The following is a 140,240-nucleotide window of genomic DNA, read 5'->3' as shown; positions in this document are numbered from 1 at the left end:
CTCTTACCTTTGTCTTAGGTTTCCAGTCCCAGCCTATAGTCCTCCTTGCTGCAATAAAGTCTTTCATTTCTTCTTCCTTCTTAGATATATTTTCTTTAATTTTACCAGTAAAATGTTGGCTTATGGTTTTAGGCATAGGTGCTATTCAGAGATGTAGCTGTAGACTTCTCTCAGGAGAAATGGGACTGCTTGGATCCTACTCAGAAGGATTTACACAGAGATGTGCTGGAGAATTGTAGTAGCTTGGCCTCACTGGGTAAGGTCTTCTACTTCGTATTCTACTCTTTGAATTCTCTTCCATGAATTCAGAACTCTCTTTTTAAGACACTGGCTGAATTTCTTCTCTGTTCCTCAGGGAATGGACTGAACTTTGTTGGTTTGCAAGTGGCCACTTCTAGTAAATACCTTAATTTTCACTATGTTTCAGTGACCCTCATAAAACATTCCTGTCTCCATTCTATAATTGCTTCTTCCTGAAATGACTAAGGGACTAGATTTGAATTCTAGGATATTTACTCCAAAACCAATGTCAGAGAAATCAGGTTTCACAGTGTATTTGAGCTTAGAATTGCTATGAGTGCCCTTTTATTTGATAACCTTCCTGCAAGGGTAATAGCCCAACCCAGGGCCTATAATTATATGTGGTGGTTGAGATCAAAAAAATTCATTTACAATTAAAGTGAACACATTCTGTTTCCTACAGCAAGCATTTTCTTTTGCTTAATTTGCAGTTGAATGTTCAAATCTATAAACTTAGTATTTTTTTGTTTTTTAATTTTTTTATTAAAAAATTTTTAAATTGAGTTATAGTCAGTTTACAATGCTTTGTCAATTTCTGGCGTACAGCACAGGTTTTCAGTCATACATGAATATACATATATTCATTTTCATAGTCTTTTTCCCCATGAGCTACCACAAGATCTTGTATGTATTTCCCTGTGCTATACGGTATAAACTTACTTATCTGTTCTGTATATACCTGTCATTATCTACCAACCTCCCAGTCTCTCTTCCCACCCACCTCCCTGCTGGCAACCACAAGTTTGTATTCTGTGCCTGTGAGTCTGTATTAACTTGGTATTTAACTTGGAATGATTATCCTAACAAGAACCTGAGAATATCTTAGGAAGCATCTTGTTTTGCTCTATGTAAATTAGCTTACTATATATACTATGTACTATTCTAAATTCTAAGTATTAGCCACCATTTTTATTTCCGTTTTCCAAATGGAAAACTGAGCCCCAGAGAATTTAAGTCGTTTGCCTATAGTCATCTAGCCAATAGGTGGCAGAGGCCAGATTTGAACTCACAGTCTGGTTCCAGAGTCTGTGCTTTCAATTATTACTGCTTCTCAATAAAGCAAGCTGCCAGTATGAACTTTAATTCCATAATGATACCTTTCCATTACCTATCAAGTTTGTTTATTTGCTGTGATCTTGAGGTTATCCTAAATTAAATGTTCTTGAATGCTATCACTTTTTTCCTCTCTGAAGTCTTTGTCCGTAGTATGTTGATCTATACTTTATGTAGTTACAACCCTGACACTTGGTTTTTCTTTTTTTGTAATGCAAGTGCCTGACTTAAGCTTTGATCACTGAGGCATCTGTGGCCCTATCCCCACCACTGAGGCCAAATGCAGACGCTAGCCCTCTGACCCTCATTGGGCTGTAACAAAGTATCCCAACATCCCCACCAGATTGTGTCAGAAAAACCATAGTATGAAGCCTAACTTTTTCATCTCCACCAGGCAGTAACGGGCCCCTCGGATATCAGTACAGTGTCAAAATGTGGAGCCTGGCCTTCTGTAACCAGTGAAAATATTGTTCAGGGAATAAGAAATCAAGAACTTCCTCAGATAAAGGAAAGGCTCTTTACCAACACACCTACCCCCCCAAAGAATGTGTAAAGAAATGCCTTAAACAAAAATGAAACCTTAAACAAAGAATCATGGAAAACTAGGAAGGTAGAAAGAACCCCATAAGAGCAACATTGTGTGTACAACAGCTGACTTTCCTTAGTTATGTTTGACAGTTGAAGCAGAAATCAGTAACACTGTCCAATGTGGTTTTCAGTATATAGAAGAAACAGTCAAGTCGGTTATAAATGGGGCAGTATAAAGGAAGGTAAGGTTTCTACACTTAAACTGGATAAATAATGAACTATTATACTTCAATAAGTTAGGTACAGTTGACCCATATCCATGGGTTCCACATCTGCAGATTCAACCAAACTTAGATTGAAAATATTTGAGAAAAAACTCCAGAAAGTTCCAAACAGTTAAACCTGAATTTGCCTCATACTGTCAACTATTTGCAAAGATTTTACATTATATTCACAACTATTTACACAGCATTTACAATGTATTAAGTATCATAAGTAACCTAGAGATAATTTAACATAACAGGACTTGCATATGTAGGTTATATGCAAGTACCACTTTATATAAGTAGGGACTTGAGCATCCATGGATTTTTGATATATGCAGGGGGTCTTGGCACCAATACCCTGTGGATACCAAGGGACAACTGTATACATTACTTAATGCCTAAAGCAATACTGCAAAATACAAGATATACACCCCAAAATACTGTACACTGAAAAATAGCAGAGTGGGAAATTACAGCAGTCTATCCATCCACGGAAGTAAATAATAGGCTGGCAAAACTGATAGAATCAACTTTTTCAAAAATCTAGAAACTAATCAAAAGCTTACAGTATTCAGAGAAATGCTCAGTCAAGGAAAAAAACAAGTGAATCTAGAGCTTTGTGGTATTTTAATTTATCCTGGTCCCATCCCCCGCCCCCCAGCTCAGCAGCAGTCTGGACTGCAGCCGCCCACTTTCCCAGTACTACCACCTAGTCCTAGAGGAGCAGAACTGACCTGAGTCTCAAAGAACTGGTTTTCTAGCTGGTTGTTTTTTTAAATCTATCTGATGACTTCCTGAAGCATTGCTCAAAGGCTTGCCTTTATTTTTACCTGACTTAGAACTTTTCCAGGGCAGAGGTAGAAAATCCTGAAATGAAAATACATCAGTCATTGCCGCCTGGGACAAGAAATAACCTTTGGGCAAACAACAGACTAAAAAGACCTGAGAGGAAATGCTGGTGAAATTAGATACTTTGGGGAATAAAGGACTTCTAAAATCTCCCCTATATTCCTGGGAATTTAGAAGGCTGAACACATGCTCAGATAAAATCTGAGGCCTGAAGCCCTTATCTCTGGCTGAACTTCATAAGCAGGAAGTGAAGTTTAAGTTAGAATTATAAATTGCCTGGCTGAGTACTGAAAGTGTGCCCAGCACACAAAGACCAACTGCAAAGATTGGGAGTTATTTTTTCCATTATTATGTCAAGCATTTAAGGAATCCCTCTTTGACTGCTAAGCTAATGTAGCAGAGATTCAGTGATCATGTATGAGAAGGAATACAAACTTTACAAAGTTAATTCAGGAAAGTCACAGCTACAACAAACCCTAGAAAGTAGAAAATCTGATTTCTAGAATTGCTATATTATAATTCAAAATGTCCAATTTTCAAAAAATTAGGCTTACAAACAAATAAGAAACTGGCCCATACAGCAGGAAAAAATAGAAACTGTCCCTGAGAAAACCCATTATTGGGACTAATTAGACAAATATTTAAAACCAACTATCTTAAATTTGCTCAATGAGCTAAGTAAATCATGTACAAAAACTGAAGGACACTATGAAAATAATGTCTCACCAAATAGATAAGATTAATCAAGAGAAATTATTAAAAGGAACCAAATAGAAATTCTGGATTTGAAAAGTACAATATCCGAAATGAAAAATTCTCTAGAGGTGTTCAACAGCAGATCTGAGCAGGCAAAAGAATGAATCAGCAAACCTGAAGATAGATGGATAGGTCAGTTAAGATTATCCAATTTGAGGAGCAGAGGGGAAAAAATGAAGAAAAATGAATGGCCCTTTAGAGACCTGTAAGGTACCACAGAGCCTAATTGTAGATGCATAGTGGGAACCCAAAGGTCTCTCAGGCAGAAAGAGGCATAAAGACTATTTGACGAAATGATGGCTGAAATTTTCCCCAGTTTATCAAAGAACATGAATATACATACTGAAGAAACTCAGTGAACCCCAAATAGGATAAACTCAAAGATTTACATTGAAACATGTTATAATTAAACTGTTAAAAGACAGAGACAATCTTGAGAATAACAGTAAAGATGCAAATAGTCACATGCAAGGGATCCCCAATAACAATAACAGCTGACTTCTCATTGCAAATGAGAGATGTGAAGGACCTCAATATAAGACCAGAAACCATAAAAATCCTAGAAGAGAACATAGGCAGAACACTCCTTGACATAAATTGTAGTAATTGTTTTGATCTGTCTCCCAAGCCAAAAAAAAAAGTAATAAAAGCAAAAATAGACAAATGGGACCTAATCAAACTTTAAAGTTTTTGCACAGCAAAGGAAGCCATCAAAACAAAAACAGCCTACAGAATAGGAGGAAATATTTGCAAATGATATGACCAACAAGGGATTAATACTCAGAATATATCAACAGCTTGTACAACTCAATATCAAAAGAACAAAGAACCCAATCAAAAAATGTGCACAAGACCTCAATAGACATTTTTCCAGAGAAGACATACAGATGGCCAACAGGCACATGAAGAGATGTTCAACATCACTCATTATTAGAGAAATGTAAATCCAGACCACAATCACCTCACACTGGTCAGAATGGTTATCATCCAGGAGTTTATAAATAATAAATGCTAGAGACTGTGGAGAAAAGGAAACCTTCCTACACTACTGGTGGGAATGTAGATTGGTGCAGCCACTATGGAAAAGGGTATGGAGGTTCCTCAAAAAGCGAAAAACAGAACTACCATCAGATCCAGCAATTTCACTCCTGGGTATATATTCAGAAAAAAATGAAAACACTATAATCAGAAAAGATACATGCACCCCAATGTTCATAGCAGCACTTTTTACAATGTTGAAACTATAGAAACAACCCAAATGCCCATCATGACCATGAAACGGTGAATGGATAGAGAAGATGTGGTACATATGCACAATGGAATATTAGTCATAAAAATGAATGAAAATTCTGCCATTTGCAGCAACATGGATGGACCTAGAGAATATTATGGTTAGTGAAAGAAGTCAGATAAAGACAAATAATGTATGTTATTTATATGTGGAATCTAAAAAATAATACAAATGAATGTATATGCAAAACAGAAACTGACAGATGTAAAAAACAAACTAGTGATTACCAAAGGGGAGAGAGAAGGGGGAGGGGCCAATTAGGAGTATGGGATTAAGAGATATAAACTATGTATAAAATGGATAAGTAAAAAGGGTATATTGTATAGTACAGGGAATTAGAGCCACTTATCTTTTAATAACCTTTAATGAAGTATACTTTGTAAAAATACTTAACCACTACACTGTATGCCTGAAACTAATACAATTTTGCAAATCAATCATAAATAAATAACAAAAGCATAATAAATAGCTCTACATAAAAAAATCAGATTAAATGAATCAATTTAACAAAAAAACAATTACTACTCATTATGAAATAGATAATTTGAATAACCCTATATAACTATTAAGGAACTTGAATTCATAATTTTATATCCCAAAGAAATTAATCACCAGGTTCAGTTTCCCTGGAGAATTCTACTAAACTTTTTTTTTTTAAGTTTCCATGTGATCAGCAGTTGAACTGCCAAAGATTTAAAGAATTAACTCCAATTCTAGACAGTCTCTTCCAGAAGCACAGGATCACTTATGAAGCCAGTATTGACGTGATACCAAAACCAGACATTCCAAAAAGAAGAAAACTACAGACCAATATTTCTCATGAATATAGTTGCAAACTCCATAGCAAAATACTAATAGAATTTAGCAGCATGTAAAGAATTATATTCACCACGCCAAGTAGGGTTTATTCTGTGTATGCAAGACTGGTTCAGTATTTGAAAATCAATCAATGTAATCTACCATTTTAACAGACCAAAAAAGAATATTACTTGATCATATCAATTATTCTGAAAATGTACTTGACAAATTCATAACCCATTCATCATTTTTTAAAAAAACTCTTGGAAATTAGGAATAAATGGGAGAACTTCCTCAACCTGTAAAGAATATCTACAACAAGCCTACAGTTAACATCAGATGTAATGGTGAATGACCTGAGTGCTTTCTTTATCCCTAAGATTGGGTACAAGGCAAGGACATTCACTCTCACCACTACTACTCAACATAGCTCTACACATTCTGCCCAGTGAAATAAAGCACAACAGAGATAAAAAATGCATACAGCTCAGAAAGGAGTGCCTAAAACTCTTCCTTTTTGCAGATGATGAAATGGTTTATGTAGAAAATCTCAAGGAATCTACTACATAAGAAACTTCTAGAAGTAACGAGTAATTTTAGCAAGGTCACAAGATACTAGATCAACTTGCAAAATTAATTATATTTTTATTACTAGCAATGAACACATGGAAACAAAAGTACAATAGCATTTACAATCACCTCAAGAATTAAATACCTAGGTGCAAATCAAACAAAACAAGTATAGGACTCGTATGCAGATAAACACAAAACACTGACAAAAGAAATCTAAGGTCTGAATAAGTTGACAGTCCTTGTTCAGAGACTGGAAATTCAGCACAGTAAAAATGTCAGTTCTCCCCAAACTGATAAACAATTTTAATGTAATTACTATAAAAATCTTAATAAATTTTTTTATACAATATGCTAAAACTTATTTTGAGAAACAAACTAGAATAGCTAATACAATTCTGAAAAAGAAGAGTTAAATGGTAGGACTCCCTCTACGCAATTTTAAGACTAATTACATAGCTATAATAATCTACAGTATGATATTGTCAGGGGTTAGATATATATTTGATGGAAGAAAAGAAAGGATAAAGAAATAGCCCCACACAAGTATGGCAAATGGATTTGTGACAAAGATGTAACTTAATACAATAAAAGATGGATAGTCTTTTCTACAAATGGTGCTGGAGTAACTAAATACCCATAGGCAAAATAATCTATCTAAACCTCACACTACAAACAAAATTTAACTTGTAATGGATAATAGGCTTAAACTGTAAACTGTAAAAGTGTCAAATTTTTAGAAGATAAAACATGAGAAGATACTTCTGATCTATTTACTGGTAGCAACATGACAGTACACATAACACCAAAAGCATGATCATAAAAGAAATAATGGATGATTGGACTTCATCAAAATACAAAACTGCTCCGCTAAAACCTTGTTAAGTAGATGAAAAGACAAGCTATAGATTGGGAGAAAAATTTGCATACCAACCAGAACTCCAACAAACCCAGATAATCCAACAGAAGGACCCATAAATATATAAAGCACCCAAAACTCAAAAAGATTTTTAAAAACAAATAAACAGTATATTTAGAAAATGGACAAAAGGCATGAAGAGGTATTTCACCAAAGAGAATTTACGGAAGAGGTTATAGTCCAGTGGTTAGGGTGCCTGCTTAGCATGTATGAGGTCCTGGGTTCAATCCCCAGTACCTCCATTAAGACAAATAAGCCTAATTATCTCCCTGCCCACCCCCCCCAAAAAAAACCCCAGAGAGTTTATGGATGGCAAATAAGTGCATGAAGTGATATTCAATGTCACAGCCATTAGCAAAAAGCAAACATGAAACTATGATGAGAAACCACCACGTGCCTATCAGAAAATCTAAAAAATAACAATACCATAAATTCTGGCAAGGATGTGGAGAAACTCAATCTCTTATATATTCCTGGTGGGAATGTAAAATGGTACAGCCACTCTGGAAAAATAGTTTGGCAGTTCTTTAAAAACAAATGAAAACTTACCATTTAACTCAGTAGTTGTACTCCTGGACATCCCAGAGAAATGAAGGATTTAGCCCACATAGAGTTGTTCCGTCATTGTTCACAGCAGCTTTATCTGTAGTAATCAAAAATGGAAACAACAAAAATGGTCCTCCATACCCTGTAATAACACTTAGCATTAAAAAAAGGAATGAACTATGGATACAAGTTAACAATTTAGATAGATCTCAAGAATATTATGCTGAGTTCTGAAAGCCAACCTCAAAAGGTCACATACTGTACAATTCCATTTATATAACATCCTTGAAATGACAAAATTACAGAGATGTGAAATAGGTGAATGGTTTCCAGGGATTAGGGATGGTGGAGAGGGGTGCAGGTGTGATTTATAAAGGGGTAGCATGAGAAAGATCTTTGTGGGGTGAAATAGTTCTGTATCTTGACTGCAGTGGTGATTACATGAATCTATGTACATGATAAAATGACACAACTATATATACATGTTGTCTCAATGTCTAATTCCATGGTTTGATATTGTACCATAATTACATAAGATGTAACCATTGATAGATACTGATTGAAGTATAATCAGGACTATCTTTGTACTATCTTTGCAACTCCCTGTATATCTATAACTATTTCAAAATTTAAAAGTAAAAAAAAAAAAAAAACTTCAATAAATGGGCTGAAAAGGGGAATGTACACAGCTGAATTATGAATTAGAAAGCCAGAAGATTAAATTGCAATACAGTCCAGAAGAAACCTAATATGACAGAGATGCAGTATGGAACAAAACTTGACATAAAAGATGGTATCGATTTTCCACCATCCATTTAATATGTCCCAGAAGGCAACAGATAATTGAGGAGAGAGAATGTTTGAAGTAGTAATCAATGAAAATTACCTCAAAATAAAGAATGATGTAAGCCCTCAATTTAAAAGAGGCCCACGAAGTTAATAAAAATCTATTTAACTATGACATATTTTTCATTTTAACTAATACTATGACATATTTTTCATTTTAACGTCTATGAAACTGAAATGCATCTTTATAACAGTGACATGTCATAGTTTAATTCGATGTTTTCTTTCCTTTTCAATGGTACATAAAACAACTGTGGTCCTAAACATGATGTCTTTGAAAAAATTAAGTTAAAAATATCTACACTTAGGCACATTTTAGCAAAATTTCCAAAAATAAAAAGATAAAACACTGAAAGTTTCGAGAAAGATTTGTAAAAGTTTACTTACATAGGAATAAGAAATCGATTAACATTATATGTACTTTCACAATTATACTCATGTAAGAAGAGAGCGGAGTAACTCTTCAAATTCAGAGATAAGAAAGCAATTTTGTACTTATACTTCCAGATGCGCCAAATTTAAGCGTCAGTAAAATAAATTACCTACTTCAGAAAGCCTCTCTGAATGTATTCCTGGAAGCTGTAATTCAACAAAAAGACAAAATAACAAAACAACAGAAATGAGGTGACATAAACAAGAGTTGTTAAATAGGTTTTTTTATTATAGTCAGTTTACCATGTTGCATCAATTTCTGGTGTACAGCATAATGTTTCAGTCATAAGTATACATATATTCCTTTTCATATTCTGTTTCATTATAGATTACTACAAGATACTGAATATAGTTTTCTGTGCTACACAGTATAAGTTTGTTGTTTATCTATTTTATATATAGTAGTTAGTATCTTCAAGTCTCAAATTCCTAGTTTCTCTCTTTGCACCACCTTCCCCTCTGGTAACCATAGGTTTGTTTTCTATGTCTGTGAGTCTGTTTCTGTTTTGAAATAAGTTAGGATGTGTCCTTTTTTTAGATTCCACATATAAGTGATATCATATAGTGATAAATTGGTTTTTAAAAATTGTCTGAGTGGGGAGGGGCATATGCTCCCTACCCAGCAGTCCTCGCAGCGCACGCAGATGACACCTTGGGCACCAAGATGGCTCATCCTCCAGTGAAGAAGAAACTCATGGATGTCAAAATAAGGGAGCTGCCACACTGTATACTGATGCAGGATTTCACCCTTAAAGGCACTGGTGAAGCATTTCAAAGAGGTTACTGCCTGCATTACAAGAAGTATGTCAATGTAAAAAAAAACTTAGCACCTGGAGTTTCTATGGGGCTGGTGATTTACCTGCTTTTCAGCTACTGCTTTTAGGACAGGTAACTCAAGTGTGAGTGGCTATGCAAGTACCAGTGAAGAGGGCCCCATGTGGAGGGTGCACTCCATCACTGACCATGACCTTCTTTGCTTGGGACCCCTCAGATCCTAATAGAGAATTAACACCCAATAAAAGATGACTGGGGCGGGGAGGGTATAGTTCAAGCGGTAGCTTGCATGCTTAGCATGCACAAGGTCCTGGGTTTGATCCCTAGTACCTCCTCTGAAAATAAATAAATAAATAAACCTAATTACCTCTCCCACCCCCACCCCCCCAAAAAAAAGACTGCTTAAAAAAAAATAATGCCTAAACTAGCACTGATTATAAAAATGCCAAGTAACAGTTTGGAAATAAAATTCTACATGATATTAAAATAGAATATAGAGATGAGGAAAGGGGGATCAGAAAGTAGTAAGAGTGTCATGGTTCTTACTCAGGAGAAGGCTAGATGGCTTTAGTGGGGATTTCACAGAATTCCTTAATTAAAGGTTTTGGAGTTTTGTTTTCATTTAAGGTAACCATAAACCTATAGCAAACATCATACTTAAAGAGGAACATTAGAAACACTCCCATTAAATCAAGAACCAAGAGAAGAAAATAATTCTTCTACCATTCAGATTATACTGGCACTCTGAGTCAAAGCAATAAATAAAATTTGAATGTAAAAAATGGGTAGGAGGTATAAACTATCATTTTCAAACAACCTGGTCATCTTAGTAAATAAGACAATTTCCTGGAAAACTTCAAAAAATATTTTTCATCATGGTTGCTATCTTCATGCAAAAATCAATACCTTTCTTGGATACTAGTAATGATTAATAGACAGTGTAATCAAATAGTCCCAATCATGAAATCAACAAAATTTATAACTTATCTACTATCTATGGATTAACCAAGCAAGGAATAGCAAGCTCTTTATCTAAAAGTGTAAAGACTTAACAAGACACAGATGAACACCTGCTTAAAGAGAGAAACTAGTATTAATGATGGAAGACTCAATATTATAAAAAACGTCCATTTTTATTTTTCCCTTTAAGCATGCTGGCTGCCTAGATTATAATGAAACCTCTTGTTGCAGTTTAACAGAATTCCTTTGGCAAATAGGCATATATGGATGATCTTGAGTTTTTTCATTGTGCTTCTGTGTATCTTCTCAGTTTTTAGAAAAATTTATAAAAAGCAAGTGTTAAAAGTGTTTAGAAAGATTTAATACTGTCATATATTAAAGGATATTAAAATAGCAATAGTAATTATAATAGTGTGGTATTTTATGCATTTTCCTGTGTCTACATACTATAATGTGTACATGTATATATTTATGAACATATAAATATATATGTACATACATATTTTGGAAAAGGCAGTAGGAAACAATGATGGAGGAAGAATTATTCACTAACTAGTACAGTGTAAAAAGTTGATTAAAAAGGTCACATTAGAGCCTCAGTTAATTACACCCCTCCACAAATTGGGATGATAGAAAATTACATATCAAATCTACCAGCAAATTAGTCATAACATTAGAAGCAAAGAGCTATGAAAGTTGTATATGTCTCATAAATTTAAGATCAGAAATAAAGGTAATTTCCAAGGATATAACTGTATAGTTAGTAAAAGCTTTGATCTAAACTAAGATTCAAGATCAAAAGAAACAGTGAAAATTTTTGCAACGAGATAGTGTTAATGTTTCATAGTATACAAGTGTATTCATATTGACAAGAGGCATATTAAAGACAATAACAGCAAAAACAGGTAAAGGACCTGAGCAGCCAATGTACACGTATAAGCAAACAATTGTGGAAAATATGTCTGTACATAAGAAATAGCAATAAACATAAATAATAAACAGAACAGAATATTACTTTTATCCTTGGATATATACTTAGAGGTGGCATTGAGGGTCATAGGATAGTATATCTTTCTCTCAGTTTTGTAGAAAAGATAAAGATACTCTTATATTATAAGAGCTAGTGTGTTTATGCTGAATGACTTTTCTTTAATCATTTGTGTTCCCAATACCTACCTGAACAAATCTATGTTCTCTAAGGGTAACTACGTACATTGCATTACTGCTTAGAAAAGTATGGCTAGCAGTTCCTGAGTGATGAATGTATCAGTTAAGTCTCATTGCTGTTTTCCTTCATGTCTTCCTGAACTTCTAGCCATAATGTTCTTCAAAAGCTGTTGAAACATCTTATCCTAATAATCTCACTTTGTGTCTAACATCAGTGTAATAAAAAATGTAAAAGACATGTAGCTTACTGCATGAATTCATTCATTTCCAGAGGTCCCATGGCTTTAAAACAATTTGGAGCTTGCTAGCATGCCTTCCATCTACATCTTCAGAGGTACATCATCTGACTTCTTCTAGAGGCCTTTATCACCCCCTGCTTTAGATTTATTCTTTTAAGGATTACATTTTTCCTGCTTAATTATAAAGATCCAAAGGATAACAACTATATTTTTAATGCTAATCTCCAAACCCTAGCACAGGGCCTGGCATATTGTAATTAATAAATATCTGATATTTATGGAGAAATTCAATGTATTCAATCATTGGGAAAGAGCTATAAAATGTACAATGATATGTGCACATGGATATATATCAAGAAATAATGTATAATAAGCAAAAGTTAGAAACAAATACCTAATAAAAGGTAAATAAATTATGATCACAATAAGGTGATATATTGATCACCAATAAGGTAATCAATAATGATGGCATAGCCCACAAACCTGTTAAGAACAATTATTCCTGATGAATTACTGAGATGGAAGGCATTAAAAAAATGCTTGAAAAAAAAATGCTTGACAGTGGGAGGTGATATTCAGTCATACTTTTTAAATGGGCTTTGTCAAACTTCCTAGATGTGAATCTCAGCTATCACAATAACTAACCATCATGCTCTTGGACAAGTTAGTTTTGGGGGACAGTTTCATCATCTTATTTTAAAATGGTGATAATAACTTAGGGCTAAGTAAAATACAATGAACAGATTTTGAAAACATACAATTGAAGCCCCAGAAGAAAAAAATAGAGAATGGGGCAGAATAATATTTGAAAAGATATTAGCTGGAAAATTCCCCAAACTAAATCCATCAGGCCATGGTTCAAAGAAGCTCTCAAAAGCCCAAGAAGAATAAATACACAGAAAATTCTGCTGAAAATCAAAGAAAATGGAAATGACAAAAAGTAGTGAGAAGTAACAAAACTGAGAGCTGCCTCTCCAAAATAACAAAACTAAAGCCATAATAATGAAGTGATCTTTTCATCATCTGAAATAAATGTCAGACCAGAATTCTATACCACATAAAAACAGCCCTCAAAGAAGTGGACTGGGCACTTATTCTTGAAATGGGTCTGCCTTACCTGGATATAATTCCACAATACTGAATGTGCTGTTCATCACCATATTATCACACTCAGCACTGATTTTGACTATGGAACTCATTATACAGCAGAAGAAATGAATCAAGAGCTAATACCATGGATTCACTAGGTTTAGGTACACATCTCCAGAATTAACTGACACTATACAACGGTGGAAAGACCTATTGAAGAATCCATTATGTTATCAGCTAAGAGGAATATCATGTAATGTTGGGGACACTGTCCTGTAAAACGTATTTACCTTAAACCAGAGATGAGTACATTGTACTATTTCTCCAGTAAACTTATATATACAGATGGGTTCAGGAACCAAGAGTGGAAGGAAGTCAGCCTAGATATTCTTGTATCTTACCACAATTTTTGCTTCCCATCACTACAATATTGGGTTATGCTAGTTTAGAGATCTTACTTGTATTCTGATAAAATTTAAATTCTCAGTTTCCATTCCTAGCCAAAAAGAATCACAGCATACAAGATAAAGACCTTTTGCACTTTCTGAGGTAAACAGATGCTGGCTAGCATTTGTGGAAGATGTGCCAGAGAGCTAAAACTGTCATCATCCTGTGCCAGCAATAAGGCAGCTCCATCACACTGTATCTGGAAATCTGCTCAGGCTGTGTGTTTTGAGCAGAGTCCTGACTACCAAGATACCCCAGGAATAACCTGCCTATGTTTTCCTCCCAGCTGGTGGACAACTTCAGATGCTCTGTGTACATGAAGCCTGTCTACCATCCTCACCTTGCAGTAACTAGGAACTTGATTTAAATGGGAACCACAGAGTCATAATATAAAACCCAAAATATTGAGGACACAATAATTATATACACACACACATCAAAAACTTGGGGAAATCTCAAAGCAAATGACAAAGAAATAACAGATGTCAACAGGAAGTTGATACAGATATTGGAATTATCTGACATGGATTTTTTTTGACATGGATTTTTAACTACAAAAACTCATCCAAGATGAATAGTCTGATACTTGTTAAAGTAATTAAATCCATAAATTACAACCTTCAGAAGAAGACATCTCCAGGCCTGTATATAGTCAGGGTTTTTCAGAGAAAAACAGTACCAATAGGATATAAAAGGAGATTTGTAATGAGGCCTTGCCTTATGTGATTATGGAGGCTGAGAAGTCCCCTGATCTGCCATGTGCAAAATGGAGATGCAGAAAAGCCAGTGGTATAATTCAGAGTCCAGAGACCTGAGAATCAGTGGAGCCAATGATGTAGATCCCAATCTGAGGACAGGAGGAGATGAGGTGAGATGTCCCAGCTCAAGCAATGGGTACAAAAACAGATGAGGTGAGAATTTCTCCTCCCTCTATTTGTTCTATTCAGGCCCTCAATGGACTGGATAATGCCCACCCACATTGGAGAGGGCAACTTGCTTTACAGAGTCCACTGACTCAGATGCTAATCTCATTCAGAAACACCCTCACAGACATACCCAGAAATAATGTTTAGCCAGATATCTGGGCGTCCTCTGATCCACTCAAGTTGACACAAAAATTTAACTATCACATATCCACCCCATGTCAGTTTGGCACTCAATAGTGTTCTCCATAAATCATACTTAATCTCCAAACAAAAACAATAACAAGGCCATAATTTCACCTAATATGATACAGCTCTCCTGGGTACAACTCACTTTTTCCCCAGAAGAGGATGAAAAGTACTTGGGTGATCTTTTACTTTTCTCCTAGGTACCCTATAACCTAAATACTATGATGTAAAATTAACAATACTAGATACTATGGTATGAAGTCAATCCTTGAAGACTTGGATGTAAAGTTACATGATAAGGAAACAAGAAAGAAAAGAAGTCCAGGATAAACACACATTCATAACAAAATCAGGAGGCATACTTATGACAATTACAGCCCTTATTTCTATAACTAGTCACTTGATCGTGCTTCTTTACCAGATTTTCATTCCTGAAAGGTCTGGGTCTTTAGTAGTCCTGCCTGGATTGAGCTGTTTTCCACTGACCTTAGTCACAGGTAATAAGAGATGCTCTGTGATCGCCTGTATTCCAGACGTACTCTTCCTTACCTCCACTGTGGAACAGTAGTCCAGTTTCTCCTTGGTAGTCAGGATCAGTCACCGAACCAACGCTGTAAACTCTTCTTTGCCCGTTGATTCAGAGGTGTGAGGCCAAAGTGGCAGGTGGGAGCCTGAAGTTCCAGTTCACTGGAATCATTGTTGTGTCACCTGGTGGAAGAAGTCTTCCCTCTGGAACCAAGACCTCTAACCCAGCAGGGCATAAAGTCATGGGAACAAGAAGCATAAATTTTGATAGTGGGTCACTAGGGGTAACAGTGATACCACTCCCATTTCCAGCTGTAAAGGAAAACCTAGTTTTTCCCTGGGTGCTTCTTCCATGTGTGTCCTCTGAGACTTCTGCTCACCAAATGTGTGTGTGGGGACCCTGCACCCCCACCAAGTAATCCTGTGCAACACCAGCTGGGTGTCCTACAATTCAACTCAGTTCTAACACCATTTGCCTAGAAATAGTATCAGACACACAGGTTAAGGGCTCAGTCCCCAAGACTACTCCCCACTTCAGATGCCAATTTCAAGTAGTAGGTCTCCACGTTTACAGCTTCTATTTTGAATTTGGCTACAAACTCATGGTTCCCATGCCTCCTTCCTCAGGTTCAAGTAATCTGCTAGAGCAGTTCATGGAACTCAGGGAAGCACTTGCATTTACCTGTTTGCTGTAGAATATGATAAAGGATACAGATGAACAGCCAAATGAAGACACATAGGGTGAGACCTGGGAGAACCCCAAACACAGGAGCTTCTGTCCTCATGGAATTTATATGTCACCCTTCCGGTGTGGATGTGTTCACCAACTTTGAAATTCTCGAATCCTGTACTTTTGGAATTTTTATGGAGGCTTCATCATGGAGGCAAGATGGATCATTAATTCCACTTCCAATCCTTCTCCCTTCTCTTGAGAAGGGTGGGCAGGGCTGAAAATTTCAAGGTTCTGATCATGCCTTAGTCTTTCAGAGACCAGCCCTCATCCAGGAACCATCAAGGAGCCCACCTAGAGTTGCCCTATTAGAACAGAAGATACCCCTATCACCCAGGAAACTACAAGGGTTTCAAAAGCCCTTTGTCAGGAGCCAGGTCAAAGACCAAATATTAGAATAAGATATGCTGCTAGTGCTCTTATCTTTTAGGAAATTACAAAGGTTTTCATAGCTGAGCAGGAACTAGAGGCAGAAACCTATGTGTATATATATACAGTTGACCCTTGAATGGGCTTGAACTGTGAGGGTCCACTTATGCATGGATTTTTTTCAATAAACACTATGAGTACTACACAATCCAAGTCTAGTTGAATCCATGGATGTGGAAACGCAGTTATGGAGGGCCGACTGTAAAGTTGTATGCAGATTTTCGACTGCATGGGGTGCTGGCACCCCTAATTCCCAAACTGTTCAAGGGTCAACACAATTTTCTGTTGTCTTACACCACTCCTTGACTCCTGTATCCATGAATCCTGGCAATTGGAGAAATTGCCATATATTGGGTGCTGATTCAGCGCATATGCAGCCTTCTGGAGAACATAGCCTCAGCCTGCAAGGTATTGCCAACAGCTGATTGTGTAACCGAGTCTTCAAAAGGTCATCCCATCACTCTGTCAAGCCAGCTGCTTCAGGATGGTGGGAAGCATGGTAAGACCAGTGAACTCCATGAGCATGGGCCCATTGCTGCACTTATTTTACTGTGAAGTGAGTTCCTTGATCAGAAGCAATGCTGTGTGGAGTACCATGACAGTGGATAAGGCATTATGTTAGTCCATGGGTGGTAGTTTTGGCAGAAGCATTGCATGGAGGGAGGGCCAATCCATATCCAGAGTAAGTCTCTATTCTAGTTAGGACAAAATGCTGCTCTTTCCATGATGGAAGTTATTCAATTTAATCAACCTGCCACCAGGTATCTGGTTGAACACCCCTCGGGGAATGCTGTTATACTGGGGGTTCAGTGTTTCTCTGGTGCTGGCAGAATGAGCACACAGCAGTGGCCAGTCAGGTGAGCCCTAGTGAGTGGAAGTCCATGTTGCTGAGCTTATGCATAAAGTCCATCTTTTTCACCATGACCACTTTGGGTATTAACGGGGATGGCTGGGGAAAGAAACTGTTATCCACAGAATAGAACATCTTATCCACTCAATTATTAAAATCCTCCACTGAGATCACCCTTTAGTGAGTATTTATACAGGACACAAATATCTTCAAAAATTTCTCAGAGTGGTCTATCCACACATCTCTTCCCCAGATTTCATTGTCACCAAATTTCCAAACATGTTCCTTTCATCATTATCCTACATCCTTAGTATCCATTCCCATACTTATTCCCTGGAATTTTGTCTGTATAAATTAGAAAATCAAGTAGTTCTTTTGGAGTGTAGCACACCTCCACAGGCTCAGAAATAAAGAGGGGTGGTGGGCATGGTTTCTGAGGAGAATCAGCATTGTTCTGCATGGTAACTGCTTCAGGAGAGGTCTTCATGGTTTCTTCAGGCAGTGCAGGGTTAATCTCCTCAGGTGGAGGTGGAAATGCTGAAGCCACTGTGTAGGGATGCCACTTCCGTTGGTAAAGACTCTGAACTTAGGAGCTCAATGTCTCCAGCTTCATAGGAGTCTTCCCACATGTCCCCATGCCAATTTATAGAATCCTATTCTTTCCCAATTAATGCTGTCATTGTAAGTCATTTACCTTAAGTCATTTCACACTTCTTGCATTTTATTATAATCAGCCAGAAGGAGCCAAGCTACACCCTCAATTTCATTGCTCAGAAGTTCTACTTTCCACAAAAGACTAAAACACAAACACAATTTAACAAAGTTCTTTGCCACTTTATAAAAAGAATGACCTTTCCTTCAGTTTCCATTAACATGTTCCTCATTTCCACATCAGACTGGTCTTTACTGCCATTCATAATTACTTATCCTCTAAGAAGATTGAAGTTTTTTTCTTCAGCTCTCCTCTTCTCTGAGATTTCACCAGAATGAGCCTTAACATTCATATTTTTTGCATGCATGTAAAAAGTTTTTCAGCCTTTATCCACTCACTATTCAGCTCCAAAGCTGCTTCCTCATTTTTAGATATTTGTTACATTAGCACCCCACTTCTGGTACCAATTTGTCTTAATCAGCTCTATATCACAGTACCATAGACTGGGTGGCTTATAGACAAATTTATTTCTCACAAGGTTAGAGGCTGAAAGTCTGACGTTAAGGTGCCAGAGTGGTCAGTTTCTGGTGAGAAACACCTTCCAGATTAAAGACTGCCATTTTCTTGTTATATACTCACATGGCAGAAGAGGGTGAGAGAACGCTCTGCAGTCCCTTTTATAAGGGCACTAATCCCATTCAGGAGGGCTCCACCCTCATGACCTAGTTACCTCTGAGAGGCCCCATCTCCTAATACCATCACATTGGGGGTTAGGATGCCAACACATGAACTTTGAGGAGACACATTCACTCCATTGCAAGGCCTAAATGGTATTACTGGAAAATTCTACCAAACACTTGAAGAATAATTAACACCAATTCTACACTACCTTTTCCAGTAATCAAAAGGAGGCAACACTTCCAAACTCATGTTATGAGACCACCATCAATCTGACACCAAAATGAGACAAAAGAATACAACAAAACTGTAGACTTTCATGAATATAGATGCAAAAATCCTCAACAAATTAGTAAGTCACAGCAAACCCACTAAAATATATATTTTCAAGTATACACTACAAATGGAGTTTATCCCAGTGATGCAAAGCTTAGTCAATATTTGAAAATCCATAAAGGTAATCCATCATATTAAGTGTATTTAAAAAATCACATCATACTCATTGTATCAACTGATGCATATTTTAAGTAGAATTTCAAGGAAATAGAGAGGGTTCATGACAGTTTTTATAGGTAGCAAAGGGTTCTCAAAGTTATAAAGGGCCTGAGAGCTCAGGGAGGAAAAATCAAACGTATGGTGCTGTCATGAAAATGCAGCCTCAACGTAAAGATGAAGCCAACTTTCATCCTTTCTGTGAAACAGCAGGGCTTCTAAGAATTTTAAAGTCATTTTTCCACAGTAGCCTCACAGGGTACCCAATACAGAGAACAGCCCATTGACCTTCTGTCTAATTACATGAACCCTAATAAAATAAAGATAATAGAAAATACAGTGTTTAAGAGAACGGTACTCCTTGAAGTGCCGCAAGCTTGAATTTAATGGGACAGAAACATTACAAAGTGAAAAAGGGCCTTTGGATCTTTAAACATCCACAGGCTAAAAACAGTCTGAGAAAACTACTCAGCTGTACACATGGGCTACATTTTACGGAGAGAAGGAAAAAAAATAATCCAGCATGAGTCAGGGTAGAACCGAGGAGACCTCAGTATGTAAACATGCTACTTAGGAGCAGACACACATTTAAATTGGGTCTGTATTATGCAGTAATACAACCCACTGAATATTCCAGCTTCCCGCCACAGCAGAGAAACTGAGATGTTATATTCTTTCTTCAGAACGAAGTATTCAAAACCTCATGTATACTTTACATGTATAAAACACCATTTTAATTTATACTAGCCACAATTCAGGTTCTCAAGAGCTCTACATGTTGCTCCCATCTACCTTATTAGACAATATGATATTAATTCCATTAATTTCAATAAATTGTTGTAACTGCTCTTTTTACTCTTTAAATATATGAAGTAATATGGGACAAGCACTACACAGATGTAGCAATAGGTGAACTAGATAAAATCTGGATTTTCAACCTTAATTTCCCAAATACATTATAGCACACTTAATATCCCTGTGTGCAGAGCTTTGGCAAAGTCCATATGTTCTGATATGCAGCCATTTATAAAAACCATTCACTTCAAGCTGGTTGTAATTTCATATTTTATCTTTAAGAAAACATTATGGAAAATGTCAAATACATGAAAACAGCAAAAACAAAATAAACAAGCAAAAACCATGTACCCAAGGCTTATCTTACCATGATTCTGATGAACAAGTTATCCATCCACACTTCTTTTACACGAGCATTTTAAAGGTAGTTCTAGACATACCATCTTATGTGTATAAACTTCCTAATTCACCTCTAAGACACTTTTACATAAACACAATGCTATTATCACATCTTACAAGAACATAGATTCTTAATATTATCTAATACTGTCAATATTCCCATTTCCCCAATTGTTATAAAAACGTCTTATGTTTGTTCAATTTGTGGTCTAAAAAACCACTCATTCATTGCATTTGATTGATATATCTCTTCAAACTCTTTTAATATCTAAGAGTTCCATCTCCCCTTTTTCCAGTGCCATTTTATTGGTTGAGAAATTAGGTCATTATTCTTGTAGAATTACCCATAATTTAGATTTGTCTGCTTCTTGTTGTGCCACGTAATTTGTTCCTGTTTACTGCATTTTCTCCAAACTGGGAGTTAGATCTTGATAGATAATTAGGTTCAGGTTCAATATTTTTAGGCAATGTTGTCTTATTGTATCTTTTTAGGAGGCACAAAATGTTTTGTCTTATTTTTTATGAGATTAAAATTAATCAGTGGGTTCAGATGTTGTCAACCTGATCTGTTCACTAAGAAGTTTGTATCAACCTCACCTAATGGTCTTAACAACTCTACAGAGAATCATGCCTAGATTCATTAGGTCATTATATGTTGGAAAATTCTCTAATAAAGAACTTTAACTCATCAACTTCTAGTTGCCTTGAAATGGAAGGAAATGCAGGCTAACTGACTTTTCTTTCCTTTTATCTATCAATTTCCAGAATGAGCTGGTGCCTTGGCAGCCTCCATAGGTATACTGTACAGATGAAAAAAGAAGTGATAATAGGTTAGGATCAAAAGCTTTTCCACATTCACTCCTTTAAGAGTTTCTCTGAAGAAGGAATTTCCTAAAGTTTAACATGATTTGAGTGGTGACGAAAGATTTCTATGTATTAAGTTAACATGTTCTTTTAAATAAAATCTCTCATTTTAATTCTAAGCATGAAGCAAAAGGGATCCCTACAATCAAACACTTTTCCTCCAGAATCTATTTTCTAATGATCCTTAACACAAAATTCATGATGGATGGCTTTCTTATAATTATTTAGTTACATTATGAACTCGCTGATGGTAAGTAAGATGTGAATGTTGTCTAAATGCCTTCTTACATTCCTTACATTTGTATGGTTTCTCACCAGAATGAATTCTCTGATGTTGAGTAAGTGATGAATGAAGTCTAAAGGCCTTTCCACATTCCTTACAGTCATAGGGTTTCTCACCAGTATGAATACTCTGATGTTGAGTAAGTTGGGAGAGCAGTCTAAAAGTCTTCTCACATTCCTTACACTTGTAAGGTTTCTCACCAAAATGAATACTCTGATGTTGAGTAAGTTGTGAGAACAGTCTGAAGGCCTTCCCACACTCCTTACAATCATAAGGTTTCTCTCCAATATGAATGCCCTGATGGGAAATAAGCTCTGAGTAACGACGAAAGAACTTCTGACATTCCTTACATTCATAAGGTTTCTCACCAGTATGAATTCTCTGATGGAGAGTCAGATGGTAGGCACGACTAAAGGTCTTCCCACATTCCTTACAATCATAGGGTTTCTCACCAGTATGAGTTCTCTGATGAAGAGTAAGTTGCTGCCGCACTCTAAAAGCCTTCCCACATTCCTTACAGTCATAGGGTTTTTCACCAGTGTGAAGTTTGTGATGCACTCTAAGGCCTGTACTACACAGAAAGGCCTGCCCACATTCCTTACATTCATAGCTTTTCTCAGCAATATTAAGTCTTTGATGTCGACAAAGATGAGCATATTGTCTAAAGGTCTTCCCACATTCTTTACATTCGTAGGGTTTCTCGCCAGTATGAATCCTTTGATGAAGATTAAGTTGTCCTCGCACTTTAAAGGCCTTCCCACATTCCTTACAGTCATAGGGCTTCTCACCAACATGAGTTCTCTGATGTACACGAAGATCTGCAACACATGTAAAGATCTTTCCGCATCTTTTACATTCAAGGAGTTTGTCACAAACATGAATTCTCTGATGTCGACTAAGGTGGGCACACTGTCTAAAGGCTTTTCCACATTCTTTACATTCATAGGGTTTCTCACCAGTGTGAATCCTCTGATGGAAAGTAAGTTGTTGGCGTACTCTAAAGGCCTTCCCACAATCACCACATTCATAGGGTTTGTCTCTATTGTGAATTCTCTGGTTGAGGGTAAGAGATGTGTATTTTCTGTTCTGGGGTATTTTTTCAGAGGTGGTTTTTTTCACTTGCCTAAAATATGCCTCTTGAAGACCCTCTTGTCCCTCAAACATTTTATATTCACAATCTTCCCTGAAAAAGGAGTCTTCAAGGCCACAACTTCTAATTCTTTCCATTATCTCCCACTGAGATAAATTCATTTCACAAATATCCTTTACTTGTGATAACTTTTTAGTGTCGTATCTGGATTCCAAATCTGAAAGAAAGTAAGATAAGTATATGCTATTTTCTTATTCTAGAAAAAGTAAACAAATAAGCAAATAAAAACATTATAATAGGAAAAAATATAGAAAATACAGCCCAGATGAAGTAAAGTAAATGTGCTAAAAAGCTCTAAAATAATCACATAAATTTTTTAAAAGCTAAGAGGAATGGAGAAAATAAGTTAAAATCAGATTAATTTGGAAGCAGATCAAAGTTAGAGAAAGTTAGATAAAGAAAAGTTACATAAAGACGTTAGATAATGTTAGATAAAGAAGCTTTTACTGTATAGCACAAGGAATTATATTCAGTATCTTGTAACCTGTAATGAAAAAGAATATGAAAAGGATATATGTATGTTATTTGTGTGACTGAAACATTATGCTGTACACCAGAAATTGACACAACATTGTACGCTGACTATACTTCAATGAAAATAATTTTGAAAAAATTTTTAAAAAAAGAATAAAGTACAAAGACCTTATTATGAATAACATGACATTTGTTTACCAAAAGATATCATCTCAAGCCACTGTCCCCTTTGCCCCAGTCACAGTCACCTCCTTTCAGCTCCCAGAATATGTTACAATCTTTTCATTTCTTAGAGCTTTTTACTGGTTATTTAATCTCCCAGGTATGCTGACCTGGGTTCTCCAAATGGTTGGGTTCCTTTCATCTTTATGTATCATGATAAAAATCAGAAAAACTATCTGCGCTGACTTCATCTAATTTATATCATTTATTTTCTACCCCAGTAACATCTTCCTTGCTTCTGAACACTTTTCAACTTCTGTTGTTATATATTCCTTAATTTTCGTCTCTTTATTTTCTTACATTAAACTTCACCAAAGACAGATACAATCTTTCACTTATCACTGAATAACAAACCCAGTGTAGTAAACTGTTTATTAAATTCCCATAATTAGTTAACAGTAAAAATGTGTACGTTGCCTTGCCTCTAATCTTATACCTTATTAAATATTCTTTTTTATCACTTCCTATAGAAATGGGAAACAAAAGCACATCTAGGCTATCTCAATCAAATATGTAAATGGAAAATTTTCTTTACACCTGATCATCCTTCCAACTGCTATCTTTCTCTCTCCAATTACTCTACTTTCGTGTGCAGATATCTCCACTTCAGCTCATTTTCTGCTTTGCCTAGTTGAGTGAGCTCTGCTTTCACAATCAAGGTAGTGAAGGGATCTACTTATTTATCCCCATTTGAGTTTATCTACACACATTTATGTCACAAATACTCAACCTGTTTTGTTCCTTTATACTCTTTTCTATATTCTCCCTAAAGTCTTCATAGCCAGTGCCATTTGGGTACTTCCTACAAAGCATATTAGTAACTTTTCAGGCACAGCAGCAGGTTGATAAAATAGTAACCTGCTAATAAAATTCTAAGCAAAGATGTGCTTTTCTTGAAATTTCTGAAATAAGAGTTCAATACTTTTCAAAAAGGAAAAGGTATTCTTTAAAAGTCAACAATATAGCCCCCAATTTAAAAAAATCTACAACATAGCAACATCATTTTTAATATGCTCAAACTGAAAAGAATCCAAGTGTGCATCAACAGAAGAATGGCTACGTAAATGACAATACACTGATACAACACAGTAAGACCAGCGAGAAATAATAATCTACAAATATAGCAATATGGATCACCCGCACAAACATAATGGTGAGTAAACAAAACCAACCATAAAAGAATACATACTATATTATTTCATTTTTATAAAGTTCAAAAAGAGTAAAACTAATCTATGGACTTCTTAAAAGTCAGGCTAGCAGTTAACTTTGGCAGGGAGGAATGACTGGAAAAAGTTAGGAGGGAGCTGACATCCTAGTAAAGATCTATTTCTCAATCAGTGTGCTGATTAGACGGGTGTAATCACTTTGTGAAAATTCAGTGAGCTGCACATTATGATTTCTGTATTTTTCTGTATCTGTTTATACTTCATTAAGTTTATTTCAAAAAGGATATAGTAAGAAGACGTTAAAAGGCAACAATTCAAATAGTGTGGATAATTTGTGAACAGAGACAAATCAATGGGACAGAAAATACTACGAAATCTGTGTCTTCCTCCTTCCCTCTCTCCTCCGTCTGTCCCTTCCTCTCTTCCTTACTTCCTCTCTTTCCTGGTCTCTCCCTCCCCTCTGTCTCTCTCTCTCTCTTCCTGTCTATCTCCATCTCCTCATTCAAGAAAGAAATGTAAAGCTATGGCAATTTTATAAACATTTTTGGGAAAAAATAATTTAAGCCCTCATTAAGACAAATCAGACATAAATGATATATAAAATGGAAGGTAATTAGCTAGTCATAACAGTATAAATAAGTAGGCAGCTTACAAAGGTATGACAACTATTATTAAGGTGTTAATTTCAAAGATTTACTTGCAAATTAAAAATTAAAAACCAGTGATGTAAAGGAAAGCTGTAGTCAAAATCAAAATCAGAGGCCCAAACATTTGTAAGAAAAATGAGAAAGCATACACAGCATAAAAGCCCATACAAACTGGTATAAGAAACACTGAACAATAGAAAAAGTAATGAAACAAAAGAAGTGAGCATTGAACAAAAGTATAAACAAACTTAGGGCAAAATGTCCAAATTCACTCATAAAAAATAAAGTGCAACAAGTTATAAAACTTATCCCATAAAATTTGAAGATTTTAATTTAAAGAACAAACAAAACATTCCAGGTGTTTAAAAAAAAGGCGGGGGGAGGGGGTTAGCTCAAGTGGTAGAGAGCATGCTTGACATGCATGAGGTCCCAGGTTCCAGCCCCAGCACCTCCTCCAAATAGAAATAAATGAATAAAGCTAATTACCACCCCCACCCCACCCCCCAAATTCCCAGTGTTGATACAGTGAAACTGAGACTCTTCTATACGGCTTCCCACCTAAACAACATGCCAGATTAAGACCTTGGCATACAAAGTGGGTATATATACCCTGTATAGCTCAAGTGGTAGAGCACATGCTTAGCATGCACAAGGTCCTGGGTTCAATCCTCAGCACTCTAAAAATAAATAAACCTAATTACCTCCCCCAAGTCAAAAAGAAAAAAAAAAACCTTGGCATATTGAACATTCCCATTTAGGAGACTACTCTATAGTACAGCTGACCCTTGAACATGAGGATTAGAGGAGCCAATACCCTCTCCCCAATACTGAAAATCCACGTGTAACTTTCCAGTTGGCCCTCCATATCTGCAGTTCTGCATCCAGAGATTCAGTCAACTTCGGATCATGTAGAACTGTAGTATGTATTTATTTTTTAAAACCCATGTATAAATGGACCCACAGTTTAAACCCATGTTGTTCAAGGGTCAACTGTATAAACAAGTGAACTGTAATCTTATGATTTGTGTAAAAAGTCAGCCATGGTTGTTCCCAGATTTGTTTATGACAGTTCTTTTCCCTCCAAGACAACCATTTCTATTTATGAAAACTAAGTTCAATGCTTTGGAAGTTCTGGCTATACATGCACATTGCACTGTTGTCAAAGGCATGAGTGAGATACTAGTAAAGATTGATGGGAAACATAAAAATTCATGAAGGATTCTGCAAGTAGACTCCTTTATCTAGGTTCTTGGTCTACTTTAAATAAAAAGAAACTGAAATAACAGCTAAGCAATATACATGTGATTTAATCAAGAAACACTGGCTAGACCTACTCTAAAACAAAAGGCCACACTAAACACCAAAAGATTGGCCTAGGTAGGAAATTTTAATGTTCTAACTTTAAAGATTGTCTCTTAATGTATGATACTAGCTGTATTCTATTGAACCAAAGCTTTATGCTAATGTGAATAATGCTAATAAGAAGAATAATACTAACGTAAATTAGCCCATCTCAGAGCAATGTAAAAGGAGAAATGTTATTTCCATTTTCAGGATATCGGCTTCACTTAAAAAGAAAATAAGGAGCAAATTACCTGGTCACAAAGTTAATCTGTTTCCTAAGATATCATACCTTCGATATACAAGATGATATGGATACAGAGTATTTATGACAGAGGCAGTTTAGTCACATTAACACCAGGGTTAATGTATCAAAAGATCTGTTAAGTGTTAAAACTCTATCACACAGAATTACACTCGTGTGAATCAAAACTGATCAAATACCGAATAGTCCATACTGAATTCCAAATAATTCTCACATTCTACTGATAATTTTACTGCTTACTTTCATCAAGGAATCAGAACAACTGAAAGAAAAATGTTATTCTCCCCTCAGTATGTTATCCAACCAACCTTATCATATGCATTGGTTTTCTTTCATATATTGGCTCCTAGTCCTTCCCTTTTACTGAAGGTCATTGCTTTCAAACTATCCTCTCTCTCTACTCCATCAATCTTAATCTTCCTCTTTGAAATCATTCCCTTCAGCCTACAAATATATTCTAATACCTCACATCTTAAGATACTTTCCCTGTACCCCATGTGTCTGCTTTTATTCCTCCAAAAAGTTATATAAATTTTTCACCAATGTCTCATCTCTTTCTTTTCCTTGTCTCCTAATTACTTTAAAAGAAAACAAAATTTTATTACAGAGCATTTCTAACATGCACAAAAGTAGAAGAGTAATAATAAATGTCCATGTATCTATGAACCAGCCTCAATGACCATCAACCAAGCCCAATGCTGGCCTCTGCAGACCCTAATCCACTCTCCTCACAGTTTTTGAAGCAAATCCCATATATTATTTTTTGTAATCACTTCAGTATTTATCTCTAAAAGTATTTAAAAGTTAACCATAATACCATTATCCAGACCTGAAAAAAATGAACAGTAATTCTTCAAGAATATCAAAAATCAGTGTTCACACTTCCAGCTATCTCACACATAAAATTTTAAACAATTTAAAAACCATAATAATTGATCTAAACAAAGTCTATAATGTACAAGTGGTAGACATGTCTTCTACATGTCTAAAACCTATAGAGTCTCCTACTATTTTTTGACTTCCACCTTATAATTTGTTGAATAACTGTTTTTGACCATATAGCATTTTTCATACTCTGAATTTTGCTGACTACATTTCTAAGGTATAGTAGAACATGTTCCTCTTTCTCCAGTAAACTGGTAGTTGGCTTTAGAAGCCCCATTAGACTTAGGCCCAATTTTGTTGGCAGTTACCTCCTACTGTATGTCTGATCGTCTCTATTTCTGTGATGCTATCTGCATTGATGTTCAGTGCCTAGATCCAGTAGCTTACTGTGGGTTCCAAAATGGTAATCCTCTGTATCATTCTTCATTTATTCACTGAATACTTTTATTAAGAAAAATACCACCCCATCTACTACCTATTGGGACAGTTCTTACAAGGAAGGCGGGATAAACGCTTCCTTTGCTTTAAATGTATGCTTTCCAAATAAGTTAGTTCTCTAGTAGTTTCCAACGGTGAACAATCTACTGTTAGCATCATTATGAATTTACAGAATTAAGAATGTTTTATGTGCTGCAATACATTGCAGTTATGTATATATGTGCTCAAATTATTCCATCTTTGACACACTGGAGCCTCTTCCACCTAGTTCCTCTTCCCTGACCACCCTATCTAAAATTACCCCATTCACCCATCATAATCCTCCATATTCTTATCCTACTCACTTTTCTTCATAATACTTAAATCACTTCACGATACTTAGTAATCCATTCATTTATTTGTTACTATTTGTTTGTTGTATGATTTCCCTACTACAGTGTAAACTCCATGAGAAGAGGGCGAAGAAGAAATAAATACACAAAAGGCAAAATACAAAAGATGAGCTAGAAAGGAATTAGATTCAAAGTACAGGTAAAATGTGGTCATTGGGGAAGAAAGCCTTCCCTCATGGAAATGAGAAGGAAACACAAGATTGAAGAAACAAGTGATAAGTGGAAGTACAGATGAAATTTCTTTGGTGTTTCCTGGCAAGATCTAAGTTTTCTTCCCAAGTTTCAGGTCTTTCCTCTAAAACCAACATCTCAGGGGTGTGTTCCCTTCCCAGCAGCAGGGACATGCCATGTCATAACAGCTTACCTTGCCCTGATTAGCACTTACTCACCTAGGCTCCATCTTCTTTTCTCATCCCTCACAACCTTCCAGGGTTCTTTCCCTTGCTCTAATAGAGTGATCACATCTGGCTTAGAAATGGAACAACCGCCTTGAAAAAACATAATAGAAAATAATAAAGGAAGGATATACTTGACCAAGCCTTCAGAAGAGTAATAGGACTGAAAAACATTCACATTAAAGTGGCTTCAGGATCACAAGGACTCACAAGAACAGGGAGGTAAGAATATTGTCTTATTTTAATTGCCAACTCATACAGGCTCTGTCTCTTGAGGAAGTAATCATTGAGAGCACTGATTTAAACCCTGCCTCTCTGTCACCTGAGTCACTATGGCCTTAGTTCTCTCAGTGGGAAGAAAGGAAAAATAATGTATACCCATAGGATTGTTGAGGTTTGACTTAAACAAAGCGCTTGGATGAGTGCCAGGTACACGGTACGCACTATACATGTTTACTGGGTACAATTTTTGCTTTTTATATTTTGCTAAGAGGAAAATAATTAGTTTGTCAGTATATTCATCCAGTGTTAAATGCAAAGTTCATATATTTTAAACTCGTAATCATAAATCAATTAAAAAATAATATATCTGTTCTATTAAACTGAATGTGTCCATTTGAGTTTTAACAAACTGTTGATTTATCACAGTAACATATACACTGAATAAGCTCTGTCTTTCTACTCACATTGAAGGTTAAGTTAATAGATAATAGACCATCCATAGCAGAATGAAACCAGATTTCTTTGAAAATGGTTTTGTCTGAGTGTGAAAGAATTTATATCAAACTGTCATTAAAGAGAAGCAATTACAGAAAAGGCAAAGGAAAATGTAAAGCTCACTGAATTTTGGGGGAAATTAAAAGTGCTATTTAATAGTTTAGTAGCTGAAGATGCCTATTCCCAAACTATATAACAGATACTCAGCTAGTTTTTAGAAAGATAACCCTGAAATTTAGTTGTGTGAATTTATAAATTATTTGACACAGATAAACTTACCCAGTGACACGAAGTTGCTATAGTTCTCTAATATCACATCTCTGTACAAATTCCTCTGATTTGAGTTCAGGCATTCCCACTCTTCCTGGGAGAAGTCTACAGTCACATCTCTGAACATCACCAAATCCTGAAATGACAGACCCACAAATTATTTGTAAAATTATTTCTGAAAAGGCCAATATTTAGGCTCTGCATACCCTTCCCCTTTTCCTTCTTTTTTTAAACAATTCTTTCAAAAAGTAATTAATTCACAGGCTGTACAGAAACAGACCATAGGTTGAGTATGGCTCACAAGCTGTAGTTTGCCCCCCACTGCTATAGACAAAACTTCCTATATACTATAGGATACCTAATTTTACTTATTTCCAGATATGTTTGGGGAATTTGAGTTTCACTAAATCGTTAACAATATTTTCTTAGGCCATTCTCCCAAAGCAAAAGAAACAAAAGCAAAAATAAACAAACAGGACCTAATCAAACTTAAAAGCTTTTGCACAGCAAAGGAAACCATCAACAGAACGAAGATAGCCTACAGATGGGAGAAAATATCTGCAAATGATGCAGCCAACAAGAGATTAATATCCAAAATATACAAACAGCTCATACAACTCAATACCGAAGAAATAAACAATCCAATCAAAAACTGGGCAGAAGATCTAAATACACATTTCTCCAAAGAGGATACACAGATGGCTAACAAGCACATGAAAAGATGCTCAACATCACTAATTATTAGAGATGTGCAAATCAAAACTACAATGCAGCATCACCTCCCACCAGCGAGAATGGCTATCTTCAAAAAGTCTACAAATCATAAGTGCTGGAGAGGGTGTAGAGAACAGGGAACCCTCCTACACAGTTGGTGGGAATGTAAATTGGTGCAGCTGCTATGGAAACCAGTATGGAGGTTCCTTAAAAAACTAAAAATAGAGCTACCATATGTACCAGAAATCCCACTCCTGGATATATTTCTGGAGAAAATGAAAACTCGAATAATCGAAAAGATACATGCACCCCAATGTTCACAGCAGCACTACTTACAATAGCCAAGACAGAGGAACAACTCAAGTCGCCATCACAGGAGACTGGCTTAAGATGTGGTAATATATATACAAAGGAATATTATTCAGTCATAAAAGACTGAAATATTAACATTTGCAGCAACATAGATGGATCTAGAGAATATCATACTAAGTGAAGTAAGTCAGAGAAAGACAAATCCAATATGATGTCACTAGTATGTGGAATCTAAAAAAATAATACAAATGAATCTATACACAAAACAGAAACAAACTCACAGACATAGAAAATGAACTTATGGTTACAGGGTGGGGGGAAAGGGGTGGGAAGGGATAAATTGGGAGTTCGAGATTTGCAGATACTAATATATATAAAATAGATAAATAACAAGTTCATATTGTATAGCACAGGGAACTATATTCAATATCTTGTAGTAACTTACAGTGAAAAAGAGTATGAAAACAAATATATGTATGTTCATGTATGACTGAAGCATTATGCTGTACACCAGAAATTGACACATTGTAAACTGACTATACTTCAATAAAAAAAAGTATACCAAAAAAAAGAAAAAAGAAAAGGAAACAAAAGGGACTAAAGTTATTAAAGGGAGAGGGAAGGAGGGACAAATTACAAATATTAACAGATTAGGATTAACAGATACAAATTACTGTACATAAAATAGATAAGTAGCAAGGATATACTATATAGCACAAGAAGTTATATTCAAAATCTTGTAGCAAAAAAAAAAATCTTGTAGTAACCTATAATGGAATATAATTTGAAAAAAAACTGAATCACTTTGTTGTACACCTGAAACTAACACAATAACATAAAGGAGAAAAAAAAAGAACTCCATAATTAATTGAAATAGTGTTCGTAACACTACTGCTTGCATGGGCCTAAAAACATTCTCAATAAATGTGATTTACTCTAACCTCTGTTCCTTTAAGGATTAGAAAAAAAATTAAAGATGGAATTTTTTCCCCAAATGAACCACAAAATCTGTTTTTAAAAAGTAGAGTTTGCATAAAATTAAAAAATTCTTCCAAGCTCATCACTATTTGTATCATTAGCATTTTCCCTTATAACAAATCCTTCTTAATATTTAAACTTACAAAATAGTCCATTGCATAGATATGTTGGACTTAATAATGACAATATTTACATATTTCTATACTTTAAAACGTATTAAATTATATTGACAATTTACACAAAATTTCTAAAGCCGTAATGTACGATATGCTACCTGAGACACCTGTGGTTACTAACCACTTGAATTGTGGCTAGTACAAATTTAGATGTGCTGTAAATATAAAATACACGCCAAATATTGAAGATTTTAGAAAGAAAAAAGAATGTAAAAATCTCAATAATTTTTATATTGATTACATTTTGAAATAATATTTTGGCTATATTGGGTTAAATAAAACATTAAAATTAATTGCACGTTTCTTTTTACTTTTCAAAATGTGACTATTAAAATGTTTAAGATTATCCATGTGCCTTGCATATTATTCTGTACTTTTTATGAGACTGACATGAGGCCTACTGTGATAAGAAGACATTAATTTTATATTTTTAATAGTGGACAGTGCTGTTCTAAAATGTTTTCTGGTCCTGAGAGCCTAATATCAGTCATTTCCCTCTAGAGACTTCATTTCCGCTTTATCTCTGCTCTAGGCAAAGACTAACACACAGGAGACATTGAATAATTTGGTCAATTCACATATGGACATGGATGGAGAAGAGGATGCACAGGAGGGGCCAGGCTGTCTGGCTCTGTCCTTCACTAGAATGGGAGCAACTAGGAAGAAGCTATGGGACAGGGTTCTGTTAGGAAGTTTCAGGATAACTAATGAGAATGTTCACATAACCTGAAAAAAAATTATAGCATTTTAAATACAGAGAAACATCAACTCACATGTGCCATGATTTCAGAGTTGCAAGAACTGTCAGTTTTCCTCAAGGGTCATTTACTGGAGTAGCAGAGTCCACAGAAGCCAGAGCTGGGGGAAGAGCATGAAGTCATGAGGACAAAATTATCTAAGAGTCCCCAGATTTTAAAAACCACACCACTTCTCCATTCCTACATGCAACACCCCTCCACCCCGTAACACACAGACAAGTTATGAAGAGGTAAGAGGTAGTTTAGACAAATACATGTCCTTCCCCAAACCACAAGAAAATCATTGCACAAGGATAGACACAGAGCAGACTCTCCTACACGGAAACACATGTCCAGACATCTAGCAGACATTTTAGCCGCCCACCACAGGGAGGCTGATCTGGCCCTAAGAGGCTATCCAGATCTGTCCTGTGCGGATCCATCTCCCCCAATTCCCACCTTTCCAACTGAGAAGTGGTTATACCATCTAAACCAGAACTTCCTTGAGACACAAGAATCTGGCTTGCCTCCCTAACCCTGAACATAGGAAATAGTATAGACAAGAATTTCCCAAACATTGCCACACACTGGAATCATCAGCAGATCTTTAAGATATTCTGATGCCTAAAATCCCCCAAACATTCTGATTTAATTAGCATACAGCATGACCCAGGAATCAGGATTTTTAAACCTCCCCCCAGGTGATCGTAACGGGCAAGTCTGGTAATCAAACTTTTGTATCCATCAGAATCACACCTGGAAGGCTTATTACAATTCAGTTTGCAGGGCCCTACTCCTAAAGTTTGGCATTTACTAGGTTTGGGGTTGGGCTTGAGAATTTGCTTTTTGAAAATGTTCTCAGGTGATGCTGATGCTGCTGGTCCAAATGCGACAATTGGAGAACCACCTGCACAGACCATGCCTAGCAGTCTTTATAATAGCAAAACTGTGCTTGTACACTGGGACCCCTTCCTCCAGGCTGAACTATCCTTCCCAGAATCCTCAGAGCTCACTGTTCATCATTTTCTAGTTAAGAATCATCAATACTGCCTACATGGCCTCATTTACCAACCCAATTCTCTTGGTATCCGGGCTTGGGAAAGGTCAATTTGTAAAACCTGAGCACGGATAATTCTCTAGAAAGTAGGAATAACCCACTAGTTAAAACTCACTAGTAACTAAGGAGATACATTTAAAGAAATTGGATTAGCAGATTTAAAAAACTGATGATACCTCATATTACTAAGGCTGTGGGGAAATGGACACTCCGGGTATGATGCAGAAAGAATGAAATGATTTGTGGAAAATGTTTATAATAGGACAAATAAAGTCAGAAAGAATCTAAATATCCTTTAACAAGGTTAAATAAATTATCATGCATTCAAACAACAGAAAACACTCACTAAAAATAAAGGTAAAATTCTTATTTGATGTCATGGAAAGATGGTCACTACATATTGCTGGGAGGAAAACATAGGTTAGAACATAGTATTGTAATGAGATTCTGTTTTTGGCAGGAAAACTACATAGACATATATATGCATGTGCATAAAAGAGTCTGAATGGGCTTGGAATAAAGTTTTATTGTGTTACCGCTACTGGATGGTATCCCAGGTGTTCTTTAGTTTGATCTTCTCTGGCGTCTCCTAATTTTTTAATCAAAAACTTATATGTATCACTTACACCTGCACATAAATTAAAAACAGCTCTGCAAGGAATACCACAAAAAGCCCCAACAATTCCATCCCTGCTATCTTTTCCCCTGTCCTCCAAATCAAGAGGCAATAATTTTCACTTCTTTTAGCTATTCCTTTTGGTATTTTAACACCATATATTCAAATAACATGCTAATATTGCTACTTCTGAATTTTCAGTTGCAATCATTATCTAGTGACTTCCTACTATGGAAGGCATAGTTTTAGCTAACTTTTATCCACCCATCTTCCACCTCACATGTACATAGTTGCATCTCCCTATCCTTCCAATGTGGTTTTGTTCTACTTCAGGGTAAACAGATATTCAGTTTGTATTATTATGACTAGGTAAATACCATTACCAACTGAGTTATATAGTATAATCACATTATTTTGCCTTCCTTGCTCAGGTCTACTTCTATGAGGTTAAAATAATTGTTTTTTGAGAGGGGAGGGTATAGCTCACTCATAGAGCACGTGCTTAGCATGCACAAAGTCCTGGGCTCAATCCCCAGTACCTCCATTAATAAACAAGAAAACAAACCTAATTCCCCACCCCCAACTTTTTTTTAATTGTTTTTTTTTTAGATTTTTAACCGATTAAAATTAAATAGATCAACAGATGGGGGAGAAAAATATTTTAATATTTCTTCTGAGATTTTAAAACTCATTTTAAATTATAATTAAATCTGTCAATTTAATTGCCATTTCTATCTAAAGAATTATAAATACTTGGAAGATTTGTAAAACCAAAAGGGGATCACTGGGACTTCACCTTTCTCCATACATCCATGAGAGTATTACAAAATCAAGAGTACTGAATTCCTCTCTTAAATTAAGAACTAGAGGTCTTGGTTTCTTTCAAATTTTCAGTTATTCCTATCCTATTCTGAAATAAAGCCATATATAAAACCACAAATGCTGTAAAAATATTTTGAGAAAATATGCTCTAAATATTAATAGTGATTATTTCTGGATGTTGGGACTATAAATAATTTTAATTTTCTTCTCTTTTGGGTTCCTCGGTTACTAAATATGTCACAAGCCTGCATTAACTCCATCGTCAGAAATATGTTTTTACAAAAGCTATTCCCATGAAAAAGAATTTTTTAATGAGTTGGGGAGATAGGGTACCTTACAGTTATTAAGAAAATAGGCCTGCACAAGTGGTAACAACGGGGAAGTCAATGTGACTGAAAAAATAATTCTTACCAATTCTTGAATATTGTATTTCATTAATACCCAGAGATCACAATGCTGGTTCATGATATTTCCAAAGTGATTAAGAGACAGTATGCACAGCAGAAAGAAAAAAAATGCTTATTTCACAGCAGCTCCTCAATAACTTGCGTTAATCCCTCCTGCACTCCAATGAATAACCAATTATTAAATTCTTGCAAAATATCTTATTAATCCTTACCTTAGTGTTCAGGATACATATGTAACAATTTCTTAAATTTTTTTATTGAGAACAAAAAATACTTCTCAACATTACATTATATACTTTTTTCTTATGACTCTTTATAAACATAATCTTTATTATCGCATAACATTCCATCACATGGCTAGAGTATGAGTTACTCAACCATTTCCAAATTGCTAGATACTAATTTTTTAAGATTATCCTGAAAGTCACTCCCAGTTATTCCAGACTTGGATTCTAGATCAGTGAGAATCAATCCTGTTGGGTCTTAAACAACTGATCATATCATGAAATGATAGACTTCCTCCCCCAAACTACCCACTGATAAATATACACAATACTTCTGTATATATCTTGAGATTTTTCTTGTCCTGAAAACCCATGGACAGAGTCCAAAGATTTTATGTTAAGAATCCGTATTCTGATCCACTTAAGCATCTGATTCATCTTCCTGCTTGCAAGCATCCATAATTAACTCCATATTTTCATTATTCTTGGGAACACAGTGAGTTAACAGGGAATGACTAAGAATCATCATTAATAGCAAGAGTTAATATTAATTAAGCACTCTTCCAATGTGCCAGGTAATCGTCTAAGGGCTTTAACAAATATTAAGGTAATCTTCAAAACAACCCTGTAAAGTATATACTATTATAATTCCGATTTTACATATGAAGAAAGTGCAGCACAGAAAGACTGCCCAAACTCACTCAGATTTAAGTGGAGTCAAGATTCAAATCCCCTTAATTTAGGTTCAAAATTCTTAACCACAACATACACCCCTCTCAGTCTATCCAAAGACATACCCTAAATAAACTCATGATCTGTATATTACAAATTTTCAGTTATAAGATAAATAAGTTCCGAAGACCTAATATACAGCATGGTTAGTATAGATGATAAATAATAATAATAATAATAATAATAAATTATATACTTGAAATTTCTGGAGAGTATACCTTAAGTATTCTTGTCAAGGGAGGTGATGGATACGTTAATTAGTCGATGTGGTAAGCATTCCATTACACAATGTATACCAGTATCAAAATGTTCAATTGTCAAAAATAAACAAAATAAACTCATGCTGCCAAACCTCTAGCCACATTGGACTGGTCCCCCAAATTTCCACCAATGAATTCCCTTGGGGAAAAAAAAAAATCCCCATTCATACTCTGGCGTAATTAAAGCTGCCTAAAACCTTTAACAACTCCTTAACAAGTCACAGCCGAAAACAAAGCATGAACATTAACCTCCAACAAGGCCATTTCCACCGTTAGAATCCTTAGGAAAAACTGATCACAGAGCAACTGAATCTATAGCACATGGTTAACCGTAGAACTGCATTAAGTGGGCACTAGAAAGTGGAATCTATAAATAAGGGAGGAAAATCCTAAGGCCCAAATCAATAAATAGATCATTCCTTAGGCCAGACATTCCAAAGGAAGAAATTAAAAAAAAAAAATCTCGGGTCCGAAAATCAAAGCATTTCACAGAAACAAAGAAGCAGCACAAACTCACAAAGAACCTGGCTTTTGGAGGCGCAGCGGCGATTCGTTTCACTTCTTACACCTTCTGTGGAGACCGGCAGGGCTGAGGAAGGAAACAGGGTTCATTACAACGCAGGCTTTTCGTGACTCCGTCAAAACCCACCCTCCACGCCCCTTTGACTCTCTACCCACCACCTGCAGCCACAAATGGAAACGAGGAGGCGGGGATACGGGCCGCGGTCACCCGTGTCCGGGTCTGCAGCTCTGCGTACGCGGTAATTCGGACACCACAACCGCCCACCCCCGGGGCGGCCCACCGCGTCTCTGCAGGAGACTTTCGTTCCGAGGCTCCACCTATGACTTCCCCCTTAGGCCTTTTCTCCAAGGCCGGGCCTCAGCGGCTGAGGCCAGGAAGGTGGTACGCCGGACCTCAGCGTCTCGCATTACAGAATAGGCCGGGGCGGCGCCCAGTTACGGCCGCACGAGCTTAATCCCCGCGCCACCCGGGCTCAGAACTGCAGGCCCTCACTCCGGACCAAACGCCTAGTGACCTGGGACAGAAGACTCACCCTCGACCTGGTCCGCAAAACCTGGCCCGACCCGCGCTCGATTCCTTCAAAAGAGCAGCGGCCACCACGGAGCTTCCCTCACAGCCCTCAATCTCCAGGCTCCAAGGACCCCCGGCGCTAAGTGTAAGCCGCCGAAATTCCGCAGAGTGCCTTTTAGGTCCCAAGTGCGCAGGCGCGCACGGGGAGGTTGGGGGGGAGGGGCAAGTCCCTCGGCTCCTCAGGAAGGGCTTGGAGACGCGAAGGGGAGCTAGAGCCCCGCGGGACGGGGCGGGCAGAGAAGCAACGCTCCCTAGCAGGCCGGATCCTCGCCTGTAAAGGTGGCCCCCTGACTAATTGGCGCTATGGAGGATAATCCAGGCTGCTCCTCTGTTGGAATTGTAATCCAAAATCAGACAAGCTATAGACACCAGCTTTTCTCATTTGGGTTCTTGGCTCCGCAACCGGCGTAAGCTCGGAGCACCGATCCCCTCCCCCAACCCAGCGCTCAGGGTCCTGGGAGGTATTGTTTCTGTCCCCAGTGCCCAAGCGCGCAGGTGGAGGGCGTAGAACCTGGGGTTCTCCAGCGAGCTGAAGAAAGGCTCTTGGGGCCACGCACCCTGAGGGCTGCGGGGTGGGAGTGTTGCAAGAAAATGGAGCCCGAGATCGTGCCCTAGGCTTCCGGCAAGTTTCTGGGGTGCACCCTGCTGAGTAAGGATCCTTAGCTTCCTGCAGGGAAGAATTCAAGAGTGAGCCATAGTAGAGTGAAAGTAGATTTATTCAGGGAGATACACACTCCACAGACAGAGTTTGGGCCACTTCAAAAGGAAAGAGGAAGAGAGAGAGGGGAAGCCCTGAGAGGGACTGGGTTGTTAGTTTTTATGGGCCGGGTAATTTCATATGCTAATAAGTGGGAGGGTTATTCCAACTATTTTGTGGAGGGGTGGGGATTTGGGGGGAATTGAGCCACCACCCACTTTTTGATCTTTTATGGCCAGCCGGGAAACTGTCATGGTGCCTGCGGGTGTGTTATTTAGTGTGCTAATATATTACAGTAAGGGTCCACTGGAAGTCAAATCTTCCACCATCTTGGCTGTAACGAGTTTATGTACTATCATCAATTTCTGTGTCATTCTTTTAATGGTTGTGCCCTGTCCCCTTCCCTCCTGTCTCAAGAGGAGTAAGGGGGTTGGTATAAAGAGATTGGAGCCAGAATTCCAAGTTGGTCTGAAGTGTCCAGATCTTTAGACTTAATGATGACCCTGACTGTGATATCCTAGTGCCCCGAGGAGGGTCCCTGTGGCGTTTGCTGATGGACTGGTGTGTGTGGACAGGATTGTGTTTGGATGGTGGTGTTTCTGGAATGTGTGCCACTCCTTTGGGTGCTGGACTGAAAGGACGCCACAGAGAAGATTGCCTGCTATTATGCTGGACTGTGACACTAGATTTAGGGGTGTCCCGGGATGTTGAAGAGGAAGAAATTTTCTTCTACCCTTCTTAGGTCTTCTGGCTGATCTACAAAATAAGTCGACATGAGACTGATTAAAAGAAAGTCAAACAAAAATTTAATAAACTGGTCACATAGGAGAGACCCAGGAAAACTGAGTAACTCACCAAAATGGCTGAAGCCTGTCAGCTAAAGACCAAAGAGGATGTTGGGGGTAGTGGTTTGGGACTTCAAAGGGGAGGAAAGCAATCCACATGGAGATGAAAAGCAAGTGTTTGGTGAACAAATGTTTGCTAAGCTACACAGAAACAATGAGACACAGAATAATTTCCATTCCAGGCCCCACTAAGAGTTTCCCCATCACACTTAGCCCATATTCTTTGCAGATGTCTCTATTGATAGCTCTATTCCTGGAACAGCCCTTTATCTAAAATCTTTAGGCAGCTAAGTGGGAGGTAAAAAGAAAGACTTCCTGAGTCTTATGTTTCTTCAAAATAATCAGCCTAACTAGTTTATACTGTAAAGTACAGGGAACTTTATTCAATATCTTGCAGTAACCTACAATGAAAAAGAATATAAAAATGAATATATGTATCTATATGTATGACAACAATTATGCTGTACTCCAGAAATTGACACAACGTTGTAACACTGAAATGACAAAAATAATACATACATAAAAAATAATAATCATTCTAAGTTAATCCTCATGCCAAAAAGACACACTTTGGAGGGCAAATTTTGCTCCCCTACAGTGGCTTCCTTTGTGAAGTGCCGGAGACCGTGTATATCATGAAGGTGGCTGTGCCCTGAAGGAAACCAGAGTATGTCACCCAAAACATGCGTCTTTGAGCTGAGGGCAATTTAGAAGCATCAAAGGCAAGAAAAGCTCTCTACCCTCTCCCATTTCTGCGTGAATGCAGGATATAAATTCTCCTTTATGTGGTGCCAACTGCTGCCTGCAGAGGCCCTGTGACCCCCATTCCTGGGCTCTCAGATGTCTGCCTGCAATCCCTCAAAAAACAAAGTACACCCTTTTCTGACTTGTATTTGCCCTAGCAGAATTAAATAGTCCTGGGAAGTGGCTAACCTCCCCATAGCTCAGGCTGACTTGTCTTAGCTATTTCCTCCTTATGAGTTGTAAATGCCACCACCTTACCGTATACCAAAGCACCTTCTCACTTATAGCCAATCAATAATCTGTTCCCCTATCCCTTTGTGTGCACAGCTCCTTCCTCAATAAAAGACCCTGCATGTTCACCCTCAGTGCTCACACAGGCGCCTCTCCTCTGTGACCGGCTGTTTCCTGTAGCAGCTATCTATTAAACTTTTCCTTTGTTTCTCAAACTTTCCTTTGTCTTTGTTAAGTTCTTTTACAGCCCATGACACTGGCCTGTTGTGTGCCCCAACATTTTACTGGAGGACAACTCTAGACTTTTAGCCCATATATAGCCCCTAAGGAATCTGCAAATAAACACTCCTTTAGTTTCCTCCAACTTGCCAACCCTGGAGTCCTAAAATTGTTTTTCTTTACCCTATCATTTCTCTATAAATTCATGTTCCTTGTCGAAGATGCTATATAAGGTGGAGTTCAAGGCCACCAGTTTGCATTACTCTCGTTAAGATTTCTCCCATATAACATGCGCACACAAGTTAATAAATTGTTTTTCTCCTATTAATCTGTTAAAGAGCCGCATTACAGGAGAGGATGGTCACGTCCCAGGTCTTGTGTGAGTCTCTGGCACATGCTGCCAAGTGAGGGTCCTTGGCTTCCAGCAGGAAAGAATTCAAGAGTGAGCCAAATAAAGGGAAAGCAAGTTTATTTAGAGAAATATATATTCCATAGACTGAATGTGGTCCACCTCAGAAGGGAGAGCAGCCCTGGGGTGCAACAAAGGGTTGTTTTTATGGGCTAGGTAATTTCATATGCTAACAACTGGGAGGATTATTCCAACTATTTTGGGGAAGGGGCAGGGATTTCCAGGAATTAGGCCATTGCCCACTTTTGGACCTTTTGTGGACAGCCTTGGAACTGTCGTGGCACCTGTGGCTGTCATTTAGCATCTATTATATTACAATGAGTGTATGATGAGGCTCAAAGACTACTGGAAGTTGAATCTTCCATTATATTAAGCCTAGTCGGTGGTAACCAGTATTTGTCCTATTCTCAATGGCTGTCATTCTTTTAATGGTTATGTCCTGCCCCCTTCCCTACTGTCTTAGCCCCCCGCTAAGAGACTAAGATGGCTAGAGGTAAGAGTTTTCCTCTCTTACAGCCTTATTGTGTGTTATTTCTGGGATGGTTTTGATAGGCCAGCACTTCTAGTTCTTGCTTTCCAGCGGCACAGTGTTTGTGGGTCACTGTGTTACTGGATGTTGAGATTTTGATGATCAGCATCTTGGCCTTTAAGTGTGCCCTCAGATATGTGGTGCTGTTGTTACCAAGGCTGTCCCCCAGAATCATACCCCTGCTCCCTCCTCAAATAGAAACCAATTACTCTTATCTCAGGAGGAAAGCTGCAAAAAGAAAAAAAAAAGAACAAATTAGAAAGAACTAGGCCCAAGATGGTGGAAGATTTGACTTCCAGTAGACATTAAGCATAATTATACACTCATTGTAATACATTAGCATGCTCAATAACACAACCACCAGTGCCATGACAGTGGAAATTGTCGTGACAACTACTGAAAAAGCCCATAAAAGGACTGAAAAGGAAAGCATCAGTTCCAGGTCCAAACTACAAACATGTCCTCAGATAACATAAATATTTCCCCCACTCTTTTCAGTTCCTTGCCCTTTACCTCCACCCTCCTATATATTTGGTGTCTCCACCGGATTTGGGTTGAGAAGTTGATTTGGAAACCGGGTTCCCACTTCTCCATTCTTTGGCCACTGAATAAAGCTTGTGCTTTTCCAGTCTCAGCATTGTTTTCATTATTGGCTGCACTAATCTGACTGGAAAAAGAACGTCCCTAGTCGAGTCTTGGCCTGGGCTAGGACCCTGGCATGAGTCCAGCTTACAAATTCGGTAACACTGTGGCTGTTGGATGAGTAATTACAGGCAAAAGCAACATTAGAAAGGAAGAGGCAAGTTACCATTATTACTGAGTCATAGAATTGTCTGAGTATTTTTGATGCAGGAAAATCAGATGTCGGGTGTGAGGAGGGCCGTGTCCCAGGTTTCGGTTGAGCCCCTGGGACATGCCCTGCCAAGTGTGGGTCCTTGGCTTCGTGCAGGAGAATTCAAGAGCCAGCCACCGTTGAGTAAAGATAGATTTATTTAGAGATACATCAAAAGGCAAGAGAAAGGCCACGAGGTGTAGGGGTTGGGTGCTTAGATTAGAGTAAAAGTAGGTACACACTCCATAGACAGAGTGTGAGCCGTCTCCGAGGAAGGAGAGAGAGGGGGTGGCCACGAGGGGCCATGTTGCCAGTTTTTATGGGCTCAGTGGTTTCATATGCTAGTAAGTGGAAAGACCAGTCTAACTAACCTGGGGAAGGGGCTGGGATTCTCAGGAAGTTGGCCATTTTCCACTCTTTGCCCTTTTGTGGCTAGCCTCGGGACTGTCATAGCTCCTGTGGGCATGTTATTCACCATGTTAATGTATTACAATCGGTGTATAGTGAAACTCAAGGTCTACTAGAAGTCAAATCTCCCACCATCTTGAGCCTCAAGGCCTTCTGGGTGTTGAATCTTTTGCCATTCTGGTGTTAATTGTTGTATTATTCCTTGGATGGCTGTGCCCTGCCCCTTTCCCATCTCATTCTGATGAAATTTTCACATATTGAAGTATAGGGAAGTCATTCTGGAATATACATGATTTAACTCAAATTATATGCTAACTAAAACAGCCTGTTTGGGGCCTATCAAATATACGTTGTACATCTACTTTAATTATTAAAGGAAAGGGGGTAATGATACAGAAGTAAAGAATTAAATAAAAATAAAGATTTTAATCCCTTCCTGGGATGCTGATTCTGGTACTCCTTCTTCTTCAATGATAAGACTCCCCTCCCAGGTGCCAAGGCCATACTGACTCACTATGTACATGCTGATTTGTTGTTGTTGTTGTTTTGAAACCTTGAAAGAATGTATCCCTGACTTTTTTGATGTTCTGTGTTCTGACAAGATATAAAACTCTGCTGAAAATCATGCTTCTCCAGAGCAGTTCCTTGGATCTATCTAGGGCTGTCTCCTGGAATATAATTCTACGTTTCGCTCAAACAGAACTATTTCCTATTCCTATTATAGATTGTTTATTGATTATTTCTGTGGACAATGTAATCAGAAAGTTGAAATTAATAGGACTTCATAAAACAAAAGAGAGGGGCATTTTATTTTCTCCCATAAATGCAATTGCAATATTTTTCTGTGGATGAGGGTTTTTTCCCCCAACCCTAGATGAAATGTTAGATGAATTCAGTGTCTTCAATCACTCTTTATAATACAAGATACTTTGAACACTTTAAAGTTAAAATTAGTCTCATTTTAGTAGTTAAAAATATCTTCAGTGTCCACTGAAAAAAATACACAGAGCCTAGAAATTGAGAACTGTTTTATTCAGGGCATTACTGAGGAATATAGCCTCTCAGATAGCTCTGAGCAACTGTTGCAAAAAGGTAAAGGAGGAGACAAGATGTATAAGGGTTTTTGCTGGAAGAAAAAAAATAAGCATGTAGACATGTAGTCAAACATCGAAGGATTACTGCTAATCACAAAAACAAGACATCTCAAGTTAATGATTTTAGTGCTTTTCTGTGCATGGGAAGATGCAAGACTCTGGGCTCATGGAAATTATTCCTTAGATATGCATCTTAACTTTCTAAGGCCAGTATCCTGTTTTTTCTTCATCCTGAATTCTCCTCAGGGCACACATTCAGGGGTGGATACAGTGACAAGTGGATTGATGGTGGGAAACATTTGTTTACTGAAATGGCAGGCAACATATTTTTGTTCACATTAGCACGAAAAATGTGCAGTGTAATTATCAATACTTCATTTGAAGCAAAAAAAAAAAAAAAAAAAAAAAAAAAAAAGCACATTTCTACCTTCTTCCTCCTTGACCACCACCAAATATGGTTACATCTCAATTATTGGTTATGTAAATATATGGTACTTATATACTAATTATGTAAACTTTTCATTTAAAACTAAGTTCATTTTTTTCTTAGATATATTTTATTAAGGATTTATTTAATTAGTTTTCTTGTAACTTACTCTACTTTTTAGAGATGTTCCAAAAGATATGTTCGATGTCCACTGGTGTCTTTTTCCCCAGTGATTCAAATACCCAATTAGAATCTCTCAGCCCTCCGTTATGTGGCTCCAGTTAGACTGTACACTTACCATGAAGCTTACTTTCATTGTTTTCCTGAATTGGATTTCTGTTTCCTGGAATTAAGTTAATTTTTGCTAATTTTTCAATATTGCTCAGGATCTTTTTCCAACAGCTTCCTTAAGATGCATGTGTTAGAGATAAATTTCTGACTCTTTTCATATTTGGAAATGTCTTTCTTCTACCTCATATTTTGCTAATATTCAGAATTTAGAAACATCACTTCAAAGTTTTCTGCTAATGATATCAAGTTAGTGCCCATTGTTTTCTGTACCTTTGTATGTAATCTTATGTCTTCCTCCCAATCACCCCCAATACTTACTATTTATAGCACCAATGTACTGAAATGTCATTATTTATCTTGTGGATTTTAAAATATTTTTTATGCTACATATAGGTAAGCACTTTCAGTCTATAGGATCTAGGTCTGAGAATTTCTCTTATATTTTTGTTTCTTGACAGTCTTCAGTATTTCAGGTTTTTTTTGTTTTCTTCCAGGAATGTGTATTTCAGAAAAGGGCTTATGAGTTGTGTCTAAGTTTTCCTTCTTCATAGATTTCTGTTCTTTTTACATGTGCAGTATAATCTTTGATCTCTCATAAAGTAATTGTAGTTGTTTAAAGTTTATTTCTAATTTTTGCCCTTAATGTCCAAATCAAATTCCTTTTTTTTTAAAAAAATGAATTATATCCGGATTTGGGTCCACTTTAGCTCCTGTCATTAGGTTGAGCCATCACTAGGAGGGCAGTTGGTCCAAGATGGTGAGACAGATTCCAAGAACTGGGACGTCAGCAATCTATAAAAAGGAAGGCTGGCGGACCCTCCCTACTGTTATTGAGATGGTTGTCCAGAACCATACCCCTGCCCCTCCCGTGAATGGAAGCTACCTCAGCAGGCTTCTGTTGCAGAACCAAACCTCAAAAGGAGGAAACCAAACAGAAAAGGAAGATGCGGCTGTAACTTGAAGTCACCGTCTTGATCTCTGGTGAACCTGTCTCATAGGCTCCCTGGAATACATTAGCGGGCTCAGTGACACACCTATCAGCGGCCCTAACAGGAAACACCTGACAACAGAGTAGGATGAAAAACGAGGTGGGACCCCAGTTCCTGGGAGAACCCCGCCTTTTCCCAGAAAACCAATACCAAAGCCTCCCCATCATTAACCCTACATTTCCAGTTCTTACCTTGCAGTGTTTCAGAGGAGAAGCTGATTGGCCAAGGCACTTTCCGCTTCTCCATTCTCTGGCCGTTGACTACAGCTTGTGCTCTGACTCCCTCGGGATCGATTTCCTTACTGCCAAGGCAGGGGGCTCCGGCTGCGCTAGGGCCCAAAAGGCGGATCCGTAGGACCAATTCGGTAAGACTCCCTCTCAACGCACGTGCTGTTTTTCCTCTCTTCCCGTCCCCTCTGACAACGCTGGCGACCGTGCGCTCAAGGCTGTCTTCACCACACCGCCGGCTGCTAAGTGACAGGTCCCCTAGGCTCTGGGGAGCAGGAGAGACCTTGGTGGTTGGCAGGTGCGGATGACGGTTGGGTCCCGTGCTGTGGGAAGGGCTTGTGGCCTGCGTCTTCCAGTGGTCCAGCAGATACATAAAAGGATGGATGAATACACGGATGGATTGGTCGGGCTCTCAAGAGTGCAGGAAAGCCCTGCCAGGCTTCCAGGCCAGGCTTCCCAAGCAGGATGTGAGGAGCCGGCAACGGGAGGCCAGGGGCAGGTTGAGGGCCTCGAGTGAAAGAATGGCGGGGAGAAGGGGCTTTCAACCGACTCCTGGAAGGCACTGGGCTAGGCAGAGAACCCGCCCAACGTGGCACCAGGGCATGGGCGGCCTCTGCCCAGGTCTAGGGGAGGTATGGCTCTCGAGGAGGATGGAGGGAAGCAGGGAGAAGGAGCTGGGTGGGGCAGTGATGTTCAACCGACACGACGATCATTTCGAGCGGGGATTCAGGGATCTTCATTGCCGCTCACCGCACTGCATATTATGCTCCCTCTCCCCACAGTTGGCACTAGCTTCACACACCTTGATCCGGATTGAGGTCCTCTTTTCGTCCCGCCACTAGGTGCAGACATCACCGGGGGCGGCAGTGGGTCCAAGATGGCAACACAGACTCTAAGATAATGGGTTGTCAGGAACCCGAGGAGAGGAAGACTGGTGCTGCCTCTGTATGTCCCACCATCAGCCTCTGTCCGTCCCACCATCAGCCTCTGTCCTCGTCTGCCTTTCCTCCGACAGCACAGCTGCCAGTTAAAGCCCGTGCTCCAACTGCGCATGCGCGAGACGAGATCTGTGGGCGGGGTCGGGTTGACTTCACAACGACCTGCAGGATTGCTGAGGGTTAGGTCCATTAGGTTCTGGGGGTCAGGAGCGGCCTTTGGCGGTTGGCAGGTACGGGTGAAGGCTGTGTCTCGCACTCCAGGAAGGGTCTGTGGCTTGTGACTTCCAGTGGTTCAGTGGAGGGAGGGAGGGAGGGATGGGATGAAAGAAATTTTCACACTGAGGTATGGCGTAGTCCTTCTGGCTCATACATGATTTGGAAGCTAGCCAGAACAGCCTGTTTGGTGGCCTATTAAACAGACATTGTACATCTGGTCTGTTCAATAAAGAAAAGGGTGGGTGCGTTGTCCACCAGCAAAAAAAAAAAAAAAAAAGAAGTCCGTTTTAAAGCTCCAGATAAATGCCTCCCTCCCTTACTGGGACACCAGGACTAGTACTCCTTCGATGACAAAGCTCCCTAACCAGGTGCCAAGGCCATACTGACTGTCTAGGTGCTAATCTGTCTTTTTGGAAACCTTGAAGGAATACACCCCTGTCGTATTTGATGTTCTGTGTTCTGACAAGATAGAAAACTGCTGAAAATCATGCTTCTCCAGAGTAGCTCCACAGAGATACCTGAGAGGCTATCTGCTAGGCTATAGTTCTCAGTTTGGCTCAAATGACTCTTTTCTATTCCAAGTATAGATAGTTTAGTGATGATTTCCGTCGACAGATGGATGTATGGATAAAAGGAAAGATGGATTGATGGGTGAATAGATGGGTGGCTTGTTGGGGTTACCAAAAGTGGAGGCAAGCCCTGCCAGCACAGGGTTACCAAGCAGGATTGGGGTGGAGCACAGTGGGGAGAAGTCGGGGGCTAGGGAGGAAGAACCGAGATGAGAAAGGGACTTCAATAGATTCCTGCAATGCACTGGGAGAGGCAAGGACACCCCACCCAGTGTGGCAACAGGGCATAAGCCTCTTCTGCTGTCTGGGTCAGTGGATTTTCGGGTGACATGACCATAGTTTGGGCAGGGACTCTGGGATGTTCAGCACCCCAACTTCATCAGGTCACATCCTTCGTCCCATATGACACCATTCCCACCCACCCTGATCCAGATTTGGGTCCACAGAGGTGCCCCACATGTCTTTGTCTAGCCACCAGCCAGGTTCAGCAAACACAGGCAAACATGGCAGCAGGCACCCAGAGATCTAGGATGTCCATAATGTGAGGCAGGAGAACTACCCCATTCCTACCTCCCACCATCTCCCATTGGTCCTCTTCTCCCCTTGATCTTCTGACAACCTACCTTGCCAGAGTTGATGCCTGCACTCCAACTGCCCAGTGGGGCCCAGGGAGAGCTCCGGCCTTCCCATTTCCCACCGCTGTGGCTAAAGGATTTCTCCCTGGGGTCCTGGGTAGCTCTTTTGTCCTCTGCCGGTAGTCATTTCTCCACTAAGGGCTTAGCCTAGGTCCTCCAGTTGGTCCTTTGCATGGATGGATGGATGGATGGACGGACGGATGGATGGATGAAACAACAGATACATGACTGGCTGGCTGAATGTTCAGATGGAAGAAAGGATGGATGGATGTGTAGTTGAGGCTCCCAAGAGCTGAGGAAGGCGGGGCCTGGCCAAGCTGAACCAGGCAGGATCAAGAGCCTAGTGGTGATATTCCTCCCTTAGGTCAGCCAGGAGGTTGTGCCCGGAGCTATACCAGAAGGAGACTGCCCGGTGACCCTGAGGTGGGACTTTAGGATGAACATAGTGTGAGGCAGTAGAACAAGGCTGTCTCCCCATTCCTGCCTCCCACCATCACCCACCATCTCTTCTCCCCTTCTTTTACTGTAGAAATTTATTGTTGAAATGTCTTCTGCTGCTTTTTGTTGTGTTTTGTTGTATAACATCGTTTTAAGTAGGGCTAGCATTCCCTCATTGACTTTCTTTTTCTTTTCCAGAGTTCAGTTCACTGCCTATTCTTACATTTCTACTTTTCCACATGAATTTCAAAGTCATCTTAATTTAAAAAAAAAAGCTGCTGGTATTTTTATGTGATCCTCATTAAATTAATAAAATGAGTTATGGAGGATTTTTATGAACTGAATTTTCGCTTCCAAGATTATGGCACATCTTTCCATTTGTTGAAATCTTCTTTTATGTCCTTCAGTGGTAATATCCTCATGTTTTGCACATTTCTTACACTTATTTCAAGGCATTTTATCTTACTGGTTGCTTACTGCAAATCATATTTTCTTTCATTAAATCTTTCAGTTGGTTGTCTTTTATATGTCTTCAGATTTTCATTTCTTAATTTAGTACTCGTTTTTTTTAGTATTCTTATCATATAAATGTAAATGCAAATTAACTTCTGTTACAGAAAGGATCTCTGAGAGAAGAAATATGCTTTATTACATTCAAAATGCACTGTGGCCTGGAGAAAACTGCAATAAATTAGCAGACTGAATCTGCTCTAGGCTTCCTTATGAATGGTGTAAACTTAAACAGGCTCCTTAAAGAGGTTTTCTTTATTTTTTCACATGGGGTCTTATGTCTTTAAATTTATGTCTTTCACCTATTAATAATTTTCACACAGATTTGTAAAATTTCCCCCATTCGTAATACAAAAAAATTTAATATTACCTCACAGGTAACTGAGGAGGAGCTGTTAAGTTTTTTAAAAATCTTTTTTTCTCTCTGCTTCAGTTTGGACAATTTCTATTGATGTATTGACTCTTTTGTCATTTCCAATGTGATGGCAAGCCCATTCAGTAGTATTTTTTTCAGAGATGGCAGCTTTAATTCTATAATTTCATTTGGTTCTTTTTAATATTTTCTTTCTCTCTTATTTGTTCGTTCATTAAATTTCACAACCTTGAGCATAATTATAATAAGTGTTTTCAAAAGCCTTATCTGCTAATTCTGGCAGATGGGCTCTTCTGGGGTAGATTTCCACTGCCTTTTCAACTGCCTTTTAAGTACGAGCAGTAATTTCTTGTTTTTACCTTTATCGAGTAATTTTGTATTATATCCCTGACAATGTTAATGATAGTTGTAAAGACTCTGGATTTTCTTATATTCACAAAAGATGTTGAGTTTTTAGTTTTTTGGTAGAACTTTGTTAGATGTGAACTCAAAACTGTCTCTATTTTGGTATCAAAAACTGAAATCTCTATTCAATTCTTTAGCTTAAGCAGGACTGCATGGAGTCTGCCCCACACATGCACAGTTCCGGAGTCACCCAGAGAGCTGAATATGGTTTATGCAAAGATTTGCCCCCATCCCAACTCTCCCCTTTGTGAAATTCTCCGTTTTCCTTTCCTCCCCTCTATTTTCCAGTTGCCGTAGGCCCCCAACAAGCCTCTGGTTCTTCAAGCCAGTTATAATTGCGGTTTAGTTGTCCTGTGTGGCACTGCCTGGGACCTTCCCTGAGGCAAAAAGGTAATTATTTAATTTTAGAATACCAAGCAATCTTGTCTGATAATTGTTAATTATTTCATGCATTCATCAACTAGGTGAGGATACCCTGAAAGGGGCAGAAATTGGTTCTTGGGGTGTAAAAAAATATGTATTTTAGATGGCTTGTGGTTTGTGGCCCTCCAAAGGACCACAGTACATTAACAGGTACATATCTGTACTATTAAAATTTCATGGAGATAAGGGTGAGAATTGAGGGGAAATAGCTAAGGAGACTTCTGGAGGAATAATGAAAGATTGAGAAAAAATGAATTAATTGATAATTTATTATAAGTAGGTTCTTTAAGATTTTCTATGAACACAATCACATCTGTAAATCCTGACACCTTTATCTTTCAAATCACTGTGACTATTTTTCTTGAATTGTTTAGAATCTCAAGTACATTAAATAGAAAGCAAGATAGCAAGTATCTTTGTCTTATTCTTAGACTCCAAGGGAAAGCTTTTACCATTAAGAAGGATGTTTTCTCTAAGAATTTCATGGATACCTTCATGTGACTAAGAAATTTCTCTTCTTTTTTCTTTTCTTCCCCATAAGTTCCTTATTTGTCTTTGCTGAATGGGTGAATTATATGAAATGTCTTTCCTCTGTCCATGAGGTGATAATATATGGTGATTCTACTTCATTCTGTTAAGGTGCTAAATTATGTTGCTTTTCAAATGTTAAAACTACCCTGCATTCTGGGGATAATCCCATTTACGTGATATGTTATTCTTTTCATAGATTACAGGATTTATTACTAATTTTTGTATTTCTACGTATGTGTTTATCAGTGAGAGTAACCTATAAAATTCCTCTCTCTTTAATGTCCTCGTAGAGTTTCAGTATCTATTTTTGCTTACTTCATAAAGTAAATTGTTCCAACCTTTATCTGTTTTCTGAAGATTTTGTGTAAGATTGTTTTTTCTTCCCCTTAAATAGCTGATAGAACACAGAGAGGCATCCAGTTGTCTATTGGAAAGGTTTGTAATAATGGGTTCAATTTATTTACTAGATTCAGAGCCCTTCAGAATGCCTATTATTTCCCTGGCAAAGTTGGTAAATTGTATGTTACTAAGAATTTGTTTCATCTAAATTTTCAAGTTTCTAAATTTCACATGAAATCCTTTTATTATCTTTTTAATGTCTGCAGGATTTATAGTGACTCAACTTTCATCCCTGAGTTGTTTTCTCTCTGTCTCTCTGATAGAAATGGAAAAGTAAATGTACCATGTTTATACAAGGAAAAGTAAATGTGGCAATAAGACACATAAATGGATAATAATCTAGAATTGCATGCAACAACATGCAATGGGTGAATCACACAAACAATATTAAGCAAGAGAATTCAGATGCAAAAGAGTATACACTGTATGATTGCATTAATATAAAATAAAAAAGATTGCCAAACCAATCTTTGCTGTTAGAAATTTGGAGAATGATCATCCTTGGTGAGTGAGGAAGAGAAGTGAAGAGAGCCTGACGATGCAAGTTGGGATGCTAGTGATGTCCTATTTCTTCTTTTGGGTACTAATTAAATAAATAGATGTGTCCAGATTCTGAATATTTATCCAGCAGTACATGTAGGCTATATGTGCTTTTAGGTGTGCATATTATACATCAAAGAGGTTATTTTTACAAAGTTAGGAGGACTTCTGCTTTTCTGCTCCAAAATGTAAAGGACTTGTAAGTCATCACTCCTGTCCTCACAGCAAGAAAAACGCTAAACAACTGAAAACAAGTCTTCTTATATCCCTCAGAGAATTGAGGTCACAGAGCAGACCCACGGTCTAAAAACTTGGAGAGACAGGCAAAGAGAGTTATAGGTTACATAAAGTAGAAGCTGCTAGAGCCCGGAACTGGCAGGAACTGGTGAAATGGAAACTGAGTAAGGACTAGCTTGAGAGTTAAGAACTTCTTAGGGCTTCCACACTTTCTTGAGTTTTACCTCGAAGAGCACTACCACTCTCTCAGAGTGAGATCAGAGAAAAGTCCCCTCATGCTTCTAGCAGGGAGAAGAGAAAGTAACCATTTTGATATATTTCCAGATATACCGTTGTCCACCTGCCCTCAAGGGGAGACTAACTTACCAGAGAGTAATCAATGTGAAGGAAGGAAAACACCCAACCCCCTCTAGCCCTCCTGTGTCACCTAAAGCTAGTGGTGAGAGGGGACCTGAGAAGAACTGGTGCAGGCCATAGGCCAGGGTCACAGGCAAACTGAAAGACTAACACCTAATCATACTAGGCTAAAATGCTTCCCCACCCCTACACTTCCACCACATCAACAAAGCTCCTGTAGAAAAAGAGGATTATAGCTGTGAAAAAAAAAGTGTCATCTCGATTGATCAGAAAAAATATCTGACAAAATTCAACACCCTTTCATAGTAAAAACATTAAAAACAAAACAAAACAAAACAAAACAAAACAAAACCCTGAAAGTTGTATCTTGCATGTGTCTACAGCTGTTGGACGGAGATCTCCAGGTCAACCACATCAAGCTCAGTTGATGCACATGGGCCAGTTAGCAACTGAGGCCAGGGCTCAGACATTCCTTTTTTATTAATCATAACCTCAGGATGCATGGGACAGAAAAACCTTTTTCTCCACCTGGTCAAGTTTGAATTTCCTTCAAGACTATAGAGTTTTTGCAGTGAGTTACACATCTATACATTAGAGCATCTGCAAGTGTTTTGCTTCCAACTTTTGGCATTGGAGGGAAAAAATGGACACTTCTGGGGATCAGTCAGAGCCACAGGTGCTATCAAGAGGTTGTTCACAAGGTATGAAATAATACAATCTCTCTTCTTTCCCTCAAGGATTTAGATGAAGTTGTCCTTGTCAGCATTTCTAGACATTCCTGTATAAATTCATTATAGGAATAATTGTTTCCTATGGACTTCTTATATATTTTCTAACTGGTGAGATGAAAGTACTTAATAGGATTATGGATGGGTGAAGGGCTAGCCCTATCCGAAGAGTCTTATAGATGTAGATTTCCTACATAAAATAAAGAGAATCATGCTGTTCCAACTGGATTTCATGTTTTGTTTGAAAAGAGTTCCTTTCATTAAATACTGTTCTTGGGAAAAAGATGACACAATGTTAGTAGTACGTGGACTAAGAAAACTTCTGAAATAAGGAAATAGAAGCCTGGGAAATGAAAGGTTTCAAGCTATCAGTTGGCGTACTGTTGTGCTGATGAGGAACTTGGGGGCTAGAGAGACTACACGGTTACCCTGGGGTGAGAGAAACATCCAGTGATGTGCCAGCAATCAGGAAGAGCAAAGTGGACTGAATTACTGTAAAGTAAAGAAAAAAAATAAGGAATAGAAGAAGTCTATCTACACATAGGAAGGAACCCAGACACCAAATACTGGGAAGTCAATAAGCTTATGTTCCTTCATTATTGTAAAAACAGGCATGCTTCTTTGAATATAATTCAAAACATGCCTTCACATTCAAATGTTATGAATGATATTAATAAACTTGATAATTTTTTCTTTCTTCTCCAAAAGATGAGTAATAAGTATTAGCTTTGCTCTGTACAATTTCTGTTCTGAGACCAGCAAAGAGCCTAAATGACCTTAAGCTCTGTCAAAATAATCATGAAAAGTATGCAGTCAAACTTACACTGAGAAAATCAGATTGTAATTTATGGACTCAGAAGTAATGAGCTGGTCATTTACATTTTAAAAAGTACCTTAAAAATCAATGAGTAGAAAAATGTTTCTTTTTTCTTCTATTGCATTTTAATTGTGAAATATACTTTTCTTCTATTGCATTTTTACAATGAAACAAATACAAAATATGGATATAATGTAAATGAACTGTTATTACCACCTCCCAGGAGTCCCCTGCATGTCTATACTGATGCTAAACAACTCCTTTCCCCCAGTGGTACCAACATCCTTGTTATTACAGAAATATTTTATTTTATTTTATTACACTTTGCTTTATTGCACTTCACAGATATTGCATTTTTCACAAATTGAATATTTATGGCAACCCTGCACCTATTGGTGCCATTTTCCCAAAAGCCTTTGTTCACTTTGGGTCTCTGTTCACATTTTGTTAATTCTCTCAATATTTCAAACATTTTATTGTATTTGTTATGGTGATCTGTGATCAATGTTCTTTAACGTTACCACTGCAATTGTTTTGTGGTGCCATATACCATACCCACGTAAGACAGCAAACTTAACCAATAAACGCTGTGTGTGTTCTGACTGCTCCACCGACTGGCCGCTCCCCCATCTCTCTCCCTCTCCTTGAGACTCCCTATTCCCTAAGACACAATATTAAAATTAAGAGGCCAATTAATAACCCTATAATGGCCTTTTAAGCGTCCAAGTGAAAGGAAGAGTCTGACTTTAAATCAGAAGCTAGACGTGATTATGCTTGGTGAGGAAGCCATGCCAAAATCTGAAGTAGGCCGAAAGCTAGGCTTCCTGCACCAAAGTTAGCCAAGTTGTGAATGCAAAAGAAAACCCCTTGAAGGAAATTAATAGTGCTGCTCCAGTGAACACATGAATGACAGTAAAGAGAGACAGACTTATTGGGGATGTGGAGAAAATTTTAGTGGTCTGGAGAGATGATCAAACCAGCCACAATATTCCCTTAAGCCAAAGCCCAATCCAGAATAAGGGCTTCTCTTCAATTCTATGAAGGCTGAGACAGGTAAAGCAGCTACATAAGAAAAGTTTGAAGCTAGCAGAGGTTGTTTCATGAGGTTTAAGAAAAGAAGGTGTCTCCGTAATGTCAACAGAAATAATCAATAAGTAATCTATAAAAGGAATAGAAAAGAGTTTTATTTAAGCCAAACTGAGACTATAGCCAGGGAGACACAGACTCAAGAAGCAACTGAATCATGTTCCACCAGACTACAAAATGGGGGAGACTTATAAAGGTAAAACCCCACAAATCACATAAATTGTTAAGAATTAGGATTAAAGTTGGCAAGAATAAGGGTGCTTGTTAAGCAAGGACTGTTTGGGGTCCAAAATAGTTCCATACTTTTCAGCAGTTTTGTATATTGTCAGAGCAAAGAACATCAAACGTGACAGGGGTACATCCTTCCGAGGTTTCAAAAAGACACATCAGCACATACACAGTGAGTCAGTACGGCCGTGGTGCTTGGGAAGGGAGGCTTATCACTGAGGGAGTGCTCGCAGGGATATCCCAGGAAGGGAGGCATTTATTTCTATTTTCAAAATGGACATCCTTTACTTCTGGACAATGTACTCTTTTCTACAGTGATTAAAGCAGAAATGTACAATGCATGTTTGACAGGCCACAAAAGGGCTGTTCTAGTTAGCATAAAATTCAAGTTAAATCATAGATAAAACGGAATGACTTCCCCATACTTCAATCTGTGGAAATTTCTTCCATCAATAATATAAAAGTGGTGAAGTAGCAAGTGCTAACGCAGAAGCTGCAACAAGTTATCCAGAAGACAGAGCTAAGATAATTAATGAAGGTGGCTACACTAAACCACAGATTTTCAATGTAGATGAAACAGCCTTATATTGGGAGAAGATGCCATCTAAGACTTTCATAGCTAGAAAGAAGTGAATGCCTGGCTAACAGCTTGTAACGACAGGCTGATTCTCTTGCTTGGGGCTAATGCAGCTGGTGACTTTAAGTTAAAGCCAAATGCTCACTTACCATTCCCCAAATTGTAGAGCCCTTAAGAATTATGCTAATTCCACTCTGCCTGTGGTCTGTAAAAGGAACAAAGCCTGGATGACAGCACATCTATTTATAACATGGTTTACTCAATATTTTAAGTGCATTGTTAAGATCTACTGCTCAGAAACAAAATCCCTTTCAAAATATTACTGCTCTTTGACAATACACCTGGTCACTCAAGAGCTCTAATGGAGATCTGCAATGAGATTAATGTTATTTTCATGACTGCTAACACAACATCCATTCTGCTGCCCAGGGATCAAGGAATAATTTTGATTTTCAAGTCTTATTATTTCAAAAATATAATTCATAAGGCTGTAGCTGCCACAGATAGTGATTCCTCTGATGGATCTGGGCAAAGTCAATTAAAAACCTCTGAAAAGGATTCACCATTCTAGATACCATTAAGGACATTTGTAATTCATGGAAAGAGGTCAAAATATCAACATTAACAGGCATCTGGAAGTTGATTCCAACCCTCACAGATGACTTTGAGGGATTCAAGACTTCACTGCAGTAGGTACCTGCTCAAAGGGTTGAAACAGCAAGAGAACTAGAATCAGAAGTGGATCCTAAAGGTGTGACTCAATTGCTGCATTAAGATAAAACTCTAATGGGCAAGAAGTTGTTTCTTACAGATGAGCAAAGAAAGTGGTTTCTTGAGATGAGATCTACTCCTGCTGAAGATGCAGTGAAGATTTTTGAAGTGACAACAAAGGATTTAGAATATCACATAAACTTAGTTGATAAGGCAGTGACAGTGGCAGAGTTTTGAAAGAAGTTTTACTGTAGTGTAGGTAAAATCCTATTAAGCAGCATTGTGTGCTACAGAGAAATTGTTCATGAAAGGAAGAGTCAAACGATGCAGCAAACTTCACTGTTATTTTCTTTTAAGAAATTGACACAGCCACCACCTTGATCAGTCAGTAGCCATCAACATCAAGGCAAGACTCTCCACTAGCAGAAAGATTATGACTCACTAAAGGCTTAGATGATAGCACTTTTTAGCAATACAGTATTTTTAAATTAAGGCATGTACTTTTTTTTAGACATAATGTTACTGCACATTTAATAAACCAGTCAACTTTTACAGACACTGGGAAACCAGAAAATTCTTGTGACACACTTTATTGTGATACTGACTTTACTGTGGAGGTCTGGAACTGAACCCACAATATCTCTGAGATATGCCTGTCCTGGGATCACTTCCTTGTCTTTATCCATTTATTACATCTTTTTACATACCTGAAGTATAGACTGACTTTGCCTGATTTTTTTCTGCTATATAATTAGAAACACAGTATGTATTCTGTTGCATCCATCTTGTTTCCCTCAATATTAAGCACTTAAGATTCATGTTCAGAGTTCTAAATTATCCCTCTCTATTAGTACATCATTTATGTCTTCTATTGTTGGTAGACATTTGAGTTGTTTCCATTTTTGGAAGTCACAAAAAAAATTCAACAATACTTCAATAAAAAAATTCTGCTGTGACATTCTTGTGTGTGTATCCTTGTTATAATTAGTGTGCATTTATGTACAATACAAACCAAGGAGTAGAAACGTTAGAAGAAAGGGTATGCTTAATATCTTCAACTTTATTATATATTGCCATTTTCCCCATAAATTTAATAAATCATTGACAGTCCCACAATGTTCCTATAAATTCATATACTTATTGACAGTTAATATTGTCAGATATTTAATCTGAGTCTTCTGGTGTGTGTGGTGGTGATTGTAATGTTAGTTTCTCTTTAGTTCTGCCCCAAGCCAAGATGTATAAATGGAGCAGGGGTTCAAATATAACATTTGTTTCTGGATTCCTACATAAAAGTTTGTAAGGCATACACATCTTCCATTTTACTTATTATTTCAAGCACACAAGCCAATGGTGTGGTCAGGGCACAGTGCTACTCCTCAGGGACCACACAGAGTCCAACCCTCTTGCTCTCCTTTAAGATACGTTCTTTCCTCCAAATGATTAAGCAACCTCAAGTACTCCTGAGGGAGCACAAATCCTCACTATGCCTAATCATGGGCTGGGTCCTTCCAAATTATTTGCTGTCTTTCCCGTATCTTGTATTTGAATGCTGAGAGAGTTCAAGTTTTGTTTCCTTCTTTCTATTTAACCTAAAATATCATGGATATCTTCTGGCTTAATTTTAAATGCAAGAGTTACCTGAAAAATGGACCAAGCTGAAGGGAAACCTCACTGGTAATTTATTATATTATCATCATATACATGTACAGAAATAATCAATAAAGAACCTATAATGAGGACTACAGCTGGGGAGACAAAGATTCAAAAAGCACTTGAATTGTGTACCACCAGGCTACAATGGGGGAAGCTTATAAAGGCAAAAACTGCAAAATTACATAAACTGCTTGTCAAGAATTAGGATTGGAGCTGGCAGGGAGTAGGAGTGCTTGTTAAGGAAAGACTGATTGGTGTCCAAAATTGTTGCATAGTTACAGGGGAGACCTTGAGACCATAGGGTTGCAGTTGGCAGCTTTTAGCAGATATTATCTTGAGAACAGCTGACGGTGTCTCTGAGTCTGACAGCGTTCAGGAAATTCAAGTTCTCGGTGACACAGGGATGTGTCTGAAACTACATTCACAATGGTCATCTGGCTCCATTTTGGATGCCTGAACCACAGTCACTCCCCTTTGATTTTTAAATGCATTCTTTTCTTTAATGGTTGAAGTAGATGTATAATACATGTTTAATATGCCAACGAACAGGCTGTTCTAGTTAGCATAAAGTTTAAGTTAGATCCTGCGTAAGCCAGAATGTCCTTCCCATACCTCAATATGTGACAATTTCTTCCATCACATGAAATTCACCAATGGCGGTAATGAAGAGATTGGGGTGACCTGTGAACAAGTGTAAAGTGAATATACTTGATGTCTTAACTGAGGAAAATGAAGCTACAGTAATTATGAAAAATAAAGAAAGTATTAAAATGCATCTGCAGATTCAGGGTCATTAAGTAGAGAAAAAAGGAAATTGATTAACATTTCAGAGGCTACTCATTACAAACAGTATGATGAATCTCTAAAAGAGCAAGTGACTGTAACACCGATATATATGTTGATAATTTACATTTGTAGTGTTCTAAATAGGAAATCAATACTCATTGTTTTTTTCCACTTAGATTATTATCTTATTCAGAAAAATTTGAATTATTTGTGTGCTAATTATATATATTAAATACAGGCCTGTTAAATTTTTGTCTAGTACTTATGTATATTAATTGCCATTCCGGTGATTAGGATGTTTACAGATGATTATCCAGTCAAATCTTAATACTATAATAACTCTACTCTCTCTGGTTATCCTTGGAAAATTTGTCCCTAAATCAATATTACAAAACATATGCATGATTTTCACCAGCTCATTTTTACATTTAATAATGTCCAACTGGACAGCTGCATGTAGGTTAATGAAGTTAGAATATTCTCTCATACCATACACAAAAATAAACTCAAAATGGCTTAAAGACTTAAACATAAGACAAGACACAATAAATCTCCTAGAAGAAAACATATGCAAAATATTATTTCACATACATCTCAGCAATGTTCTCCTAGAGCAGTCTATGCAAGCAATAGAAATAAAAGCAAAAATAAACAATAGGATCTAATTAAACTTAGAAGCTTTTGCACAGCAAAGGAAACCATAAGCAAAACAAAACAACAACCTACCAGGATGGGAGAAAATATTTGTAAAAGATGAGACTGACAAGGATTTGATTTCCAGAATATATAAACAGCTCATACAACTCAATAAGAAAAGAACAAACAACCCAATCCAAAAATGGGCAGAGCTAAACAAGCAATTCTCCAGTGAAGACATACGAATGGCCTATAGGCACATGAAAAAATGCTGAGTATCACTAATCATCAGAGAAATGCAAATCAAAACTACAATGAGGTATTACTTCACACCAGTTAGAATGGCCATCATTCAAAAGTCCACAATCGATAAATGCTGGAGAGGGTGTGGAGAAAAGGGAAGCCTCCTACACTGTTGGTGCGAATGTAGTTTGGTGCAGCCATTGTGGAAAACAGTATGGAGATTCCTCAAAAGATTAAAAACAGACTTACCATATGATCCAACAATCCCACTCCTGAGCATATATCCACAGGGAGCCTTAATTCAAAGAGACACCTACACCCCAGTGTTCATTGCAGCACTATTTACAATAGACAAAACATGGAAACAACCTAAATGTCTACCCACAGATGACTGGATAAAGAAGTTGTGGTATATTTATACAATGGAATACTACTCGGCCATAAAAATGATAAAATGCCATTTCCAGCAACACGGATAGCTCTGGAGAATGTCATTCTAAGTGAAGTAAACCAGAAACACAAAGAAAAATATATCACTCATATGTGGAATCATAAAAAAAAAAAAGAGACAAATTAACATATATAAAATGGAAACAGACTCACAGACATAGAAAACAAACTTATGGTTACCAGCGGGTAGGGAGGGTGGGAAGGGATAAACTGGGAGTTCAAGATTTGCAGATACTGACTGGTATATATAAAATAGATAAACAAGTTTATACTGTATAGCACAGGGAACTATATTCAGTATCTTGTAGTAGCTTATAGTGAAAAAGAATATGAAAATGAATATATGTATGTTCATGTATGACTGAAGCATTGTTCTGTACACCAGAAATTGACACAACATAGTAAACTGACTATGCCTCAATTAAAAAAAAAAAAAAGAACAGACTCATTGTAAATATTCAGATATTTTTGTACTTATTTGGATGAGGCTAAACTGGATTAAAGTAAACTCCTCTTCTGTGGAGTAACTGAAACATTTAAAAACAACAACAAAAAATACCTTTTTTTAAATGAAAAAAAAATTCAGTCCGTATTGAATACGTCTTCACGTGAAGTATTAAGTTGATTTTACTTCACTCCTACAGTTACTAAACGTACCTTAACAGGATTTATTGACGAAATCAGTCCATTCCCGGCAGTAAAACTTACTTTTCACGTACATTATCAACAGGCAGCAGCTACCTTTGAGGACACTACCCTGGAACCCCTGCCCTCAGGAGCTCACATCCAGCCTCGGGGCTTGTACTTGGGCACTTCACAGTATGACGCACTCACAGGCCTGAGGCTTCGGGCAGCCCCGACTTTCGGATTGCCCTTCTCAGAAGTCTTGGCACAGTGGCCTCCTCTAGACCACCAGGATGTGCGCAAGATATCCTCTTCGCAGTTTCCCTGCCAGCGATATACGTCCTTGCCTTGTGACTCCTGGTAACGAGTTAAACTCTCCATCGAGCCCAGGATTATCCCCAGGCGTTTCTCCTTCTAGCAGGGCTTCTGAGTTTCCGGCTACTTTTCCCACAAGCCACCGCGGCCGCGGGCATTCAAGCTCGAACTACATTTCCCAGAGGGCAGCGGTCACACAGGATCCTTGTGTTCCTTTCCGTTTTAGAGCGCGGCTCTCGCGCTTTGCAAGGTGAGTTGAACTCATCTCAGGATGTAACAGGCACAGGGAGACCGCAGACTGGAATCTGGGCAACGGAATTAATCGGAATCCGGCCTGAACCAATAGGGGTGGTGGAGGAAGTGCTTACAGCATGGAAGCTTTTGATATAATCAGCCACTTGTTACCGGAATCTCAGGCTTGTGGGTTCCTAAGCCGCAGAGGAGGGTTCTCTGTGCACGGACAGATGGGGAGTGGGTGGGAGTGTGCTTGTGTGACACTTTGAGAGCCGGCGGGCTGGGATGTGCCTTCGTGCGGGTAGTTGCTGTTGTGAGGCTGTGACAGATGTGTGGCTGTGCTGGTGTGACGAGGATTTTGTTGCAGATCCTTAACCTGTGCTGCAATTGCTCTGGCTCTGTAGTGTCACCGTGGTGTCAGGGAAACTCTAGGTCCTCTCATGCTTCCTTCGTCTTCTTTCCTCACAGTTACTTGCGGTTACCACATAGAAATAGTTGGAAGACAAAGAGTCGGAGGTTGGGAACGCCTGAAAAGTTCTTGGGAGCTCTAAGGGGCAGCTACAGGTTTTAAAACCTGGTCTTTCCCAAAGCTCTGACCCCAGGAACTTAACCGTAAACTCAGAGTCCAGGTTCCACCCTATTTTCCGTCTGTTTTGTGTGTGAGCAGGACTTGTGTGGACTTGGAGAGCGTTGTATAACAAAGTCATTATGTGCGCCAGGAAAAGTCTGGCGTCCTGTGACTCCCTACTTGGTGCTGTCATTCCCCAAAAGGAGGACCCTGATGAGGAGGAAAGAATTATTTTACAACCAAAAATCAATATTTGTGCTAGTTTTTTTTCTTTCATAACATTATTGGTTTAAGGGCATATTTTCCTTCCTCTGCAGTGTCTTAACCGTAATTTGTTTTCTTTCCAGTAGGTGTTGAGTGCCATTGAGGTGAATCATGGATTCTTATATTCATTGGGTTTATCATTCAAATCCTATGTATTCTCTTATTGTAAACAGAACCCCAAAAGATTTAGGTCCTTTGGTCTAGAATCAAGGACAACAATTTTCCATGTGAAAAGTTAGTGTTCAAGATTATGGAAATGTTTAAGTGATTAATCCATATGGCTGAATATTATGCAGCTAATAAGGTTATACAGAGTTAGACCTAAGAAAGAAAATGTACACTATGTCCTGTTAAGCAATATTAATCAACAGTAATATATCCAGGAAAAAATTAAATTATATATTAATCCAACCTAGGGTCATATTTTGAGAATTTTATAAATTTATAAATTTTGTGTACAAAATATTTTGTTTATTGAAGAAAGGCAGTGGTACTGCTACATTTATTGAGCATTTATTGTGTTCCAAACACTTTTCTACCTTTCATACATTCTCTCATTCAGTGTAAATGCCACTTACCTGTACTGTGTTCCCAGTAGAATCTTGGCAATGAAAGTGTTTATATTGGGGAGATATAACTAAAGGATATTTAAAATATTTATATTGAGGAAATATAATTAAAGGATACACTGTACATGTAATTTCTTTCACTTTTGTTTCCTCATGTCATGCATAAATTTCATAAATACAGAACGAGCACCTTGTTCTATATTTTTTTCTTTAAGGTATTTTTGAATTACATTTGTCATATATTGAAATGCCCTTTGAAATGTTTTGGAATATATTATATCCTGGTGATGGGATTAATGAAGGCTTGTTGCAAAAATGCAACATCCTAAGGAATTTATAATAAAGAAATATAAAGTATTCTTACTCCCACCACCCAGAGATACAGTATTAATTTTTTTTTATTTTTTCCCATCAAGTACATATGCATTGTTTTGTTGTTGAATCATAAGATCACATTAAGTGAATATTAAGAGTCAAACCATAAAAAAACAAGAATCAATTTTAAGTTTGTAAAAGGAATCCATGAGTTTCATTATATATTTGTGAATGTAAGGGGAAGAAGGAAGCAACAATTTGTTTGAAAAACCTTTCAGATATTTACACCTTTTAGATAATAGAAATATCATTAATATTAGTTACCAGGGCAGCAAGTATCAAATAAGACAATCATTCAGAATTAGAGTTTTAAAAAGAGATCTAGAGTTAGTTGTATAAAACTCTGCAATAACAACTGATTTTTAGATGTCTTCCAAATAACATTTCCAATTACAGATTGTAATAAAAGAAAAGAACTAATAATTTTATTCAGATTTCTTTCTTTTACAGATAAAGTGTATTAAGCTTCTTATTAATGTTTCCACTTTATGAGCTACTTGATCAGATCAAGTTCTTTGAAAAAGTTGTAATTCAAAAAACTGCCTCTTTTGCTGCTGGGGTTGGGGGAAAGCGAAAAGTCCTCCTCTTCTTTCTTAGAAACTTTTTTTTTCCCTTAGAAACTCTTATTAATAAGAAATGCATTCTCAAACCAAGTCTTCTTTCTTTCTTTCTTTTTTTTTTTGGTGAGTGTTACAAGAGCAGTGCTGAGAAGCACAGTTTTACTCTAAAAAGAAGATACTGGAATTGTTTCTTTTATAATAATTTGGACACATGAAATCTTTAATAAAAACAGCTAACATATAGTATTGGACACTAAGTTTTTATATAGATTATCTTTCTCCAAGATAGTTATATTTAGCAGGTCTTCATATTCTTGATTTTACTGGAAAAACAAAGACACTAAGATGTCATGAACTCTGAGCAGTTTTGCAATTCTAATATCTGACAACAGACTGTATGTTTTAAATTTCAACAGGATACCACTCCTAAATTATTATTTTAAGCCTGGACCAATATCATGATTAATAATGGTGCACATGCCCCACCATACAGCAGAATCAAATTAATTAACCTGTTACGTACAGTTAGATTTTTATGTTCATAATTTGCGGTTATCAAAAATTATGTGAACATCCTTATACATGCATTTTTTGGTATTTCTATAGATATTTAATTAATATAAATTCCTAGGATTTGAAATTGGGATAAAACAATCAGGTTTTTACTACGTACTTACAAAATGCCAGCCCATATAATCTTAGTATTTATGTCACAAATGACATAGCTGATACTTTTATGTTCCTTCTAGTAAGTTAGGTAAACCCTGAATGGGAATAAATGCATCAAAGGCCATTAAGGAAATTTAGGGAATGTGAGCTGGGGTTTTATACAGCAGTGACATCATTCTGACTGTAGCCACTCCTGTTGGGTTATGACTAAATTATGCTGACATATGAAAGCACTGAGGAAGGAATTTCTGCTGTAAATTTTCAACTATACAATACTTACTGTAGTCACCATACTTTTTTTTAACCTTTTTTAAATTGATACAGTTCACTACCATAAAATTTACCTTTTGAAAAGTATATAATTCAGTAGTTTTTAATTTAGTCACAAGGTTGTGTGATCAGCACCACTATCTATTTCCAAAACATTTTAATCGCCCTAAAGAAAAACCCCATACTCATTAGCTGCCACTTCCTATTCTCTCCTCCCATACTCTGACAACCAGTGATGGACCTTCTATTTCTATGGATTTGCTTATTCTTGAAATTCCATGCAGTGTTCCCTTTCACGTCTTGCTTCTTTCACTTAGCATGATGTTTTTAAGTTCCTCCATGTTGTAGATGTGTAAGTACTTCATTCTTTTTTAAAAAGTATACATAATATAAAACAACATTTTAAACTGTACTGTGGCGTTAAGTATATTCATGGCATCCATCACCACCATCCATCTCCAGAATGTCTTCATCTTCCTATACTGAGACTATACCCATTAAACATTAACTTCCCATTCCTGTCTCCCACCCCAGTCTCTGGCATCTACTTTCTGTCTTTATCAATTTGACTACTCTAAGAATCTCGTATAAGAGGAATTACACAATATGGGTCCTTTCATGAACAGCTTATTACACTTAGCATAAATGTCTTCAAGGTTTATCCATGTGTAGCCTGCAAAGTAACCTACATACACTACATTGTCTGTATCCATCAGCCGATGGACAGTTTGGTTGCTCCCACTTTTGGCTGTTACAAATATGGACATTTGTGTACAACTTTTTGTGTGAAATGTGTTTTTTTCTGTTCTATTGGGTATTTACCTAAGGGCAGAATTGCTGGGTCACAAGGTAACTCCTACATTACATCTTTTACTCTGATGACGTTAGATGCTAAGTGACACTAAAAGGATAAGATAATTCAGCAGCTTTCTGGGGAATGTGAATAACAGGGTGGGAAATAGTTCTGTAAAGAAAACTTGCAAAGGATGTAGCAGTGAAACCAGATCAATATGTGTTAGACTATATTCACAGGCTTCACCCATCTTTCTAGACAGTAAGCCAACAATGAGCATTCACAGGCAGAGGAAGCTCTCTTACTGCTAACTGGAGGAAACAAAAATCATTTAGTAAAATAGTCCAAATTTAGTGTGTTTCTCCAAGACCAAATAAACACTTTAAAAGAATGAACTTTCCACATTTTGGAATACAGCTTCTACTTAACAAATAACAAATAATGTATATTTGTACATATATTTTAAGACATAGCCACTGACTCAAAAATTTTATATTTGAAGAAAAACTCATCAAGATCAAAAGAAAAATACATGGTATACATACACCCAGTGAAATATTCACCCATAAAAAAGCAGGAAATCTTTGCTGTTTGTGACAACACAGATGGAACTTGAGGGCATTATGGTAAGTGAAATAAGTCAGAGAAAGACACCCTTATGTGAAATCTTAAAAAATAAACAACTGAACTCACAGATGCAGAGAAGATTGGTGGTTTCCAGAGACAAGGGGTGGGGGCGGTGGTGAAACAGATGAAGGTACTTAAAGGTACAAATTTCCAATTATAAGTGATGTGGATGTAATGTACAGTATGGTAACTATAGTAAATATTGTATAGTTGAAAGTTACTGAGAAAGCTCTTAAAAGTTCTCATCACAAGAAAAAAATTATGTATGTGATGAATGTCAACTAGACACATGGTGATTATTTCACAATTTATTCAAATATGGAATCACTGTTGTACATTTGAAATATGTCAATTATATATCTCAATTTTTTTAACTTGTAAGTTTCAGGTCTAAGTCTAATGCAACAATATCTCAAACTTAAACTAGATATTGAAGCATGACCTTCTTGAGGTTGTTTCCAGTATGTTTTTTCAGCTGTGTTTTCTATTTGATCCCTAAGGTGAAGTTTTGAGATTTAATTACTGTCAGATAACATAACAATATCCTGGGATAAATTAATGAATGAATTAAAAAAATATGCACAAGCTTTGGACAAGACTAGCTCTTTGAGCATCACCTTTCTTTTTTCATCAGTACTATGAAATGCTTATGTCAAAGGAAATCTTTTTTTCAAATGTCTGTCATTGAAACAGAAATCTTTCTCCCCTATGTAGGCAATTGTTGCTACTTTCCAAGAAAAAAGAAATCAAAAGAAAAAGATAAGCACTGTTAATATATGAGTTTATAACTTTTCCAAAGTTTTTCTTTTCTACTTAAGTAAGATGATCTGTCAGTCTTTCAATACTGAGATATGCAAACATTTCACAGATAGTATCATGGTGTAAATATGGTCTCTTAAATCTGATTTATCTACTGACAGTATTTCTGGAGTATTTTTCCATGACTTAATTATTTTCCCTGACTTCACATTTATTACTTGGATATTTTGTGGTGTATTTAAGCAGTCAGTTTTTCCTGGAATTGGAATGTTGAACTCTGCCTAATTGTCCTTTCTGACCTGTATACCCTTTCTAACCTGTTCAACCTCACCTGATCAAGGCTGTGAAGTAAGGTGTGGGGTTTTTTGGTGTGTCTCCTTTTCAATCCTGGAAGGTGTGAATGAAGGGAGGAGGACCTGTTTAGGGCAGGACTGAACAGCCTAATCTCATGTGCAGAGCAGCTTCCCCAAAGTGGAGGACTGGCCAGAAAACTGAAGTGTCTGAATTTTCTGAGAATTGGCGGAAAGAGTTTGAGTTTGTCTAAAACCCTAATCTTTTCACATTGTGTGTGTTTGTGTGGTAGGAGGTATCATGTAACATGGAATGAAGGAGCAAAACATTTAGTTTGTTACGTGGTAGCACTAAAGCATGCCTGCTCTTATGGTCTCCTTTTCCTTTCCCAGCTCTGTATTCTCTGATGTGCAGATCTGAGGAGGACTGATCAGTCTTTGCAGATGTCAATCCATGGCATATGTAAGTTGGTGTTTCCTTCTCACTGAAACAATGTGATGTAACTGTTTTCATTAATTGTTCTGAAGTTTTCCACCCAAAAGAACCCAGTCAATTATCTCCTTCTGAGTTCCTCCTATACCAGTAAACAAGGGTTTCAAATGTCCTTACATGGCTCAGTCTCCTTTAACCAGTATTTATATACTCACTGTCCAGACTATTCATTATCTCTTATGTGCCCAACTTGTATCAAGAGCAGTGATGGAGGAATGAAGAAATCAAGTCCTATAAAGAAATCATTAGCTTCCCATGTCAGGACGAATTAGATGCATTAGATGTGAGGATCCCATTTGGCCAAATGTGGAAGGACTCTGATGTTCTCACAGACATGAGTTTTCTAGGTACATGTGATAAAGCCTGATATTGAATGCTCTCTTAGTGCAGGTTGAGATGTAATGTTTTATGAGGCATTTAGAACTGAATAGCAATATGATTCAGAACTTGCAAATATATGGATCATGGTTCTTGGTAAGGAATTTCTGTTTACATCCATCACCACACATAGTTACAAATGGATTCATTCTGAAATGTGTATCATCCATGAAACCATTGCTATAGTCAAGATAATAAACAAACCTACCACCCTCAAAGCCTTTGTAAACCTTCCCAACCCTCCCTGCCTCCTCCTACTCTGTCTCCAGGCAATGACTGATCAACTTTGTGTTCAAAGAAATTAGTCTGCACTTTCTAGAACTGTATGCATATAAATGTAATCAAACAGTTCATACTCTAATTTCTTCCACTCAGCATAACTGAAATTCATCCATGTTGCTGCATATCAGTTCAATCCAATATATAGTTGAGTAGTATTCCATTATATGGATATATCATAATTTACTTATCCTCTGCTGTCAACAGCCACTTGGGTTGTCCCAGTTCTGGGCTACTATGAATAAAGTGCTGTGAACATTCCTGTGAAAGTCTCTGGGTAAACAGCTAGGTGTCGCTACGTAGAATGGTTGTCTGCTTGTATGTTTGACTTTGAATGAACTGCCAGACTGTCTTCCAGTTTTTAAAACTATTTTACTTTCCCACTAGTAATGTAATGACAGTTTCAATGATTCCACATCGCTGCCACCCTTATTTTCAGTCTTTTGAATTTTAGCCATTCCCTCTAAATCCTTTTTAAGCCAAATGTCACAAATTTTGATGTGTTCTATATTCGTTATTCAGGTAAATACATTTGAAGTTCCACTTGAAATTTATTCCTTGTCTCATGTAAATATGTATTGCTTAATTTCCAAACATTTTCCAAATATTTGTTATTAGGTTTTTAATAATTCAGTTGTGGTCTGAGAATCTATTTTGTGTGATTGGGTATTTCTAATGTATTGAGAATACAGTTTTATTTCCCAACATATGGTCTATCCTGGTGAGTATTCCACATGCACCTAAAAGAATAGGTATTCTGCTCTGTTGGGTGGAGTTTTCTATAATTGTCAATTAGGTCTCCTTGGTAGGGCTGTATTCTCTGTCTTTACTGATTTGCTATCCATTTACTGAGATGTGTTGAAGTCTCCCGAGTATAATTTTTTTTCTTTTTCTTTTCAGTTGTTATTTTGTTTCCTATGTTTTAAAGTTGTTATTATGTACAGTCACACTTGTTATGTGGGCTTAAGGAGCTGGCTACTTTATCATTATGAAACAACCTTCTAATCCTGGTAATATCCCTTGTTTTGAAGTCTGTTTTGATATTATCAGAGCCACTACAGCTTTCTTTGGATTAGTGTTTCCATAATATTCTCTTGTCTATCCTTTTACTTTTGATCTATCTTGTGTGTATATATATATACATGTATATATATACATACACACACACACACACATATATATGAGTTTCTTATAGTGTGTAGTATTGTCTTCCTCTTTTTTTTTTAAAGACTGCTTGACAATCCTTTTAAATTGTAATCATTAAATAATTTATACTTGATGTAATTATATCAGTGGTTCTAAAACTCTAACATGTATGATTCACTTGGAAAGCTTGTTAAACCATACTCTCCTGGGCCCCATCCCCAACATTTTTGGGTGGGGCCCATGAAGCCATAATTCTACCAAGCTCACAGGTCTTTATAATGCTGGTCTAATAACCACTTGTCTGTGTATTTACATTTGAATGGATCATTGGTGCATTGTTTTCCATCTGCCTCTATTGCTTGTTTCCTTTTCCCACTTTCTTGCCTTGTCTTAAAATATTTTTTTTTGCATTTCCACTTTGACTTTTAAATGATTATTCTAGGATTTCCAGTATGTATGTTGTTTATCACAGTCTATCTTCAAATAATGTTGAATAACCTAATATATAAGAATATCAAACAGCATATTTACCATTCCCCCTCTTATCCTTTGTGTTGTTTTTGATCATATATTGCACTTCTGCTTATATTATAGATCTTACAATGCACTGTTATTATTTCTGCTTTACACATTTAATCCTCTTTTAAAGAAATTTTAAAAATTCACTCTTTCATCACTTCCCATCCAAAATTCTTATACCTGGCAGACATAACCTAAGGGGAGCTCCCAGAACTGCTTTTTTTCTATTATTTTATACCAAGAGGAAATACAGTTTCATTGGAATTCATCCATGCCCATTCATTTACATACTGTCAATGGCTACCTTCCACTATAACAGCAGAACTTAATAGAGCAAAAATATCACGTGGCTCTTTATTAAAAAGTTTGCTGATCCTCAGTTTATCGTACTAGAAGAATTATCAGTAGGAGAAAACTTGGTCTGCAAAATGGAAAACTAGAAGGAAGAAAGAATGAAGTGAAATATGAAATTAAAAGGTAGAAATATGCTTAATATAAAAATAACAAAATTTATGAATCACTCAACAGCTGAAAGACACTGGATATTTTTACAGTTTTGAAATTATATTGCCTAGAGACACAAACATAAAGAAATGTTTTTTAAAAATTAGAAAATATATACTGAGAAACATGAATGAAAAAGAAAGATGGAAGAAAATCAATATGGAACATAACTGAATTTTTTCTTTTTGTTTGTTTGTTGTTTGTTTATTTTGGGGGGAGTAATTAGGTTTACTTATTTGATGGAGGTTATGGGGAATGAACCCAAGACCTCATGAATGCTAGGCATGCACTTTACCACTCTCCCTCTTCTTTTTCCTTCTAAAGAGACTGTTTCTTAGAGCTGTTTGAGGTTCAAAATTGAGAAAAAAATACAGTTCCCATATACTCTCTGCTTTGGCACTGACACAGCCTCCTGTGGTATCAACATTCCACACCAAAGTGGTGCATCTGTCACAACTGATGAACCTACACTGACATATTATTATCACCCAAAGTCCACAGTTTACATGACGGTTCACTGTTGGCATTCTGTGGGCTGGATAAATATATGATATGTACCCACCATTATGGTGTCATACAAAGTCATTTCACTGCCCTAAAACTCTTCTATGCTTCTCCTATTCATCCTTTTCTCTCCAATCCGCTGGTAACCACTGATCTTTTGATCATCTCCCTAGTTCTGCCTTTTCCAGAATGAGAAATACTTGGAATCATATAGTACATAGCCTTTTCAGGTTGACTTCTTTCATTTAGTAAATGCAGTTAAGGTTCCTCCATGTCTTTTCATGGTTTGATAGCTCATTTTTTCTAGCGCTGAATAATATTCCATTGTCTGGGTGTACCACAGTTTATCCATTCAACTACTGTAGGACATCTTGGTTGTTACTAGGTTTTGGCAATTATGAAAAAGCTGCTATAAACATTTGTGTAGAAATTTTGCATAGTAATGTAGGCTTGTATAACATAACAAAATGGATAAATTTCCATACCTTTTGGTCTACTGATGTCCTGTGCCCTGTCTCCCAATGCTTGTTTGTCCCTTATTAATGATCTTATCATACTGTACATCCTGTTTTTTAATCTTATTTTTCTGTTGAGAGTGTATCTGGAATATTATCCATGTCTTTAAATGTGTTTTCGTACTTAGCACTTAGAGGCTGCTTTGTATTCTGTTGCAGGTATATTCGGTATTTAACTAATCAGCTTAGTTGGACTCAAAACACAGAACCAGGGCTAAGCACTTCCTTCTATGTTATGTTCATTTTCCATATATTGACCATCTTCAGTTGACCCTGAGGCCATAAAAGAACCTCTAGTTTGGATGATGTGGTCTCTTGAAAGGTGGGAGTGAAGGCAGGTGGATCTACTCATGGGAAGACTGAGCAGCCCCATCTCAGGTCTAAATTAGCCTCCCCAATATGGGAGCTTGTCCAGGAAATCTCCTGCTCCTGTGTTTGGATCTGGCTTCAATGCAGAAGTGGCTTATGCTACAACTACTTTTGCATAGCAGGGTGTCCTGGGACTTTGGGGAGAGCTTAGATCCATCTTCTGTTTTTCCTTAAATTGTGTGGGTTAATTTTGGAAGAAGAAATTGAAGAACAAAAAGATTTTATTAAATTAAGTCATATATGGGGACACTGAAACCTTTTTTCCTCTCTCAGTTCTGGATTTGCAGGAGTCTGAATTGTTCTCAATGGAGGAAGACCGAGGAGAACTGATCAGGTCTTACCTTCTAAAACCATGACCTGTGTAAGCTGATTATTCCTGTCTCCTTGCAGTATTATGATTTCAGGTTATGTGGATTTTTTCATTAATTAATCTAAAGCTTCCTACTCTTAAAAGGGCCTCATTCAATTATCTACTCCCCACTTTGTCCTAAAATCAGAAAAAATGACAGCAAATAGCTCGTTTCCTCCTTATGCGTGTTTGCTATCCAGTGTTTGTGTATTTATTTTCCAGTGTTCTCAGTCCATTTATGTGCTTATTCTTCAAAGTCTATAATGGAGCAGTAAAGGAGTGAACTCCCATGAGGGAAGTATTTGAGTTTCCTTGATAGGTTTGAGGTTTGATGAATTAGAGATGTTAGTCCTATTAATTACCATTGGTAAACTCTGAAATTCTCCACAGACCCAAGTTTTCCAGACAGATAAGATATAAATTGGTATCAGTTGGTTTCAGTCTTAGTATGTGATGAGATCTCATATTCTTTGAGAATTTTAGACTGGTTAGAAACATTTATGTAATGCATCTTACCAAAGAATTATGAAGAGGAAGATGTGGTTGAATGTGATCTCTTAAATTTGACTGACAACTATTTGATTATGACTCATGATACATTATACATTTAGGAACAAGAAAAATGTTGAGTGAGTGATGGAAGATGGCAATGAATGAGAATATCATCCTAAGGGATAAATGCATTGATTTCTAGAATTGATGAAGACTTTCAGAATTTTGTGTGTTTAAAACCAAGCATGTAAATGTGAAGGATGGATTAAGTGTGAGATATCCAAAATAAAGTGGATTGTTATGTAGGCAAAATTTGTCAAAACAAAGAAAAAATGCTTATAGTATGCTCTGACAAAGGATGAATTTGAGGCTTGTAGAAATACTTTTTTTCAAAAGCTTTTTTTAATATGGAAATTTTTATATTCAAATTGGGAGAGTGGGAGGGAAATCTCATCTTTTTTTTTTTAAACTCTAAAGGGAAAATAATTTAGAACCTCACATTTATTGAGAATTAATATACTGTGCAACTAGCTGACTATGTGGTTACATCTTATATTTTATTGAATAGGGAAAGTTTAATTTTATCCAGTCCCCCTGCAGGTCCGAGTTACTGTGATAGCCTACAAGCTACAGAAAGATTTGTCTGTAGCAATAGGATTCTTCAGGAATGTGTAGACAATCTCCTTTAATCTTCTGGCCCACTTGTACTGTATCACTCCCTTCCTCTAAGGCACTCCTATGATCTCCTGTCTTTCTGTTTTGAAAATGTTTTTTAAATTTCATACTACCTGGATTTGCAGTTTCAGGAATTAGTGACATTCAGGGATGTGGCTGTAGACTTCTCTTGGCAGGAGTGGGAATACCTGGAGCCTATTCAGAGGGACTTGTACAGGGATGTGATGGAGAACTACAGAAACTTGGTCGCACTGGGTAAGTTTATTTGCCACTAGAAATTTAGAATGTTCTCTGTGGTGTGTTAATTTCAACACAGTGAATTTCAAAGCTGTCTTTTAAGACATGAGCTGAATTCTTTTTCTTATTCCCAGAGGAAGCTTTGAGGTGTGTCAATTTGGCAATGCCCCTGTCATTAACCATCATCATCTTCTCTTTTAGTGACATTCACATGTCTTGTGACTGTGGCCCTTCTTGTACCTGCCTCCCCTTCTTAATGGCCAAGGGGCTGTGTCATCCTCTGATCCATCTGCAGGGACAAAAGTTAGATGTAGATTCATGATTGGCTGTAGCAGAAGAGCCTCTATGACTTACATAGTGGTGGATTTGATGAGCAGTATTCATTTAAAACTGGAGCCCACATTTCATTTCCTGCAATCAATTTTATATGATTTGTGTTTGAAAGTTACAGTTCATGAAATTGCATTTATGATTGAATTAATATTCTGTAAATGAATCGGAATGCTTCTTATCTTCCTTTTACAGAAATGGAATCATTATAATTAGTATTAAGTCCCAGAACTCTTCCTAGGGGGTGTATCTATACATTTAATCATCAACCATATGATAATAACATTGTCATACCCATTTTACTTGCCAACATTGTGGAACAGTGAGGTGAAATGACTTGCTTAAAGTCGTGGGGTTGATAGGTATTAGAGGAAGAATTTGTGCTCAGACCCTCTGGTTCCGGAGTGTTCTCAAACATTGTTAACTTTTTGGTCACTTTGTTAAACTCTCTTAAGAGGCAGAGTCTACCTGAGTTTAAGATAAAGTTTCACCAGACCTGCCTGGTTTCTTAAATCATCTCATCTTTCTATTATCTGAAGTCTTTATTGATAACAGTTAACCTTTATTTCATTACAAATTTAACCAAAGCTAAAGATTTTGTTTTCATTTTTATGCCATGTGGCATTTTTTTTTTCTTCGAAGCAGGACATTCCACTTCTAAGCCAGATGTGGCTGACTTACTGGAGCAAGGAGAAGACCCTTGGATGACTTTGAGGGAAGGAACACAAAGCCAGTACACAGGTAAGGAAGGAAAAAGAAAGCCATCAGGGCTGGTAGCAGGCTGCGTGGTGAGGGAGAGGAGATATGTCTCTGTGTTGTTTGTAAAGCGCCCCACCCCTGCGCTACGCACCAGGACTTGTGGAGCATGGGCTTGTGACCTGGGGAGGAACTAAAGACCTCAGCGTGAGCTATAGAAGAAACTTAAACGTTACTCCATTTAAAAATCACCTTATTTCTCTTATACCTCAAACCCATTCGCAGTGATGGGGAATCTCATTTTTCATTAGTACAATATTTAATCTGTATGTTGGATTCAACTGCTCTCCAGTTCCCCTTTTGTGTGAACACACACACACACACATCAATGCAATGATAGTGAGCAAGACTTATAAGGTCCTTGCTTTCATGGAATTTACATCTTACTAGAGTGAGCAGGAATACAAATAGATAAATAATGTTAGGCTGTAGAATGTAAAGAGAAGTTGGACCACTTACAGTGGTTGTGGATGCCTTTTCTGAGGTGGTAATGTTTGAGAAGAGACATGACATAAGGGCCCAGGCCATGTGTCTATCTGGGAGGTACACTGCAAGCTGAATGAACAAACAGATTGGAAGGCTCAGGAGATGGTTGGGGCAGTGGTGGAAAGGGATGTGGAGCCTGGAGCAGGGGCACTGGAGAGAGCTTTGTGAGTTCAAGAATCACCAGTGTAGACCAGAATAGAGGTCCTTAGGGCAGAGTAATAAGAAATGAAGTCACACTGTTAGGAGGAATCAGATCATATTAAGTTTTATTGTATTTGAGTTGTTCAGGATAATAAGTATTTGAATCAATCATGTAATCTGTTTTTCTAATTTTTAATTTTCTAAACCATTATTAAAAAATAATAGATAGATACTGAGAACCACATAAAACAAAAGTTTAGCATAATGAGTTGTGTAGGGCAGACATCACTACACTTAAGTCAGGCGATAACATATTTAAAAAACTTTTTGTTTTGAAATAATTTCAGAGTCACAGAAAGGTTGTAGTAGTAATACAAATGATTCTTGTATACCTTTCAGCCAGTCTTTCCAAATGAGGAAAGGAGCTTTTCTAGTGAAACTGAGGCCCTCCACATGTCTCTACTCAGTCACAATCTTTTCCCTCCTGCCAAGTATAACTGCTCTTCTGATTTTAATGGGAATAAGTTCCTTCCCTTCTTTCTCCCTCCCATTCCTTTATGTCTTTTAAGTCTTTTTTAATCTCTACGTTTCCTCATCTCTTTTTATTCCTAACCATCTAATTGCTGAAGAAACAGTGTCTTCCATTCTGTTCTTTGCTGATGCCATTCTGAGATTTACTCAAGCACATTCTCTGACCTCTCTGTATCCTCTAAATAAGTTTTGGGATCTAGAAGCTTAATGAGATTTAGATTCTTTTTTTTTTATTTTTACAAGACGACTACCTGGGCAGTGTTGCACACATGATATGCCAGCACTACTGAATGCTGGCTCCCCACATACCAGACAGAACTGAGCTTACTGCTCACTTACCACCTCTGCTTTGGTAGTGTCTCACAGGGGAAGGGCGAGGTTGGATGTTATTGGCAATTGGAAGTTTGGTTTTAAGGCCAGTCTTTCAGTGTGGAGACTGGATTAGGAATTGGGTGAAGATCAAAATACAACAGTGGAAAATTAGTGGAAATGACTAGGTAAGAATTTTGACTCGAGAGTCAAAGAAAGAATCCTAGAGCACAAACTCTGTTGTTTTCCACTGAGGAGTTGATAGATTTTCAGGAACTTCCTGTAATGAACAGTCAAGCCATTTGCCTGCACAAGAAACTCCAGGAAGGTAAAATTGTGCTAATGAAGGCAGCGGGAGAGTAATGTCACATGAAAGTAGACAGGCAGGCACATTCAGGGATTAACTGTCCCAGTTCTCGGTGTCCAGGCTGAGTCGGGCAGTAGCTGGTGTAAGTTCTTAGCACATGCTGTCTGGTTGTCTTTCTGGGATTTTAGCTGGCATTGATTCTGGGTGCCTAGGTACAGTAATTCATTAGACACTCCAAAATGATCATATTTTCATTCCAACATTCATTTTCACTTGTTGGTAGAAATAATGTACAATTTTTACATCATCTACTACTTGATAATATACTGAGAGTTTTTATGATAACAGCTAAATAAATACTGGATTCTTTCCCTTTATCTTTAGAACAGCTAAACAGTTGTGTTATCTTAGCATCCTTCCCAGGTGACCAGACAGTTATTTTATTGTCATTATACATTTATGGATTTAGGCATATTGATTGTATCTCAGTCCATTGTCATAATCCTGATTATTGCTCAAATTTCTGCTTCCTGGGTTACTGGACCTCATAATGTTGCCCTTCAAGTCCTTTAGATCCTATTAGCCTTTAATAGCTTATTTACTGTCTGTTATGACAAGATGTTTGGGGTTTACCTTGTATATTTTTTGTCCCAAGCTTTTTTTTTGTATATATATATATATATATTTATTGAAGTATAGTCAGTTTACAATGTTGTGTCAATTTCTGGCGTACAGCACAATGCTTCAGTCATACATGAACATACATATATTCGTTTTCATATTTTTTTCACCATAAGTTACTACAAGATACTGAATATAGTTCCTTATGCTATACAGTATGAACTTGTTGTCCCAAGTTATGGCTTTTAATGAGCCATAAGTCTGAGAATTTTTGGTTTCATTTAGTGGAAAGTGATCTTTCAAGAAAGACCACAATCTGCATGCTGGAGGCACCCACTTTTTCTGTTCTTGTGTCAAATCTGGAATGCCATTTTGTGTGCAGTCATGTTTCTCTAGTCTTTTCAAATCTATGGCAATTTCATGGACTTTCATGTCTTTCCTGTCCTTGATACTTTTTAAGAGTACAGTTATTACATAGACTATTCCTCAGTTTGGATTGGTCTGATACCTTGCTCAAAAGTAGATGAGATTGATCACTTTTTGTAACAATTCCACAGAAGAGATGGTATGTCCTTCTCAGGGCATTCTATCAGAGGGTCAGATTGTGGACATATATTATTACTGGAGCTATTAACCTTGATAATTTGGTTAAGGTGCTTTCTGCCAGGCTTCTCCACTGTAAAGGGACTTATTTTTCCTTTATAATTGATAAATATCTTGGGGGAGATACTTTGAGACAATGCAGATAACCTATTTCTCCTGCAGTTTTCACCCATTGATTTTTAGCATCCATCAGTGGATTTCGCTTGGACTAATTCTTACTGCAATGTTTGCCTGATGGTGATTTTGTCCCTCCTTCTACATTAATTGGAATTCTTATGTAAGGAAGAATTCTAATTCTCTCTTCTCCCTTTTTATTTATTTATTCATTTATTTATATCAGTGTGGATTTATAGTTTATTTTATTCCTTAGGTTTTAATCTAATAGTATAAACACTAATTTTTGTTCAGCTTTTGCTTTTGGGAGCTTTTGGGGTTGGTGCCTGTGGTCTGTTGACATGTCCCTATCCTTTAGTGAGCATCTCTTACTTTCTGGCACTGCAGGGTACTCCAGGGTCATCTTATATTTTCTTTGCTCTAGTTCTGGACTCACCTACCTCTCTAAGGTGCCCTGGTTCTTTTCTATTAGAGGATGGCATTTAGAAATCCAAACTTGGGCACTAGGTGTAGTCATTGTTCCTGGGATGTCATGGCTGCCAGGCCTTGTTAGCTGACAGAGCCGGAAAATGTGTATGAATGTGTGCCAATATGGCTTGCCACTCCAGGATATTTTCCTGTTATTTCAAAGCTGGAACACCAAAACATGCTTCACACAAATCTTAAAACTCTAAATCACATGTTTGGACAATTTCAGCCTTCATAGTTTTAAAGAGACTAAAGTCAATTGCATTTCTCATCACTGATACTAAGAGAAAATATTTTCTTCATTTCATTATGTTCAAATTAAATATAAACTAATGCAGTTGCTACACTAGCAGTAATATCTAAACATTTATCCATTTGCAGTGAAAATGACCAAAGACCAGTGAAGACAGTTTTGCCATCATTAAATTTAATTTTTACCAACTCTAACTTAAACTATAAATTTAAAAAATAATTTGAAAAATCATAATAATGATTTAAAAAATTAGCCTTAAAACTTTTATTAAATTTTTTTTTACAAACTTTTGGGTTACAGTTACTGGATATTAAATGAATACCCAGAAATCTGTGGCATTTCTATACACTAACAATGAAATATCAGAAAGAGATTAAGGAAGTAATCCTATTTACCATCACATCAAAAACAATGAAATACCTAGGGATGAACCTACTTAAAGAGGCAAAAGACCTGTACTCCAAAAGCTAACTTTTTAAAAACCAGTTCACAAATGGAAATAAGCATTTAGAATCTTTTATTGCGCAAGTGTGTGTTCAGTGGACTCAGTGCATGGGGAGTTTGGGTGTTATTGTTCCTGAAACTATTCCAAAAAATAGCAGAAGAAGGAATGCTTCTGAGTTCATTCCATGAGAACACCATCACCCTGATACCAAAACCAGACAAAGATACCACATACACAAAAAGAAAATTACAGCCCAATATCACTGATAAATATAGACACAACAATCCTCAACAAAACATTAGCAAACTGAATCCAACCATAAGGAAGCAATCCCATTTACCATTGCATCAAAAAGAATAAAATACTTAGGAATAAACCTACTTAAGTAGGTAAAAGACCTGTACTCCAAAAACTTTGAGACGCTGATGAAAGAAATTGAAGAGGACACAAACAGATGGAAAGATATACCATGTTCTTGGATTAGAAGAATATTGTTAAAATGACCATACTACCTAAGGCAATTACAGATTCAGTGCAACCCCTATCAAGTTACCAATGACATTTTCATAGAACTGGAAGACATTTTAAAATTTGAATGGAAAAGACCCCAAATAGCCAAAACAATCTTGAGAAAGAAGAACGGAATTGGAGGAATCATACTCCGTGACTTCAGACTATATCACAAAACTACAGTAATCAAAGCAGTATGGTACTGGCACAAAAACAGATACATAGTTCAATGGAACAGGATAGAAAGCCCAAAAATAAACCCATGCACTTATGGTCAGTTTGTCTACAACAAAGGAGACAAGAATATACAATGGAGAGAAGACAGTCTTCAACAAGTGGTGCTGGGGAAAGTGGACAGCTTACATATGAAAGAGTGAAACTAGAACTTTCTCTAACACCATATATAAAAGTAAACTCAAAATGGATTATAGACCTAAATGTTAAGACTGGGTACTATAAAACTCCTGGAGGAAAACATAAGCAGAACACTCTGACATAAATTGCAGCAATTATTTTTTGGACCCATCTCCTAGAGTAATGGAAACAAAAACAAACTAATGGGACCTAATTAAACTTAAAAGCTTTTGCACAGCAATAGAAACCGTAGACAAAATGAAAAGACAACTTATGGACGGGGAGAAAATATTAGCAACGATACTATTGATAAGGTATTTACTTTGTTGCTCAAATTGTCTCAGCTTTGGCCACTTGACAGGGTAGGCTTTTGTGTCCTTTTCATATGTATCCATCATTCTTTGAGGATTTTCTTCCTTTTAGGTTCCAGGCTCATCTTTCGTTTTCCCTGCTTCTAGTCCTAGAATCAACCATCTTTCCAAGAAGCTCTGGTTCCTTGATTGGAGAATGATTTTTAGAAACCAAGATCTGGGTGTAGGTGAGCTCATTGCTACTGGGGCATCTTTGCTGGAATGCTAAAAATGCATGTACACAGCTGTATTAATGTAACATGTGTGTATACATTTTATACATATTAAAAACCATGAATTTATTATACTGTTATCTCCAATTCCAACCTACCTGCACAGGCTTCAATCTAGCCTTTCCTCACTTCTTATTTGTACTTTCTCTGACAATCAAAGACCTCCCTCTCTTTCTATATACTTAACTCATTACTTACTTAATTACTTATATGTTCAGTCCTAATAAACATATAAAATTGTTTGAAAATTCCCAACCAGTTTCTCTGTGAGAAATAAATTTGCTATCTACAGTATATTTGTACAGTTCTTTTGCCTTTAGCATTACAGTGTCCAGTCAAAATAATGGTTTCTAAGATTGTTAATTTTTTCCTTCTTCATTCTCTTCAGTGTGATTATTTTATTCATCTTTAGTACAATTAGCTTCTTTTGTTATTTTAGGAACTCCCTCTCCTATACATCCCGCTTGATATTTATTTATTTCTAAAATATGTGAACTATTACTATGATTCTAAGAGTGAGAGCAAACAGAAAAGAATTCTCAGTGAAGTGTTGTTCTCACCTCAGTTTAAATACTCTGCTCCTATTCTTTCTACCCCATTTTTGCTCAATCCTTCTAGATATGTGATCTCATCAGTTTCTGGTTTATTCCTCTTGATTCAGTTTACACAAGCAAATACTTGTACATGAAATCGCATTCTATATGAACTTCTGCACACCTTACGTTCTGAATTGCACTTTGCTGTTTTCACTTAATAGTTAATCCTGGAAATTACTTAAAACAGTTCACACAGATCTTCCTTATTGTTGTTGTGATTACCTTATTATCATTAGTACTCCTGTGTGTGGATGTACTGTATTTTATTCATTGACTCCTGTATATGGGCTTTTAGGTTGTTTTCAATATTTTTCAATTATGAATAACACAGAATAATCCTTGTCTATAAGTATTTTTCTACTGTTGGAAGTATAGCTTCAAAGTTGACTCCTAGAAGAATGGATGCTGGTTCAAAACGTAATTGCGTATGTATTTTTGTATGATGTTGTCAGGCTCCTGCTCCAGAAGGGTTGGAACAGTTTGCATTTCTCCAGCAGGGTATGGGAGTAGCCCTGTCATCCCTTTCAGATCTTAGAGAAATACCATTCTCCAATAAAAGACTCAAACAGAATGTGCTGTTATACCCTTTAATTTTCACCAATCTGATAGGTGAAAAATGGTTAGCTCATTGTTCTAGTTTGCATTTTCTTCATGAGTGAAAGTGAACATTTTTTCACATTTAAAAGCCATTTCTCTATATTTTGTGAATTGTTGGGTTTGTGTCCTTCTTCCATTTTTCTATCTTGTTTTTAATCCTTTGTCTCTCAATTTTTAAGAGTGTTTTTACATATTAGGAGTATTATTAGCCCTTTGTCTGAAGTTATGTTGCAAATATTTTCTCCTCGTTTCTTAGTTGTTTTGTGACTTAGGTTATGGCAATTTTGCTTTTTTAAAAAAAATGTAGTCAAATTCATCAATCTTTTTATTACCTCTGACTTTTGTGTCACAGTTAGAAACTAAAAGTTAAAGATAAATATCCATATTTTCTTCTATTACTTGTATGGTTTTACTTTTACATTTAAATCCCTAATCCATTTGCAGTTTATTTTTAATGTGGAGTAATATACAGATCTAGTTAAATTTTTTTCTACATGACTATCCCAGTTGTCCCAACACCACTTATTCAAATGTCCATCTCTGCTTCTTTGATTTCCTTGTGTTCTTGAGTCTATTTCTTGGGCTTCCTAATCTGTTCTAGTTTTATTTGTGTAACCATGGATCAGTACCAAATTGCTATTCATATGGTTTGTGTTATAGTACATTTTAGTGTTTTTAGAGTTCCAACTTCATTCTTTCATGTGTGAATATCCAGTTGTCCCAGCACTGTTGCTAAAAGTACTTAATTGAGTTTTGCTGGCACCATTTTTTTGATAATGAATTGACCATAAATTTGAGATATTTTAAATTTTATTTCTGGATTGTGAATTCTATTCCATACATCTCTACATCTGTCTTTATGCCAGTACCAAACTGTCTTGATTTACTGTAGCATTGGAGTGTATTTTGAGACTGGGAAGTGTGAGTAGTGTTACTTGGTTCTTCAACACCCACCCCCCCCCCACCCCCAGCAAGATTACTCTGTCTATTCGGAGTCTCTTCTACTTCCAAATGATCCCCTTGTCATTTTCTGGACAAAAGGTAGCTGACATTTTGATATGGATTGCACTGTACCTGTAGATCATTTTGTGGAGTATTGTCTTCCATGAACCTGTGAGGTCTTCCCTTTTATTTAGTTATTTAATTTCTTTCAACAGTATTTTTTAGTTGTCAGTTTAGATATCTCAGCCTCTTTTGTTAAATTTATTCCTACACATTTTTTGTTACTATTATAAGTGGAATTTCTTTCTTAATTTTGTTTTTGGATTGATACTCTTGATTTTAGTTAAGATGATTTTACATCCTGGTATACTATCATATCATCTGCAAATAGTAATAGTTTTATTTAAACTTCTTTACTTTTTCTACCTCTAATTGATTTATATTTTCTAATCAAATTGTCCATTATCTTTAGCACATTCTTGAATAGTTGCAGAGATAGTAGGCATCCTTGATTTGTTCTTGATCTTAGCAGAAATGCCCATAGTTTATCCCCACTTAATAAGATATAGCCATAGAAATAAAGGGTGTGTGTGTGTGTATACAGGTGTTATGTTATCAAGTATCCCTCAGCACCTCTTTGCTTGCATTTTTCTTTGCTAAGATTTTATATATTTTCCATCGCTATTTATAAGTTATTTTGGCCCATATTTTCATTTAATGTCTCTTACCAGGTTTAGCTATATTTTTTCATAAAAATTACAAAGGGAATTAAGTAAGTTTTCCTTCATTTTCAGGGCCCTGGAACAATTTATAGAGCATTAGCACTACAGCTGAAAGCAATCGTGGCTTTCTGCTACCTGTCTCCCAGTATTTTCTCCTAAAAGCATACTAAACAAAGGAATGGAAAGGTAGTAAAATGAGACAAAATCCACATCCTTAGCATAATTTAAAAGCAGGATACCAAAAGTTGCAGACATATGTAAAAAAATACTAAAGTCACAAATCCCAGGACATACTCCCCTAGTGAAGACAGTTCTCCTTGATATTTAATGATAAAATTAATTAGTATCAAAAGAACACTGCAATGAAAATGACTTTTATCTGGATTCACCAATTGATAAACTTTCCATATCTACTTTATTTCTGTCTATATTATATTTACTGCTATTTGAAAGTATGTCTTAAACATCATAACTTGACCCCTTAATCATCCAGCAAGCATCTCCTAAGAATAAGGATGTTTCTACAAATAAGGGTATAATTTTAAGTTTACGGAAATGTTTTTCACACAGAGGAGGTTCTGTTCTTCCACATAACAGCCAAAATTTTTCTCAGAAATCATTCTTTCTGCATTTACTGACATAATCATTTATTTCTCCATTGTTATGTCACTATGTTGAATTCTGTTTATTGACTAACCATTCTGGAATCCAGTGTGGTCATGATGTGTTGACACATTATTCCTTTTCAATATAGTTAGATTTGAATTTTTAATATTTCCTTTAGGTTTCACGAATGAGATGGGTCTATAACATTCCTTTTTATTATCCTTTTTAAGGTTTAATGTAAACATTGCATTAGCTTCATAAATGTATTGAAGAGGATGTACCCTTTTCCTCCATCTTGGAATGTTTGAAGGAATGTGCCAGAAAAACCATGTGGGTCTTGAGTTTCCACTGTAAATTTTTTTACATATTCAAATTATGTAATGCTTGTAGAATTGTTAAAGTTTTCTGTGTGTTAGACTTGTATTTCATCAGTTTTTCCATTAATATCATTGGTCTGTTTCAGGATCATTAATGTCACTGTCTGTGAGTTTTTCAATCTTTCTTTGTCTTTCAGGATTTTAACTGTCTTGACAGACCCTGCCAAGTATCCAGTAGAATATCTCCTAATCTTGGTCTGTTGTTCTCATGACTGGAGATACGGGTTTTTAGAAAAACTACAATAGAGGTGAAATGTCCTTCTATCAGATCACATCAGGGATACAGGATATCCATGTGATGTCACTGGTGATGTTAACCTCAGTCTTTTGGCTAAGGTGGTGTCTGTCAAGTTTCTCCACTCTAAAGTTAGTATTTTTCCTTTTTCATACTCTGTTCTTTAGAAGCAACTCACTAAGGTAGCACACCCCGTGGGCGAAGGTGCAGGATTGGGAATTAAGTCGTCTTTCTGCAGAGTAGAAAATCTGTATTTTATCTAGAATTATTCTATATGAAAGATTTCTCTTCCTTGTTTATTTCAGTGTGGGCTCACACATATTTATTTCATACTTTGAGTTATAATCATGTTACATTATTTCTTTTGCTTTGGCTATTGGTAGCTCTTTTAGATTGGTTCTTATGTTCATTTAATATCCCCATCCTTCTGTTTTTTTTGAGGATTTCTTCCCTAGTACTGCTTTCAGACTCGTTTTGTTTTCTTCCTTCCCTGGTCCTAGAATCAGCCATTTCTCCTAGGAGCCCTTTTATCAGAGGATGGTGTTGAGAAACCAAGATCTGGGTGCTGGGTATACTCACTGCTACTGTGTCATTGCCTCTATGCCCCCCAAAGACCTATCTAGGTAACAGATGTATGCACACTCACTCATGGATACTTACGTATACCTGTGACTTTTATTATCCATCCATCTCTATCTACATTAAGTTAAACTTGAGTCCATACTGGTGTTTCTGACTGCCATCCAGTGCCACAGGGTGCCTTCTACCCTTCCTGTCTTGTTTATCTGTAATGGTATTTCTCTGACAGAAAACTGACTCTCACCATCCATCATCCATTCACTTATTTGTTCAGCCCCAGTGTACATGTAACATAGTTTGAGAAATGTTAACCTGCACCCCCATGAGAAACAAATTCACTAACTCCAGCAGTGTTTATGTACACTTCCTTTTGCCTTATATTTTTCAGTCAAAATACTGTTTTCCAAAGTCGGTAATTATTATCATAAGGCACAGTTTGGTATATTGCTCAACTTTTTAATTTCCAAATGTATGTTGATTGTCTAGTTGTCTTTGTAATATTGATTTCTAGCATAGTTTTTGTGATCAGATGACATACTCTGTGATTTTGATCCTTTGAAATCTGCTGCCAAGTATATGATCTCTTTTTGTTGCTGTTGTTGATGGAGGTACCGGGGATTGAACCCAGGACCTTTACTCTACCAGTGAGAGTTATACCCACCCCACTGTGATCTCTTTTTATAAGTAATTTGTCTTTGCCTGAATAGGAACTGAATTCTGTAATATTTAGCTTATTTCCATAGATTTCCAGATCCTTATTGATGATCCGCTCAGACTCTGGACTGTGTCAATATTTGGCTTATTTGTTAACATGCCATGTTAACAGATGAATACAAAATTAATAACCCTTATTAGGAAATCCTCTGTATGCATTGTAGAAAATAGAGACATAAAATTTATTTTCAAAACATTAAAATCTCATATTCCTACCACTTTAACACTTTAGTGGATTTACATACACACATGCATATACATGTTTTTCTTTTTACCAATGTGACATCGTCTTCTTACTGTTTTATAACCTGACTGTCCTTGTCATTGATTTTTCTATTTCTATTATATTTTGATTTTATTGCATCTTCAAAACCCAAATCCTATTCGTAGGATAGGTCCAGTTTGACTTGTTCAGATCAGTATCCAATGCCAGACTATGCATTCCAGCTGGTTATCCTATCACTGACATCTCTCTTAATCTAACACATTCCCTTTATTTGTGACACTGACATTTTGAAGAGACAAGGCCACTTATATTTCAAAATCTGTCATCTTCTGTACTTGTGTGGATACTGTCCATGGTATAATTTAACTTAGTTTCTATCCTTTGTATTTCAGTAAATTGGAAATTATTTTCAGTCTTGAGGGATTTATGTCAAACATTTGCGGCTGAAGTACATCACAGGTGGCATGTGTACTCCACTAAAAGACACAATGTGTGTGGGGTCGCAGCACTGGTTTTGTAACGTGACCACTCAGTTAGGGTAACAGTTGGCTTCCTCCATTGTTCAGTTACATTCTTCCTGTTGTAACTGAAAAGAAGTCTGGATTATCTTGCTTTGGCATCACAGCAGCCATCAGTTCTATAAGCAGTTCCTCTCCTCCTAGTTTTAGCAACATCCTTTATACTTATCTTAATAAGATTGGGAATTGTTAGGTGGTTTTTAAAAAAATTCTATCATGATTTCTAGTTTTTTTATTGACATGATCAACTGGGGCTCTGGTTACTTTTTTTTTTTTTTATTGAAGTGTAGTCAGTTACAATGTGTCACTTTTCTGATGTACAGCATAATGTCCCAGTCATGCATATATATACATATATTCTTTTTCATTAAAGGTTATTATGATATAGTTTCATATTTGGTTACTTTGAAATATAAATTGATGGGAGGGGGCAGGAAAATATATTTTACTTAATACTGATAATTATAAAGTTTTTAGTAATATACTATTTAATGAAAAAATAACTGAAAATGGTTTCTGTTTTCTAAAGAATCATTATATTTTTATCTTTTATTTATTTAATGTGCTTAATCCAACATAATTTTTCTGCTCTTTCACAGTATTGGTCATACACAGCTTAATACTCAGACACATGGTTTTTTAACAGTCATAAATCTGTAAAATTTTCCTTTTTTGGCCTAAGTTTTATGAGACTTATCTTGTATCCTCCCTGCCCCATTCTTTGAATTAAACATTTCTTTAAGGATTTTCTGATCCATAATAGTACTAAATATTTAGAGATGACAGAGTAAATGATCACTGTGCTTATCCTTCTAGCCTTTTTGACAGTTTTTCTATTCTGTGGAGACTGATCTGTTTAAGATTTTTGTCTTTTGTAGAGTTGGTTTTGATAAATTATGTTTATGTCTTTTACTTTTACAATTTCTTTTTTTAATTTAAGTACAGTCAATTACAATGTGTCAATCTCTGGTGTACAGCACAATGTCCCAGTTATGCACATGCATACATATATTCATTTTCATATTTACTTTTATAATTGCTTAATATTTTATAATCCACTCTTTTCTCAATTAGTTTACCTAGTGTATCATTGCACATTGATTTTTCTTATCAAGGAGGTACCTTTTACAATTTATGTGTTGATTCTTTTCTTTTCCCAAGCTCATTTCATTCTGGTTCTTATCCTTATTCTTTCTGCTTTCCTTCAGTTTACTTTGATTTTTTTTCTAAATTTATAATAAATTGTATATTAAATTTGTGTTGAAGTGACAACTTTTCTCTGAGCAGTATAGTTGGAAGTTGTACCTACTGAAATGTAGTATTTTCATTGTTTGGTGTGTCCATGCCTCTAGTTTCACTGTTTATTTCCTAGTATGATAAAGATTGTGACTCTATTTGAATTTTGACTGCAGACAGCTTTCGGGCTCCACTTCTCCTGCCCCACTTTTGGGAAAGCTGATAAAAAAGCCTGAGTGCTCCCTACTTCAGTGCCAGTAGGCAATTCAAACCATGCAAACCATGTCCCACTGCAGGAACCCTCAGCCCTGCACCACACCCTCACCACCATAAAAAAATCCCTAAGTCAGTCTCTTTTCCAGATCTCTCAAGTCATCTTCAGACCAACTTGGGAACAATCCTGCTCTCTCTGGGAAGCCTTACTATACAAGTAACAAATCTTTTCACACCTTCTTGGTGTATGTGTGTGGCATTCTCAGTCTTGACTCCCAAGTCCAATTTGGTGTGGGTATGCATCCTTCCTCTGCTCCACTACATTTAGTTAAAAGAAAATGATTTTTCTAGGTAGACAGAGAGCACTTTTTTTCTGATGTTGCTATTATTTTCAGTGTTATTCTTTGAGGTCAGAGAAGGTGTCACTTCACCTGTTTTACACATCCCACAATGGATTCACAGAAAAATACTCTTCGCCCTTGACTCGTGCGCCCCTCATTCTGCACTGATATTCCTTAGTCTTTCCCTAAATCTCGATTGCCATCTTCCAGCTTGTAGCTAATACTTCCTTTTATGTACAGTTCCAAGCACTCTGGTACCCCCACACCTCCCCCATTTTATACTTTACTTATTCTTTCCAGCCCTTCCAAATGGAAAGACTTTTTTAAGGTTTCCTTTTGAATATGTATCTGTGAATTGTCTAAAAAAGCATTGGAATGCTTATCTGGGAAGTATAAGAATGGTTGGCCTTGACAGTAAGGGAAAGGAGGAGAGGACATGTGGGAAAGAATAGGTACCAACACATATTTAGCACATTTAGAATAGATGAGGAATAAAAACCCAACTGAAGATCAGTAAGAATAAATTATTCAGCACCTATGATACATCAGAACCTTGTCATTCAGTGATAAAGTAATGAAGGACTATGTCTTAGGGAAGTATAGGGAAATGAAGAGAGTATCATAAGGAAATTAATGATATGATAGTTGAAATCAGAGGTATGGTGGAAAAAATTAAGTGCTAAAACGAAACAACGAAAAAGACATGCACATACTTAGCGTTAGCAAGTACAGTCTTCCTGAGGGACAGGACATTCATCCTGATACATAAAGGATGAGAAGGATCCGGCCTACAGAGTGCCCAGGTCCAAGGGTTTCGACTGGATGAAATAGTCTGTGGAAAGCATTAAGTGATAGGGAAGGTTGTACCAGATCCTAAGTGATGGGGGATAGCAGAGGGGTCAGGGTTTTGACATGACACCATGTGGGGAAGCAGAAGCCCTGCCGTCCATGGGAGTTTGGATTGTATGAGAAGAGCAAAGAGAAATCACTAGAGAAACTTGGGATGAATTCTTAAAGTTTGATCTGCATCTAAATCAATGATAGAAAATTTCAGAATAAAGGGTTCTTCTCTTCTTACTTCTCATCTGGTTAGTCTGTGACTGTGCCAAGATAGCAAATTTCTAACAATTTTGCTAAACTTCCGATTCACACCTAAATTTCAGTAACTTCACCATGTTACATAACTTCTCATATATCTATGAACTCTTTTTGGGCTTTTTAAAATTTCATTACCATATTTTAGAATTCTGGAAGCACTTCACTTATTGAGAGTGTTGGTTCTTATTTCTTTCATAGAAGGTTCATCTTCTCTGGGATAAGAAATACAGATATTTTTTGTTTTCTTCTTTTGTTTCAGATTTGGATTTACAGTGTGAGGTAAACAGCTATGTGGAAATGCCCACTTATGAAAAAGACATATCTCCCACACAACATCAGAGCATATATAACAGAGAGAAACACTATGAATGCAAGAAATGTCAGAAGAAGTTTGGTGGTGGCTATCAACTGATTCCACATCCCAGGTTTCATGTTGTTGAAAGACCCTATGAATGCAAAGAATGTGGGATGAACTTTCGTAGTGGCTATCAGCTTACTCTACATCAAAAATTTCATGCTGGTGGGACAGCCTACGAATGTACAGAATGTGGGAAGAACTTCAAAAGTGGTTATCAACTTACTGTACATCAGAGATTTCATACTGGTGAGAAAACCTATGAATGTAGGGAATGTGGGAAGGCCTTTATTTATGCTTCACACATTGTTCAGTATGAGAGAATTCACACTGGAGGGAAGCCTTATGAATGTCAGGAATGTGGGAAGGCCTTTAGTCAAGGTGGACACCTTCGAATTCATCAAAGAATTCATACTGGCAAGAAACCCTATAAATGTCAGGAATGTGGGAAGGGTTTTAGTAGGTGCTCAAGCCTTGTAGAACATGGACAAATTCACACTGATGAGAAACTATACATATGTGAGAAATGTGGGAAGGCCTTTAGAAGGGGTCATCAATTTACTATCCATCAGACTGTTCATACGGGTAAAAAACCATATGAATGTAAAGAATGTGGGAAGGGGTACACCACTGCCTCATACCTAACTTTACATCAGAGAATTCATAAAGGTGGGAAACCATATGAATGTAAGGAATGTAGGAAAACTTTTACTTTGTATAGAAATCTTACTCAGCATCAGAGTATTCATACTGGGGAGAAAGTTTTTGAATGTAGGCAGTGTGGAAAGGCCTACACTGCTGGCTTGAAACTTTCCCAACATCAGAAAACTCACACTGGTGAGAAGCCCTATGTAGGTAAGGACTGTGGGAAGGCCTTCAGCTTGCACAGGTACCTTAATCAACATCAGAAAATTCACAGTAGTGTGAAGCCCTATGAGTGTTAAGGTATGTAGGAAAACCTTTACTTTCTATAGAAATCTTACTCTACATCAGAGTATTCATACTGATAAGAAACCTTTTGAATGTCAGGAATGTGGGAAGACCTTTATACGCAGTTCACACTTTACGGCATATCAGAGTATTCACTCTGATAAAAAACCGTATAAATGTCAGGAATGTGGAAAGGCCTTTAAAATGTACGGATACCTTACACAACATCAGAAGATACATACTGGTGGGAAACCCTATGAGTGTAAGGGATGTGGGAAGGCCTTTAGTCGTGCTTCAAACCTTGTTCAACATGAGAGAATTCATACTGGCGAAAAACCCTATGTGTGTAAGAAGTGTGGGAAGGCCTTCAGATATGGTTCAGCCCTTAAAGCACATCAGGGAATTCATACAGATGTGAAACCCTGAGGACATGAGCAATAGGGGAATGCCTTTAGGTATGGCTTGGACTTTTTAAACATCAGACAGTTCACGCTACTGGTAAGAAATGACTGAATATGTTTGTAGGTATGTCTTTACCAAACAAGAGAATTCATAGTACAGCTCATGCCACTTTAGAAAGCCTTCAGTGTCACTCTTGTTTTAATGGAATGTCTGTTTAAACAATGGCAAATTAAGAAAAGGGAATCCCAATTTTCTTCATGCCTGTAACTTGTGCCAACTAAAAACTGGCACTTGCCATCTGTCTCTGCAAGGATGGAATCATGAGCTGCTGTAGCCACTGACCCTCAAACACCTTGAAAGGAGTTCTGGGTGGAGATCAAGAATGTGGCGCTCTGCGCTCGGGGAAAACTGGTAGAACAGGCCTTCAGATAGTTAGATACTTTCAGGAGAAGATTTTGTAAGTCCAAATTCTTGCATCTCCTTATATCTAGAAAAGCACTAAAATCACTAATGGTGACAACCGCTCCTTGTGACTAGCAGCAAGCCTCTGCCAAAATGTGTGCTTGGCTGCATATACCCCACGTTCACTACAATCATATATAATACTGACGTTCTCCCCTGCCCCATGGGAGCAGTCCCTCAGTGCTCTCTGAAATGCTGTCTCCTGGGCTATAGTCCTCATTATGCCCCAAATAAAACTTTACTCACAACTCTCATGTTGTGCATTTTTTTCAGTTGACATTTGCATGGCATGGATTTTTAATTAAATTTGTTAATTTAATGGTTAAAAAAAAAAAAAACCTTCCATGTTAATTATCAATGGCTATGTTACAAATTACCCCCAATCTTCCTAGCTTATCACAACAATAAGCAAACCTCACAGTTTCTACGGGTCAGAAAGTCAGGAGTGATTTGGCTGAGTGCTTCTATATTAGGTTTTTCATGAGATTGCAGTCCTCTGAAGGTGTGGCTGGGGCTGAAGGACCTGCCCCACGGTGGTTCACTCATAGTGGATGCTGGCCTAGAGAGTGAGAGTGTCAGGAGAAAACCATCCTCATCCACAGTGGGCCTGATGTAAATGAAATCCTGGACTTGAAGTTGATGCTGTGAATGGGTGAGACTTTTGAGGCTTCCTGTGCATACCTTCCATGTGGTAGGAATGTAGTTTGTCCTCACAGGGCCAATGGGCATGTTTTTAAAATATATCCACAAATTATTTGAAACTGCACCCTTCAAAACTGAAGCCTGATTCTTTTCTGTTTACATGTGGGCTGAACCTAGTCACTTGCTTCTAACCAGAAGCAAGACAGAATGTGCAAGACAGCTTCCTCCCGGGGCTGCTGCTCATTCTCTGTCGGTCATATCAGCTCTTCTCTACCTTGGGCTTCAGCTGAGGCTACTGACAGGCCCCTTTATGGGAACTTCACTGAATGGCCATTCTCTTAGATATCATCTTAGATCTTTCTAACATCTTTTTTTTTTTTTTCTTTCTAACATCTTAACCAAGGGTATTTTATCCTCGTACTCTGTGGAGGCCCGATTACCTTCTGGGAGGAAAATAACTGATATAATTGACCTGCTCCCTTTGTAAATAACCACCACGTTAATGCTGGGGCCATGCTTCCCATGGGCTGCCCCAGCCAGTTTTCTGAGCACAATGAGAGTATTAATGCAGGTCAGTTTTTGTGAGTCCTGGACCTTCTCAAGTGGGCAACTGAATCAAGAACTCCTCAATTTGCCTGGCCTGAACCCTGTCTTAGAACTTCACTGCCCTTTACATACTACACAATAGTTTTGCCACACTATCTTTTTTCACCCTCTCTCCTTCAGAATTGTCAGACTTGCATCCCAGCCTGTAGACTCTAACTACCCTCCCTGGCTCCCCGCTTTTTCCTTTATAGGTAGTTTCCTCAATATCCTTAATGTATCTGATTCTTTGTTGTTACTTGCTTTTCAAAAGTTTGAGATGAACACACACCTTCTACTTACCTTTAGATTGTATTTTCCTAACAGCGCTCTGGATTTGATCTTTGTCCAGAGGCCATTTCAAAAGTTCAGTATATTTGCATACTGGAGAGGCTGGGGATTTCAAAGCCAGCAAGTCCTGTTTAACAGCCCTTCTTCAACTTATCTCACTTCTTGCACTTGAAGCAGTAAGAAGGTAGGTGGCACTGCCGCACTCTACCTGCAAGTCTCCTTGGCTAAACTGCCCAGTTCATTAGGTATATTTTTCACTGTCCACGTTATCACGTGCAATGATATAGAATAAACTGTCTACTACTACAGGACCACAAGCTTGCCTCTCCTCGCGACTACAATGAAACCACAACTGAATGCTGAACAACCGAAATAAGACTGGAACCTAGCAAAAAAGATCTTCTGCAACTGGAAACATAAAGAGGGAGCCCCAGTGGGACAGTAGGAGGGGTGTCCTCACGATATAATTGGGCCCCATACCCCTCAGGTGGGCGACCCACAAGCTGAAGATTTGTTAAGTCACAGAGGCCCTCCCACAGGAGTGAGAGCTCTAAGTCCCACGTCAGGCTTCCCAGCTTGGGTTCTGGCATTGGGAAGAGAAAGAGACCCCAGGACATCCGGTTTTGAAGGCCAGTGGGGCTTGGTGCTGGGTGCCCCATGGGACTGGTGGACACAGAGACTTCATTCATTTGGGAAGTGTACAAGGAATCTCATGTGCGCCAGGTCTAAGGGCAGAGGTAGTGATTTCATAGGAACCTGGGCCAGGCCTGCCTGCTAGATTTGGAGGGTCTTCTGGGGACATAGGAGAGGACTGTGGCTCACCCAGGGGACATAGAAGCTGGTGGCAGACATTCCGGTAATGTTAATCTACATGAGCTTTCCTGGAGGCTGACATCTTGATTGGATCATTAGCACCAAGACCTAGCCCCTCCCAACAGCCTGTAGGGAAGCCTCAGGCCAAACAACATACAGGGTGGGAACACAGCCACACCCATCAGCAGACTTGCTAAGCCACAAAGGCCTCTAGACACAGCCCTACCCACCAGAGGTCCAGGACCAAGCTTCACCCACCAGTGGGCAGGCACCGGCTCCTCCTGCCAGGAAACCTGCATAAGCCTCTAGTCCAGCCTCATCCACCAAGGGCAGATACTAGAAACAAGAAAACAACAATCCCAAAGCCTGTGGAAGGAATCCACAAACACATAGAAAGATAGATGATATGGGGTGGCTAAGGAATATCTCCCAGGCCAAGGCACAAGGTAAAATCCCAGAAGAAGAAATAAGTAATGAGATATGCAGTTTATCTGAGAAAGAGTTTACAGTAATGATGGTGAAGATGTTCAGAGAACTCAAGAGAAGGATAGATGCACAGAGTGAAGTTTTTAGCAAAGAGTTGGAAAATATAAAGAATATCCAGAGGTGAAGAACAAAATCACTGAAATGAATAACACACTAGAAGGAACCAAGAATAGACTAAATGAGGCAGAAGAACAGATCAGTGAGCTAGAAGACAGATTAGTGGAAATCACTACTTCAGAACAGAAAACAAAAAGGAATAAAAAGGAATGAGGATAGTTTAAGAGAACTCTGGGACAACATGAAGCACACTAATATTCACATTATAGGGGTCCCAGAAAAAGAAGAGAGAGTGAAAAGACCTGAGAAAATTTTGGAGACGTAATCACTGAAAACTTCCCCAACTTGGGAAAGGAAACAGTCACCCAAGTCCAGGAAGCACAGAGGATAACACACAGGGTCAACCCAAAGAGGAATACACTAAGGCACATAGTCATCCAATTGACAGCAATTAAGGATAAGGAAAAAAATATTAAAATTAGCAAGAGAGAAGCAACAAATAACATATAAGGGAACTCTCATAAGATTATCAGCTGATTTTTCAGCAGAAGTTCTACAGGCCAGAAGGGAGTGGCATGATATATTTAAAGTGATGAAAGGGGGAAACTTACAACCAAGAATAATCTATCCAGCAAGGCTCTCATGCAGATTTGAGGGAGAAATCAAACCATAAGAAAAGAGAACAAAAAGAAGAAAAAAAAAACCTACAAAAGATTGCTTTGGGTGTTCTGGGTCTTTTGTGGTTCCTTATAAATTTTGGAATTGTTTGTTCTAGTTCTGTGAAGAATGTTGAGAGTATTTTGATGGGGGTTGCATTGGATCTGTGGATTGCTTTGGGTAGTGTGGCCATTTTGATAGTGTTGATTTTTCCAATCCAAGAGCACAAGGTATCTTTCCATTTCTTTGTGTCATTTTGGCTTTTGGGGTATAGGTAACCTCCGTGATGAAGTTTATTCCTAGGTATTTTGTTTTTGATGTAAATGAAATGTTTATGCCAGAATAATAAAATTCTGGTTTTTGAAGTGGAAAAAAAAGTGAATGAAGGGCCACAAATGGCAAAATATCCTTCTTTCTTATGGGTGAGTTGTATTCCATTACATTTATGTATGCTGCGTCCTCACTATCTATTCAACTGTTGATGTGCACTTGGGATGCTTCCATGTCTTGAAAATTATAAATAATGTTGCTGTTAATAGCAGGGTGTACGTATCTTTTTGAATTAATTTTTATTTTGCAGTTGGTTTTATTCCTCTGATAACTGTATAATTTTAAAAAGCTGAAGCTCTAAATGTTCTTAGAAACAATGAACAGTACATATATGTAAATTAAAAAATATATGTGCAGTGAAAAAAAAAAGAGCTATCAAGCCATGAAAGACATGGAAGAAACTTAAAAGACATATTAGTAAATGGAAGAAGCCAGTCCGAAAAGGCTACAAACTGTACAATTCCAACCAAATGACATTCTGGAAAAGGCACAGCTACAGAAACAATAAAAAGATCGTGGTTTCCAGGGGTTTGTGGAAAGGGAGGGAGGGAGGAATGAATAGATGGGGCACAAGGGGTTTTTAGGGCAATGAAATTACTCTGTATGATACTATAGTGGTGGCTACATGTCATTATGCATTTGTCAAAACCCATAGAATGTACAACATCAAGAGTGAACCCTAATGTAAACTGTGGGCTTTGGTTGATAATTGTGTCCATGTTGGTTCATTGATTGTGCCAAATATGCCACACTGATGAAGGAGTTGAGAGGAGGGGAGTATATATCTGTGGGTGGGGAGGGCTATGTGCAAACTCTGTATTTTCTGCTCAATTCTGCTGGAAACCTGAAACTGCTCTAAAAAATAAAGTCTATTAAAAGAAAAAAACTGTCTACTACTACATAACAAGAATTCCCCTTCTTCCAATCTCCAGTGACATTTTCCTCATTTTTTGGTAAACCTTCACTAGTAGGCTCTTCAAAAGCCTCAAGATACCTGCTAACAGTATCTTCAAGGCCCATCCAGTTTCCATTCACTTTGTGAACACAGAGCTGCTGTGATATTTTTAGCACTGTTTCAGTAGCAACCTCATTTAGGTACCAAAATCTGTGTTAGTTATCTCTTGCTGCATTCCCCCAAAACTCAGTGGCTTAAAATCTTGAATGAATGTGTATTTTTCTTTGTTTCTGTGGGTCATGAATTTGGGGCAGCTAAGCTGGGTGCTTCTGGTGTCGGGGGTCTCATGAGACTGCAGTTACCTAAAGGACTGACTGCGGCTGGAGGGTCTGCTTTCAAAGACGGCTTAGTCATGTGGCTGGTAAGTTCATACTAGCAAGTTATTTCCTCTCCAACAGGGACCTCTCCATATGCCGCCTGAATGTCCTTGGGACACGATACTTAACTTTTCTCAGAAGAAGGGATCCTTGTTATCATCCAGCTGTGGCAGTCACTTTTGCCACATTATTTTCATTAGCAGCAGGTCACTTAGTGTAACCCATATTCAATAGGAGAGGAATTCAGCTTCACCTTTTGAAGGGAGGAATGTCAAAACATTTGCAGACATACTTCAAATCACCACACCTTCCAAGACCACTCAGTGATTGTTGTACTCTCAAAAATTAGTAATAAACAAACTTGCTATTGTGATGTACGCAGAAATGCTTGTAACCACAGTACATACTTTACCTGTCACTGCCATTCTACCATCTTACTCCCTGTGTGTCACTGGCAGAGATAATTATCATCTACAGGCATCATTTGTAAAATGCTAATCAGGAACCCACACGCTGGTCACACTATGGGGACTGATTAAAGTAATGCTTGTAAAACTAAGAGTATCTGGCATGGAGACTGTGTTCAGTAAACATGAGCTATTGGTATCATCATCATTATTTGTGTTAATAGTTAATTTTTATGAGTAAGTTTCTAATGGTTTAATTAATTTAGCCCCTTAAAGCCACTTATCTGTTACTAAATTTTACATAATTTGGGAAGTAAGTATATGGTTTAGTGTGTGTAAAGACTGTGATAATAGCAAAAGTTCATATTCTCTGTTCATAATTTAAGTAGGAGTTACTAACCGAATAGTAAAAAACCAAATTGTCCTCTTGGAAATTTTTCCTAAATTTGTAATGTAAGTATTTATTTTCTCAACACTGTCTATTCTAGGTTAATACACTGCATTTGGTTTTTTCTTCTCCAAAGTTGTAACCCCACTTTTTTATGTCTTTGATTTTTTTCATAATATGTCCAAAGAGTCCCACATTCTTGATTTGTTTCTTCATAGCATAATTTAACTTACTGATCTGTATCTCATTTTTCCTATAAATTAGAAAGTATGTCCAGAAAATTCATTCGGTTGAGATTAAAAATATTTGGCAAGAACATTTCATGACTTATTCGGCATACTTCTGAAAGCACAAATGTCAGGTTTTAAAAACTTGATTCATATTGTATTGATACATTCATTTGAAAACAGAATGCATGCAGAAAACGAGCATTGAGACAAAATTTTGTTGTTTTCTTTATCTCTCTATCTGTGGCACCTATACAATGCCTGTTAAAGGCTAGATAAAGCTTTGGACAGAAGCAATAGTTAACTTATGAGGCTGGAACTAAGCAAAATAAACTCTGTATCGATATTAATAAATCAATAAAACTAGATAAAGAGATTAATGATTAGGGAGTAAAAATGTGTTTATTCAGGCCCCTCTGCCCCTGCCCTTTCTGTGGAACATGAACTAAATCAGTAAATAAAGTCAGGAAACTAAATGATGACACTATTGTAGAATCATGAATAACAACAGGGATTGATAGAGATAGAAGACATTTAACGTTAACTTAGCCCATGTTTATACCAAAATGCTTACAAATCTGATACATCTTTAGAATGAATTATATTTGTAAAGAATGTTGTTTATCAAACATGACCCTGTACGATGCAGGATATCTGAATTGTCAAAAGACAACTGAAAATACGATCTCTGTTCTTAAAATGTACAGTCAAACTAACCACTCTTCAGTTAAAACATCAAGAAGGATTTTCTTCCTAATAAAAGTTTCCATCCATGGTTACATGTTTAATAAAAGCATTTGATAAAATTTAACACCCATTTATGATAAAAACTCTTACCAAAGTGGGTATAGAGGGAACATATCTCTACATAATGAGACCTATTTATGACAAACCCACAGCCAGTATAATACTCAACGATGAAAAGTTGAAAGCCTTCCTGCTAAAATCTGGAATAAGACAAGGATGCCCACTCTTGTCACTTCTATTGAACATAGTAGTGGAAGTTCTAGCCACAGAAATCAGGCAAGAAAAAGAAACAGAAGGGATCTAAGTTGGAAGAGAAGAGGTAAAATTGTCACTATATGCAGATATGACATGATACTATATATAGAAATCCCTAAAAGCTCTGCACAAAAACTACAAGAGCTGATAAAAGAATTCGGCAATGTAACAGGATACAAGATTAATATACAGAAATCAGTAGCATTTCTTTACACTAACAATGAAATATCAGAAAAAGAAAGTAAAGAAACAATCCCTTTTAAAATCACATCCAAAAAAAAATAAAATACTTAGGAATAAATCTGACCAAGCAGGTGAAAGGCTTATGTGGAAAACTACAAAACATTGATTAAGGGAATTAAAGAAATGGAAAGACATCCCATGCTCTTGGATTGGAAGAACTAATATTGTTAAAATGATCCCACTACCCAAAGCAATCTACAGATTTACTGCAATCCCTATCAAATTACCCAGGACATTTTTCACAGAACTAGGACAAATAATCCTAAAATTTATATGGAATCACAAAAGACCCAGAACTGCCAAGGCAATACTGAAGCAAAAGAATGAAGCCAGAGAAATAACCCTCTTAGACTTCAGACAACACTACAGTGCTACAGTAATCAAAACAGCGTGATATTGGCACAGAAACAGACATATGGATCAATGGAAGAGAATAGAGAGCCCAGAAAAAAAGGCACAGACTTACGGTCAATTTCACTGTGTCATGTGATTAAGCCCCAGTGGGACAGCAGTCACCTCACATGATATGTAATTAGTAGGCTTTTTCTGAACACATACTACTGTTACTTCCAGCTGAAGGTGTGTGGAATATTTCTAAATGTTTTAAAACTCAATTGATAAGTATTTAGGCTAACAACAATTTTTCACTCAAGTCAAACTCTAGCTTGAATAGTGTGAGTTTCAGATGTAATTTGTAAACAGTCTATAACTGCAGTCATGGCTTTTATACAATTGGACCTTTCTTTACTAGATAGTGCTCTTTACTGTTGTAATTTAAAATCTGATCAACTGGCAATGTAGGGACTGTAACTCCACTTGTCCACTTAAAAATTTATTTATTTTTTTAACTAGCCCATTAAGTATCTTGTATTTATTGGCCAAACATGTTACTTGCTGTGACTTGACTTTCCTATTTATTTCTTTTGTCTGTTTTCTCAATTTAATGATTTATAGAATACACACATATACCCTGGATCTTCAATATTGCCAGTTTTAATTATCCAGTCAATTTTTCATTTGTCTAAGTACGAAGAATGTAATGTAACAAAAATGTAATATGACTTCACCCATGTACGATGTTAGTCAACTTAACACTTTATTGGACAACCAAGGCCTTTACCAGGGTGCTAAAAGTTATCATTCTCATGTATTACTGAATAGGTTGTCATTACTGCAGGGGACATAAAAGATCCAGTATTCCACGTTCAAGTGCTCACACCAAGGACAGGACGTGATGGCCAAGGAGTCATACCACTGATTCAACAGGGCGGACACTTCACACACAGGCCTGAGGCTTCTGAAAAGAAGAGCTCCACAGTCACGCGCACACACACACTCACTCACTTACACACTTACACACACACACACACACACACACACACACACACACACACACAGTTTGACTGGGTTATAAACTCACCTTCAGGAGTTCGCATTCGATGGCCCTCGGCGTCACATTGCTGATTTAACCGGGCGGACCGCTCACACGCAGGCAGGCCTGAGACCTCAGAAAACAATAGCTCCGCAGTCCCCTTCTCAGAATTCGCTGGTGCAGGGTCACCGGACTCGCCTCCTCCTGGCCTTGAGAAACACCTCAGGTACGGCCTTCAGCTCTTCAGAGATCCGCACCGCGCACGCGCAGCGCAGCGGCCACTCCCAGAAGTCTCCGGGGCGGCCGCTTTGGTCGGGGACTTTTACGACTCGGGACCCAACGTCCTGTAGTCCGCGAGGTGACTTCTACCTCGAGCTCCTTTTTTTGTGTGTCCGTTGTTGCGAACTGCGAGTGAGTAGCACCCGTCCCAGGAAAAAAGCTGCCTGGGTGGCGGCGGAAACGACTGTGAAGGCGGAGCAGGAGCCTTCGAGGGACGGTGAGTGGCGGTGAGGGGAGTTTCGCGGGAGGCGCTTAAAGCCTGGAAGCCCCGAGCGCCGCTGCGGGTGCCCTCCCGCCCCCTCGGGTCGGTGGGCGCTTGAGCAGCGCGGGAGGGTGGTTTTATCTGTCTTAGGGTGGGTGCGATTGTGAGACTGAGAATGTGTGTTCGTTCTCTTGTGACGGAGACACCGGGTGCATGTCCTCTTTTGTGAGCGTGGATCACAGCCGCTCAGAGCTGTCGTGTGACATACAGCTCTTTGTTGGCGCTGCTGCTTCTAGGCTTCTCTCAAACGTGTTCGCCTGCCCAAAAGATACGGGCGCAATTTTGTAATCTGGTCTTGAGTCCTGCAGGACACCTTCCGGCAAAAAAGTACATACCAGCTGCTGAGATTGGAATTTTAAATAAAGAATTGCCCCTGAGACAGGCTCCTAGGAACCTATGGATAGACTCCAAGAATAGTATTCCTTCCTCGGATAACTCTCTCTGGAAGTTCTCTCGGGTTCATTTATGTACTTGAATGTACTTGAGAATGAAAGCATTTCTTGAGCTCTGATGGCAGAACGCTGCTGTGAACCCTAACACAGATTACACAGTTTTACTTAATTCTGGATATATATATATATATATAGTCACAGCGGGTGTAGTAGCCCTGAAGGGTGGAACATAATAAGTGCTCAATACTGTCTTTATTCTCTATCATTCACCCTTCAGATTTCATTAAATCAGTATTGAACATGTGAAGTTAATGTGATGAGTGCTTGAATGTTAGAGGACTAGGTGGACTCTAGTTATTCAGAACAAGAGTTTTGAATCAGGAGTCCTTTGTATTTTGGAGCTTACAGGTGACCACAAACCCCTTGTAATTGTATAGAATTACTGCATATATTTGTAAAAATATATTTTTCAAAGGTGTGCATAACTGAAAAGATTAAACCTGGGTAATTGATCTGCAGTCAGAGATTGTTGTACCTTGGGATGGTTTTGCACAAAATTCATGATTATACTAATTGGAATGGTTAAGAAAATCACATGACATCCATGAGATAGAATATTATGTAGAAAATAATATTTGTTTATGAGAACTAGTCATTACAAGGAAAAATGGCTATGATCCTATGTTAAACAATCTTCATATTGTAAATAATAGTAATCAAGAAAATTTGAAATTGTATGTGCAGTTTATTTTAAAAAGAAAATTTTGTAAAAACTTTTGCAATGGTTATATCCAAAATGATAGTTTTGGTTTTTCAGAGAAGAATGAAGGCATTTAGCCACTTTTATTGAGCATTTTATTTTCTGCGTACCCAGAACTTTTGAACCTATTTGGCATGCATATTCACATTAATTTACAAAGGCAATTTCCCTTTCCATTAGAGTATTTATAGTGTAATGTCTCTATCAGTGCAGTACAGCTAAAGGATATTCAAGAACAGATAAGTGGTATTTATTTTAATCACGTTGATTTTTTTCATTGTAGGCCGAGTATTTACAATTTTTTTAACTTTTAAATTTTTTAAATGAGGAAAACATAGCCTCTTCCCAAAGTGATGTCTATAAATGTTTATAATACTTTGAAATATTTTATATTTTATTTATGATGATGGAATTAATGCAGGCTTACTGCAAAAAAAAATTTCATTTCCTTAAGGAATATATTGAAAAAAAAAAAACAAAAATTACCCATAATCTCCCTGCCTGGAGATAATAACTTTAAGAATTTGGTATATATTTTTCCATTTTCATGTGGGTTTTTTTTTTTTTTTTTTTTGGTGGGAGCAGAATAAAATTGATCAAATAAAGGAGACAAAGAGTCCAGCTCTTAGTTCAAAAAAGAAATCTAATCCAATGATAGGTTTCTTTATACCTCTGTATATGTAGGGAGAAGAGGGACAGGCAGAGAATCTTGTTTGAAAAGCATCATAAGTAGTTATACCTTTTAGTTATTCCAAATGTTATTTAAAACTTAATTACCAGGGCACCATATTACTAAGTAAGACATTCTTTCAGAGTTAATAATTTAGAGATTTAAGATTATTTTCAGAAAAAATAAGACTAATCTCTGATTTCCAGGTGTCTTGCAAGTGCAAACTATATTTCCAAACATAGTTATTATACTAGAAAATAAAGACTATATTTATAGTCACATTAATCTCTATATTGTGCAGAGAATGAGATTCATTCTTTAGTTAGTAGTCTCAGTTTTATCATACTGTTCTTTGAACAAGTTTATGATTCTGAACAGTTTTTCTTGCTCTCAATAGCTCCTGGGGCCTGAGGAAGGGGTCATTTTCTCTTTTCCTGTCTGATAATCTCCCAGTCTCTCTCTCTTTTTAATTAATGATTTTATTAAGCAGAAATCTATTTTATCAAATGTAGCACCTAAAATTTTAAATATTAGAATTATAAGAGAATGTCCAAGAAGCATAAGTTTTAATATAACAAAAACAGGAAGCACCAGAATTAACTTCCTTTTATAATAAAAGATTAAGGAACATAGAATGATTTTCTTCTTCAGTAATGACAGATAATTTACATTAATCAACATGATATACAACTTAGTATTTATATGGATTACCTTGCCTAGTCTTCAAAATAGTCATATGTCATATGTGATACTCTTATACCTGCTTTGCTGATGAGAAAATCTGCACTGAAATATTATTAACTCTCACAGCTCAAAGCTCAATATCACTTCCTAAAAGTCTGAAAACAGTGCCTTTTTCTTAATTTCAATGGGATGCCACCTCTTAAATTATGCATACCTTTTTAACTTGCCTTCTTCCCAGGGCAATTCTTTTAATACTGTTTTCCATCAATTTTATGGATATAAAAAATTTTAATATCATCCTTATTAAGAATGGCATAGTATGTCACAATATAGCAGACTGTAATACATTTAACCTATTTGCCTGCTGTGAGATTTTTATGTTTTTAATTTTGGACTATCAAAAATTATTCTATGATGGACATCCTTATGCAGATACCTTGTGAATGTCTATAGTTATTTCCATTAAAATCTTTCTAATAGTGGTATTTTGTAGTAAAAAAAAAATAGTAATACTTCTGTTAATTGTTTAAAATATGCCAGACCTGGAAAGTGTAATATTTGAAGTAATGCAATCACTAAAAAGATGCAGTTACTTCCTTCATAATACTTATAATCTGTGAATGAACTTTAAATCTGAATAGGAATAATTATAAAATAGTGTGTGATAAAGGCCACTACTGAGATTTAGGTGACCTGCCTAAAACAGACATCAGTGTGACTATAGTGACAGTAAGCATATAAACAAACACTGAGCACATGGGATCTGTATGGCAGCAAGTAGATTTTTAGTATAACTTTTATATCTTGGAGATTTCATTCTAATGATATTAGATGCATGGCTAAATTAATAGGTGAGATAATTCAGCTATCTAGATGATGTCATGACAGAACTGGCAAGTTTAGAAACAAAATAAATTCTTCTGTCAAAAAGACCTGAAATAAAGCTGTATTGACACTGTCATCACTTCACAAAAGAGATTATTAACGGACTGTTCTCCAGTTTTTTTATAGCCAAACTTCCAACATAACTGAGAAGAAATGATAAAATAAGTTCGGGTATTGGAATCCAAAGGAAACAAGATATAAGCCATTTAGTAAAATGATCTGAATTTATAGAACAGAGAACTTTGTGGAAGTCTTCACCTTCACAAATTATAAAAAAACACACACATATTTCAAGTTCCTATGTCAGTTGTTACAATGATTATAAAGGAAACTTGAAAAAAAAAAAACAAGATCTAAGCAAAAAGATAGGGATTGCTGATGCCATGTTCTGATCATGACAAAGGCATATTTTATGTCTTCACTAGTCTTATTTGATTGTTTCATGTATGGACTAAAACCAACTAAATGCACAGTGACTCATTTCTAAAGACACCACCCAAAAACCAGAATAATACAAAACAACCAAAAATATAGAGCTGTTAATATATGGCCATATAAATTTCCAGACTTCTCTGTCTTCTGTTTTATGAATGTCTGCCATTCTTCTCTCTGTATCCTTAAATATTCTTCCACATCCTTAAATATTCTTCCCAATTCAGCATTTAATAACTACTTTGTATTCTAGTATAATGTTGGTCTATCTCGTATTTAACTAGTAAGCTTGCTGGACTCAGACTGCTGAACATTCCTTGTCCATCTCTAATATTTTGATCAACTTCACCCACTTTCAAGGCCACAAAAGAGGTTCTGGTTTGGATGATGTGGTCTTTTTTCTCTCTTGAGGTTGAGAATGGAAAGAGGAAGTTCTGCTCAGAGCAGGACAGAGCTGCCCAATCTCAGGTTCTTCTCAGCCTCATCACAATGGTACATTGGCCAGAAAATTTTCTACTGGAATATTTGGATCTGGCTTCAATGCAGAAATGACTGCAGCTGAGGTCCCTGGGAATTGAGTGAGGAAATGGATCTGTCTGGAATCCTAACTTATCCAAGTTGTGTGTGATGCGAGGTGATTCAGAGTCTGGAATGGAAGAGCATAAGTGATAATATTAACTTGACTCCAGTAGGGAAACACTAAAGCACATCTGGTCTCAGGGTCTTTCTCTTCTCCCAGGTCTGGGTTTTCTGGACTCTGCTTTTCTGGTAGAGGAACCCGGAAGTTTGATCAGCTCTTGCAGGCCTAAAACCATGGCCCATGTAAGTTGATGTTTCTCTCCTTGTTGAAACATGTGTGTGTTTTTTTAGGTCATGTAAGTATTTTCAGTAATTTTCTTCAAGTTTCCTAAGAGAAAGTTTCCTCAAATGACCTGTTTCCTAGTTATTATTTCAGAGAAATATGTGGCCTATTCTAAACTAAGTAGTATTCATGTAATTATTGACCAAATTATTCAGCATATTTTAAGTGCCCATTCTTTAATTAAGGACAATAAGTGCTTTGAAGTTAGGGTTTATGCTGTGCAGGTCAGATCTGTAGTTTGGAGACGGAGACTATGGTTCTATTTAGCTATCCATGATAAGGCTTTGAAGTTTTCCACAGATCTGAGATTTCTAGGTAGATGAGGTGGAATTTATCACTGAATGATCTTAATATGATGTGAAATGTCATGCTTTGTATGGATTAGAATATGATTGGGGCTTTTAACATGAAGATAATGTATTTGGTAGGAAAGCCATGAGACATAAATATTAAAGCTATTTTGTTGGTGAATGAGACACACTAAGTTTGTGTAACATCTGTATAATTAACCAGCCTTCTTCAGTATCATTTAAATCAATGTTTTACCGCATAATTAATTACTCTGAAACATAGTATCTTAAAGCAGCAAACAGTTATCTCATAGTTTCAGTGAGTCTGCTAACTGGATGTGGTTTAGCTTGGCTCTCCTGCTCTGAGTCTCTTGTAGGGTAATCAGTTTGTTGGTCAGGGTTATCAGTGTGTTGGTCAGGGTTGCAGTCATCATAAAGCTCAACTTTGAGTGCATCTCCATCCAAGCTCGCTGAAGTAGTTGTTGACAGGACCCAGATCTTCATGGCTGTTGGACTGAGGGCCTCACTTCCTCAGTAGCTGTTGGCTGGCGACTGCTCTTGGTTTTTTGCTATATGGACCTTTCCCAGGGCAGCTCACAACATGGTAGCTGGATTCATCAGGGGGAGCAAGTGAGACAGCAAGAGAGAATAAGCAATGTGGCCCATTGTTTTTTATAACCTTATGTTGGAAGTGACACTCCATCACTTTTTTATATTCTATTTGTTAGAAATAATTCACTCTCAAAGGGAGAGGATGACATGAGGACATAAATACCAGGAAATGGAGATCATTGGTAATCAATGAAATTACCCACCACACTCAAAATAAGGAAAGTGTTCAGTGAGAAATGGTACCTGGCTATGAAAATGCATATCATTATATACAGTTGGTGAAAATAGGACCTTAGAATTGTGGAAGACCTTCCAGATGTTGTGCTACCTAATTGTATAAATTACTAAATCTGATTTATTTATAAAATACAAAATCATGTGCCAAAATGATACACAGATTTATTGAACCAAGCAAAAATGCTTATGATATGATCTGACATAATAAAGTACTTGATGCTTGAAGAAAGGCTTAATTTTATGCAACTCAGTTTTCTAAAATTTGGACAAATATTTATTTATTGAGAATATATGAAGCAGATACCATTTGGACATTATTCTTGTATACACTTTTTAATTTAGGAGGGAAACATTATTATTTTGTCCATTTCCAAATGGTTCAGATATTTAGAAGTATCCCAAAGCATGGAAGACATTTGATCTGTGTTGGCAGGCTTCTTCAAAAATATGTAAACATTCTCCTTCAGCCTCCTTCTGCATCATAGATTGCCAGCCTGCATGCTTTCATTTTCTCTTTTCCTGCAGAGAAATCCATCATCTCTTCTGCTCCTACTTTCAAAGTATTTTCTTTAATTTCCCCAGTGATACATATATTTTTTACTGTTTCAGGGATCATTGACATTCAGTGACGTGGCCATAGGCTTCTCTCAGCAGGAGTGGGAATGTCTTGACCCTGTTCAGAAGACTTTGTACCGAGATGTAATGATGGAGAACTATGATAATTTGGTCTCACTGGGTATGTTCATCAGCCTCAAATAATTTGTTTTCCTTCTAAAAGTGGTTTGAACTTTGTCAGGTTAGAAATGGTAGCTCCAATAAACAACTTCATCTTCCCTATCCTTCAATAATTTTCATATCTCCATGTGTTCTTTGCTTGTTTTTGCCTCTCTTCCATAATGACCAAGCAGCTAAATTAGAAATTTGTGGCATATATTGTATACCGTTGTCAAAGGATCCAAGTTTTTTTTTTTTTATTCATTTGTGTTCTAAATTGCTGTAATATTCCATTTTATGATCTGAACCAGTTTCAGGGATATCAGCTTGACAGAGGATCCTGAATTGCTCTCACTATCAAAAAAGCCTACAATTTATATGGTGATAGATTGGGTAATTGGAATTTATTTAAAATTGTATCAGGAGCAGTTCATTTCCTAAAACACATTTCATCTGATCTGTGGTTGAAAGTTGTAATCTATGAAAATTATGTTCAAAATGGAATATCATAGCTATATTTTCTTGTGTCCTCTAGTGACATAAGAACATTAAAATAATGTTAATAGCTAACATTTTGATGACTGTGTAGGAGTCATTTTTCTCAGCACATTATGTGATTTAACTGATTAAAATAACTGGGAGTATTAGCTGATTTAATTCCCCCAACAGTGCTATTATTATCCCCATTTTATAAATGAAAATACTGAAGTATAGTGGGTTGAAGTGAATTGTCCGAGGTCGTACCCAACTGGAAGGTAGAAAGGCAGGAATTGATCGCAGGCTTCAGAGTGTGTGTGTATGTGTTTGTTTTGTTTTGTTTAATGGAGGTACTGGGAATTGAACCCAGGACTTCGTGCGTGCTAGGCATGCGCTATACTCACCATACCCCCAGAGTGTATTTTTAACCACATTATGCTTGCTCTCTAGAGTTAGAGGACATATGAGTTTAAATTTTAAACAAACAACAAAACAAAAGCTTTACCTTACCTAACTAATCTCTTGTTCTTTAATTCTCTCATTCTTCTCTAAAATAGTCAATATCATTATGACCTTTTATTGTCATAGATATAATTTTAATCTTGACTAGTCACAATTTATTTCTCCATCCTGTGGCCATTCTTTTTTCTTTAAGCAGGCCATTCCATTTCTAAGCCAGATATAATTACCTTACTGGAACAAGGAAAAGATCCCTGGATGGTTGTGATGGAAGAAAAGAGAAATTGGTGTACAGGTAAGTAAGAGCAAGTCAGGCCAAAGTCATTTGTGTAATATGATAGCCCAGGTGGTAAATACACTTGGTAAACACATCCTTGAAACACTTGTTGGAAAGCCTCCTTCTCAGTGAAGGAAAGGCTTGCAATGTGGAGAGGAAATATCTCAACTTCATAGCCTCATTAACCATTCACCATATTGTTTTTCTCATATTTCCCTCCCATTTTCATGCTTGACACTCTCCTTCCACAGTGTAGCCATTTACCTGTATTTTCCACCCAGATTCTTTCCAGATCCTCTTTTTCAATGTGACTCTATTGTCTAAAAATACATTCATTCCTAAAAGTATCTGGCAAATATTTGAATAGTCTTAGTTGGCACTGTACTTGGCACAATCAATCCAGCATTATTGAATAGGGCAGATAATGTTTCTGCAGTAATGGAGATTATACCATGTTAAGGAAGAGATAAACATGAAAACAAATAGATAAATAATATAAGGTAGTGAAATATATTGTGAAGGACACTAACCCGGAACATAGCAGATTTAGGTAGGGTCACATGATCAGGAACCCTCTTCTGAGGAGCTAACATTTGTGCAGACACAGTAAGGACGTGGGCTTTTTGACTGTGAGAAGGAGCATGCCAGGGAGAGTGAACCACACATGCAAAGGCCCTCAAGGGGGTGTGAGGTTTGTGTGTTTGAGGAGTAGCATGGAGACCAGTTAGTGGATGGTGACTAACAGGCGTGAAACTACTATGTTAGGAAGGAACAGATCCTGTGAGATTTTCTGGATCATTATGAAGAATCAGAATTGTTTTCTCAGAGTAATTAGGATCCCTAATCTGATTTAGGTTTTTTCTCTTTGTTTTTTTAAATAAGATTTTCACCTTTTCATTAATCATGACTTACACAGATACCTAGATAAAACAACTATAGGTTACTGTAATTCATTTTCATATCCTTTCCAAATATTTCTTTATTCTTATTTGTGTTAACATTGATCTGTTGGATTTATTCTCATATTCTTTCTAGGTTGGTATTCTTTCATCATTTTTCATTTATTTGAAATATGCTTGTGAGCTGTATTACCTAATTCTGAGTTTTTCTAATTCTCATTTATGATTTTTCGTATCTAAAAGTCTTTTCATGTCTTTTAGCATGTTTTTGAATAATATGGTGTAGTTTTTTTCCCCCTGTTTTCAGGGCATTTGTTTTAGAGGTATGTATATTGTCTCTATAACTGTCATTACCTTTATTCATAAAATTTCTTGTATAGAACTTGACTTTGGGCATATGAGGTGGGGGGAATCATTTATATGTGAGATTAGTTTTCGTCAGTTTTGAGAAAGGAATCAAAATCTGGATACCTTTTCTAAATTTGTAATTTTAGAGCTGCTGCTTCTGTTTATTTTTTTTAAAGCATTCATATTATCATGGCTTGGGGAATGAATGGAGGGAGCTATAGTTTTTTTATACTATTATAATTGAAATGGTAGTGATCAGATTTAGATTGTTACAGACTAAGATTTTAATTGTAATTCCCAGCAAAACCATTAAGAAAATAACTAAAAAATATATAGCAAAAGAAAAAATAAAGGAAATCCAGTGGCATCCTAGAACATATCTATTTAACACAAAAGAAGGTAATAATTAAGAATTAGAAGGAGAAGAAATACCTAAGACATATAGAAAATGTGTAACAAATTTTAGCCATAAGTTTTATCAGTAATTATTTTACATTGTATTTTCTTACGTTTCAGGGGTAACTGTTCTTTATTTTGGATACAAGTCCTTATGGAACATTAAACATTTTTCCCCACAATGCGACTTACCTATTAATTTTATTAACAATATCTTACAAGGAGTTTTTAAATTTTTTGTATTCTAATTTATCAAATTCCTCTTTAATGATTTTTTTGGGGTATACTATCCAAGAAATCTTTGCCTGCCCCAAGGTAGCAAAGTTTTTTGCCTATTTTTTTCTTGACCTTTTTATAATTTTTGCTTTTATGTTTAGATCTATATCCATTGTGAGTTAATTTTTTATTATGGTGTGAGTTGGGTTCCGGACTCATGTTCTCCCTTTGGATATCCAGTTATTCCAGCACCATTAAAAAAAAAAGAATTTCCTTTCCCCATTTGGATTGTGTTAGCACCTTTGTCAAACGTGAAATCATTGTATGTATGTGTGTCTGTTTCTGGTCTCTTGTGTTTTTCACATTGGCATGGAAAATGAAAGTCTTGTGGGAGGTTTTTTCATTTGTTACCCTTATTGAATTGAGGTAGTTTTCTTTTGTTCCTAGTTGACTGATTTTTTTTTTTTTTTTTTTTTTTGCTATGAGTGAGTGTTCAATTTTGTCAAATGCTTTATCTGAATCTATTAAAATGATTATTTCTCAAAACTTTACATTCCTTGTGTCCCTTCATAATCCTTCCCCCTCAATCTCCCTCCGACCTCCTTAGGTAAGCACTGATCTAATTTGTACTTTCTGTCACTATAGAGTTGATTACATGTACAGTTTTATATAAATAGAATGATAGTGTGAAGTTTTTCATCTTGCTTCCTTCACTCAGCATAATTATACTGAAGTTCATCCATGTTGTTATGTGTATTTTACTTTTTATTACTCAATACTATACCAGTATTTGGTTATACCACAATTTATTCATTCATCTGTTGATGGACATTTTTGGCTTTTAGTGATAACAAATAAGGATGTTGTGGACATTTGTTTATAAGTTTCTGAATGAATATAATTCTTCCATTTCTTTTGGCCAAATACCTAGGAGTTGAATGCCTGAATTGCATTGTAGGTGTATGTTTAAATTTGTAAGATTTTAAATTTAGATTTAGATAAATGAGGTTATAAATTTAAGTTTGTAAGAAACTGTTTTATAGTGTTGTTACACTGTTTCACATTTTCACCAGCTTTAAGAAAGATCTGGATCCTCCATATCTTAGGAACAATTTGTATGGTCAGTCTTCTTAATCTTAGCCTTTCAAATAAGTATATAGTGACATTTTGTTGTGGTTTTAACTTGTTTCTCCACAGTGACTAATGATGTTGAGTATCTTTTACTTGCTGTCTTTTTTGGTGCAGAATCTTTAAAAATGTTTTGTCTGTTCTATTAGGTTGTTTGTTTTCTTATTGAACTTGTAAGTTATTTTTTATATTCTATATTAAAAGATATCCTTTTTGACTGTTCTCTTGTTTACTGTGATTTTTCCTTTCATTCGTGTAGCAGTGTCTTTGGGAGAAAAGAAGTTTTTAACTTTGACAAAATTGAGTTTATCAATCTATTCTTTATGAATCACAGTTTTAGGTGTTATATCTAAGAATTCTTTGCCTGGCCCAAGGTCACACATCTTTCCTATTTTCTTCTAGAAGTTTTAGTTTTATGTTTTACATTTAGGTTGGTGATCCATTTTTTTCGTTCATTTTTGTTGATCAAATATAGGGGAGTTTTTTGCATATAGATACCCCAATTGTATCATTTCTTAAAAAGACTATCCTTTCTTCCTTCTATTGCCTTTGAAATGATGAAAGTAAGTTTTCCATATATGTATGGATCGATTTCGGATAACCTGTTCCATTTACTGGTGTGTCTTGAGATCTTGCTGATTACTATATCTTCATAAATCTTATAATTAAGTAGTGTTAGTCCCCCTGCTATAATCTTTTCAAAGTTGTTTTGACTATTCTAGGTCCTTTGCATTTCCCTATAAATTTTAGGATTAGCTTGTCAGTTTCATCATAGACAACAAAAAAAGTCTGCTGGAATTTTTATTGGAATTACACTGAATCTATAAATCAATTCAGCAATAATTATTGACATCTTAACAGTATCAAGTTTTACATTTTCATGAATGTGATCTCTCTCTCCATTTATTTATATCTTTAACTTTTCTCAGCAGTGTTTTGTAGTTTACAGTGTACATCTTTTGTGGGATGTATCCCTCAATATGTCCTATTTTTGATACTACTTTAAGTTGATTTTTAAAATTTGAATTCCTGAGTTTTCTCTGATATTTACATATTGGTTGTATATGCATCAGCCTTGCTAAACTCAATTATTTTCCAGTAGCTGGTTTGTAGGTTACATGTGACTTTACACACATGATTAAATAATCTGTGATTAAAGACATTTTTGTTTCTTAATCTTTTCTCCCACATGCCTTTATTCATTTTCTTGCTTTACTGCACTGCCTGGAATCTCTAGTCCAGTGTTGAGTAGCAGTGGTGAAGGCATAACCTTTTGTTGTTCCTGATCATACGTGGTGAGCATAATTCTCTCACCATTGGATATGGTGTTAGCTGTGGGTTTTTTACAGATGATCTTTATTAGGTTAAGTTCTTTTTCCTAGTTTGCTGTGAGTTTTTATGAGGGATGAATATGGTTTTTAGGCTTTTAGTAAATGCTTTTTTTTTCTTTTAAATATGACCCATGTGGGTTTTTTCCTTTTTATTTTGTTAGTATAGTGAATTATATTGATGGAATTTTAAAATATTAAACCAGTCTTGTATTCCTGGGATTGATCATTGCTGTGGTCTGAGTGTTTCTGTCTCCTAGCGTTCGTATGTTGAAATCGTAACCCCTAAAAGATGGTATTATGAGGAAGAGCCTTTGGAAGTTGCTTAGATCATGAAGGTGAGCCCTCATTAGTGGAATTAAGTGTTCTTATAAAGAGACCCCACAGAGATTCCTACCCTCTTACACCATTTGAGGAGACATTGAGAAGTCACTGGCTGTGAACCAGGAAGAAGGCCTTCACCTAAATACGACCATACAAGTGCCTTGATGTTGGACTGCCACCCTCTGGAACTGTGAAATAAATTTCTGTTGTTTATAAGCTACCCAGTCTATATTTTTTATTATAGTAGCCCAAAAATGAAGACAAACATGATATATTATCTTTTTTACATATTGATGGATTCTGTTTGTTAAATAGTGTTTAGTATTTTACATATATGATTACAAGGTTTTCTAGTGTGTAATTTTCACTTCTTGTACTCTTTTTCTGCTGTTTGGTATCAGAGTAACTACTAGCATAGAGTAATTCACTCCTCAATTTTCTGAAAGAGTTTGTTTAGAATTGGCACTACTTCTTCATTAAATATTTGAAACAATTCACCAGTGAAACTGCTGTGCTTGGAATTTTCTTTGTAGGAAGGTTTTCCCATTGTTTACTAGATATACTGTTGCCACACTGATTTAGATCCTTCTCATGCATGTATCGTTGTTGGTAAGACTGAATGTTGTAGTGATTCATACCTAAATCCCAAATTAGGAAATCTCTAGTTGTTTTTGTACCAGCATTCCCCCCTCACTTTGCAGTTTGGCAGTGCTCCCTCTCATTGTTCTTATAGCCAGAAATATTTTGTAGTTCTTTTTGGAATTTTTGTAGCCCATGCTTGCGTCACAATTATTGGGACCTGCCCTTGAAACAAGGGCAGGAGAGTGAGTTTAGCAAGAAATTCAGCTGAGTCTGGGTTGGTTTGTAAAGTCTGACTCCTTTCCAAAACCCTCCTGTTTTTATTTACAGTCCGTATGTAGTTAATTTTTCTACTTTGTCAAGTGTTTGTGGTTGAAATCAGTCAGAGAGGAGGATGGGCCGTAGGAACTTTGTGTCACCATACTGGAACTAGAACATCTTCAATTAGGAAGTTATTTAATGATGAGAAATAATTTTTTCTCTTGTATCACTGCTGATTCATTGCTTTTTATTGCATGATTTAAATCTGTCACAGTCATTTTTTGCTACTATTTTTGTAGTTTTGGCCAGTCATAGCTCTCTAAGTCTTTGAATTCTTCCTTTTTGACATATGATTTCTAGGCTTATGCCTGTTCACTTCTTAGATTTTCCCTTTGTCCAACTATGCTATAACCATATTTAGATCTAAATATTGAGCAGTTATAATGTAGGTATTGAAATATGCTTATAACAAGTTTTTTTTCTTGGCAGCTTTTTTTCTGTTTCTTCTGTAGCATCTGGCTGGTTTACACTTTCTTTTCTGTGGTCAGCTTTGATAAATTTTCTTAGAAAGTTATCCATATTTTCAAAAGATTCATATAGTACTCTTATAATTTAAATTACTCTGTGGTTCTTGTTTTCCTCTTTTTGTATTTTTATTTTTAACTATCTTTTCAATTGGTTTATCTAGTATTTCCTATAATGATTTTTTTAAAGCACCAGCTCTTTTTTAATGCTACTGTTTTCTAACTCATTAGGTTCTGCTTTTATCTTTTTCCTGCTTTCCTCTACTTTGTTGTTTATTTTCCATATACTAGGCTTTGCTTCTCAACTCACTTTTTTTAAATAGAGATGATTATTTTAAGTTTTGAGTTCTCTGAGTGGTGAAATTGAATGCCCAAGATTCTGATAGGTGCTTATTTTCAGTGTAGTCATTTACTAGAATTTTTTCATTTCGGTTTTTTTCTTCCCATAGTGATCCAGCATTTTTGGAGAGGGCATTTCCATTTCCACATGAGAGGCCTCTTTGTTTTCTAATATTTAGTCTTACTTTCTATTGTTACTCAATTTTCGAGAGTGTTGTTGATATTATTTAAACATTTTGTACACATACCATATTCTAGTTATAAGAAGATATTTTTTGCCCTCAAGTCATAGCCCCCTCACTAAACACTTTCAATTTTGCTCAAGATACTTTGTACCGACTTTTCTCCTTCAGCTCACAAGTGCCAGTTCTTTTTCATATAATTCTTGGCACTCTACCTTTGGATTCTTATATAATTCAAGTCCCCTTTTTTTGCCTAAAGTCCCTAAATGTTCAAACTATCATACAACTGGTGGGTGTACCTGGTGTATGTCAGAGAATTGAATGACATACTTTTCTGGGCATGATTAGAATGGTTGGCCTCGGTTAAAAAGAAAAGCTGGAGAGGAAAAGGGAAAGCTGAGAAGAGATATGAAGGAATAAAACAGATTGAACATAGGTAAGGATCATAAATAATAAAGTGTCGGGAGGAATAACTAAGTAAAGACCCTCAATATCTTAATTGTTATGAAGAACAGAGAAAAGCGCACATGGCTTTGCATAGGAGGGAATGAGTTGCAGTGGTGGAAGTGTGCATTTTTAGGGGAATTGTAATTGAAGAATGATCAAGTAAATAATTGCCTTTTAAAATTTTATATATGTATATATTTATATTTTAGATGGAAGTGGTATGTTAGAGCTGGCTGGTACTGGCTCCCTAGAGACAAGATTTTACATTTCATCCTAAGTCTAGGCTAAATTATGTTACATCGATAACTTGAAATTGCCTGGATAGATATTGGCATACACAAATCAGGGCTGGATATGTTCTGTGTGTGTCTTTGTAGAACTGGTTGTTAAACATTTACCAGCACTCTGCTGCATAAACTTACTTTTTCTGAACCCTCCTTTTACATTTTCAAGTTTTATAACTGTATTTTAAAGTTCTTTAAACTGTCTCTAATGGGTGAGATTTTAAATTTTCTCTTAATTCTGTTATAAAATGTTTTGTAGTGAAGGAAACTTTTTTCTTATTTGTTTTAGATTTGAAATCAAGATATGAAATAATCAGCTATGGAAAAATGTACATTTATACGAAACGTTCATCTCTTACTCTGCATCACAGAATTGATAATGGAGAGAAACCGTATGAATGTAAGGAATGTGGGAAGGCCTTTAGTCGTCATACAGATCTTAGAGTACATCAAGTAATTCATACTGGTGAGAGACCGTATGACTGCAGGGAATGTGGCAAGGCCTTTAGTCGTCTTACAGACCTTAAAGTACATAAGAGAATTCATACTGGTGAGAAACCCTATGAATGTGAAGAGTGTGGGAAGGCCTTTAGTCGTACCTCAAATCTTGCTCAACATGGAAGAGTTCATACTGGTGAGAAATCCTATGGATGTAAGGAATGTGGGAAGGCTTTTAGTGATGTTGGAACACTTAGAATACATCAGAGAATTCATACTGGTGAGAAACCCTATGAATGTAAGGAGTGTGGGAAGGCCTTCAGCCAAGCCTCAAACCTTATACAACATGACAGGATTCATACTGGTGAAAAACCCTATGAGTGTAAAGATTGTGGGAAGGCCTTTAGTCATGCTTCACATCTTGTTAGGCATGAGAGGATTCATACTGGTGAGAAACCCTATGAATGTAAAGAGTGTGGGAAGGCTTTTAGGAGTAGCCATCAACTTACTATCCACCATAGATTTCATACTGGTGAGAAACCCTATGAATGTAAGGAATGTGGGAAATCCTTTAGTGTATATGGACGACTTACTCGCCATCAGAGTATTCACAGTGGTAAGAAACCATTTGAATGTAACAAATGCGGGAAGTCCTTTAGGCTGAGTTCAAGCCTTAAAGTACATCAGAGTATTCATACTGGTGAAAAACCCTTTGAATGCTGCAAATGTGGGAAGTCCTTTAGACTTAGTTCAATGCTTAAGGTACATCACAGAATTCATACTGGAGAGAGATTATATGGGATATATGTATAGTAGACAATGGAATGTAACACTTAAAAAATTTAAATGAAGAGAGTATGAGAAGTTTTTACATGGTTTAGTTCTTTTAAGGCATCACATAATTTACACTGGCAAGAACTCCTTGGAATCTAAAGTGTTTGAAGTTTTTCGATTATGACTCAAGTACTATTCACCTTCAGAGAATTGTATTGTACTTTATATTAGAAAGTCTTTTATGGCATTCCTCTTTGTTTTACCACTCACTGGGTGGCCAGGCTCTGTGGCCAAGGTTATAAGGCAGATAAGTGCCACTTAAGGAAAAGACTAGTGAATGATTTGAAGTCATTGAGAGCAGAAAAAAATACATACCAGGATTAAGTAGCACAGTGATTACTTATAGCAAGAGAGGAGACAGAATGCACAAGATGTATGCCTTGCAGTGTGTTAGCGACCCATGGCCAGGAGATCACCTCCACATCTGACAAGCATGACTTAGCTGCACACAGCCCACTTTGTTCTGCAGTGGCAGGACACGAACTCCTTCCCCATAGGGTCTGACATCCCGAAAACCGGGGGCTTGCCTGTGTGCCACTGACATCTGTGATTAAACACAGCAAAGGAGTACACATTGAGTCTGACACAGAGATAGCTATTCATATACAAAGCAGCAACCCCAGTAGAGGTTGTGAAGGATCTTTATTTTTTAGTAAAGAAGTATTACAGGCCCAACAGGTCCCATTCTTTTTTTCCCACCAGCTTTACTGAAGTATAATTGACCAGTAAAACTATAAATTTAAGGCATATAAGTGGTGCTAAAGGGGAAATTTATAGCTATAAATGTTTATATTAAAAAAAGAAAAGTTTCAAACTTTAACAGCCTAATTTTATAGTTTAAGGAACTAGAAAAATAATAAACAACACAAAGTAGCAGAAGGAAGGAAACAGTAAAGTTTGGAGCAGTGATAAATGAAATGAGAGAATAGAGTAGCAACAGAGAAAATCATGAAACCAAAAGCTGGGTCTTCAAAAAGGTCAACAGAATTGGCAAACCTTTAGCTAGATGAAGTAAGAAAAAAGGGAGGAGAGTCAAATTACTAAAATCAAAAGTGAAAGTGGGAGGACATTATGATTGATTTTATAGAAATGGGCAATGGACTTGATTAGACATTTTTCCAAAGAAGATAGTATGAATGAGGAATAAGCATATGAAAACATACTTAACATCACCAATCATTAAGGAAATGCAAATCCAAACTACAATGAAATACCACCTCACATCTATTAAGATGGCTACTATTAAAAAAAAAAAAGTATAGGAAAGGATGTAGAGAAATTGGAACCCTTCTGCACTATTGGTGGGAATGTAAAATGGTACGACCATTGTAGAAAACAGTATGTAGATACCTCAAAAGACTAAATACAGAATTACATATGATCCAGCAATTCCACTTCCGGGTATATACCTAAAATAATTGAGGTCAAGATCTCTAAGAGCTAGTTCTACACTCATATTCATAGCAAATGTTGTAAATTCATACAATAGAATGCTATTCAGCCTTTAAAAAGAAGGAAATTCAGCAATATGCTGCACATAAATGAACCTTGAAGACATTTTGGTAAATGGAATAAACTGTCGCAAAAGGCAAATATTCCACTTATGTGAGATACGTAGAGTAGTCAGAAATTATGGAACTTGTCAAGTGGTTGCCAGTGGCTGGGAGGAGGCAAGAATAGGAGTTATTGTTTAATAGGTATAGCATTTTAATGTTACAGAATGAAGAGTTATGGGGTTGAATGGTGGTGATGACTACATACTGCATCTGTATATTGAATACTACTGAAGGATATACTTAAAAATGGTTCAGATGGTAAATTTTATATTCTGTGTATTTTAGAACAATCCATGGACTGAATAGTTTAAGTTTATTTTCTCATAGTTCTGGAGACTGGAAAGTAAAGATATCAGGTGTGGTTTCTTGAGGCCTCTCTTTGACTTGCTGATGGCTGCCTTCTCACTGTGTCTGCACATGGCCTTTTCTCTGTGTGTGTGCATCTCTGGGGTCTCTGTAAGTCCTAGTCTTGTTATAGGGACATTAGTAAGACTGGATTAGGGTCCACCTAAGTGGCCTCATTTTAACTTAATTACCTCTTTAAGTTCCTGTCTCCAAACACAGTCGCATTCTAAGGAACTGGGGGTTAGGATTTCAATATATGAATTTTGGGGAGGCACACTTAAGTTCAGGACTGGTCGGTCTGATGAAGCATGGCCGTGTATTAACGTTAAGTTACCTGGTTTACTGATGTGAAGAACATTACATGTGCCCAAATTGATTATTATAAAAGAATCTTAATGGTGCTATTCCTGTTACTATACTAAAATTCATGTTTCTCTTGCCTGCTATTTATAATGCTAACACTCCCCCTCCTCAAAAAAAAATTCAGTAGCTAGGTTTGAAAATACATTTATTTCTTCTTATTAAAAATTTTTTAAAATCAGCAAATGAGTTTTTAGGAAAGTTGAGGAGAAGATGTTCCCCTAACTTCATTAGCAGGAGAGAAAAACATTTATGAATCATAAATGCTCAAGGAATCTGATCAATGTCAAATTGAGAACATTAACAAGAGGCCAAATACCCTTATGTTGTACAATAAGATGTGTGTAAATATAATTATTACTTATTCTCTGTTCTTTCATTATATACTATTTCTGTAAATTTTATTTGGAGGATACTGAAAAACCTGAGACTGTTGTAAAGTTTTGTAGAACCAACAATAAATCTCTTTTTGAAATTTTTATTCAAAAGGCTCTGAAACATTTTTGTCTTATTTGATAATTCGGTGCTCTGTTAATTAAATTAATGGTATTTCTGCCCTTTAAAATGTATAAATATCTGGAAGGTTTTTCAGACAAGAAATTGATTCTCGCTTCCCTTTTCTAGTCACATACACAGTTACATAATGAAATTCATGGATTCCTTTTGCAAACCCAGAATGATTCCTGATCCTTTGTCTCCTTGTATTTTATTTTTTAACATATTTTTTGAGTTGACTTATAGTCAGTTTACAATGTTGTGTCAATTTCCAGCATCGAGCACAATTTTTGAGTTATACATGAACATACATATATTCATTGTCACATTCTTTTTCACTGTGAGCTACCACAAGATCTTGTATATATTTCCCTGTACTATACAGTATAATCTTGTTTATCTATTATGCATATGCCTGTCAGTATCTACAAATTTCGAACTCGCGGTCTGTCCCTTCCCACCTCCCTCCCCTTTGGCAACTGCAAGTTTGTATTCTATGTCTATGAGTTTGTTTCTGTTTTGTATTTATGTTTTGTTTTGTTTTGTTTTGTTTTTAGATTCCACATATAAGCAATTTCATATGGTGTTTTTCTTTCTCTTTCTGGCTTACTTCACTTAGAATGACATTCTTCAGGGACATCCATGTTGCTGCAAATGGCATTCTGTTGTCATTTTTATGGCTGAATAGTATTCCATTGTATAAATATACCGCTTCTTCTTTATCCAGTCATCTGTCGATGGACATTTAGGCTGTTTCCATATCTTGGCCATTGTAAATAGTGCTGCTATGAACATTGGGGTGCAGGTGTCTTTTTGAAGTAGGGTTCCTTCTATATATATTCCCAGGAGCGGGATTCCTGGGTCATATGGTAAGTCTATTCCTAGTCTTTTGAGAAATCTGTCTCCTTATATTTTAAATTAACATGATTTTGGGAAATATATACAAGATCTAATGGTAGCTCATGGAGAAAAAAATGTGACAATGAATATATATATGTTCATGTATAACTGAAAAATTGTGCTCTACACTGGAATTTGATACAACATTGTAAAATGATTATAAATCAATAAAAAAAGTTTAAAAAATTAATTAACGTGATTTCACTCTGCACAAACAAAACAATGAACATATACTTAAAGGGGAAAAACAGGGAAAGTACTAAGAGTGTATCAGGATGGAGGGAATATTTAACTTTATTTTTCATAAGTTCCTTAGGATACTGAATTTTTGCAACACCAACATGATTTGCATTACCAGAAAATACATTTTAAAATATACTAAAGATGTTGTAGAGGAAAAAAAAATGTTACTGAAGAGGTGATTCATTCCAACAATTATGAAAATTGAATCTTATGTCTGGCTTTAGAAATAAGTACAATTGAAACAAATTATGACCTACAGTCCTTGATGTCCAAATCTCTACAAAACTATTACTTTCACTGCAAGATTCTATTGAAAATACCTCCCCCCTCCACTGAAACTTCTTTGTTTTGGAGATCTTGGTTGACTTCAATAAGTGACCGTTTGGGCTACTTGTATTTTCTTTTCCTTCATTTTAAATTCCTGCTCTTATGTTTTAAATTCACCAGTAAAGAGTGAGCCCGCCCTTGACTCAGATAAAAGCAGAATCCCAGGCCTGCTCTCTTACTCTCTCTCCTGCTCTCTTCCTACAACCTTGCTGTGTGGCCCCAGGTGTGCTGTATAGTATCTAGGACTTATAAGTAGTAAATTTCTATTTTTTCAGAGTTTCCTGATGCTTGATGCTGAAGGGTATCTTGCAGTCATAAGAACCACAAGGGCTGGTCTCATGACATTGGTTGGTGAAAAGCTGGGACCGGCACAAAACAACATGTAAGTGGCATTTGCACGTTGAATCAGAGAATAAATGAAAAGTAGAACAGTGTTAGGTACACAATAGATGTTCAATAAATGTAGTCACACTTATCCCCTTCTTCAGTAAATATAATACACAGTAAATATATATTATTTTGCACATAATCCTACTACAGTGTCATGCAAAACTCCAGTATTAAATGGGATTCAATACAACTTTTATGCAGTGAAGCCCACCCCATGCATAATACAAAAGAGAGGGATGAAAATTTTTGCTGTGACAAAGGTTTCTGGTGGGCATAATATTGTGCAATGTGAAAAATATTTTTTCCTGTAAATTTCAGGCTCAAAATTCAGTGACCTTAATTAACAAGGACCCAAACTCACTCTCTCCTTTTCTACAGTAAGAAAACATACAGTACAGTCTCACTTTATCCAGCTTATCTCAACGTGGAAACACAGCTTTGCCGCTAAACAGTATAACTTTGTACGTCTTTTGATCTCAGAAGTTTCAATTCTAAAATGGAAATATATGTAGTAAACACCTGTGATGTTTCAGGTGTCAGCGGCATTTTAGGAAAGAGATACATACACACCAACATGCATAGACACACAAATACACACACAAACGTAAGGTATGGTTAGATTAGGAACCCAAGTTCAAGAGCTCACACTAGTCAAGCACTCAGTGACCCCGGGGGTCACATCACTGACTCAACAGTGGACTCACACACAGCCTGAGGCCTCGGAAAAGAAGAGCTCTGCAGTCTCCTCAGAAAATAATGCCGTTTGCCGTGACATGGATGGACCTGGAGACTGTCATCCTAAGTGAAGTAAGCCAGAAAGAGAAAGAAAAATAACATATGACATCACTCATACTTGGAATCTAAAAAAAAAAGGAAAGAAAGGAAAAAAGAGGACACTAATGAAATCACCTACAACACAGGAACAGACTCGCAGACATAGTAAACAATCTTATGGTTACCAGAGGAGAGGAGGTGGGAAGGGATCAATTTGGGAGTTTGAAATTTGCAAATGATAAACACTATATATAAAAATAGGTTAAAAAATGAATTTCTTTAGTATAGCACAAGGAACTATATTCAATATCTTGTAATAACCTTTAATGAAAAAAATATGAAAACAAATATATACACATATATGCATAACCGAGACGTTATGCTGTACACCAGAAATTGACACATTGTAACTGACTGTACTTCAAAAAATATATTTAAAAAATATGGATTATTTCTTTACTTTTCTTAAAATAGCTTTGACTGTATTGTATATTGGTAATGATGTCAGCGGTATTATATATTGGTAGCTATGATGTCAGCTATGATGTAACCTACAAGTCTATGTCCATTTGTTTCAGATGGAGAATCTGATATTCTATTTACTCATTCACCATCTGATAGTTAACACCATTGTCCCATACAAGTTTACATTTTTGAATTAAATATACAAAAGGAAAAATAACTTGAGTCTCAATCTTTCAGGCTTTCAGTCGTTTCCTCTGATTTAATGCAAATTGTATCAACATTTTGTGGTTAATCTATTGTTTGCTTTTGGTTATGGGTAAATAATCTGTATTGTACTTGACTTAGAATGTTTGTATTTATATGTGAGATTGTATTCTAATTTCCTTTTGTATTATGTTTTTAATGTTTAATATTGCATTTACCAGATTTTTAAAGTTTAAAAGCTTAAAAAGTTTAAAAGATAGGATTTGTCTTTGAAAAGTTATGGAGCTTTTTATATCTGTTGATTTATTTTTAACGTTAGATCTTTAATCTCCTTAAAAGAAGCATCTTTTTACATGAGACTCTCAGTAAAAGTCAAGTGTCATGTGTTTTGGGCAATGCTAATTGGGACACCAAAGCCCCTCTGGAAAGATATAAAATGCAGTTTGGCTCCTTAAAAATATTTACATACTTCTCAGCAACCACATTTGGATCGATAGATTCTTTCATGTCTGAGTTTCTATAGAGCTAATATATAGAAATATTCACTAATTAGAAATATTAGAAATACTACTTTATAGTCATTAATTAGAAAATCTTGCTAAGTTAGGACTATCTAGCATTTCAAAGTACTCATTAATATTTGCCTTTGTTTAAAGCCATTTTCTAACCTTTTAATCTATTAGCATTTCATTAAACATTAATCAACATTTCTCTAAATACTTGCTCTACTTAGACAACTAGTAAACCTAATCTTTAAAGATTAGTGATCAGTTGCAAATGTAAGCTCTTTGAACATCTGAAAATTGGAAATTTAATGTTTCTTTAAAATCACCTAAAATCTGTATAGAGGCAACATTCACAAAAGATTGAAATGTTCATAAAACTTACCAGTAAACTTGGAGTAATTTTTTAAAAACATATTACTATAGATTCAATTCTTTTTTCTCTATTCTTATGCTTTTTTAAATTTATATTTTAATTTCTTCCCAGTTTTTCTTCTTTGGCCTTTTTTCCCCCTTGGGAGAAGTTTTATAATTTATGGTTTCAATATTCTCACCCTACAGATAAGACGGCAGGATCTGAGTGATCAAGCAGTTGTTTCTTGATCAGATCACTGGGGCTGGTCAGAGTCGATGTGATCCTGAACTCCTTTAAGTCTTTTTTCTTTTTTTAATTTAATAACACATTTAAAGAATTACGGTAAATATAATATAAAATTTACTATTTTGAACTATTTTAAGTATACAGTTCAGTGGTATTAAGTATATTCATATTGCTGTGCAGCCATCACCACCATCCATCTCTAGAACTCTTTTCATCTTCCAAAACTGAAACTCTATACCTATCAAATAGTAGCTCCCCATTCCTCCTCCACTCGACCTGGCAACCACCATTATACTTTCTGTCTCTGATTTTGACTGTTCTAAGTACCTTATGTAAATAGAGTCATATGCTATTTGTCTTTTTGTGACTAGTTTATTTGTAGAATCTCTTCTCTCTTTTGGTTAGTATTTGCGTGGAATATATTTTTGCATCCTTTCACCTTCTACATCTAAAGTGAGTCTCTTGTCAACAACATATAGTCCAATGATTTTTATGCATTCTGCCAGCCTCTGTCTTTTAATTACAGAATTTAATCCATTTACTTTTATTACTGGTAAACAGAGAATTACTTGTATCATTTTACTATTTGTCTTCTATCTGTCTTACAGCTTTCTTTGTCCCCCATTTCCTGTATTACTGTCTTCTTTTGTGTTTAACTGATTTTTTGCAGTGAAATGTTTTGATTCCTTTCTCATTTCCTTTCATATATATTCTATAGCTATTTTCTTTGTAGTTACCATGGGGGTTACATTTAACATCCTAACATAACACTCCAATTTGAATTTATACAGCTTAACTTTTGAGTCTTTTTTAATAATAAAAATTAACAAATTAAGTTGTAGGATATTTAAGTCAAAATCTGTCCTCATGAATTAAAGTTTTATCGATGTGAAGTTTTTCCATCATTAGAATATATTAAACATTTCAGTTTGCTTTTTTAAAATATGTACTTTGCTTCTTATTAAAACTGTTAGTTCTTTTAAAAATAATTGATAGATATTTCAACTCCTAGGAAATAACTGATTTGATCTGTTGTTAGATTTTCTCTTTAGGACATTTGGCAATTTTATTTTTGAAATGCCACTGAATCCTCCAACTGTTTGGCTATTGTTTGTGACATACCTGGTGCTGATGTCCTGTTGGACCCCCTTCTGTGTGATTATTCTCAGTGACCATCAGTGTTTATCCATTTTTCCTTTTCTTAGTACAATCTTTATTTCTTTCATGCCTGCTTGGATTTCATATTTGAATTATTTCCCTCCCTATTTACACAGATTAACAAAGTTATAGATACTGAGAAGAAATACTTGTTTGTAAAAACACTCTTATTGGTATCAACAGTACAATGCACAAATCTTATGTCATCCATATTTATATAACTACTTTTGTACATTTTATAGTCACATTTTTCCAACCATTTTGTCTTATTTTAATGATTCCCATCATTTTATGCCTATCATTTAATGATATTGTCATTGTCATTTTATACTTAAATGGAACAGCTTCACCCATAGCAGTCTCACTACACTCCCTTCTCTTTAGCACTGTCCATGATTTCCTGGAGAGCATAACATTTTTCTGAACATAGAAGGATGTTTAGACCTGTCCTTTTTGTTTGCTTTTAATTTTGCCCTGAGATAGGGAATCAGCCTTCCTCCTTAGATTAAAGGACAACATTAGAGACCAAAGTTTGAGTGTTGTCTGATAGGATGTGAAATTGAGGAGGGAAGTGGAAGATCACTAGAGTATTCTCAGATACTCAGAAAGTGAACCTGTATGTCCTCAATTCCAAGATCTCAGTAAAGTTCTGTAAGTCTTTGAACCAGTAACAGTCTCCAGGAAATCACTGAGTCCCACTGTGCTTAGTTGCATTTACTTAAATTTAAACTGTATCTTTGATTTCCGCTTGCATTTAGTCAAATTTACACTATATCTTTCGCTTCCCTAGTGGACAGTCTTATTTGTAACCTATGCAAAATTCATTATAGCCCTTTGCTGAGGTAACAGACCCTACTGTTGTTAATTGGGGTTGTTACTAGTCAGATTGAGAACCACATTTACTGCTGCTAGGTATGGCTGTAGAACAAATTATAATCAATGGGCTGCCACTGGAATTTTGTAGCAGTTTCTGAGTACCCTTCTTAAGGGCATCTTGCTCAAGTCCTTTACTGTTTTTCTTCTCCAAGCTATTACTGTGTGTGTGTGTGTGTGTGTGTGTGTATCTGATATATAATATATTTATCACCCCTGAGGACATCACAAATTTGCCATATTTCTATAGTTCTTCCAGGCTTTTTGCATGACAGGGAAATACACTATGACCTGGTTGGAGCCACTGGTTACTTTGTGGAACAATCCTAGGTAGGAAGTCTCATGACAGAAAATAAATGTTCCTAATTGTATTAGTCTGCTTGGCTACCATAATAAAACCATAGACTGTGTGGCTTAAAACAACAGGAATTTATTTTCTCACAGTTCTGGAGACTAGAAGTCCATGATCAAGGTGTCAGCCAATTCTGTTTCTGGTAAGAACTCTCTCCTTGGGTTGCAGACAGCCACCTTCTCACTGTGTCCTCCCATGGCAGAGAAAATGAACTCCCTGGTGTCTCTTCTCCCCACCCTTATAGGACTTTATGTTATATTTTTAATTGAAATACAGTTGACATACAATATCATATTAGTTTCAGGTGTAGTACATAGTGATTTGATATTTGCATACATTACGAAATGGTCACCACAATAAGTCTACTAACCTCTTAGGATAAAGGCTATGTTTTCTTTGGCTACTTTCTAGGGTATTCTAGTGCTCTGGGAGGAAGAGAAATAAACCAGAATATTTGTTACAAATGAGAAATGTCATTTTATTCAGTACACAGTAATAGATTTCTGGAACTGAATGAAAATGGGTCTTTGTCTAGCCCCACCTTAAAGTGGGGAACAGGTAAAGAGGCTTAAAATCTGTGGCCCAGGCATATTTTCCAATAAGATCTCAAGGTGCTAATATTAGGCCATATCAGAGAGTAGGAGTAGGGATGTTGGGCAGCTTCTCGGTACGGTAAGGACTGACTTGTGGTAGGCCTTTCCAGGCAAGTTCTAGGAACGCATAGTGGGCAATATCCACAGGTTGGATAGTATACACCCTGTTCTGCCCAGGCAAGGGTACAACTCCCTGGAACTCAAGGGGACCTGCAGGGGCATGAGAACTACCACAAAACAGGCCATAGAATAAGCGTTCACCAAGTACCAGCTCCTCGGTTTTCAGGGCCTTTTTGTAGATGGTCTCTTGAGGTTGGAGTTTCTTTCTCTGCAGTAACTCTAGCAGCAGCTTCTGGATTCGGGGGGACTTAAGTTGGTACACGTCCATGAGGCGATAGAACTGTTCCATCCAAGCAGCAGTGTCTCTTGCATATCGCTGCTGCAACATCCGCAAAACATGGTACAGTGCCACAAACGTCTCCCATCGAGGCACCCCTTCCTTTTCTTTAGAGTTGGGCTGTGCCTTTTTCTCCAGTTGGGGCAACTTGAGGGCCCCTGCCTTTACCCTTAAAAGCCCTGAGATCCTTCTGAAACATCAGTGCTAGAGTTTGTTTTTCCACGGAAGTATGGGCACCTGTGAAAATGTCTCTTGTGGCAGGATAAAAATACTGCATTTCTATCTCTTTGAGAACACTGGATAACCACTGTGCCTGTGCATTCCTGTAAGGTTCTCCTAAAAGATGCCAATTTATAGCCTTTGGGTCTTGAATCCTCTTGGTAGGTGATGGTAACACTGGTGTAGGGATAGGCAGGGCTTTCTTCTTTGTCTTGTGAAATATGGGGAGCTCACCCCTTCCCCTCAAGGTCCAGAAGTCCAAGGACAGGGATTTTTTATCCACAGAGGGATAGACAGCTGTAGGACCATCCTTTCTGATCGGATAAATGTGCTTTAACTCCTTGACAGCCGTGGATAACTGTTGTACCTGCTTCTTCCTGTAGGACTCAGCTGAGAGATGCCAACTGAGAGCTGGTGGGGACTGAGTCCTCTTAGTAGCCGAGAACACTGGTACAGGAATAGAGAATGGCTCCAGACAGCTCTCCATTTCTTTTCTTCCAATTGGAGGGATTACTTTTAAGTGTACTGGACTCAAAACATCTTTATAGGGTTGTGGTATATCTAGAGGACTTATCTGTGTGTTCTGCTGGAGGTGTTTAGCAATGGCTTTAAGATTGGACAGATGCAGGCATTTCAAATATCCCTTTGAAGAGAAGTGTCTGAGGAGTTGGTTCAGTCTATGGAAACTGTCCCTTGAAAGTTGTTCTCCTGCTTCCAGCCTTATTAAGGCATTACTAATCCAGTCCTCATCTGAGAATCTTTCTTCTGAGTGCTATGGCCTTTTAGCTGGCATAGAGGTAAGGGCTGGGGCGGGGACTGGGGTGGGGGCTGGGGTTGGGGCTGGGGCTGGGGCTGGGGTCTGGTCCTCAGTTTTGCCCACCTGGGAATCCTGATACTTCATGAACCACTTCCACTTGCCACCTTTGGTTCTACATACAGGTTTCTGTTGTTTAATGATATCAGGTAAGTGGGGCTTTGGCCTGTGGAGGTCTTCTCGGGGCTGAGTCTCTAAGCCTGTTTCCATGACTTGTAAAAACATGTCCCTGGCTTTCTCCAAGAATATATCCTCTTGTCTTCTCCATAAACTTTTCATGTGATGTGTTCCAAGAAGTTGACTTTCCTGTCCTTCCAAATCCAATTGATCCCCAGTTTCAGGGGCACTCCCTTTTCTTTTTCCAGGGCTCCTGGGAGTTGTATTTTGAAGGGGCTCCTCATAATTGTTGGCCATGTAGCCTTATCCATAAGTGTGGGAGCTCTCCTTCCACCAAGCAATCTCTCTTTCTCAGGAGCCATTTTCCTTCTAGCTGTACTCTCCCTTTCCTCAGCAAGAGCCTCACCTTCTATCACTAGCTTTGATAAGTTCACTTCTTCTTTTGAGATCTCTGTTTTCAGTATTCCTTCCTCCTCTGAGAGCATCGCCTCTGTAAGTCTGCTCTCCTGTTCCTTCTTACTCATGCTCTCCTCATCCTTCTGCCTTGTCGCCCTTTCCTCCTCTTTTTCCTCTTTCTTCTCCATTTCTTCATCCTCCTTCTCCTCCTCACCCAGGCTCTCCCCCTCCTCCTCCTCACTCAGAGTCTCCTCCTCCTCCCGCATGTTCAGGTGCCCCCCTTCCTCCTTGCTGAGGGGCTCCTTCCCTTCTTCATGTAGGCCCTCTTTTTCCTTCTTACTCAGCTTCTTTTCCTCCGGAGTCAGTCTCTTTTCCTTCTTTGAACTCTTTTTCTTATGCTTCGTAGCCAAGTTCTCCTCCAATTCCTCTTCACTCAGGCTTACTTTCTTTTTCTTCTTAATCAGGTATTTCCCTTTCTCTTTCTTGGGCAGAATCTCCTCCTCTTGTCCTTCCTCAGTGAGACTCTCCTCCTCTATCCCCTTCTTAGCTGGAACTTCCATTTCCTTCTCAACCAAACTTTCAGGTAAGTCTTCAAACAGTATGTCTTTGATATTCTCTAATAACCACTTTAGCTGGCTCTTTTCTGGTTTATTCTCCTCAGTTCTCTTCAGAAGCTTCTTCAGCTGCTTTTTCCCTAACAGATTTTGCTGCTGGACCTCCTTCAACATGCTCTCTACCTGGATTTTATCTAATAATATGTTTTCCTGGACCTTCTCTAAGAATCTTTGGCCCTCCTCCAAGCTCTCTTCATCCATCAGTGTTCTCTCTTTGGCAGCCAGTCTATCATCTTCTAGTTTTCTTTCTTCCTGAAACTGATCCTTCTCTTCTTTGGTTATTTCCTCCTGTTCCTTAAAAAATTCCCACCTCTGGCCATCAATTCCACTCTTCCCCATAATGAATGACTGCTCTTCCTCAGATATTCCTATTTCTTTCAATGGCTCTGTACTAGTTTCTCTAATTATTTTTGTCAGGATCAACAGTTGACTCTCTTTCTTCCTTATATATTTTTCCCTGGAACTAGCCTCTTTTTCTTCAGAACTAATCCCCTTCCCCATATCCAGTTTCCTCGTCGTCTGTATCCTCTCCACTTTGATTCTCTTTTTTTCGTCCCTGGCAATACCCGTCCCCTCGCTCCTAATGTCATAGGCCAACTTCCTCTCTTCCTCAGGCAGTTCACCTTCTTCTTCCATAATTTCCTTCTCTTCTTGGGTAATTTTTTCCTTTCTCATAGTTATGCCAATTCCTTCCCTGGCTATTGCCTTTTCTTTCTCAGCAGTGTGCCTCTCTTCCTTGGCCAGTTTATTGTCTTTCTGAATTAGTCTTTTCTCCAGCGCCCTTTCTTCTTTTTCCTGGGGCTTTTTCTCCATTTCCTCAGCTTGTTCCTTCTCTTCTAGGGGGAATTTCTTTTTTCCCCAGGCCCATTGTGTTTTTTGATCACTCTCTCTCTCTTCTTTCTGACTCCATGTTCTCTCTTTCTGGGCCTGTTTCTCTTGTAGGGCTAGTAGTTCTTTTTCATGGGCCCATTGTTTTTTTTTTCTCAACGGCTTTCTTATCTTTCCCAACCCATTTCTCCTCTTTCTTAGGTTTCTTCTCTTTTTCCATGACCTCTTTCTTTTCTTTTGGGGATACCTTCTCAATTTTCTCTATCTTTTTCTCCTCTTTCGGGACCAGTTTCATTTGTTCTCTGGCCCGTTGCTTTTCCCCCTCAGCTTCTTTTTCCTGTTTTTGAGGCAATTTCTCCTCTTTCTGACCCCATCTCTTTCCTTTCTACGGCTGTTTCTCTTCTTTCAATGACTGTATTTCCATTTCCCCAGCCTGCTCCCTCTCTTCTAGGTCCACTTTCTTTTCCCCCCAGGCCTGTTGTGTCTTTTTCTTGGTTATTTTCTCCTCTTTCTGAGCCCTTCTCTTCTTTCTCCAAGATTTGCTCGCCTTTTTCTGGGTCTGTTTATCTTCTTGTTGTGACAATTTCTCCATTTCTCCAAACTTTTCCTTCTCTTCTGGACCCAGTTTCTTTCTTTTCCAGGCTAATTGTTTGTCTTTAGCCTCTTTCTCTTCTTCCTTAGCCTCCCTCTCCTTCTGGTCATCTTTCTCTTGTTTCTTGACTTGTTTTTTTCTTTCTTGGATTTGTTTCTTTTTACGGGCTGCTTTTTTCTCCTTTACTAATGATTTCCTCTTTTCTTGGGTCAGTTTACCCTCTTGCTCTGCCAAGCTGCCTCTTTCTAATGTCTGTTTTCCCTCTTCCCCAAACAGCCCTTCCTCTCGTTTAGATAAATGTTCTCCTTCCTGAGCCAATTTCCCCCTTTTCCAGGACTCTTCCTCAACATGTTTCTCCATACCCCAGATGTGTTTCTTCTTTTTGTGGTAATTTTTCATCTTTTTTTAAATTTGTTTCTCTAGTTTCAGGATTAGTTCCTCCTTGTTCCAAGGCAGCTCCAACTCTTCCTCACTCAGCTCTTTCTCTTCCTCATCCAGCTCCTCCCCTTCCTCACTCAGCAGCTCCTCTTTCTCACTCAGCTTCTCCACTTCCTCGCCCAGCTCCTCCGCTTCATGGGACAACTTGTCTTCCAAGAACCCCTCTTCCTGGGCCCACATGCCTTCTTTGTGGGCCGGCATAGCCTTCTCCCAGCCCAACTTCCTCATTTCTGGGGTTGCCTTCCCCTCTTTCCAGTTCACCCTCTTTCTTTTCCTCAGGAGTTTCTCCTTTTTTCCAGTCCTCCTCTTTTCTCCTAGGACTAACTTCTGCTCTTCCTTGGTTAATTTCTTTTGTGAGGAAGCCAGTATTTCTTCTTCCCAACCTATTTTTTCTCTTTGATAGGTCAGTTTCTTATCCTTAGCCAGCTTCTCCTTTCCCTGCATGAATTTCTTCTCTTGCTTATCCAGTTTCCTTTTCCCCTCAGTTATTTTCCCTTTTTGCATGGCTAGTTTCTTTACTTTTTTAAATTTCCTTTTCTCTAATACTTTGTCATTTTCTAATAGAGTAACTTTCTTCTTCTTGGTTTGAGAAAATGCCTTGCCTTTCTTTAATACTTTTTCACCCTGTTGTTCTCTCAATTCTACTGTTTCTTCTTCTTTGATAACCTCCTTATCCACTTTTTCTGTTATAACAGGTGTTTCTTCCATCAATCTGTCACCCAGTTCTGATGAGTCCTCTAAAAGAGGACAGATCTCTTGGAAAAGATCCCAGCTGGGCTCTTCAGGAGCAAGCGTTGCCTGAGCCAAGTCCACCAATTCTTGACCCAGATCCCTTAACATTCCTGGATAGGAACTTGCTATTCTTGAGGTGACAAGATCGCAAATGTCATCCTGCCATGATCTGATGTCTGATCTAGTTGTGCGTCCAGGAATCCCAGACAAACCATGACCACTCTTTACACGTTTCTTCGTTGCATCTTCTTCTTGCTTGGTAACCTGTATGACTTCTTTCATGGACTCTTCTGCAGATGTCTCTGGAATGTCCTTCATTTTTTTAATCTCTTCCAACTTTGCATCTGCTTTTTCATGGCTTTTTTTCAATGCTCTTTCCCAAAGCCTTTTCAAGCGTTCTTGTCTTTCCAGCTTAGGGATCACTTCTCCATAATCTTTCATGCTATGTTGATCTATGGTCTTCATAAATCCTGTGGCCTCTGCTGCCTCTGTGACTTCCAAGGCTTCTGAGGCTTCCCTGGCTTTTCTGGCCTCCAACATGACCTCTTTTGATTCAGCATCCTCTTGGGATATGACTGGTGGCAGCTCTGGCTCTAAGGCAACACCCTGGATGTCAATTTGCCCTGATTTCCCAGCTTCTCTTTCTTCACCTTCATCCTCTGAAGTCACTAGCACAGGGCTAAACTGTAACAATTCTGTCTCTCTCTGCTTCCTGGAAACACTCAGGTCCCTTTTAACTGCACAGGTATCAGGAGAAAAGTAATTAAGAAAAACACAGAGGTTACAATAGCCAAGACATGGAAGCAACCTAAATGTCCATTGACAGATGAATGGATAAAGAAGATATGGTGTATATATACACAATAGAATACTGCTCAGCCATAAAAAAGAATGAAATAATTCTTCAGCAGCAACATGGATGGGCCTAGAGATGATCATACTAAGTGAATTAAGTCAGCAGAGGAAGACAAATATAGTGATATCACTTATATGTAGAATCTAAAAAATGATACAAATGAATTTATTTACAAAACAGAAACATACTCACAGACATAGAAAACAAACTTACCATTACCAAAGGGGAAATAGAGGGGGAGGGATGAATTAGGAGTTTGGGATTAGCAGACACAAAGTACTACACATAAAATAGATAAACAACAAGGTTCTACTGTATAGCACAGGGAACTATATTCAAGATCTTGTAATAACCTAGAATGAAAAATAATATGAAAAAGAATATATATACATATAACTGAATCACTTTGCTGTACACCAGAAACTAATGCAACATTGTAAGCCAAATATACTTGAATTAAAAAAAATAAGAAATAAAACAAACACTCCCGCCACCCCAAAACCCACAGAAGTCCTGAGTGAGATCCTTTGTAATATCTAGTTCAATGAACTACCATAAGAGATACAAAAGGGGGCTGAAGCTTTATGTACAGAAATTCCTGCTGTTTTATCACAATTTCCATAACCTAAAGAAATAAGACTTGGTATCTGTTGTGGGGTAGATCTTTCCCAGGAAGATTACTTTCTGTGAAAAAGATTTTCCTTACTTAACTGTTACCACTGATATCTTTTTATATACCTGGGCCTTATTCACCCCGCCTTCTGGTGCTCTAAGGTAGGGCCCAAATATGCCCCATATATCACCCCATACATACTAAGATTTCTACTCTTTGCTTCAAGATGTGTCTTTCCTCCCTCCGGTTTGGTGATCCTTATAGGTGCTGACAAAGGTTTGAGTGTTTTTTCAGTAAGGGCCGCAGGTTCACCAGCCCTTGCAATATCTAGAGAAAAGGGAAATTGCTTGTCTCTGTGTGATAAGGTCAGGTTCTCATTTAGCCGCTGCTCCACCTGAGTAAGCAGGTACTGGATATCATTAGCTTGAATTCCCAGCAGCCGGTCCAGAGTGGCTTCTCCAATAAAGTCCTGTCTACAAAAGTCAAGGGAAAAGAAGGATAATACTGAGCCAGCAATAAAACAAAATTAGAAGAGGAGGAGGAGGGGAAAGTACAGGACGAGGAGGTTCAAAAACAATGGAAGAAGCAGGGATAAGGTAGCCAACTAGGACAGAGTACTTCGAAGTAAAGGATGGATAAAGAAGAAATAATCTAAAATAGCACGGAATAGAGTAGTCAGGGTGACCCATGATGCTTCTTCATTTAGGAGATTTGGGGACTTGAGTCTTGAGGAATCTTAAGGAAGTGAGAAAATGATGGAAGAGCAGGCTAGTCAATGGACAGAAGAAGAGGGATAGGCACTTGGGTGAAAAACAAATAGAATACAAAGAACATAGGCAGATGAAAAGAACAGAAAAGGGGTTGTGGAGGAGAAGCAGCAGTCAGATTTTGGAGGTTAGGAGCTAGAAGGAACAGAAGCGAAGAAGGCTGCCACCCAACTTACTGCATTTCCTGGAAAGTTTCTTGTCTCTTCAGCAGGCCTACCAGCATACTCTTAGTTTGGATGCCTGTGACTCTCATCATAAGGTATAAGGCCTTAGCCCACACATTTTCATCACTGTCCATCAATCCCATAGCCAGTGGAACAGCAAAGAGATGGCATATGAGGCCCAGCCTCTCTAGCCCCTCCCAGGCTATCTCACGGACCTGTGGATTGGAATGAATTGTATCTTCCAGGAGGCGACTGGCAGCCTCAGACTGCAACCTTGAAGATACTTCATAGAAGGCAAAAATTTGTGCCAGGACACTAATATATGTCTTGTATTGCTCTATAGAACAGCAAACTGTGAGGTTGAGGATGGCCTCAATTAAAATATTAATAAGTCCTTCATCAAATTTTCTTCCCATACAATTTTGGTTGATCATGTTCACAAGACCATCAAAGAAAGTTTGTTTCTGCTGCTTGGATTTATAACCCTGTTTACTCTCTGAGATTTTCTCTTTTACTGGAGTCCTAGGTGACTGTGCCTGGCATCTGCTGAGTTCAGTCATGTCCCAGTCCTTATCTTGGTAGGATGGGGGCAGATCATAGCATAGGAATATTGGGGTGCCCTCAGGCCAAAGGCGGGCACGGATCACTGAGTTGGGGATGTAGCCATCAGGAGGAAAGGGCCATTGCCGCCCTGGACCAAAGAAGCGCCGTAAAATATGGTAGGGTTTCAACCCATCCCAGCCAGCCAGCCGCAATCGAGCAGGAACCTTGTGTAGAGGACGATCATGCTTGGGATTAAGAGTAGAAAAATTAATATCCTTATCCTCCAAAAAATGCAATTTTGCTCCCTCTTGAATCACAGAGGACTTATGTCTCTCTTCCTCTACAACATGGGGCACAGTGTTGTCAAAGGCAATGGCCTGTTTGTTGACAAGGGCTTCTAGCCCCTGTAATTCCTGCAGCCCTTGACCACAGTAGACAAATCTGGGTACAAATACTCTTTCATATGAAAAGAAGAAGCTAGGCAAGAAGGGTTTAGGGCCTTCTAGTATTTCATCTGCATTGTTTACAATAGCTAGGTGAATCAGCTGAGCTGGAGGGAGCAATTTTAAGCAGGATACCAGGTAAAGACTCTGGTTGAAAGTCAAAAGCAGGTCACTCCAATTATTGGCAAAGCAGACTGGGCCAAAATGTAATGCTGAGTCCAACTCAGTTATGAGTTTACCATGGAAGTCCCAGATTCGGACTGAACCATCAATGTCCCCTGCGACAAAAAGTTTCAGGGAAAGGCAGACATCAAATGAAGTGATGGCACACTGGTGCAGGCATTTTGTCTCGTTAGACACAGAACTTTTCTCTGATTCTGAAGATGTCAGAAAATTTTCGTAGTGCCAGAGATGCCAACAGTGGTTCTCAGTGATGGCACCCACAGAACCTGGTAAGAGTATCACGTGTTTTAGGAGGCAACTACAGAGAATTTTGCTGACGGTCTGCAGGATTACCTTGTTCTCCTGAAGCACAGCTTCTGTCACGTGTACAATATTATCCATGCCATAGGAACAGAGCAATGAGTACTTCTGGGGACCTTCCAGGATAGACAATGCCAGTACTGTCCCAGAGTGAATAGTCTTCTCTATTCGGGCACAGCTATAGTGGGAGAGAATTCTCACAATGCCACTCTCATGCCCACAGAACATCAACCCTACCAGGCCCTTACCCAAATGGGACTGCCCATAAGCCAGGCACCTTACTCTATCCACAGGGTTTACTGAAGTGCACACAAGATACTTGGCTGTGCAAGGGAAGCGTGTTGCATCAAACACCAGCACCTCTGAACTGTCTGTTGCCACAAAGAGCTCCTCTCTGTCTGAATCATAGGCCCAAACCACAGCCTTATCCGTGATAAGTAGAGGCCAGGTGATAACCAGGAGATCTCCTGTTGCTGGAGACAAGAAGCGCAACAAACCATCCTTAGTGACACACAGGATCCGAATCCAATTATGGCCGCAGCAGACCTGCTGCACCTTCAGGGGAGCAGAACCGCAGATACTGAAGAGGCTATAAAAGTAGGGCAGGTGGTACAATGAGAAAGTGTAGGTAGTCTGGCAGAAAAAAGAGGTGTTATCAATAAACTGCAGTTTCTGCAGATCCTCATCAATATCCAGCTGCCACAGCAAGTTCCCAAAGGCAAGGTTCCATTCTTTCACTACACCTTCACTGCCTGCTGTTAGTAAGGTGTGGGTCTCTGGCCGGCTTTGGATACATATCACTGATGAGGAGTCAGCCTGGAAGCTGTGGAGGAAGTTACCTCGGTCTAGACCCCAAGCATAGATTTCTCCATCCCTGTTTCCAGCATAGAAATAGCCCTGAGAGACACAAGTGAAGGAGCAGGTGATGGAGGAACCACTGGTGATGGGAGTGAACTTCTTTACCTCTTCCAGCTGGCCCTGACCCTGGTGGGTAAAGAGTATCACCTTATTCTCACAAAGAGCCATGAGGGAGCCTTGGGGGCCATTCAGGGAAAAGCCCTGCACAAGCTCACCTCCAGCCATTGGTATAGTTTGTGCCATTTGGAGGCCCCTGCCATTCGGCAAGATAAACCAGGTAACCACAGCCCCCAAGGTGCCAGAGAGCAGCATCTCAGCTTCTGAGTCGTAGCAGAGGCAGCTGATGGAGAAACGACAGAGTACTGTACCGAGAGATGTGAATTCTCGATGGTGATCTCCAAAGAGCCACAGGCGCATGTCACCACAGTAAGCAATTAACATATGGTAGGAGCCTGTGTGGACCATTGCTTGGATGGGTGGCACATGATCCAACAGATGAAACTTTATCTTCTCTATCATTCCTTTCATTTCTGTATCTTTTTTCTGTATCCAAAGTACTGTCTAGAAGAGGATGAGAGATGAAAGCCTGACCATGGAGGCAGGTTACCTCTCAAAAGTGAGGGATAGAAGAGGGTTGAATGTTCCCTGTTCCCTCTTGTGGGTCTAAGAAAAGACTGGACAGCTTGACTTTGGGAGTTTCCTGGTGCTAGGAATCAGGTATGTGATAGAAGGACCATGCTTAAGGCTCTTTCCTTGGCCTTTAGCCTGTTTTACAGGGGATATGAATTCTGTGACCCTGATGACCAGAGGGGAAGAAGCATCACTGCATCCAGGTTAGACTGGCATATGGAAATGGGAATTACAGTGAGCTAACTCAGAATCACCCTCATCATTCTGAGATGAAGGCAGTTTAGGTATGATGCATATAAAGTGGATTCAGAACAAGGCGGGAAAAAAAGATGAGCTAGATTTACCTCCATTTGTTTTGAAGACAGTTCTGCCCAGTTTAAGGAGACAAAATAGTTGACCTCGTTGGAGTAGAAGCAGATGAAAGGCTTGCTCTGGGGCTGGTAAAGCTCTTGGTATAGAGTCTCAGGCCAGTCTCTCAGTACAACCACATCATCCTTTGGTTTTTCGTCAGCCTGAGAGAGAAGAGTGGGCTGAGCTAAGAGGACTGAGTCCTCACTCACTCATTCATTTAATAAAGGTTTACTGAGGGATTAGTGGAAATTCATTGTTATTTAGCTAATCAACATTTGTTCACCCTGCCACTAGAAAGCACGGTTGGGGGGGTTATCCCTCCTTCACCCTCAGAATGCGTCCTAATTCATCAAAGTACCTTCCAGCCTTTCTGAACCAAAGTTCCTTAAGAGAAGTAAGACCTAATATCCCAAAGTATCCATTCTACATAATAAATTAATTCTTCTCTATTTATCTGGAATACTACTAGTTATGGACCATCCTTAAGGGAACTGAGAAAATAGCCCCTCAAACCATTTTCTGTGTTCTATGGGTCAGATGAGGAACCACATTTAAGAAAGCCTGTTATGTTCTGTGACAAACACTGGCAATACAATAATGAGCAAAAGAGATACGATCTTAGCTCTCAAAAGATAAGAGTCCAGTAGAAAATACATTAAATAGACAACTAACAAGTGACTATACAAAACAGGCAAAGCCTTCAAAAGAACAAGATACAATTCTATGTGAATGTGACAAAGGAACCCCACCTTGACAAGTATGTCTACCTGTCATGGTTGGAACAACTCTTCAGAGTTCCTGCCTACACCAGAAGGCCCACTCCTGTCACCATTATAGTCATGGTATACAGCCTATGGGAAACTCATACTTCACAGACATGGAAAGCTCACCATGTGTGACAATTAGACCCAGTGTCATGCACCTCCCTCACTATTCTTCATGTGCATCCAAGGAAACATGTGCTTTTCACAACATGGAGTTAGCTGAATTCTAACCCAGTGGAGTGTGTGTGTGTGTGTGTGTGTGTGTGTGTGTGTGCGCATCTATCAAGGGAAATATGTTACCTTTTAACAAGTTACACAGTAGAATGTGTACAATATACACTACCTTCCAGGCACTGTAGCATGTACCTAGGATGTAGGTACATGAACTCCTCATTCTGACCAGCCAAAACTGAGGCTCATGAAGTCTACTTTTAAAGTAATCTCTTCTCAGAAGATACTTGTGCTATGTACTTGCCTCTTGAACAATGCTCCATGAATCTAATTCTCCGAGTTTCTCTACCTTAGAATTTGTAGTATGACCACCTAAGCTGGAAAGTATAATACTCAATTGAACTAAAGTGTTAATACTTTTTTATTCACAATGCCCATCATGCCTGCTTCCTTCACAAAGGATTTGAGACTATACCGAGGCCATTATCCACAACTTAGAATCTCTCTTCTCCCTCTATTTCTCATTTTCAGGTCTTTGAGTATTTTGAGAGAATACAGAGAGATGGAGAGCTTCTAGCACTCCCTGTCATTGCTAATTCAGGGACAACATCAGAGTTGAGAGGATCCTGGTATCTGAGCTGCTAATTGCCCACCCCTCTTCATTGAACCAGAAAGCTCATTTACATACCCCTTATTTCACCACTGATTGAATAGTTAATCACCATTCCTCTCCTCCTTTCCAGACTTCATGTACAAATAATTCATTCACTCATTCAGCAATATCAATGCGTGTCTACAGAGGACTCCAAGCAATGCATCTGTG

At 37.4% G+C, this 140,240-nt stretch overlaps 3 protein-coding genes, 1 long non-coding RNA gene and 1 pseudogene across 5 annotated transcripts; 3 read left to right on the top strand and 2 right to left on the bottom strand.

Moving 5' to 3' along the window:
• Positions 1-19,665: 19,665 nt before the first annotated feature.
• Positions 19,666-38,470, bottom strand: ZFP30 (ZFP30 zinc finger protein). 2 transcript variants are annotated; one of them, XM_032488027.1, is made up of 6 exons: positions 38,095-38,470; positions 37,564-37,628; positions 32,958-33,042; positions 30,014-30,140; positions 29,012-29,110; positions 19,666-22,946 (listed from the first exon to the last, which is right to left on the bottom strand). In XM_032488027.1, exons 3-6 carry the CDS (start codon positions 32,964-32,966, stop codon positions 21,577-21,579), a joined length of 1,605 nt encoding a protein of 534 aa, XP_032343918.1. In that variant the 5' UTR covers positions 32,967-33,042; positions 37,564-37,628; positions 38,095-38,470; the 3' UTR covers positions 19,666-21,576. The 2 variants fall into 2 exon arrangements, with proteins under 2 accessions (XP_032343918.1, XP_032343917.1); XM_032488026.1 differs by having other exon boundaries at positions 37,557-37,628; positions 38,095-38,468.
• A 7,389-nt stretch (positions 38,471-45,859) lies between these two features.
• LOC116666053 lies at positions 45,860-50,566 on the top strand. Its single transcript, XR_004322909.1, has 3 exons — positions 45,860-45,946; positions 46,046-46,211; positions 50,447-50,566. It is a non-coding gene; the product is annotated as an uncharacterized LOC116666053 (long non-coding RNA).
• Positions 50,567-54,903: 4,337 nt separating this feature from the next.
• Positions 54,904-57,627, top strand: LOC116665956 (annotated as a pseudogene).
• A 9,764-nt stretch (positions 57,628-67,391) lies between these two features.
• ZNF573 (zinc finger protein 573) lies at positions 67,392-120,230 on the top strand. Its single transcript, XM_032487409.1, is given in 11 exon segments — positions 67,392-67,943; positions 72,461-72,548; positions 73,829-73,958; positions 74,913-75,011; positions 90,011-91,047; positions 91,049-91,459; positions 100,724-101,165; positions 105,773-105,855; positions 107,644-107,770; positions 108,881-108,979; positions 116,506-120,230. Coding segments are annotated over 10 exon segments (3,399 nt in total). The 5' UTR covers positions 67,392-67,943; positions 72,461-72,539; the 3' UTR covers positions 117,468-120,230.
• Positions 120,231-127,600: 7,370 nt separating this feature from the next.
• Positions 127,601-139,901, bottom strand: LOC102513888 (WD repeat-containing protein 87-like). Its single transcript, XM_032487408.1, is given in 8 exon segments — positions 127,601-128,174; positions 128,176-128,449; positions 128,720-129,047; positions 132,078-132,779; positions 134,556-134,716; positions 135,187-138,062; positions 138,476-138,643; positions 139,893-139,901. Coding segments are annotated over 8 exon segments (5,028 nt in total). The 3' UTR covers positions 127,601-127,664.
• Between the last annotated feature and the right edge of the window lie 339 nt (positions 139,902-140,240).

The sequence above is a fragment of the Camelus ferus genome, chromosome 9 (genome assembly GCF_009834535.1).
Source record: "Camelus ferus isolate YT-003-E chromosome 9, BCGSAC_Cfer_1.0, whole genome shotgun sequence".
Classification (NCBI taxonomy): domain Eukaryota; kingdom Metazoa; phylum Chordata; class Mammalia; order Artiodactyla; family Camelidae; genus Camelus; species Camelus ferus.
Note: the sequence above shows the minus strand (reverse complement) of the source record. Positions and strands in the feature narration are given on the sequence as shown.

What these genes read in the sequence shown, in the direction of transcription:
- ZFP30 (XM_032488027.1), bottom strand. An exon ending in TAGCAACTTCGTGTCACTGG is followed by an intron (nt 29,111 to 30,013) that starts GTAAGTTTATCT and finishes TGTTTTTTCAAG; the next exon opens with GCGGTTGTTCCATTTCTAAG. An exon ending in GAAAAGAAGATGGAGCCTAG is followed by an intron (nt 22,947 to 29,011) that starts GTGAGTAAGTGC and finishes ACTTTCTTTCAG; the next exon opens with ATTTGGAATCCAGATACGAC.